The 143,070-nt window shown below is 42.1% G+C and overlaps 8 protein-coding genes and 1 long non-coding RNA gene across 18 annotated transcripts in view; 6 read left to right on the forward strand and 3 right to left on the reverse strand.

Annotated features, from left to right (window-relative positions):
* tril (TLR4 interactor with leucine-rich repeats) overlaps window positions 1-375 on the reverse strand; it is a 3,280-nt gene extending 2,905 nt beyond the window's left edge. The window contains exon 1 of the mRNA XM_034600470.1: window positions 1-375. This exon is cut by the window's left edge and continues 2,905 nt beyond it. Coding sequence (XP_034456361.1) covers window positions 1-153 — 153 coding nt within the window. The 5' untranslated portion in view covers window positions 154-375.
* A 9,279-nt stretch (window positions 376-9,654) lies between these two features.
* Window positions 9,655-31,224, forward strand: LOC117771090 (oxysterol-binding protein-related protein 3-like). Of its 2 annotated transcripts, XM_034601114.1 has the most exons (22): window positions 9,655-9,777; window positions 15,941-16,133; window positions 16,993-17,109; window positions 18,174-18,227; window positions 18,729-18,842; window positions 18,987-19,139; window positions 19,249-19,339; window positions 19,904-20,007; window positions 20,228-20,317; window positions 20,971-21,130; window positions 21,277-21,401; window positions 21,497-21,628; window positions 21,954-22,047; window positions 22,991-23,226; window positions 24,560-24,697; window positions 25,846-25,909; window positions 26,404-26,482; window positions 26,653-26,797; window positions 27,348-27,492; window positions 27,613-27,739; window positions 28,266-28,388; window positions 30,537-31,201. In XM_034601114.1, exons 2-22 carry the CDS (start codon window positions 16,071-16,073, stop codon window positions 30,631-30,633), a joined length of 2,451 nt encoding a protein of 816 aa, XP_034457005.1. In that variant the 5' UTR covers window positions 9,655-9,777; window positions 15,941-16,070; the 3' UTR covers window positions 30,634-31,201. The 2 variants fall into 2 exon arrangements, with proteins under 2 accessions (XP_034457005.1, XP_034457006.1); XM_034601115.1 differs by lacking the exon at window positions 9,655-9,777 and having other exon boundaries at window positions 16,065-16,133; window positions 30,537-31,224.
* LOC117771095 lies at window positions 24,097-42,038 on the reverse strand. Its single transcript, XR_004615509.1, has 2 exons — window positions 41,978-42,038; window positions 24,097-24,211 (listed from the first exon to the last, which is right to left on the reverse strand). It is a non-coding gene; the product is annotated as an uncharacterized LOC117771095 (long non-coding RNA).
* On the forward strand, window positions 34,110-40,313 carry LOC117771091 (gasdermin-E-like). Of its 2 annotated transcripts, none has more exons than XM_034601117.1 (10): window positions 34,110-34,268; window positions 35,652-35,891; window positions 36,014-36,206; window positions 36,431-36,608; window positions 37,093-37,210; window positions 37,299-37,436; window positions 38,079-38,200; window positions 38,366-38,549; window positions 38,670-38,740; window positions 39,946-40,313. In XM_034601117.1, exons 2-10 carry the CDS (start codon window positions 35,681-35,683, stop codon window positions 40,177-40,179), a joined length of 1,449 nt encoding a protein of 482 aa, XP_034457008.1. In that variant the 5' UTR covers window positions 34,110-34,268; window positions 35,652-35,680; the 3' UTR covers window positions 40,180-40,313. The 2 variants fall into 2 exon arrangements, with proteins under 2 accessions (XP_034457008.1, XP_034457007.1); XM_034601116.1 differs by lacking the exon at window positions 34,110-34,268 and adding an exon at window positions 35,395-35,576.
* Window positions 42,039-42,052: 14 nt separating the features above from the next.
* On the forward strand, window positions 42,053-43,309 carry LOC117770681 (rRNA 2'-O-methyltransferase fibrillarin-like). Its single transcript, XM_034600335.1, has 3 exons — window positions 42,053-42,364; window positions 42,837-43,035; window positions 43,240-43,309. The coding sequence occupies exons 1-3, from the start codon at window positions 42,166-42,168 to the stop codon at window positions 43,307-43,309; spliced, it is 468 nt and encodes a 155-aa protein (XP_034456226.1). The 5' UTR covers window positions 42,053-42,165.
* LOC117771094 (nucleoporin NUP42-like) lies at window positions 43,070-63,044 on the forward strand. Of its 3 annotated transcripts, none has more exons than XM_034601123.1 (7): window positions 43,070-43,305; window positions 43,387-43,475; window positions 43,597-43,673; window positions 44,058-44,144; window positions 44,297-44,399; window positions 44,588-45,124; window positions 63,004-63,044. In XM_034601123.1, exons 2-6 carry the CDS (start codon window positions 43,400-43,402, stop codon window positions 45,109-45,111), a joined length of 867 nt encoding a protein of 288 aa, XP_034457014.1. In that variant the 5' UTR covers window positions 43,070-43,305; window positions 43,387-43,399; the 3' UTR covers window positions 45,112-45,124; window positions 63,004-63,044. The 3 variants fall into 3 exon arrangements, with proteins under 3 accessions (XP_034457014.1, XP_034457015.1, XP_034457013.1); XM_034601124.1 differs by having other exon boundaries at window positions 44,588-45,111; window positions 63,004-63,021; XM_034601122.1 differs by lacking the exon at window positions 63,004-63,044 and adding an exon at window positions 45,972-46,344 and having other exon boundaries at window positions 44,588-45,123.
* Window positions 50,247-85,947, forward strand: rims3 (regulating synaptic membrane exocytosis 3). Of its 3 annotated transcripts, none has more exons than XM_034601118.1 (7): window positions 50,247-50,458; window positions 63,531-63,862; window positions 82,184-82,325; window positions 82,413-82,525; window positions 83,435-83,536; window positions 83,637-83,776; window positions 84,092-85,947. In XM_034601118.1, exons 2-7 carry the CDS (start codon window positions 63,598-63,600, stop codon window positions 84,302-84,304), a joined length of 975 nt encoding a protein of 324 aa, XP_034457009.1. In that variant the 5' UTR covers window positions 50,247-50,458; window positions 63,531-63,597; the 3' UTR covers window positions 84,305-85,947. The 3 variants fall into 3 exon arrangements, with proteins under 3 accessions (XP_034457009.1, XP_034457011.1, XP_034457010.1); XM_034601120.1 differs by having other exon boundaries at window positions 50,257-50,458; window positions 82,187-82,325; XM_034601119.1 differs by having other exon boundaries at window positions 50,257-50,458; window positions 63,566-63,862.
* A 4,792-nt stretch (window positions 85,948-90,739) lies between these two features.
* On the reverse strand, window positions 90,740-110,136 carry smap2 (small ArfGAP2). 4 transcript variants are annotated; one of them, XM_034601126.1, is made up of 9 exons: window positions 109,711-110,136; window positions 97,410-97,543; window positions 96,399-96,563; window positions 96,244-96,303; window positions 96,003-96,060; window positions 95,545-95,708; window positions 95,151-95,337; window positions 94,154-94,626; window positions 90,740-94,064 (listed from the first exon to the last, which is right to left on the reverse strand). In XM_034601126.1, the coding sequence occupies exons 1-9, from the start codon at window positions 109,814-109,816 to the stop codon at window positions 93,939-93,941; spliced, it is 1,473 nt and encodes a 490-aa protein (XP_034457017.1). In that variant the 5' UTR covers window positions 109,817-110,136; the 3' UTR covers window positions 90,740-93,938. The 4 variants fall into 4 exon arrangements, with proteins under 4 accessions (XP_034457017.1, XP_034457019.1, XP_034457016.1 ...); XM_034601128.1 differs by having other exon boundaries at window positions 95,151-95,331; window positions 109,711-110,135; XM_034601125.1 differs by having other exon boundaries at window positions 94,154-94,629; window positions 109,711-110,134.
* A 539-nt stretch (window positions 110,137-110,675) lies between these two features.
* On the forward strand, window positions 110,676-117,957 carry trappc3 (trafficking protein particle complex 3). The gene is made up of 5 exons (XM_034601129.1): window positions 110,676-110,854; window positions 111,877-111,974; window positions 114,943-115,042; window positions 116,682-116,864; window positions 117,163-117,957. Exons 1-5 carry the CDS (start codon window positions 110,813-110,815, stop codon window positions 117,280-117,282), a joined length of 543 nt encoding a protein of 180 aa, XP_034457020.1. The 5' UTR covers window positions 110,676-110,812; the 3' UTR covers window positions 117,283-117,957.
* Window positions 117,958-143,070: the final 25,113 nt, after the last annotated feature.

Here is a 143,070-nt window from a genome sequence, read left to right on the forward strand (position 1 = left end):
GTTGGTGCACATGAGGTGCTGCGGCTGCTGGCAGTCGCAGCGCTCCGGACAGAAGCTTGTCGCCGCCGAGGAAGATTTGAAGCCATGGAGCGACAGCAGGAAAAAACATATCCCTGCCAGTATGTGACCGGTATCCATTCCCGTTCTCTCCATGCTCTTCAGGTGCAGTCGCCCCTCTCCTCTCTCAAGCCGGAGACCATAATCCACTTGTTGATCGGAAAAGTGGAGAGACCGATGATGTATTGATCAAACGCGCGGCTCCATCACTGATCAGCATCATGTTATATAGAGCGAATTAATTTGCGCAGCGCTCTGATGTTGTCTGAAGAAACACTCAGCTCCCCAGTAAAGAGTCCGTCCCCCCAAGTGGTCATCTGCTGCGCATTACAGTGCAGAGCGTGCTCGCACGCACACACACACGCGCGCACACACAAAGTATAGTCCCTCCTCTGCAACTTTGCGACCCAGCCAAAAGCAGATGTGCACAAGCCTTAACGCACGAGATCCAGACTTTTGCGCGTGCACGCAGGTAATCAAACACACACACACGCACGCACGCACCACCACCACCCCCACCCTCCCGGCACACACACACACACATACACACGTTTGCGTATCTCTCGTTATTAGGACTTTGCATTGACTTCCATTCATTGTGGAGAGCCTAATCAAAACATTATCCCTTAACTTAACCATGCTACATCCTAACCTTAACATAACCACAATTTACATCTTACCCCTTAAACAGGACCAATTCGTGACCAATTCATGCCTAAACCTAAGGGTCCGGACAAGTTCAGTGTTTATGCAGGAAAAGTTTTTAAAGAGGTCACAAAAACAAGTTCACACATACACACTAGAGTCCACAGTGAGAGAGGGAGGGAGAGAAAGAGATTGAGAAACCCTCTGACCGAGTTTTGTGCGCGCCCCCGCAGTCGCCAGGGGTCTGAGATCTGGATCAGATCCCTGGTATGGACAAAGCAGACAGGAAGATTTTCCTTCCCACGGAATCCCAAGGGAACCCCAAAGTCTTGGATTCCCTCACAGGAGCGGGTGCGCACAGAGCAGAGCAGTCACTCATAAAATACTCAACAAAACGCTTCAGTTCATATCGTCATTGTTTTTTGATAATATATGAAAAATGATTCATAAAGGAGAACAGCTATATATATCCTGCAACCCAGAGGACATCCTGTCTGCCCGGTAGAGACACTGCACACACAGAGTAAAGTAAAGCAAATCCACACATCAACAGCCCAGCATGCACTGCACTCTGTACAGTAGGAACGTAACCATTACGCATGCTTAACTGTAATTAACCATTTCCCTCATTAAGGCGCCCTAGCTGTGTTGCAGGACTCCATAAGGAGCACAGATGGTTCACATTTGTGGATGAGGAATTCGGGTCGTCAAGTGTGAGTTGAGACTGACGAGGAGAGGTGCCAAATCTGAGTTAAAGATCTCCAACATGAAAGAGAGGGGGGGGGGGGTACAATGCAGGGTGAGACTGACGAATGGAGCTGGGCTATTGTACATGAATGTTCCTGTTACAGTCCAGTCTGAGAAGCATTTAGAGTTCCTGCCAAGACATCTGCACATTTAGAGCACATGAGGTATAGAGTCACCCTCTAAACACAGTGTGAATCAGTGGTTCCTAAACTGTCTGGTGTACCCCCACAGTCTACATCCACACCAGCCATCAGGTTTTCCATAATTTATATAAATGGATTATTTTTCTTCCATGCAATTGAATCGTCAGCGCAATTACTTTGGTTTACGTTTGCAAACTTGTGGCAGATGTATTTTTTCAACCATCTATTCACACTTTTAGCTAAATATTTCAACTCTTCATCCTTCATCTATCAATTTTAATTTTTTTATAGATTCATTTCTCAAGCTTCTCTGTTCACTTTCTGACTTGTCTCACACTCAACTGCATCATATTCATGTTTATAAATAGAGGTTTGGCAACCATGGGAGGAATATGCAGTCAGATAAGCATGTATCAACTCTGGGGCTGCATCCTTCAGAGGCTGCATTTTAATGTTTGAATGCTCCCTTCAAAGGCTCCCTTCAAATGCGTCCTTCCAATCCCGAGCAACGTGACGAACCGTTTTTCAAAGAGGTATTGGTGCCGGCAAGCTATGAGACATCCAACGTTTGAGTAGCACACACTCAATTCAACCGAACCGCTAATAGTAAACATGTAACCAAGGGGCATTAAAACTTTTTGAGCGTGTCTAACTTTCGCTTTGTTGCTCAGCAACAGCAATTAGAGCAGGAATGGCTGGTGACGCAGATCACGGAAAGCCTCTGTACACCAGACAGTCTCATTTCTGTTCGGCCTTCGTGGTCTACATGGCACATGAAGGAGAGGGTCTTCGTGGAGGTAAATGGGTCGACCGTGTCCCCTGAAGGATGCAGCCTTGAATGGAGACACAGATAAATTCTCCCACAAACACACACACACAAATGCTCAAAGACATTTCCAATCACCCTGGAGATTTTAAGTGATACAATGGTTACCAGAGTTGCTCTAATGCCCAACTGCTGTAGCTCAGTGCATTTCCTGCGCAGAGCACAAAAGAAAAAGAAAGGCGCTCCCCGATTGGCCTCATTCACATGCATATCTGCTGGTAGACATCATAGTCACTGCATTACAGCTCTGTATGAGTGAATCTCTGAGAAAAAAGAAGGGCAGACAGAAATACAACCCTTGGGGAAGCCCCCTCTCTCTCTCTCTCTCTCTCTCTCTCTCTCTCTCTCTCTCTCTCTCTCTCTCTCTCTCCCTCCCTCTGGGAGGTCATTTCCCGTCTGACTATGTCTCTATAGTATTTCTGAACACACACCCCCACACCCCCTACCCCCAATCTTTCTAGTCCCCCCCCCGCCCTCTCTCTCTATCTGCGGAACACACACATTGAGAAAACACTCAGAGATCTGGCCCCAGACACAGTGGGACCAGTCCAGTTGTTGTTATGGCAGTCGCCTGGTCTGTGTCAGAGTTGAGAAGGGATACACAAAAAGATTTCATCAGCGTAGATCGGCTTTCACTGCAGCATCACAAACGATCTGAAATGTAGTTTAATGTTTAAGGCGAAAGAGTCCAGTGTGACACGAACAGATATAGATGAAATATGGAGACATTGTGAGACAAAGTAAAACCATCTGAGGAGAGATCAGAGGAGCCGGGGAGGAGAGGAGTGCAGGGTTACACCGTTGTCGACGCTGTTGTGTGCAAGGGGAAAAGGCGTCCTGGACTTGACCCAGATTCACAAAGACTTTGGCACAAAAGGCAGCGACGAGGACCTCGCAAAGAGCAGTCTGCCACTGTGCCTGCTCACAATGAAGGCTGCAGTCTGGTTTCACAAGCCCATCTTTTCATCACCCCTCTCTGCTCTCAGTGCCTCTCAGGGCCTCTCACTGTCCAATCAACTGGCCATATGACATTTCAGTCACTCAGCAGAGTGAGAGCAGGCAAGTGTGTGAATGTGTGTGTTTGTGTGTGCATAGGAAACCCAACTCTATCAGGGGAAGGAGAGGGAGAGAGACAGAAAGGCTTGTATATCTGCCTGCACCTGAGTGTGCCTGTTTCCTGTGACTGACAAAAGTGTGTGTGTGTGTGTGTGTGTGTGTGTGTGTGTGTGTGTGTGTGTGTGTGTGTGTGTGTGTGTGTGTGTGTGTGTGTGTGTGTGTGTGTGTCTGTGTGTGTGTGTAAATGAGCTGATGCTGCAACATAAGAAGGTCCTCTTGGTGTGCCATATTCAAGTCTTTAGGTGTTTCTCTCTCACAAGGAATTTTATACACGGGTTGTATTCCATAAACTGTACACAGAAAGCAGCTGAATACATTTAGTATTCCCATTTTGTGACATATGCTTATATTTTTACTACACTACACAGTTCAAAAGGAGATATTGGGCTTTTGAGTTTTTCCACATGTATTAAATGTGGAAGACATTTTTGGGCACTATGGCCTTTACTGATAGCACATGTTTGAGTCCCATCTGGGGTGAATATTTTAAGGTGTGTCCCATAGATTTGAATCAATAATCTATGTCAGCTGTAGTTGGCTCCAGTCTCCATGTGACCTGCAAAGGATGAAAGGTAAGATTAGGGATAAGGATCCTGGTTTGGGTTGAAATAAACCCTTTCACAACATTAACCTGAAAGCCCCAAAGGCAAATTTCTCCCATTCACACACTCAATTAAAATGGCAGCGAGCAAATATAGTGCACTCATAAGGGAACACATTCAGCCGAACAAAAAGTAAAACTTCATTGGCTGATGATGATGACATGACGTGGTCAAAAGCTCCAGAACAAGTGAGTTAGTTGAATATAGCAATGCAGTACTGGCATTTTAGGATGTATAGGCCTACTTATTCAGGGTTTTCAGCCACTTTTGTTGATTAAGTGGCAACCTGGCCAACTGAGACAACAAATAAACTGGCACATATTCCCTCTATCTTGTTTTTTTTATACTTTTTGTACAGATTAAACAAACAAAACTTGTGAACTTGTGAAATTAAAATGTGCTGCAAAGAGTGAAGCTTTCTGTTTCCCTCTGTACCCAGGATTTAAGCACACTAAGCTAACTGACTGCCAGTGCTACCTTCATATTTATAGTACAGACGAAACAGTGGTATTCATCTTAGGCATTGATTTTCAAGTACTTCAATTAAATTAATATCTTTCATAGTAAAGAGCAAGGTTAAAATTCTCCAAGTTACCATGCCATGTCAGATAATGCCCCCAAATACAACTTTAGCATGTAACATACATGTACACAATTACACACAGGACTACAAAAGCACATACGACACAAGGGCTGACACCCTTTACGAGGTCATTAATCATGTTTACCACACATGCAGACATACAAAAAATGCAAACACAACAGGCCTCGCAGAGTATAGGGACTAATGAGCCTCACGCAGAGTCACAAACTTGCAGGAAGTTGTGCTTGTGGGAACATGTGCATCCCATTGTACCTCAGAGTGCAGGGATCGCTTCGGCTTCACAATTCCCTGCGGGCCCTGTAACGTGCTTCACATAGACGGTCCTTGTGCGACATATCCTGGTAATACAACACTGCAGGAAACTAGCATGTATCTGGGGCTTATCATAGTAATCGGTGTAAAAGGATGGGCTGTAATGAATAAAGATGTGCGGCAGATTTGCTCAGATTAGCCCCCCATCTGCAAGCGCTCTTATCAACAGGAAATGCATCAAACAAATAACAGATTGTCCCTGTGTGTGCGCGGCAGGGTTGGAAATTGTGCGTGGATACATTTGTTCATGCAGTACATGTACTTTAGCATGTTAATAATCATGTATGTGTCTATGTGGATGCTACTTGTATTCTGTATAAATAAATGTGCTGGGATGAAGGCATGGGGGCAAAGCAAAAGGAAGGAAAGACGGAATGAGGAGGTGGGATTGTGTGTGTGTGTGTGTGTGTGTGTGTGTGTGTGTGTGTGTGTGTGTGTGTGTGTGTGTGTGTGTGTGTGTTTTGGGGGGGTGGTAGTTTACATGAGCAACAGCTGCTGGGATCATTAAGTGCTTTAGCTAGAGCTGGGAATCATGGACCTAGCCCATGCTTGCAGACATTAGCTGTGTGTGTGTGTCTGTATGTTTGTGAGTGCATGAGTGAGTGTGTTTATACACTTAGAGCGAGATGAGGAAAGAGTCTCTGTCCCCTCTGTGCAACACATGTGTGCAGCTGCACTGACATGCCGCTGTGAGCAGAGCTAGAAGACGCTCTCTGTCACTGAATGTCATGCAGGAGACGCTGCCACAGTTTTGGTGCACCCAAATGAATAGAACTGAGTGAGAAAAAATAAGCGCAGGGAACACCTGGGCCCCATGCCTGCAACCCTCCACATTCCCAGTGCTCCCCTGCTCCACTCGCCCAGCTGGTTCCCATCTCAGGAGGGGGGGGGGGGAAGGAGGGCAAGATGGAGGAAAAAGTGTGGCGGCGACAGAGGCCATTTGCAGAAACTGAAAGACTGCTCTATGCCGAAAAAAGATTGCAACAATCACAGTGAAATCAGAGCTTAAGCGCACGCCGCAAACAGCTGGCACTCTGAAAAAGACCCATGGACCAAATGGCTAATTACCACAACACAAAACCATTGTGCAATGTGGGAAATGCATTTCCGAAACATTCCTTTCTGCTTTGGGAGCGCTGCAGCCTCTCTTGCCCCGACCTCCAGGGGTCACGTTTTGTCTCTGAGACCAATATGTCGAACAAGTCAGGAGGGTGGGAGTGGGGTGAGGGAGGAACGAAGAAGTTTGGGGGTTGCTGTGGACCCTGTGAGGGTCAAGACTGGAGGAAACAGAGCGAGGACAAAGTGGAGGGGAGGTACTTTACATCTGGAAAAAATTAGAGAGTATGCTGTTACCCTGTTGAAAGGGTAGAGAGCCGGGAGGGGGAGATAGACGAATAAGGACATTAGTGTAAAGGATAGCATGTGTGTGTACGTGTGTATGAGGGCAATGCTTTGATCTACTCTGTCTGATAGAAACTCCGCTTGCACATAATCAGCCTCAATCACATAATGACACTTAGAGAATGTAAGGCCTTAAGATCTGAAGATCCCTGGGCTTCACTGAAGATAGCGCTCATGCTCAGGAACACAAACTCCCTGTGATAGGCTGTGCAGGGCTGCACAAAAACATGAAAGTGAGCTCCAAAATGCACACATGCACATGATCTGTGGATTAGCATCGCTCACTCTAACACAATGCACACAGAGTCGCAAACAAGAGAACAGAAATGTGGGTCATTAGAAGAAAAAAGTCGTCAGTCAGTACAGAGAGAGCTGAGACATCTGATCTGCAGCTGTCAACTCAGTCCCCCACACTGCTTTGCTTCCGTGCAACGTCGCCCTCTGCAGACACACAGCTTTATAGCATATGGAGGCAGCAGTATAGTGTTATTGTAATTGAGTGCTGGTCCCTATCTGAGAAACTTTATTTTTTTGTTGCCTACTTTCACTATATTACCAAAGCAGGCAACTGCACCTCAGCCCCAGACCCCATAGGGACCCATATCACTCCATGTTGATTCTGTGCCATTAACTGTTGTAATTCAATGAATTGCAAATGGCTCTATGGGTGACAATACCAATAAGTCAGTCGGTCTATTTGGGTCCACATTGAAATATTTGAAGAACTACTGGATGGATTGCCAGGGACTGTGAATCATGATTCACAGAAATGAATCATGACCAGAGGATCTAACACTTAACTTTAGGAATCCCCCCTTTTGCTTTTAAGGCCTTTTTTATTCCAGCACATATTGTGCTCACAGGACGAATTTCTTAAAATCAAATTGTGTTTAGTCAGATTTACAAATGCAAATGACAAAACACGAACTAAAACGTAAATAATTCAGAGTGAAAGAGAAAAGAAGGGTGAGGATGGGCCTTGATAACTTTTGGAAACAGCGCCCCCTAGTGGGTCAATCCAGCCCAGGATCAGAGGTCAGGTTCAGTTACAGATCAAAGACTATCAAAGTCCTGCACTCTTAAGGGCACTTAAGACTAAAAGAGCTCCACTATTGGGTGTTGTAGTTGAACTTCCTTGCAGTAGAAGTCTGATTGTGCCATGCGCGTACGTAAGTAAATTACAGACTTTATGATGCAGCGCAAAATAATAATAAAAAAGCCTCTGTTAAACAAAGGTCCACATTATCTGGCTGACAGCAGCACTCTTTGAATTTGCAGCCAGCTGCTCAGTGTGCTGAAACCACTTCTAACCTATAGAGGACACTGCCACACACAATCTGCTCTCACTGTATGTAGAGCAGTCCACAGCAACTCCCAAACTTCTTCGTGTGTGCTGTGAGTGACAGAAAGATGACAAGGGATTTAAATAACTCGGCTGTCATACACAGACATAAAAGTGTATGGATCACCTTTAATGTCATTGTTTTGCTTGTGACTTTCTCAAAGTATCATTTAAAATCATCTAAAATAAGATTTAAGCTGTGCTATTAATACAAAATATTTGAATGTCAGCCTCAGTGTATAGTGAGTGTTGTGAGTGGTGTATTTTTAGTTTTTCCACCTCACTGTATCCATATACGTGTAGACAGGCGTGTTTCAGATTGTGCATCTCTGGTGTCGGGTATGCAAGGGTGTGTTCCCTTATGCATGCAATTAGGTAAGTACCGTAAGTCCAATGGTTTTGACAATGAACAGATCTGTTTTGTGAAATCAATAACAATCTGCTCTTCCTCTTTGTTCCACTTCCAACATCAGACGATCATACGACAGCAGTCAGCGTTCAGTTTGTTTTAGTCAGTCCTGACGCAGTGGACCAACATTCCTTCAAAACACTGCCATTAGTTTTCTTGGTTCTTGGTTTTTAGACACACCCCGGCTCTGACTCTTCCTTTCCAAAGACGTTTTTTCCCCTCTCATTCTTATGTTTTCCCTTCCCTCTGTTGCCATAGAAATAAGCCCAGACAGGAAGTGACAACCTCATGCCCATGCAAAGGAGGAAATTTGCTTTGTTGGGTAAACAAATCCGAAGCATGAAGGTGGATTGGAACGCTGCAAGGATAATAGAGGTGGACTGACCGAGCAGGGAAGAATACACAAGGAGAATGACTTTGTCAGGGAAAGACAGACATTGAGTGGAAACACACAAACACATGCTCATGGCTCACCCACACGCTTGTTCCGCCTTGGTGCAATCACACAACTTCTCGCACTTAGTCATCGTTTCAGACAACAATCAGCACTTGTGGATAAAGACATCTTTTGCAACCAGGGTTACTGAGAGAAGACACAAAACAATCTGTCATTGGACTTCGCCGCCATGTTGTGAAGCAACAAGACCAGACAGATTATTAAGACATACTTTTTCCCACTGGTTTATACACAGAGTGCTTCTTATAACACATCCCTGGTATTAACATAAAAATAATAAAATAGCAAAATAACAAAAGTGACAATTGCCGGATTGTGGGTCTTTATGCAAGAATAGCGACCAAACATTCCCTGGTTACAGCAACAAATTACCTGCTTTGTCTTTGCCCTTGGCACGGTGGCCCTGAAGTGCAAATCACAACAGCAGAAAGAAAAAAAAACAGGAAACAAGAAAACATAATGGCAAATTTGGTAAACGTCCGTCAAAAAAGGTTATGCCACGTGTTCTGTGATTTGTTGTGTTTTCTTATGTGTTGTAGGGTTTTGTGATTTGTAGATGTGTTTTGTGATTTGTTGATGTGTTTGGTGATTCCCACCTCAGGGCCACCGTACCTTCCAGGATAATACACTGCATATGTTTGAGTTTTGTTCAAACCAAAAACAGAAGCAATTTGATTTGAAACCATACATTTTCTGAAAGTTGATCCTTGGACTTTCTCTGACTTCTGAAGCTATCACGGGCTATACACATGTGAGCATAGGTACCACTGTAGTTCAGCTCACACAATAATACATGAAAACAATACCTCACTAAATCTGTATTCACGTAACTTTACGTCACTTAAACTCTCACCTTCATCTTTTTTTTTTCCTTGGCATTTATTCGCCTACGTCACATTTACGTAGGTCCGCCTCTACACGCTACCCCGCCTCTTTTGCTAAACCCTCGATCGCGATTGGCTGTGACGAGCGCCACTCACTTTCCGCCCACCGAGCAAACCCCTCCCCGTCCACAGCGCGTCGCTCGGTCAGTGGAGCGAGGATCCTGAAGTCCGTCAGCCGCCGTGTGTGTCTCCTCTGCCGGGGTGAAGATGCTGTAGCCGTCGCCGCGAAACCGTAAGCTTTTATCTTCTCTAATACCCGCGACTCGCGTGAGTTTGCACCCGTGTGCGCTTGGCTGTTGCCGCCTCACTTCCGGGTGGATTCGGCGGCGAGAGTTGACAGCGGCGCCGGCTCGTGTGGGTCCGTTGAAATGAGACACCGCTCTCGATAGAATAGTTAATGGACTTCCTCCTGACATGTAGTGGCTCGGTTAATGTGTGTGTGTGTCTGTCCGTGTAGCGTAGCGTGTTTAATGTGAGGTGTTCTGTCGAGGCTGTGTACGTGCACATGCTTTTTTTTACTGGACATGTTCAAGTTTGAATAACAGGGCTGCGCACACACACCTGTGTTTCTCTCTGCGTGGAGTTTGTCCCCATCAGACACTGTTTGATTCCTGGTTCCTGCGCTGACATGGCACACACGTATTCACCCCTTATTCAGCGGGTTCAAATTACACATGGCGATTAAGTTCAGGATGTGATCTTGCTCGTCCGGTTTGATTTAATTCACCCAAAGCTGAGTCTGTCTGCTGAGTGACTTATAGCAATGGCTGTGGTTTGCATTTTATTTAAACGCAGAACTGTGTCCTAGGAGGATAACATGAGCTGAGACGTAAATCCACACAAACGGGCAACAATTCAGATTTCAGTAGTTTTCTATAAATGTAAATAGAACCAGACCCAATGGATTCTTTTGGAGCCGATATCCATATTTCTGAAATTGATATAGGCAATTATTCCTAAGATGTTGTCATGAAACCCTTATGACAATTAAATGTCATTGAGGCTTTTATATTTGACAGTTTTACTACAAACTTTACATTTTTAATATATTTTGTATTATTATCAGTGATTATAAAACAGCTTTACGACAGAAAAACTCAATTTATCACCCAACCTTATAATAATAATGGGTGGACTATTGTAACTAAAAAAAAAAAAAAATACGTGTGTGTATTCTTTTTAAAATTGGCAATGATTCCTAATATGTCCTCATCAAACCATTGTGACAAAGAAATGTGATTGAGCATTTTATAATTTTACACACAAACACAAATAAGACAAATATAACCAAATATATAGAAAAATATATGTACATCTTTCTGCATTATTTATTCTGTAAAATAAAAGATTGCAGATTGGTACATATCAGCAAACACAAACGCCGATGGTGATTACGTCGGCTCAAATTGACTGATTTTACAGGCAGACTGATATATCAGTTGGGCCCTGGATGTAATTTAAATATCTTTGGGTATTGGTCTATAGGTTGAACAAAACAAGCCATTTGAAGGCGTAGCTTTGGGGGCCGGAAATACAATGAAGATTTTATGCAGCAAACAGTCTGTTGATTAATCATGCAGCTATTTGGAAGATTAATCAATTATGAAATTAATCAATGCTCTCATTCATCAATTCACGGAATATAAATGATTAGTTCAGTGCTTTCTTCCCCTTCACGTTTGTGAGGTGCTTGATTGACCGTTTTGTTGTGCTGTAAGTAGCACCTCTTAGACCAGACAGGATCAGAGTACGCATGAGTGGTGATTCAAACACTATCCCTGTGCCATTCACTGTCACATGATTGCCTGTGGGTCCACATTGTCATTCCTGTACCCAGCCTACTGTAAACAAAACTGTGACTCTGAAGGTTTTTTGTTTTTTTAGGGTGAGGCTATTGTCCATAAAGCTGTAATGAAGGTAAAGTATGCGTGTATAGTTTGAAACAAAAAGATTGATTATCTCATTCCAGCCTCTCTAATATGAGTATTTTCCTATTTATATAATTTTAAACAGAATATCTTTGGGGTTTGGACGTTTGTTAAGACCAAACATGACTTTTCAAGATGTTACCCTGGGCTCTGGGGATCTGGGACCTTTCTGACATTTCATTGCCCGAATGGTTAATCAAGTAGATAATTGACAATTGAAACTAATTGAGGATAAATGGAAGTTTAGTTGCAGAAGTAGGCCGAACAGTAGCAAGAGGAGACCGTCCAGCTATCCAGCCACCAATGTGTTGGTATTCATCTGCTCTGTTGAAGTGCCCTTTAACAAGATGTAGAGAAATCAATACAAGCTCCACAGGCCACTGTTCAAATCTGCCCACCACTTGCACTCTAGTGAGCTAAAGAGGATTGTGCCACAGGCATAAGTTTTAAGTCCCTGGACTGATCACTGTCCAGCCAAAATATCGCTCCCTGCTACAGCATTTCTGAGCATAAACATCCAGCGTGGCCAACGTGAGTCAGCGAGTTATCTCTATGTCACTCTACCCTTTTACACAACACCCACTTAAAAGCTGGTAAATACAGAGCACTCCTGCCTTGACTAATACTCCAAGTGGCCACTCCGAGAACAGCGCGCCTGTTATCTCTTATGGTTTCATAAGGTTATAAGATGCCTTACTTCCAGCCAAACTGGCTTGTCGATACAGAGACTCATGTGAAATCACCTTTCTGCTGGTAGTGGCACAGGTTCTATAAATAGTAGCATGTTTTATGCCCTCAGATTTTCCATAAAGAATAAACAATCTGAATATATTCTTGCCTTCGTTTTTTTTTGTATCCATAGCAACCCGTGATTGAGCAGTAACACAAAGTGTCCCTTGTCTCAGCAGGAAAGAGACAGAAATACATCTTTTGTGATGCAGCTTTTCAAAAAATGCCTGGGTCAGGAATCTATGGGCATGCTGGTTTTCAAGCCTCTTGTCTTATGGTTTCTCTTTGAGTGCACTTCAAAATAACTGACAGTTGAATGTCATATTGAGGCAGCTTTTTACCTCTTGTATCACTCCCGGATGCCCACATTAGTTTTTACTCTGCCTGCATACAGGAAATACAGGCACTGTGCAACTTTCAGATGAAATAGTATAAATATCTTCAAACAAGCCAGTGCTATTAACAGCTACACTCTGTCAGATAAGCTCCTGCCACCAACCAATCCAAATCCATATGATCCATCACACAATTTTGTTATAAAATTTGGGTTTAGTTGTATGAAATAATGTTGCCAGATGTGCTTCTATTTAATGCGGGCTCTCAGTCTGATAATCAGTGGATCATGCACAGCTTTAACTCCATAAATCTGTGAAGAAGCTTTACCAGAAGAGTCTGCTCCTTTATTGTTGGGAGAGTCACAGATGGTCCATCTGTGAGGACCTTTTCACCGTCCCAGTCTGCCAGTAATGGAGTAATGGGAACGATGTACAACTGTGTGGACAGTCAGGTTGACTGCAGTCCTGTGGCGGCAAGAATGTGTATAGTCAGAAAGCAGATGGACTGGCTGCTAAGTCAACACTTGTGTGTTTGTCATGCCAGGACTGCAGACTCCAGCTCGACAATGTTGCCATGTTGCCCTAAGAGACTGTCGCGGAAACGACGGACGAGGGTTCCCTTCGTGAAAGCCATGGGGGTTTCTGTAAATATGAACTAAATGTGTTGCCTGTAGCCATCCTCAACTCAAAGAGTAAACTGGATGTTGAATAAGTGTTGTTTGAATTTTATTTGAATGATCTATCTTCTAATTATTGAATCTAGAAATCTCTGTATGTGGTTTGCATGACTCGAGAACCGTTCATCTTCTGGCCTTCACACTTGTATATTTAATGGGCCACAGGAAGTGCAGTGTCGAATTGGTGTGGTTTGGACACAGGATACATTCAATGTTAATAAACTCTGAATCAACAGGCGATCAGAGCTCTGTAGCAGTATCGACTGGGACTCATCAATATAAATGACATTGTCAATCACGCCAACCGTGTGGTCACTACAATGGGCGCATTCACGACAACTGATTCTCCAGTTTGGGTTTCTGCATACTAAGTGGAGCTTCACTGAACTTTGAATAAACAAGTGAACAGCTGTTTGTACAGCAGCGGTGCCGCGACTTTAGGGTTCTGTGGACTGAGTCCTACAGACAGTTTTTACTTGCTGCCACTCAATTACTGCAGGTCACTTTTACAGTTTCAGAAAGAAAGGTGCAACCAGCATTGAACACAGCCAGGTAAACAGGCAAAACAGGCAGGTTTAGAACAAGCACTTGCTTGTGTGTCTGTTGCAGGAAAGCTTTATTTTGTAAGTTGTTTGAGTGGTGGGCCTTTCCAGAAGGCTTGGCACTTTGGTTGCTATGAATGAGACAAGTGGAAGAAAAACTCTCCCCTCAGTGTATTGAAAGAAAAGACACACTGGTGTTGTACTATTAATGATTGACTCTCATTACGTAAGACCCAAGGCAAAACCCCTGCCACTTCTAGTCTTACAGTGCAGGAGGCTCAGCGGTGTACGATATTACAGTAATCACTCAGTCGAGGTAAGTAGGGCACTCGGTGGGATGTTCGGCGACTCTTCTCTCCCAGTTTCATCTGCAGATTTCACAGCACATCCATGGCAGGATGTATTACAGATTAACACACAGCTTCCACACAAGCTTTTAAGCCAGTGAGACGCACAAAGTAGTGACCCTTGAAACAGAAATGTGTGCATCTGTGCTCAGAACATGTTTGAGGCTGTGCTCTGAGGAAGTGTTCTGTTGCAAAGTTTGCTGAACATGTTATGTAAAGCGGCGCATGGTGCTGCTGCCCTTACTCACCACTTATTGTGTGTATAATCATGGGTGTATTCTTGGAAGAATTGAGCCAAGGCTGGAAATTTTCCATTGAGCTCTTACAATGTGCCAATCCTGAATGTTTTATGGCTGGATGCCCCTTTTGTCATTTAAAGTCTACGTTACACACAGATGTGTTCACACAGACGTAACTATGCAGGAGTGATGCGTAATGAATTCCTGAACTCGATTTTTATCTATAAAGCTTTAGACAGCACAGCACTGCACTGCAGGCAGGTCACAGCTTGAACACTACAGCTTATGAGACAATTTAATCTCCCCAAGTTTATCATTTGAAACTTATTCAAGAAAACGTAGTCTGCCCTTTTAGTCTCTCCAGAGCTGCAAAGTAAGCAAGTATGTGAAATCATCCAACTGCTCCTGTCTGCTTTTAGCCGCGTGTTGCCCGGTAGCTAGCTGTGTGTGTTGTGGTGTGTCTGGGGTATCGAGGCACAGAGCACATTCTTTCCTGTTGATGACTCATATTCAGGGCTTGGTAATGACTGTAAGCGGAGCCCCTGGGAACACACCAACCTAAACTACCAGACTGTTTGCACCAGATGCACATATCGGCATGCTTAACAATCAACCGTTTACACACATTTGCATGCATGTGACCACAGACAAAGACCACAGGCGTTCCCTTACTGTGTTAGTCCACCTGACAGGGATGTGCCTGGCTCACATGACCAGTACACGTCCACACAGCCCCATTGACTTCAGTCTTAAAGTGTATCAGCGTACACAGGGCGTGGCTGTAAAAAAACATATAGGCGCAACATATCGTACAAATGCATACAGTACAAGTAGGGGTAGGTCATCAATGCTACATCACATGGAGAATGTAAAACTCCCTTCTCACTTCATATAATACTACAGCTCTGTGAATATGTAGAGGCATGTAACAAAGCTCTTAGACATCAGATTTAATGATCATGCACTCCAGCAGGGGCTTGGATTCACAACATTCAATCAACACATGAAAGAAATGTTTAAAATTGTAACCTCAAATGTTCGAAGAGGAGGAGGCTGGGGAGGAATTTGCTGGAAGTGAGGCAGCGGTTTAGGTTCGTTAAAGATCCAGTAGTCATATGCAAATGAGTTGAGTGTTGAACGTGATCTGCTTAAGGCAAATTCATTCAAGCAATGGACTGAAATTGTAACTTTTTTTAGTCTTAGATGTATTAATTTACTAGTTACACACAAACGGTGGTAGTTACATCTGGTACATGCATATGGAAGCAGCCACTGGAGTCATAACTTTATAATGATATTTCACTGATTGTCTTGTTTTGTATGATACTCTGTATGTTCCAGTGTGAACTGCAGCCTGAACCCTGAACTGTTCATGTGTTCATGACAAAGGCTTATTGGCCTATCATGTATTTTTCCTGCTTCCTTAAAACAAAGCTGCTTTGGACTTTGGGGGTTTTATATCCACAGTTAGGCTGTGGACAGACACAGTGAGTAAGTGATTCCTCACTGTTTTTATTTGTCAGTTCCTGTGTGCTGCTTCTGTTCTCTTTTTAAAATGTGCTCCCCTGACATCACTGTGTTTTAACCTTTCTCCACAGTGTCGACTGTTGTGGCGTGGCCTTCAAAGGTCAGAGTGATGCTCCTGGTGGCTCCGCTGTGATCTGCATTACTGCGGGTTTCCACAGAAACAGAACAACAGTGGATAGAAGGAGGTGAAGTCGCAAAAAGATGACGTCACCATCGCCCACTCACAGTGACAGCAGCAGCTCCTCCAAACAAGACAGCAACCAGGTGGGCTTGTGGTTCTACGTATGTCATTTGTGTGAATAAAGAAACTTGCAGCCTTTGTTAGCATTTCAGCTTTTGTTTTTCCTCTCCCTTCATATCAACTAACCTCAGAGTTGCTCATTTTAAATACACTGTACTGCAATTTCCCTTGGAATATGATGCAGGTTAGATATTATTAATTATTAAGGGTTTCTTTCTGTGACAGTTAAGCAAACCACACCCTTTATAAAGAGCTTCAAGCGAAATAAAACTGTTTTGACAACAGCTGATATTGCAGTAACCACAGTATTGCACCTAAAGGAGACATACTCACATTCAGGCTCATCATTTTAATTTGTGTTATTACCTGAAAAGGTTTACATGCTCTAATTTTCAGAAAATACATCCCTTTCCTCGTACTGTCCGTTGCTGTAGCCCCTATTTTCAGCCTATATCCGAAACACTTAGCTCTGCTCTGATAAAGCCCAGTCTGCTCTGATTGGTCAGCTGGTCTACTCTGTTGTGATTGGTCTATCACTTCCAGCACATGTAGGAAATGTGGGCCCCTGCTCTCTCTTTACCTGGCTTTGTTAGAGGGCATGCCAGACTAGCCGCTGGGCATGCATTATGCAAATGTGTGGCATTGTGATATCACGATGGTGAAGTGATATGACGATGGCTGTTTAACTCTGCAGACCTTTTGCATACACAAATAAAACTATAAAACATTAGAAGAAAGAAGCATCATATGTCTCCTCTAAGTGGTGCCTGTTATGATGACACTGTGTTTTATACTGATTACAGGTTTTAGGTTGTGATATAACCTTGTTATTTGGCTGTCTAACCCATGCAGTAATAAATACCCTTGTATGTCTCTCTCCAGGACAGCTGGGAGATTGTGGAGGGGCTCAGAGGGGTTCCTGCCAGCATGCAGGAGCCTGCCAGGCAGGAGGGTTTCGTGCTCAAGAGGAGGAAGTGGCCCATGAAGGGATGGCATAAGGTCGGTACCTGACCTGTCCACTTAAAACCCCAGACAGCAACATGTTACATAACAACACTTTCACCCTGGTGCCATCTCATAATGAACTTATTGTCACGCTCAGCTTTTTAACAGGCTGTGTCAGACAATGAGCTGGAGTTTGCTCACATTCTGAGGTTGTTTATATACTTTTTTAAATATCCTGCACTGTGTTCATCATGTGTAGTTTTGCTTCTTAACACTTGGGCCAAATTGCGCCTGTGTGTAGCCAAATGCGTTGCTTTTCATTTAGCCCACCCCCCCCAGCCATCAGGGTAGAGCAGCCACACTGCTTGCATGAGCCAAGCATACTGTTGAGTCCTGGCATTTAGTTATGTACATAGACTTTCTTTTATTCGAGGAAATACAGTAGTCATACCAGAAACAGACGTGTGTCCATTTTTGTTAAGAACTACTAATGCATTTTAAGAGTAATGCTGTTCATTAGTTAGATTTTACTTTCTTTCTCACTGGTCAAAATTATACAAACAATACTTTTACTTCACCCTAAATGTCCAACTAGAATTCTAACCTGCTGTCTCTTTATACCTCCAAGCTATTTCTGCATTTCCTCCCCTTCACCATTATAATCCTCTTTATTTCCTTCTTTTCATACTTTTATATTTCCTTCGATTATACTGTAACCCTCACTCATCTTCCTTTTGAGTGTGCTCATGCATACCTGGAAACTTCTGCCTCGCAACATGACAGAATTGCCACATTCATAGACAATTTTCTAACCCCCAAGGAGGCTTCAAGTAATGTCAAAATGTAGTCTTTTTCATTGTTAAACTAAAGTGAGCAAACTGCTTGTAAACTGTGGTTATTATATCACCTGCTTCATTGCTGCTGTTTTGAAATTTAAAAGGTAAGGTCAAGGGAATGTCGAGTTATTGGTGCAAAACTGCACAATGTCTGCATACCTTTTATTTTTACTGGTGTCTTATTGTGTAACCAAAGAGTGCAATAAATCCATTATTCCAGGAAGGCAACAACTGGACAGCTTGTGACTAAATGCTGACTGAGTTTGTTTTCTTCCCACCTAGAGATACTTTGTGTTGGAGAAAGGCATCTTGAAGTATGCAAAGCGTGGAACTGATGTAGGTATCACCTCAAGAGCATGATCTATTTGTCGATCCGCGTTTTTTTTTTTTCTTCCTATGTTTATTCAAGAATGCGGTCTCTCAGTTTGAGAGGACTTATTGATTTCACATTCAGATCTTGCGATTATGTCACTCAATACACTGCACTTGTACTCAAACTGTGTGCTTTCACTCAGTTATTTTGTTGCTTAGACAGAGTGCCTGCGCTCCAGCTTCAGCGCTTTTCGCGTTCGGATGTGTTGTTCGCTTTACTTCTTTGAGATTCCTGTAACCGCCCGTATGGGACAACGAGGCTGGGACAATTGCATTTGTCAACACCACACCTGGCATTCTATTGGTTGGAGAATTCTGACAGAAAAAAATCCAAGAGCATTACAAATTCTGAAATTGAAATCAATAAGTCCTGCTCTCTTATTGAAAGACCACGATCTTGAGTAACGATGGGGCGAAAAAATCATTCTTGCACAGACACATGCTAACAAAGTTGTTTTTGCACAGCTGAAGAAGGGAAAGCTTCATGGCTGCATAGACGTCGGCCTGTCTGTCATGTCAATAAAGAAAAAAGCCATGTGCATTGACCTGGACACAGAGGATAACATCTATCACCTAAAGGTATTGTACTGTATATGAGCCAAGTCTATTGGTCTCAACACCTACACGTGTTTTTCCTTCTATTTCCTGTGTCTGCTTCGTACAAAAACACTCACTGCACTTCTCTCCAAGTTGCCGCTCCTAATTTGACTTTATGGCACCCAGGTGAAGTCTCCGGAGCTGTTTGAGGAGTGGGTGTCAAAACTCCGGCATCACCGCGTGTATCGGCAGAACGAGATTGCCATGTATCCCCATGAGAGGCACCTCTTCCACCCCGGCGCCTCGTCCTCCCCCTCCCAAAGTGACTCTCTGAGAAAAGTAAGTTGTTGCAGTGCTTTTCTTGTAGGAAACACTTTTTTAGCTCTGAAATTTGATGCACTTGGTATGTGAAGTTATCGTCATCCATCTCTCTTTCTCACTCAAACAGAGAGCTACTCTTACCAAGCAGGCGTCAGTCCACCAGGCTAAGATCAGCTCTTGGCTCCATTCCTCAGAGGACATGAATAGGTGCTGCAAAGGTTGGTTGCTTTTGTTGTTTTGTCTTTTTTCTTTCTTGCCTTTCAACTGGTCAAAAACCCCCACTAACATCTGGGTTTTCACTCCAGGGTCAAAGGACATTAGACATGGGTCCAGCTCTGGTTTGCAGTGACATGATACCTTGGTTAACACGCTATTTTCTTCAGTTTTTATTTTTGCAATTTAGACGCTTATGCTGCTCTTTTTCCGGCGCAATCTTGACGCACATTGAACTTCTTGGTGTTGGCACGTTATTAGCGTTGAACATTTATGTACTAATTGTTTTTTTACATCTTGGCAACAACGTATTGTGCAAGATACAACACCGTTAAGTCTGCAAGGTTAGAGAGCTTCGTGACATCGAACAGGACTCATCAGGGGAAAACTAGAAATAGAAAAGGAGTTAATCGCCTTTTTCTGGCAGGTGTAAAAGAGGTATTATTGTCTCCTGAGTTTTTCTTGAAGTGTCTCGATCCAGCAAATGTTAAAATATTCTATTTTATTCTCCTATCACTGCCTGCATTCACCCCCAACTTTCATCTGATAATAATCCATTTCTCTCTCAGACTTGGAGGACTGTGAATCGTACCTGCTTGAACTCAACCTGCTGCTGAAGAGCATGGAGGTCATCCACCGCACATACTCAGCTCCAGCCATCAGTGCACTACAAGTAAACAAAGACACTCACATGAAGTTGACCATGATGTAAAATTTTGACACATTCTTTGTCTTAATTAAAGCTGATTCCCAATGAAAATGCATTGGCCAACTTTGTTGGTGTAACAGAACGGTCGAGTAATATGCAAAATGTTGATTTTACTTATGTAATTAATGTAATATTTTTGGGTGTTCGTGTCAGTTTTGGAATTCAATTTTTTTCCTACCCATAGGCATGTACGTATGACATCCCAAAAAAGGAGAAGAGGCCGAGGAGGTGGCGATCCAAAAACAGTGGCAAAGAAACCAAAGTCACACTTCAGGTACATGTCCATTTTCACTATTATTACCTCTGCCAAGGAGATTATGTTTTTTACTTTCTTTGTCTGTCTGTTAGTTAACAGGATTACACAAAAAACTAGTACTAAACTTAATGGAAGGATGCAGCATGGGTCATGAAAGATCCCGTAAAATGTTGGTGTTTCCAACAGAATTCACTAAATCTATGTCGGTAAAAGAGTGAAACACAAGTTGTCAGAGATAGAACTGCATTTCATGCCCCTTGTGGGTACGCACACAACTGCAGTTGAAACTGTGAGGCCTGACTGTCTGCGTGAATGGTAACAGCTTTATGGACACTAGCATAAACATGTGGCAAAGAATGCTGCACACAGCTAATCAGTTCAGCAACGGAGCAAAACCCCAAGTCAGAGATCTGTTATGTTATTATGAGAAACAACTAAAACTGCAAAAGAGCTCCTGCACACTGTCCAACTTGCAACATATTAGAACATATCTGACCGCCACAGTGTGGGCAGTTAACGGGAAACACTCATTTGAAATGGTGAGGGCATTAGCCTTGGCAGAGGTATGCACTGTGAGCACCCCTCTATTTGAAATCAACAAGCATTATAGTGTGAGAATGAAAGCAAAATAATGGTTTTCACTTCACCTTTTTTCTGTGTTTGTCCCCCAGGTCCCGAGCTGTATCTCCTCTAATTCCCCTCGTCTTCATGCCTCCAACCCCAACCTGTCCACCACTGAGTCAAATACCCAAGAGGCCTGTCCTGAATCTCCAGACTCTCCTACAGATGTGTCCCGTCTCCAAGTGGACTTCTGCAGGCTGGCAAACAACCGTGAGTGCTTGCCTAAGTCACCACAAGATTGCTCAGATTATCTATTTACGATCTATATGCTTTTTTTGCTTCTATATGGTGAGATAGTTTCCATGACAACTCTATATAAGTCTTTGTTTCTGTCCCTGGCATTTGCTTCACTCCAGTCCACACCACACTGAAATCGACCTTCAGTTCCTTGGTAGCAGAAAAAGACAGACTGAGGCACACCATCGACATGCAGCCCCCACAGCCAGTGCAGGTCATGGGCTTAAAGACTGCTTATACCTCAGTGAGTGACTCCGTGATTCAGAACTCTCAAATCTGCAAAATCCCACCACAATCATTTTTTTTACCACATAACTGGTTTTCTCATCATTTAAACAGGAATGTCCAGGCGGCTCCCACTCCTTGGTCCACCAGGCGTCCAATGATAGCAAAGCATCTATCCCTGAGTCGATATCAGAGTTCTATGATGCTCAGGAGTACCTTCTCTCCTCTTCCTCCTCCGAGAATGAGGTCAGATACTATTTTGTGCCTCCTCCCCCTCCTATACTTCATGTTAAAAGCTAAATGCAGGGATCTTTTTATTGAATGAGTCTATGAAATGTGAGAATTGTGGGAAAAAATGTAATGAGACAACGAGGTGACATATTTTTTAGTCCTACAACTGGGTCTTAACTAAACTCAAATACCTGCATCTACAAATGTACAGTAAACAGCCTTTATTTATTTTCTATTGACTGGAAAGTCAGGGGTTTATGTGTTGTTGATTTTTTTGTCTTTTGATCCTGCGCTTTGGACGCTTTCTGACCTTTCACCATTGATTTTCTTTTATCTCCAGGCGTCCGACGATGACTCGTACATCAGTGATGTCAGTGACAGTGTCTCCATGGATACCTACAGCAATGAGGGAGGCAGTGAGAGACACAATTCTGGTATATAATACAGTAGCAAGTTGTGTATGTGTGCTTGAGTACAACAGAGTGAAATACGGGGACCTCATTCTGTCATAGGGGGGCAGGACTTGCCCTCCCCTGTGCGCTTGAATGCGACTGCAACTGAGCCTCTGTGGGTCCTATTGTGTTTTCTCAGAGTTTAACACAGTAAATAAATTATGAATATCTGGAATCAGAGAAATTGCTCACTTGCTGAGGGAATGTGCTAAACACTACTACTGCCAACTTCCAGACATGTTTACAAACTCGGTGCAGTATGTGACGAAACATCTGCGGACATGCATCATTAATTCACTGCTGCAGATGTTGTTTCCTCTATATTTTCTCTGCATGAATCTTTACCTCCATGAGGAAACATTCATTCAACTAGAATATCACTCAGTAGAGTGCATACCTCTGTTCCCTTATGACACCAGATTTAAATTCACTAGATGAAAATTTGCATGAACACACTCATTGATACCAGCCCCACTAAATATGTAAATATGTCATGGTAGAGAAAAGTTATGTTAAAGAAAGGTCCTTGATCCGCCCTCTGATCCAGATCCACACAACATTTTTATGGATTCTTTTCTGACCCATACCACATCTCTCCTCAGAGTTTCGTGCCAATCCATCAACTAGTTTTTCTATAAACAATCTGACAAACAAAAGTTTTTAAATTTGAATGAATTTCTTAGACTTTCACATTAGCTTGATTTTTCAATGTCAGAGTAATGAGTAACTTACTGCTTCTCTCAATCCTCATCTTCTTCACATCAGTGTTGGACATCAGAGACTTTACGACATCAAATATTAGACATTGTGCACAAATAAGCACCACCTGTCTAACATGTCATCTCTCCCATTTTTCTGTCTCACTCATTGTTGTTAAAAAATGTCTTCCTTCTTCTTCTCGTCTCACCGTCTCTCCCTCCTGCAGTCAGCAGCGTGGTGAACCTGAATCGCCGGCGCGCCAGGTTGCCCTCCCCGTGTGCCGCCAGCAGCGTGAGCCTGTGGAACATCCTGAGGAACAACATCGGGAAGGACCTGTCCAAGGTGGCCATGCCAGTGCAGCTCAACGAGCCGCTCAACACCCTGCAGAGGCTGTGTGAGGAGCTGGAGTACAGCGAGCTGCTGGACACCGCCAACCAGACGCAGGACCCTTACCAACGGATGGTGAGAGGAAAAGAAAACACACATGATAAAGCTGCATGTATAAATCTGCAGAGGGAAGATGGAGCCTTGTAAACATGTACAAATTCTAGCTAAAAACTTGAGTTCTTTTGCACACATGTGATTATGCATGTACTATGCATAAACTAGTCTCACATGAGCAATAACTCTTATGATACCACAAAGAAAATTATAAGGTTGGAGCTCGCAGAAAGTAAAGATAATTATTCAGGCCTCTGATATTCACGTCAGCAAAAGCGCACAGGTAAAAAAAAACAATGACAGTGACTGCAGCAAACTATAGATAGGAAATGTTTATTGAGGTCAGTGCTCTTCCTCAGGCAGCTTTTTAAATGATACTCTGATGTTTGTCTTTTTGCCTCGTGCGCGCTTCTGTTAAAGGCTTCATTAAATCAAACAAAATACATTTTCACTCATCTTTTTTTGTTTCTGTGCCGTTTTGGTCGACCCAGAGTATTTACAGTTTATAGTAGTGATGGCGAGATGAAGCTTTCCATCCAATTGGTTCACTCATGTTCCGAAGCTTCATGGTGCTTCATTTGCTCTACTGTGCCATCAAGTGGACAATAAATGTAAAACAGGCAGAGTGATTATAATGACTATAATGCCTCAGCATAGATGAGGTGTTATTGTTGTATCCAAGTTCTTTTGAACACAACAGACACTTCACCTTTTAAAATACCAGAAATTAGAAGAAAGACATTTATTTACAGTATATTAAGCTAGTTATTGTTACTATGTGCATAGCTTAATAGAGATCAGCTCAAAATGTTCCCAGACAGGGGAAAATCTCCTCTTTCTTGCTGGTTCCATCGCCAAAAAAAGAAGCTTGACTAGATTGCAAACAAACGCGCAATAAAGTCCCAAGTCCACAACATGTGAGGGGGGATCCATTGCGTTTCGCTGCCCCTTATATTTCGAATCGCATGCCAAACCCGCGAACCATTTCCTGAATCAGTCACGTGTCCTGAATCAGTCACGTGGTACGGCTGGCTCGCAAGGCTTTGAACGTCACCACATACGTCATCAACACAAGCCTCGATACGCGCTTCAGAAAAACCTCCTGGATCACTCGACACACGCTTCGAAGCCTCGACACGGAAGGACACATCACTAGTTTATAGTCAAAAAGACAGACCGTCGGCTAAACACACAAAAATATCATATTCACAAGTCTCACGCTTCTACATACTGTATAAATACTGTACACACTACAGAGATGTAGTATTACTTATGCCTACTTGTTAGCAAACACATTTACGTGCTTCTAAATTGGTGTCAGACCCTCACCTCTCCTCTCCGATTTCCTATACAGGTGTATATTGCTACTTTTGCAATATCTGCTTATGCATCCAGCTTCCATCGAGCAGGAAGCAAACCCTTTAACCCTGTCCTGGGAGAGACGTACGAGTGTGACAGACCTGATAAGGGCTTCAGGTTCATAGCTGAACAGGTAGAGGTCACAGTTTGCAACACACTCACACACACACACACACACACACACACACACACACACACACACACACACACACACACACACACACACACACACACACACACACACACACACACACACACACACACACACACACACACACACACACACACACACACACACACACACACACACACACACACACACACACAACACCATTTACTGCATGGGCATACGAAGAAACACAAGCTTTCAATAAGAAATTGAGATCAGGTTGATTTTCCTGCTAATTAAAGGTATTATATTTGTTGAATTGTATGTATTTCAGGTAAAGTTGCCACATTTAAGCATTTTTCAGACATTAACTTAAAAAAAAGGGGCCAGACAATTTCCGGAGTTTGCCTTTCACACATGAAGAACACAGCAGGAGATTGTGCGGGTCAAACGCGTTCACAACAGGAACATTTTCCGTGACATTCAGGCAAGCATGCAGGAGGCAGGACATGACGTATATATACTGCACAGTGTTTTTGTTTACAGCACATCAACACTAATCGTCAAAATCTGAAGTTGACATCTTCATCTGTAGCTTCTTCGTGTATGGCACCTCTTTTTCATCCTGAGATATTTGTGTTCTCTTCCTGCTGTACTCTCACATGGGCTAATTTTCCGGACATTTCAATAGGGGGCTGGCAAGAAAAGTTACAGAAGATGTTCAGGGCAACTGACTTAGACATTTGCACATACCCTGGAAAATTTCAGGAAAATGTCTGGACTTCATTGCATGTCTGAAAGCAGCCTTAGTCATTTGAAACACTGGTCTGTTATTCTCAATTTAATTTTCAAATGTCTAGCCTATCAATGAAGACCTTGTCTGACCTATCAATGAAGAACAGCGCCCTGTTCCTGTGGTATGCTTTAAAGCAACTGACAAGAATTGAAACTAAATCCAATCCTACAAATCCTGCACTGACTTGCCAGTCGTCTCTGCGGTGGTCGTGTTTATTTACAGTAATTATACAGTAAATATATATCTCTTAAAATGTATGTATTAATGGTTTAAGGCTGTTCACTGATTGATGAATACAGCTTCATGAGCTACAGTGTGTATTGTTTTAGATGAGGTGCCTTTATCTCATCTTGTATCTCTTCTCTCTGTTTCCCAGGTGAGTCATCACCCGCCAGTGTCAGCATGTCACGGTGCTTCAAGGAACTTCACCTTTTGGCAAGGTGAGCATTTCTGGAATAAACATCCCATTTTCCCTCTGCTAGGCTTGGATTATATGGAAAATGCCTCAGTGGTCAGAAACCTTTTGTTTCTGAGTGTTGAAGTTAAAACCGATATTGTGCAAGATTTAAGGAACCTCATTTAACTGTGTGGCCTTGGTGTTCTCTGTAATTTTCCATTGTGTGATAATACTTCATATTTTTTATTTTATAACAAAATTGCTGTGCAGATTATATTCATGAGACCTCATTTGTTAAGTCAGACACTGTGTGTTCAGAAACAACTGAGTAACCAATGATTGTCAGAGAAACTACAGACTGTTGCCTTGTTTGCATTCCTGATTGTGCACATGAATAAAGACGCCGGTTTAAAAAAAGACACTGATGTTTGCTGAAGAGACCAAAGAAAAACCCATTGAAGATATAAATTAAGATAGTATTATGATTTCTATTGTTACAAGAGGCCACCTGCTAATTTGTCCTCCATTCTCATTCAGATGTCCGATGGAAAAATAAATTCTGGGGCAAATCCATGGAAATTGTTCCCATGGGAACCACACATGTCACACTACCTGCGTAAGTCATTTACTTCTTTACTTGCTGTGTGTGGGTGTGTTTGAATGTGCGTATATGTGTATACACTCATGTGTTTTCAACATAAAAGTCCACATCACCATACACAGTACTAGGAGCGAAACATAATTTTTTTTTAGCGGTTAAGTACAGTTTATGTGTGATTTCTGCAGCTTTGGGGACCACTATGAATGGAACAAAGTGACGTCCTGCATCCACAACATCCTGAGCGGCCAGCGCTGGATCGAACACTATGGAGAGATGGCCATCAAAAATATCAACAGTGACGCTTGCCAGTGTAAAGTCACATTTGTCAAGGTTAGGAAACACAAATATTTATATAACTGAGAATGTCTGGTGTTCTGTTGTGATTTTTACTCTGCATCTTGACAAGAAAGAAGCTATGGTGAACATGTCTTCCAATCTGAACTTGGTCCTTCAGTGAATTTCTACTGTTGTGCTATTGTAGAGACAAACTAAACCTAGTTTGTTTGTTTTGATCAGTCACAGTCACATGAGCCTCTGACACCCAGGGACTTAGCTGTCACTGCCTGGTATTAGACACTGGATTTTCAGCATCGTCATTCTCTGAGCACATACTTCATTCTTTTGTAAAAAATAAAAGTACTTCACTTTTTATGCAGTGCTGCCCACTCAAACAGACCGTACACTATCTAGGCACAAAGCACCCTCTGCTGGCCAAAAATAGAAAAACAAATAAACAAGAGAAATAAAAACTACTGCACATTACAACACTAATCCTCAGTGACAGTGACACACGCCGAAATCATTAAGCATTTTTTTACATTGTTGTTTTAAATGTTTCACTTTCAGTTTCATATTTCACATAGAATTTTTACTCTTTCAGGCAAAATCATGGAGCTCCACAGTGAACGAGATAGAGGCCGTGGTTACGGACTCGAATGGAAAAGTTGTACACTCCCTTTTTGGAAAATGGCACGAGTCTGTGTTTAAAGGAGACCCGCCTTCTGCCACATGCATCTGGAGAGCAAGTGAGTGATTGGTCCCTGGAAATGTCAGTCTAGCAGCTTTTACATGACAGCAGTTCAATCGGAAAAACACAACTACACTTGACATGACAGCTGCTAATTTGTATGTGTGTGTATGTGTAGACCCCATGCCGGTGGACCAGGAGCAGTACTATGGCTTCACCCAGTTTGCAGTGGAGCTGAATGAGTTGGGATCCACCGTGAGACCTCTGCTGCCCCCTACAGACACACGCCTCAGGCCGGACCAGAGGTTGGTACAATCTACAATGTTGATCTCTGTTTGTCCATCCACAAACATTATCCCTAACCTTTATTGAAACTTAATACTTAATTACTTTTGTTACTGTTATCGTATTACTCTAATGTCCTGTGCAGATGACCCTGTAGCGTAAATTGATTTAAAGCTACCAAAACTGTCCTTAGGCCCAAACAACTTACGTAACAATTTGAATTTCATTGCGGTTCATTTTATTTTTAATTGTGATGCATTTTATAATAGTTTAGGCACTTTATTTGCCACCACAGCAGACTGACAAAGTGACAAGGATGTGATGAATTCATGGGAATTGGATGAATGTGCTTTAAATATGAATTTCCTGACATGGTAAATATATTGTGACGGTAAGAGGAAGTTGCCACAGCTGCTACTATCAATAAGAAGGAGAGATTTTCTGTTTTGCATTTGGTGTAATGGTTTTTGTAAATGATGATGATGCTCTGATAAGACCAAATTTCTCCTGTTCTTCATCGTCACTCTCTCTGTCTCTTTCGTCCAGGCTGCTGGAGGAGGGGAACCCAGAAGCAGCTGAGGAGCAGAAACAGAGGATAGAGCAGCTCCAGAGGGAGAGGAGGAAAGTGCTGCAGGACAACAACATGACACACCAGCCGCGCTTTTTCAAGTATGCTGCTCTTTTCTTGTTTGTGCATTCTCTGTGCATGAGTCTCTGTGTGCAGTCAGACACAGTGTGTGCATGTGTGCACGTAACAGATGCTCTGCTCATCATCACATGTATGCTACACCAAGAAAACACTAAATACGATCCTCCCTTACTGTCCTAAATGTTTTTAAATGTCTGTTCTATGCAAGTGAAGTCGAAAAACAGAAATGGGTTAGCCAAGAGACTATTATCTACATTTAAAGACACAAACATTTTCACAAAATCATTTTTAGATGTGCAAGTTAATATCAATATTTATCTAAGTATTGTATTATACAATTTTTTATATATATATATATATATATATATATATATATATATATATAATAAAATTATTTGCAGTGGAGTGGCTGTTGCTCAGGAGGTAAAGTGGTTGTCTGCTACATTCTGAACCTAAAATTCCTCCCCGATGTAAAATTAGTATCAGCAGTGTGTGACTGTGCCTTTTTTAGAGAAGTCCTATGTGTAGAACAAGTGCTGTTTGAATGTGTGAGAGTGAATTTGTCGGTGTGACCTGTAGTGTAAAACACTGAGTGGTGGTTAATACAAGAAATGTGCTTCATAAATGCAAACATTTTACCATTTTATATTATTCTAGAATCTGATCAATTCTTTCAAAGCAATACTATGTACATTTTACTGAGCAACAGCGCCCCCTGCAGCCACATACAAGACATTGACCAAATAATACAAGGAGGAAGAACAGTGAAAAGTAAATATAATAAAAATACTAATATTCTTATAATAATAATAATACATTTTATTTGTTATAATAATATAGCCACTGTGATATTAATATTATTATTACAACAGAAATCTTTACAAAGTAATAATGAAAATCTTGAAAAATAAAAAATACAAACAGAAAAAAGAAAGGGAGTAAAAAGTGTATTAATAGCCACCAATATTTTTTTATTATTACTATTACTATTATCATTACCATGACCAATAATTATGAACATCAGTCAGTTCCACGCTTCTCACAGGAGATCGTACCCACTCACATTACATAGAGCAACAACAGTAGTTCAGGGGGAGGATGGGAATGAAAGTGATCTATCAAAACAAAATTTGAAGCTTCTGTTTTAAGATGAAACATAAGTTGCATAGTGTTGCTTTAATATTGTTATATAGTTATAAGTAGTGGTGCACCGATGTATCGGCCGTATATCGGTAGCGGCCGATATTCGCCTCGTTTACTGCCATCGGCGTATCGGTAATAAACTTGACTTTCACCGATAACATTGGCCGATGTTCATTGGTATGTTTTCTGCAGCCTGCCAATCTGGCATCCAGATTATGGTACACTGACGCCGGGTTTACACCGGGCGCTGAAGTGAAGCGCAGCGCAGCGCCAAGGAAAGCCAGGCGCCTCCCATCCACCCCCCTGTTAAACCTTTGTTCGGTTCACATGTGCTGCGATGCGCCGCGCCAGCGCCAACGCCCTTCACCGATGGTTTCGGCGTGCGAGCGAGCGTATTGCGCCAGGAAACAGACTGAAAAATGATTTTAAACGATATAAATGACATATTTTATATGATATAAATGATCAAATATGCATCCCATACTTTGTATTCCCCTTCTGTTGTCCTGGAGTTTAAATTTTCCCAATTTTCCCAATTACATAATTAAATGTCCCCCTCTGCCCATCCACTACAGCCACACAAGCAGTCATATAGATAAAAAGAGAGAGAGAGGGGGGGGCTAAAGTCTTGCTTGGAGAATACGTCATTTACCCCCGACACCCGACATTGAACGGGTTACATACAACAACAAGCGGAGAATCGCGGGCTGACCGGCGCGGAGAAATGCGGGTCCGGTGTGAACAGCCAGGCGGCTGCGCGCTTGAGAATGACGCTGCGCGGGGCGGCGCTTCAGCGCCCGGTGTAAACCCGGCGTTACACACCAAGAAGGCCACATGCAAGTAATAAACAAATATCAGTATCGGTATCGGCTATCGGCTATCGGCTAGATTGTTGTTTTAAATATCGGTATCGGTATCGGCCAAGAATTTCCATATTGGTGCATCCCTAGTTATAAGTTTAAAAATATCTGTGATTTTTCATTGAAAATGTGTTGATCAGGTTTATTTTCTTGTTGTGTCGACAGGAAGTCTAAGGACGACATGTGGGTGAGCAGCAACTCGTACTGGGAGCAGCGTAGAGACCCTGGCTTCAGCAAAATTGACTTCCCTGTGTTGTGGTGACCTCAGGATACAACCAAACGTCTCCACTACAACATCACAGAGAGGGAAGTGTAAAACTGAACTGATACCTGCCTCCAACTGTCCTGACTGGGTCAACATGAATCAATCCATGTCATAGTAACCCAAACTAAGAGGGACTTCCTGCTTCCAGGGAAGAGCAGAGCCTGTAGAACTTCTGTTATTGTTTCACATTTCACCTTCTCTTATTATCATGACTGTAATTTACACAGTGTCTGTTTAGACTAAATATTCATATCATTATCGTCTGTTGCATCTCAGCATTTACCAAAGTGCCTTTTATTGCAGGGCTGCACTCAAATCAGCTGCTTTAGCAGTTATGCAAAAATACTTTTATTTAGAGACTTTAGATGATGTCAGTGTACAGTTTGTGGACTTCAGAGGAAAGGAACAGGTTTGTATTTCAGCTTTGAATTCTAATAGAGGGACTTCAGCCTGATTTCAGAGTGCTGCCTTGTAGAAATCAGTCTTGACTGTCAGGACTGTGGATACAGTTTTTTACTGATGTGACAAAAGCAATAATACTTCATGTTAAAAGAGGAAATAAAACTGAACAATGGACAGCCAAGTTATGGTTATGTGATTACTTTTTACACTTCCTTCTTTTTTAACTATTTTGGGGTTTGGGGTCAGGATGAGCTTTAGCTTGTTGCTCATTCCTCACACAGTGTAATCATCTTTTTTGTGCGGTTCCTCTTTGAACTCGATTTTACGCATATAGGCAAATGTTTAAGTGGTGAACCTTCACTTCCAATCTGTGCGAGCAAGGAGGCAAATAAAACATTTGCTTCCTGTGGCGAGCCAAATTGCAGCTTGGCTTCGCATGGAGTATATGACCGTGCCGTTACAAATGAGAAGGGTCCCGTTCCAAAAAAGCTGCATGGTCACCATACTGGTTAATCAAGATGTTAAATTTCACAATTCCAGTGCTGAATTCTTTATTCAAGAGTTTTCTGTCAAAAAGCTGCAGCTACTAAACCATGTTTTAAAGTACTGTACCATGAGTGGGGGGGGGGGGGGTCCATTACTCTTCAACAGCAAACAAATGTGACATGTGTCCAGTTACTGTCTAGTTATTAAAAGTTGGGTCCGAATTGAAATGTATTTCACATCACTTTATAGTTTTTACTACACAGCTAATGTTACAAGGTAGTTTCCAAGTTCAAACATTGCAAGGATACAATTTGATGATACTGAAATGTTCGATTGAACCACAGAATTTGCAGCTGCTACAGTAAAATCCTACTTATACAATATGATTATATCAATTATAACTTCATGATAATATTTATGTAATGTTACTCACATGGGGGATATTCCGCGTAAAAAATTGACGCTTTAGATTTGGACTGAATCACAAAAAACTAAGTTCTTCCTCCTCTTTGGTGCACCTTGCAGCGGGGGAATCGACAGTAGGTGTCACATGGAACTACACTTTCTACATCACTGCAGCGAGGCAACGTTGTGTTTAACCTCAGTTCATGTTATAAAAATGGGGTTATGGCAATATGCATGTTATTGGACAGCGGTAGTAGGTAACCTAGTCAGGTTTACAGGGCAGATGTGGCTCAGTAGGTGGAACACCATGTCCTCTAACTGCAGGGTCAGCGGTTTCACACCTCGCTCTATGTGGTCGTATCTTTACGTGTCTTTAATTGACATACTGGCCACAGACTTGGTCCTGATGGTCACAACTATAGCTGCATTTCTGAGAAGTGAATGGTAACAGGTGCATGTGTGAACAATGTCCATTTCACATTCACATATTCCACATTTACTCAAATGTTTGTCAGGTCGGCTACTTGTACTTTACAAGGAGCGCTGGCCCCAGCTGAAATCGAATTGGCCCCTGAAGTGTCTGTCAGTAGTCTTAAAGAAACTAGTCACAATAGCAAATACTAACAAAAAATAATACAATGTATTTAGAATTTATATTATTATATTTTCTATTATTTAAGTTTTCTTGAAGAACACAATGTTCTTGAACAAGGAACCATTTCAAAAATATATATTCACTGATGTATGGCTTTGCTCAAAGCGATAGCGCTAACAACAAGGAATGACTTAAATATGCACCTTACTGAATCAGGAATTTTGCACGGATGTTGGTCATATAATTGGCCCCTCTGTGTAAATTGTGGCCCTTTTATGGCCCCTGATTTAGAAATATCCTAAATCTGCCACTGCTGCTACTTTATACTGCTTCACTATAATTCGTCAGGTATTGTTTTACTGTTTATTCCACTTCCTACTTACAGTGATCCTATACAGCTTATACAATAAAAATGTATTATTACATTTACTCAGTTTTTGTGTAATCTTGCTGCCAAACAAACAAATAAATAGACAGGGGCAAAAGCTCTCTGACTGGGGTCATTCTATGTAATGAAGGCTTTTATTTTGCACCGTTTTGCTCATGTATTGCGAAATCATTACTTCTGCTTAAGGAAAACTTGTGAATACCTCTTACCTGACGGCCAACAGAGGGACACTTATCCACATGGTAGACTCTCAGTCATCCAGGTCATGGTATCCTCAGGAGTTGGGTAATTGCACACAGTCAACTGGACTTGCTTGTGTTCTTCAGAGGTCTTCACTTCTAACTGGAAAACAGGAGGGTTAGATTAGACTTCATGGTGTTAGAGCATCGTGGTGCATCCATACCTCTGGGTAACAGAGGGTCGTCATCTACATATCTGAGTGACAACTCCCTGACAGCCCTTAAAATGTTACTTATCACCACTGATAAGCATAGGTCACAAATGTATACATTCTCCCAAACCTGTTCCTCAGTATTTTACTTCAAATCTGACCCCACATATATGAACTATAGGCACCAGCTACAGTCACAGAAAATTGTGTCATTACCTCCAATAAGGAGGTTATTTCGTCTCTATTCGGGTTTTTTAAGGTTAATGCAAAAATTACTCTTCTGACTTTCTTTAGCATTGTAAGATAATTCATGGTTCTTCATGGTGATATTTATAGAGTGTGTGCAATTTGGTGCAGATCCAAATAAAATCTGGATCTAGTGAATTTAAATGTGTCATGGGAGTTTTGGGCTTTGATATGTGTGATGCCCAGATATGTTTTTAAAATATCAGTTTTTGGTCAAAAGGGTGAAGTTACGTGATTTTTATGATGAAGGATTTCACACATCACTGAACTGCGACGGTGCTGCTCTACATTAGACAGGATGTGGTTTGTGGCAACATGTGTCATAAACCACCACTGTGACTCAACCAACAGGGAATCACCTGCAGATATTTCAAGTTTTAATTATTTGGGGGGAAAGATAATCAAAAAGACAAGTCAGCTCATGTCCTGAAACACGCGCGCACACGCACCAACATCAGTTTATAATTAAGATTCCAGTGAGAGTGGGAGGAGGAACACATGCATAAGAGCACAATCCCACCACTTTCCCCGAATCCTCCACAGACCTCATCGCTCTGAGACTGAGGTGGCACGATAAGACCCAGAGCTCGATTCCTGTCCGCGGTGGAACAACTTTTACGCATGGTAAGCCAAGGTGCCACTCCATCGCTGACAGCTGGACGGACGAAGTCCCTGAACGCATCACAGTCGTTGCAGAGCGGTCTCTCAGCTTAATTGAGGTAAGCGACACTTTTTTAAATAAGGCAGCAACTGAGCCATTTTATCTGCGTTTGTTGCGACAGAAAACTAGAGGAGAGGAAAAGAAATGTTTCCTAATCGAGTGTGGCCGAGTATAATAGATGGTATAATAGACCGTGGTGCGTTTGTTTTGAATTTGCGGTCAAAAATAAGTTGTCTCCTCTTTAGGTATTTAAATCAAAGGCATAATAACTCTCATACACCCTTAAGGCTCGCGCGCGGTTGATCTCACCGTGCAAGCACGCGCCGAGGGTGGCTCGCGCTCTGCAGTCCACGTTGGAAGCTTAGGCTGCCGGGAAGTGCGTGCTCTGGCACACGTGTTTTGTGTGCGTGTGTGTGTGTGTGTGTGTGTGTTGACATGAACTTAAACCAACTTTGGTATCCGTCATTGGAATACATAGCTAATACTATTACTATTACTATAGTATTTCCTATATGATGATAATGCATTGGAGGTATAGAAACCATTATTACATAAGCATAAACTATTATTACTCTACATTTGCTCTCACTTACCCCAGACTTAGTGAAATGCTTATGAATGCCACCCTTAATCACATGTATGTTGCTTTGTGTACTCACATGTTAAATACTAATTCCTATAATTTTGTATTTTTCTTCTTCCTTGGTCCGGATCACACTAAACAAAACCAACATGACGTATTTAGAAACAGTGTATTTGAGGTGAGAGAAAGGTTCCCGATGACATACGACAACCCATTCATCATTCAGACCAAATGACTCAATACAGTGAAACCGTGTCAAGTCAGGGCGAGTTGGCAGACGTTGATCAGAATGAAAAAGTGTTGGCGTTCTTGATCTCATTCGCCTGAATTCTCCCCTGTTTTGCATTTCCTCTGACTGGATTATTTCTCTGTCTCTCTGCCAATGTTGAATTCTTTCATGAACTCCAATGTTCCTCAAACCAATGGAGCTTTCTTCCCTTCATTGTCCCTCTCTTCCCTCACAGCACAAATCCTCTTTTACGCCAGAGTACTTTAAATATTTATGCTATGAAAGCTGAACCGTGGGAGTTAGAACGCTGAGGTGTGTGCGTGCGTGTGTGTGTGTCTATTTGAGGTCACTCTAATATGTTAACAACATGCAGGGGACTTCCTCAAGGCCTCGTGAGTCACTGCCTACTGTTGGTTGCAGCACACAGAGAGGTTTTGGGTTACATGGTGCTCACACACACACCCACACAGGGGTTTGGGACTTATCAAATTTCTCGAGAGGGGGAAACAGGGTGAATACTAACGGGAAACTGCCTCTAGTGGTTAAGTGCTTTGGAAAAACTCCATCAGAGCTCCTCTCTTTGCTCTTGGTGCCTTCCAGGGGATTAATTTGTGTCTCTTCCCTTCCAGCGGTCTGCGGTTTCACGTTTGCCTTAGCCATGTTTTCCAAGGCCACTGCCAACTTTGTCCGTCACATTGACCAAAACGGAAGCCTCATCCACGTGTCTCGAGTGAACAACTCATGCAAACTGGTTCCCATGGCGCTCGTTGTCAAGAGCAACCGCATCTGGTTCTGGCAAAGGCCCAAGTACCAGCCGACAAATTTCACCCTCAGCGACTTGCTGCTGGGCGACAGGGAGCTCAGTCCTGGTATGTAGGTGTGAGTGCGAGGCTGTTTGTGTTTTTAAAGAAATGTTCATTTGTATGGATACAATATATCGTTTTGTTGTCTTGAATTTTTCTTTAAGGGTGAATCATTTCTGTGTCATCAGAGGTGTTTGAGACAGAGTTGGTGACCTACGAGGGGACGGTTGGAGACAATATCTGTGGGAAGCTGGAAACCAAGGTGGGCTCTGTCTGTGGGACAGTAGAGGGGCGGGGCACCTGCAAGCTCCAATCATGTTTTGGCAAGCTGAAGAAACAGGAACTGGATGTGAAGAAACTGTTACATGACTCCAGCAACAGGTGCTTTCACGACTTTAATACTTTTAAGATAGACAGTGTGAAAATGTAGTGCGACATCAGACATTTGACTCCTCATACCTCAACTACAGACATTGTAGTTAGCGCTTTCATCTACTGCACCAATTCATAAGATTGAATATCTCTTTCAAATACGCCTTTTTCGTGTGAATCTTTCTACATGCACGTAGCTGTTGTAGATTAAGACGTGTTCCCCTTTCCTCCAGGCTGGTGGACATGCAGCACGTGCTGATGCAGCAGCTGAAGAAGCAGGCCGAGGTTCTCGCCATAGTGAAGGAGCGGATCCTCACCACCGAATCCTGCTCCATCACCCAGTCGAAAAACGAGAAGTACATCTTCCAGGCGGTGTTCGGTCTGGTGGGCATGTTGGGGAGCTTTGTTAAGGTGGGTGTGGATGGGGTTGACTTCATACCTCTGCCAAGGAGGTTATGTTTTCACCCCTGTTGGTTTGTTTGTGAGCAAGAATACACAAAAACAATTCAAGGGATTACCACGAAACATGTGGAAGGTATGGGTCAGGCAAGAACCCATTACATGTTGGTGGGGATGGATCAAGAGATGTTAGTCAGTCTCACTTCACCAAGTGCCATTCTAGTTACATAAGCAGCAAGAATGGCACTCAGTAGAGCTCATACTTCCGCTAAGTCCAAACAGTTCCCTTAAATCTCAAGATCCATGAATTACTACCTGGTAAAACTGTGAAAAAAATATAAAAGGACCCCCCCCCCCCCCCCCCCTATTTGTTTTGTAAAATTTGTACTAACAAGTCAATTTTAAGATGTGCAATTAGTAGAGCTTCAATCCATGAATATTGCAAACAGTATCCAAATCTATAAATCAAAGCTTTGTATGTGTTTTTGTGAATAAGTGTGTGCAGGACAGCAGCCACGTTGAGAAGAACAGCAATGTTCTTTTGAAGATCCCCTCTGACACAGTAATTGCGTACAGCATCCTGGAACTACAGATTAAGAAAAATGGACACTACGGTAAGTGTGTGTGTATGTGTGTGTGTCATTTACCACACCTAATGTTTCCTCCTCCCTGTGTTTATCTATGTCGTGTGTGTATTTTCAGATATATGCCTGCAACCTGGCACAATCGGAGGCTTTGAGGGAGACTCACCCGTTATGTCCTGCCCATCCTATGATCCCTTCACTGATAAGGTGGATGGCAGTGCCTGTCCTGTACCTGCCTCGTGTGCATGGAAAAACGGTTCGTGTCCATTCACTTCAAAATCTCCAGTCAGTATCCTGAAGTGACGGTTATTTCACTTATTTGGACTCTTTTTAATGACAACCTGGGAGATAAACATCACATTTTGTTTGAATGTAAGAATGTAGACATTATGAGTTAGAGAGAAAAGTATTTGCCAAAGTTTTATCGAATCAGCCCATCTATGTTTAAATTAATTATTTTACAACAAGCAGTCAAGCCTAAAGTTATTTGTACACTGGGTGCTTGTTTGCAGAATGTCCTTCCTTTGTCTAAGTAGCATTTGTTCAGCCATTTTGTGTGCCATTGTTTTGTTATTGTATGTCCTGTTTGTGCTCCATACCATGTGATCATGGTCTAAATGAAATAAGATGAAAGTAATAGACATGGTTTATAAGGATAGATATAGTATATGTTGGTGTTAAGTGTAAAAACCTAAAGTGCTCTATAATGTATAACAATTAGAGGATTGAAAAAAAGATAGAAGATTTCAAATGGTTGTCAGGGAGGTTGTCCTCTGAACCATCCAGTGTAGTGCCTCCATCATACCAAAGGAAGATGAATGAGGCTCGTAACCACTGAATATTGTGTCTGTGTAGCTTCAGCTAGTGATCTGATGAAGTGTTTCCTGGTGTCTTACAGGATCACAGGAGGTGGACCTGTCTCCACTGGCGGAGCTCCCCCAGTTAACTCGACATGCCTTGTGCAAGAAGCTCCAAGAGACAATGAAGGACAGAGCTGCTCTGTCATATCTGCAGTGTGTGGTGAGTGAGGCAGTGGCATTACCTAAAAGTGAATGTGAAATACTACTAAAACCACAGTTTATTACTTCCTAGACACTGAGGCTAGAGTACTTCCTCTTATATACTACAGTTCCTCTGTCTGAACATTATCTGTTTTCTCTATCGTCCTTCTCCTCTGTCTGTTAGCTGGAGGAGTTGTGCAGTGGTGAAACGCTCGATACGGCCGAGCAAGAGGAGCTGCTGGAGAGTCAGGGAAAATCATTGTCTGGCAAAATGGAGCAGCCCAACTCAGACAACCACTCAGAGTGCAGCCATCCTGCCGATGCTGCTCACCTGCATGCAGCTCACCTGTTGGTCAGTGCTATGGAAGGTGAGCGGTAACTCCCAACCTTGAGGGATGTAAAACAAATGTCGCCATTAAAGGAGCAACTAAAGGTAATAAAAAAACATTTTCCGCACTTTAATGTAATCGTGTGGATTGTTCTTGCAGAGTTGTCGGATGAAACGCTGAGACTCCTGAGTGAGAGTCGTGGAGATTTTCTCTGGGCCTTGGACAAACTGGTTCGTTAACTTGTTTTTTTTTTATTGCACATCTTTAAACATTTAAATAAGAACCTCCTGACCGATTCGTTTTTTACATTTATTTTTAAGGTTACATTTAGTATTTTGACAATTATGCTTTTTTACTTTTGGGAACATGGATATTTGTTTGGGGGGAAGGTTGATATCCCTCTTATGTCTGTGCAGTAAATATGCAGCCAGTTAGCTTAGCTTAGGATAAAAGAATAAACAGATAACCTGTCTCCATTTGAAAAAAGAAAATTCTTCCTACTGTAGCAGTACCTCAAAAGCTTATAAATCAACATACTGTATCTCATTTGTTTAATTTAAACAAAATAACCTTTCCTGGGATTTCTTGGAGACGAGCCGAGCGGCTTTCCAGTTTGCCAGCAGCTAACTAGCTGCTGGCTTTAGCTTCACTTTTTGCATTATTCTACCCTAAATAGTAAATGTAAAGCTACATTTACTATGATTCTACTCATAATAGCCACAGCTAGTTAGCATAGTTTAGCATAAAGACTGGAAACAGGTGAAAACAGCTAGCCTAGTCGGAAAATAATGAAATCCACCTGCAGTAGCACATCTAAAGCAGACAAACAAGCAAATCATCTTATTGTATCTCATTTCTTTACTTCAAACAAAAACAAAAAAAAATCCTGAGATTTCTTGGAGGCCGCAGCTCCAGCCAGACTAGCTGTTTTCACCTTTTTCCAGTCTTTATGCTAAGTTAAATAGCTGCTTGCTATAGCTTCAAATTTTCTACTGTTCCACCCATAATATTCAGTTTGTAGTGTAAGGTGTCTTTAATGTACACATCTCTACTTTTTTATATTTCAGTTTATTTAATGGCATATTGTATTCTATTTTGTACCTTCACTGTTAAAAATAATTATCAAAAAGTTAGCGAAAAACGTTGCTAACCTGCAGGCTCTGCTGACTGTAATGTCCAGCTTGCCCTGCAGTAATAGTAGTAGTGGTAGTAGTAGTAGTAGTAGTAGTGGTAGTAGTAGGCGGCTTCTTCTTCTTCTTTGTTTGGTTTATTGGCGGGTGGCAACCAACGTCAAGGTGCATTACCGCCATCTAGTGTGTCTTCTTCTTCTTCTTCTTCTTCTCTGCTCTGCCCAAAAACACCAGAGAAAACTTTTAACTAGCACTATTAAAATCGTGCCTTTGCATCAAAGAGCTGTTTATCTTTATTTCACCAGATGCGCAGTGTGAGGGAGAGCAGCGGGCCTCTCTCCATCCAGTGTCTTCCCGTCCCGCTGCAGGACAACCAAGCTTTCCACCTGGCCGAGCAGCTGCTCAGCTCCACCAACGTGACGCTGAAGAGAAACACTGACAGCCTGTGGACGGAGAGAGAAGACAAAGCGGGAGTCCTCCCTCTGCTCCTCTGCCTCAGCATACATGGATTGTCCCTGCTGTTCAATGGGCAGAAGTAGTGCCATGTTTTTCTTTTTCTTGGACTATATTCTGCCCATTTCTTTCTTTCTTTGTAAGTTTATTGACCCTAACCTCACTATAGTTTATTGCGTAACATCTTTATATCATTGCTGATGCTGTTTTTATTAATATTGCCGAATATTTGTTCGAGTAGCATACAGAAAATATATATTTGTATTACTTAAAGCAAGCGTTTACATTGTTTTATATACAGACATATAATATAAACATGTTTTCTACTTGATCAGGCTCTTGAGATAAATAAGACTTATTATTCTGTATGAATACAGTTTAATTGTTTTTATTTGTCAATCTTTTGTTCACAATGTAAATGTGTCTTATTCATCAATAGGTTGAGAAAACCCAGTGATCTTTGCAGCTATTGGATCAACTGAAAATGAAATTCTCAGTGATTAAGCTTAAAGCGGTTCTGATTTCTTTAGTCAAGCGTTACATGTCATAGATTTCAATATTTTTTTCTATTAACTACAAAGTCTGACATTTGATGCTTGCCAACGGTACACGAAATTGACGCCCGACATTTGGACGGTGTCATGAAAGGTTTTGGTTTTTTTGATGAGGCTGCATAATATCGCCACAACTGCTTATTGTCATCATCAATCATTGTTACTGAGCTAATTGCATTTAAAAGAAATTTTATATAATTAATATTCCTTTAAATATTGCCATTGAAGGTTAAGAAACTGTAAGCTATTATGCTTAAAGGAAGAACATGTCATGTATTTGCACAGAGACTTATTTTATGAATCTGCAGACCACTTTCTTTTGTCATTTGAAATTGTTATTTATTGTTGTTTGGGGAAAAAAGCTTTATTTTATCCCATATCAATACATTTTGATATTAGTATATTTTCTTGTATTCTTTGCACTCAAGCTTTTGTCTGTGGCATAACTATCAAAGTTTATCACTTTGTCGTATGTAAATGGCAAATAAAATATATAAAACATTGAAACAATTGAACGTTTTTTATCATCCTTTAACAAGTGTCAGTCTCTGGATTACCAGTTGACAAAGTTTTAGCAACATTTCCAACAAAAACTGAAATTCAACAAATCTTTCCAAACTCCAACTCACAGGAGATACATTTGTTAGAATTTTTCCTAACTGTGATCGCAAAATGAAGGTTAGATTAGGTTAGGTTAGTAAGATGTGGATTGTGGTTATGTTAATACTACAGGACTCACGCACCCTGCCAACCTCTTCTAAATAACTCTCCCCTCAGGGAAAAGACTCTGGGCCATTCAAACTAAGACTTCCAGTTTCCTCAACAGCACTTACTGCATCAGCACTTTACAAACGCAAAGCAATAACTACCACTGAATTTTGTTGTATTTTTTGTTTTAGTGTATTTACAAGCACGTGTGTGTGCGTGCGTGCGTGTGTGGATATTAATTCTAACTGCCGCGCGAGGTCGCTGTTGTTGCTGCCCAGCCGTGACGTGAATTTGCTGCGACCCTCGCGTGTGCCGAGTGATGGCGAGATGAAGCTTCATGAAGCATTGGAGCTTTCCATCCAATTGGTTCACTCATGGGCCGAAGCTTCATGGTGCTTCATTTGCTCTACTGTGCCATCGAGTGGACAATACATGTAAAACAGGCAGAGTGATTATAATGACACCATGGCTTTGGTGTGTGAAGCTTTGAATTGAATAAATGGATGAGTGATGTTTGTGATGCCAATACAATACGGGGGGGTCCATTGCGTTTCGCTGCCCCTTATATTTCGAATCGCACGCCAAACCCCCCGAACCATTTCCTGAATCAGTCACGTGGTACGGCCGGCTCGCGAGGCTTTGAACGTCACTACATACGTCATCAACACACGCCTCGATACGCGGTGTGCCTCCGCCTTCTGCTTCCCGTGCATCGAGTCGCACAATAACACTGTGGCGGAGCGGGAGATGCGCCTCCGGTCTCAGAGGGGAAGAATCCACCGAGTTTAACAGAATCAACACTTAGGGGAAATGACGATTTGCAACTTTTTCATCCAGGGTCGCTGTCGTTACGGCGATAACTGTTGGAATGAACACCCGAAGGGAGGAGGTAGAGGAGGAGGAGGAGGAGGTGGTGGTGGTGGTGGTGGTGGAGGAGGAGGAGGAGGAGGATACAACAACAACTACAGCCGCTCCTCTGGTCAGCAACAGCCCAGAGGAGGAGGTGGAGGTAAAACTAACGATAACATTAGTTTAAATGACGTGTTCTCCCAGTGAAGTGTTTCTATAGCAGATCTGCTGCGTGGAAACCCGTTCTGTTCCTCATCCATTCAACATGGCGCTGCTTTGTTTACTTTCGTTTGGAGCCACTCAACAAGACACAACGTAAAATACATGATAGGAGAGGTAGGCAAAGAATGTCACAGATTTGGGGGGCAAATCCTCGCTTGACCTTACAAGTGCCAATTCTAGTGACATTGACAAGTGACATTCTCTATCCTTAATCCTCAATTCTGATGAGAACACACCGATCACATACTCAAAAGCACTGTTGTGGCTGTTAAAACAGAGAAACAGAGGAGGACAGCCATGCTACCAGTGGGGAGATAGAAGTCGTGCAGTTACAATGTGGAGGAAAAGAATAACTGCAGTCGTTTACCACTTCATTAACATTGTTTCACTTTGGTATTCATGCGTTTCAGGGTTTGGGAACAGAGTTTGGGTGAATCCTGACCAGCAAAAAGGAAGCTACATCCAGCCTTCATCCTTCTCGTCTCAAGGAGGAGGCGACGACTGGGGCCGAGGAGGACGTGGAGGAGCGGACTGGGGCAAAGGAGGAGGAGGAGGAGGAAGAGGCGGGGGGAATGACTGGGGCAGAGGAGGAGGAGGAGGAGGAGGGGGGAATGACTGGGGCAGAGGAGGAGGAGGAGGAGGAGGGGGGAATGACTGGGGCAGAGGAGGAGGAGGAGGAAATGACTGGGGCAGAGACGGAGGAGGAGGAGGAGGAGGGGGGAATGACTGGGGCCAAGGAGGTGGAGGGAGAAGAGATAATGTGAAGAGCGCAGAATTCAGCTTCTCTCAAAACAGATTCTCTGCGCTTGATAGTCCTACCACCTTTAACAGGGGAGGAGGAGGAGGAAACGCTGGTGATGAAGATGATGACAAAAAACTGTAAGTCTACTTGTGTTTGACTGAATGTCCATCTGTCGTTAGAAGTTAATTTAATGTGATGCCTGTGTCATGATCACCCAGGGAGGTCATTCAGATGGACATGGAGATCTGGGAGAATTCGCATCAGTGGTGCCTCTCGTGTTATTCCAGCTCCAAGGCACCTTTATCTGGTCGGTACCGAATATAAGTTCATCACATGATTTCTGATGTCATTTGTTACCACAACTCCAGTTGTGCATGACGTGTTTATCATATCAATCAACGAGAGATTTGATTTTGTATTTTCTTCAGGTTTCACCGATCTCTCTCCAGAAGAGCTCAGGCTGGAGTATAACTCCACAAGAGCCTCGGGGGATCTGCAGAGCTACGTAAGTGAAGTGTCACTCATTAATGCCATTCCTGATATTTGTCCGCAGGCCACTAAGAAAGTCAAGACAGTGCTTCAATATCTAATGTGAATTTAAGGGGTGTAACAGTCCACAAAAATCACAGCTGACACAGCTGATATTCAGGATCAGGTCAGGTTCGGCTTTCTACTTTATTTAATACACTGTACGGGCCTGTAAAACAGTTAGTTTTCACACAGCTCGGTCATTTCTTCGGCCAGGTCTGTATTGATAGCAAGAGGCTTGTGTTTCATTGTTTTTGTCACACAACCTTTAATAATCTGGTGTTTGTACAAACGTTAGATAATAAATAGCAGATATTTCAAAATGTGTTAAGTCTAACAAACACACGTTTTATGTGTTTAGCTGAATGGTGTCAATCAGTTGCTCAACCAGTGGAGAAGCAGAGTCCAGGAACTGAAGGTTATGAATCCAGCCACCCGCACTGCTTTGGTGAGACACACACACACACACACACACACACACACACACACACACACACACACACACACACACACACACACACACACACACACACACACGTACGTACACTCACAGAACATTTGATAACGTTTTGATATGATGTATATTTACTTTCCCTGCAGCTTGCAGAGTTAAACAACCCAACAGCTCAGGCTCCTTCAAGTGGCTTTGGTTCATCGACAGCGACTGGATTTGGATCCTCAACATCTGACTTTGGAAGCAAAGGTGAAGATTAAGCATTGTTCAATTTTAATTATTTAAAAGTTGTTTAATGTTTAGGAAAATATTTTCATAATTGTATGAAGCCCAGTCCATAAATGCATTTATGATTTGTATTTATAGAATACAAGTCATAAAACTAGCTTATCATTGTCTTGTCTGAACTTTCCTTTTTGAAATCTCTGATGACGTAGGCTTTGGGGCTCCGGTGCAGGCCGCCAGTTTAAGCTTTGCTGCCGCAGGTGGTGGATTAGCTTCCTCGGCTGCACCATCATCCTCAGCGGGATTCGGTAGTGCCATAGCAGCTCCGACACAACCGACCTCAGGATTTGGCGCCACTTCTGCTCCGTCAGCTTCCACATTCTCTTTCGCGGCTCCGACCACCGACAAACCGGCAGCCGCTTCAGGATTTGGCTCCGCCTCTGGGTTCAGCTTCTCCTCCACAGCAAATACTGGAGGAGGATTGGGAAGCGGTTTTGGGACAGAATCGTCCGCTGCAGCAGGAAGCGGCAGCGCTTTTGGACAAATGAGTGGAGGGTTTGGGACAGCCGCTGCTCCACCTGCAGCAGGGGCCCGGCCTGCTGGCGCTGCGCCGGACAGTCTGTTTTCACCTGAGGGCAGTCTGACTCCAGAGGAACTGAATGAGTTCAAGGCTAAGAGGTTCACGCGCGGCCAGATTCCTTTGAAACCTCCTCCAGTTGACATGCTGGTTGTATGATACGTAGGGAAACTTCACAAAGAATATATACATTTATACGAACATTATCTCCACATAGAGCTTTTCTTAAATACAAATTCCTTAAATGGTTTCATTTAAGATTTTTGTATAAGTATAGAGCATGTGCAGCTTTATAGTCAACCATATATATATATTTTTCAAGTGGCTTTTGTCATAAAATACTATTTTAGGGGTAGCAGAATGTGAACTGTTGATGCTCTGAAGCAGTTTTAGCTTCTGCCAGATGTACAGTAGACGACAGCAGGATCAGAAATTCCCTAATGACATTACTATTATCTGTGTGTGTGCATAGTGTGGTTTGGTATCATGGAGGTGTAGTGCCCCACCCAGGTATTTTTCCCCCGAAGTCCCTTGAAATGCTGCTGCCTTTTACTTATGTACCAACCTGAGACCAAGGGAGTAGCTTTTGTAAATGTTGTAATTGCACCTCTCAACCAGGCGAGGGCGCCAAGAGTATTTAACGTAAGTCACGCACGAAGACAAATGAGGCGATTGTGAATTAACTGTACTTTTGGACTAATTTGTAAAGAAGGGGTCTCCTAAGGATGAATAAAATTACATGTGTGACACAACATTGAAACTGAAACGTTCCCTGAGTTCTCAACCATCCGTCCACACCAGCTTGTAGGTCTTCATCCAGTGAAAGAGAGGAGAGTGTGAGCTCAAACGATAATGAACGTATGAGTTATTCAATACGTATTCATTAGGTGTTCACTGGGAGAGGAATACAGCGACAAAGAGACACCAATAAGCTATTCTGCTGCTATAGGGGCTCTGCTGACGGGGGCATATTTTCAGCTGACAGTGAGTTTGTGAAATCAGCAAGAGGTGCAAGTGAGCTGTGTGTGTGTGTGTGTGTGTGTGTGTGTATTTGTGAGTCAGATCATCTCCAAGTCCATTTTTCATGTCCCGGTTAGAAGCGCAGTGCACATAGCTAATACAATTTCTACATTCACATAACTGAAATCCCAACATTTACTGCCAACAACAGTGTGCAACATCCTAATACCTCCTGCAGTAACATCCCACCCCCTTGTGAGCAGATAACACATAAATAATTGAATGTATTAATGAACGATTAAAATAGAGACTCATAAAAAGGCTCATTCCAGTAAAAACATATATAAATCTTGCATCCACCTACAGTGATTAACAGGGACGTTTGTGAATTTTAGTTTCCCCAACAGTAAATAAGCAGCAGATCGAATGACCGACTGCTGCAGCATCAAATCTGCCTGTGTTTATGTAATGTGTTCTCGAGCTGCACTGATCAGAGCACATATTAAAAGTGAGGGATGAGCCTTTAGACGCCTGCGTGCGCGCACACACACACACACACACACACACACACACACACACACACAGCTAAACAGAATGTTTTACTGGGAATCTTTTACTTGCTCTGGAGTGCATTAAGACAATTCAATCATATTAAAGAAATGATTATGTTTTTTCTCATCTGACCTGTTAAATAGTGAGAATTGTTTATTTGTGAATAATGTAATTTCCTCCTTCCTACCTCCTGGGGACTGCTGGGTACTCACAGGGGGGGAGCAATGACATTTGAGTTGAAACAGACACACAAACAAACACACACACACACACACACAAAGACAACTTGTACTTCTATCTTTGTGAGGACATTCATTGGCATATTGCATTCCCTAGCCCCTTATCCTAATGCCTAACTCTAACCTAGACCTAATTATAACCCTAAACCCAAGTCTTAACCCACAAACAGACATTTGGTCCCCATGAGGTCTAATGATCCTGACAAGGTCAGTGTTTATGCCAAAAAATATCTTAAAGAGGAAACAAGAATGAGTATACATACACACAGAGTGAGAGGTTTGTGCAGCTATGTTTCTTTTAATCATATTACTATATCATATAACTTTTAAAATATGTATCATTTGAATTTCAATATTCTATATAATGCTGTACTTAATTTAAAATTATGAAATCATTATTAATATCATCAATATGTTTGAGAAGCACTTAGAAACTTCTCTTTTAAAATGTGCTGTGTAAATATAGTTATTATTACTATTAATATTGGACAGCCTAATCAAAACCTTATCCTTAACCTCAACCATGACCAATTCTTGTCTAACCCTAAACGTAACCAGGACCTCACAACCGATGATTTGCCTCATTAAGACGAGGCTCTGGTCCTCGTGAGGTCCACTGGTCCTGACCATAGACTGTATATATAGAGGATGAAGACGTAAAGAGAGTTTGTTGTGAGGATAGCCGACACCGGTGTCGATGGGGTGTCAACAAAACCATGTGATCTCTGCAGCGGAGTTATTACGTGATGTACAGCCTCTGTATATTTTGATGCAGAATAATAAGCAGAAAAACTAAGTAAACATACCTTAGTTAAGTAGATACATAGTCTGTCAGTGTCTTTCAAAATAATATAATTAAATCTAATAAAAGGATAGTGCTGCGGAGAATGTGTGTTTTCCAGCTAAAATACAAAGGAATAAAATATAAATAGATATTTAGTTTTTTTTACATATGAATGTTTGGTTTTCATCATTTTGATTGTGGACCAAACATCAGCCACAGCGCTGGTTGTCTGTTTATTCAAAGTTTATTAAAAAATAAATCACAACAGTCACAAAAACTGCTCTTCAATCGGCCTTTGAACAAACATGTGTGTAGCTGATAAGAAGAACAGTTCTTGAGATATACAAGTCACATACTGACAGAGCTTTCTGGAATCACTAGACAGAGGAAAGGTCACTGTTATTGATAGATTGTTCTTTTTTATTTTCTAACACATACAGGTAGATGGAGGGTGAGGAGGGGAGGGGAGGGAAGAGGGTAAGGAGGGTAGGGGGTTAAGGTGTAAGGTAGTGGGGGGAGCTGGGATGAGGGGATGATTGACAGGGCAGAGGGAGAGAAAGGATGGGAGAGGAGATTAGGAGGGTTTGAAGTTGAAGAGAAAACAGGGGAACCTCCTCCTCGTCGTCCCCTCATTCTCCTCCTTCTCTCTCTTCTTCCTCCTCTTTCTCCTTCTTGACCCTCTCCTTGTAGCTGTCAGTCTTCAAGGCCTGTTCCTGATATATATATGATATATATATCATATATATATATAATATATTCATGGACAAGGCCAGTGCTGGAAAATGTCCTAAAGAGGTAACAAAAACGATCACACACACACACACACACACACACACACACACACACACACACACACACACACACACACACACACACACACACACCTTTCATGCACTGTACACACGTCTCCTTCCCGCCTCCTGCCTGCCCCACCTTCCTGTAAAATCACAAAATACACTGTAATTCAATAGACTCTGACCTGACCCCAGTCACATTCACCAGACACACGGCGTGTATTGTGCTTGTATACATTTAACACACATTTCCATAGGGGGAAACAGGGCCGTCTGTCTTGTTTATTCCCTATTTAGACCATGTACTGCCGCTGTGTATGTATGTCGAGCTGGGAGCAGATCAATCCTTTGAATTATAACTCCTGCCTGCAGCTATTGAAATTCCTCCTCCCTGATCAGCATTTTTTTTTTTTTTATGACACACACTGCTTCAATGCACATTGTGTTCATTGCTACAACACGGCCATTGTGGTCACTATATCAGCTGATGACAGCAACAGATGCTCCACTCAACGCTTCAACCCCCCCCCCTTCTCTCTCTCTGCAGAATGATAATGAGCTGATTCGGATTCAGTGCCGGGTATTAATGTTTGAGGTGGGGGGGGAGAGGCTGATTCCAGTCGACCCTCCTTACTGTTGCAACAGAGAAACCAGGCTTAGTAATTGGAACAATGACTCCCGGGGTTGAATTGATCGTGTTGGGCCACAGCGGCTCGCCTATGGGAAACAGGGCATTGATCCAAGGCTTCTGATTTATGCCTATTTGAGTGGCTTGCCGCATTGGGTGACCGAGTGGCACATATTTCACCTGGAAGGGTAAGGAGCTGGGTTTCTGTGCTGTGCGTTCATGGGTTCACATCAGGACCAGGGCACCGTGTTCCTCCTCTGACAGTAATAACACGCTGTGTTGAGTAAACATTGTCAGGGCAGAGAATGTATGCATTGTGTTTCAGAGCAGACCGGGGTGAGGCCTGGATCATTTGAACTTAAGTGGACCTAAGTGGCACTGAGAGGCTGGACAGAAAATCACGTTACATCACATCCATTACATTCATTTTATTTGTGCGTGCAGGACCTGCTGCATGAGCAGAGGAGAAGGAAAGCGATGAAGCAATGTCTGTGGAAATGCATCAACCTGCATGGGACCGGGTTTAAGTGTAGTTAATGGTTTTTATTTTTCAATTGCATTTTTGCATTGCCTTGCAGTGGTGACCAAGCAACGACAATGCAACTATGACTATGACATACAAATACAGATTTCAGAACATGGAACAAGATAGTGAATGTTCTTTCCATACGAGTGAAGTTGCCAACCACCAGTAGACTTAGCAATAACCAGCGGATGTTAGGGTCATAGCATCAGTTGAGCACTTTAGCATCATTGGGAGTTTCGGCCTTTTAATCACAAGACACCCTCTGCTAAGGCAGGCCCACCACAGGCTGCTCAGACCTGGGTGTGTGTCCCTAACATCTTGGGGCCCAGTTGGGGTCTGTCCTCCTGATCCAGAGCCAGTGGCTGCAGCATCACTGACGTTACTTTGCTCTTTATTGCTATGCAAATGTTGAAAAGACGTGCCAATGTGTCGTTTAAACAAATAAATACACACATTTTGGTTTACGGCCTCCATGTCTTTTTTCCCAACATTCTTAAAACACACGAGCGCACCAGAGTCGTAAACAGGACTTCACAACTTTAACTACAGCTGTTATATTTATCAGACGGTGAGAAACAGAGGGTTTCATGCATGAGCAGGTGGCCGACTCAGAGAAACTCATGCACCCTCATCCCTCCGTCTTTCCCAGACACAAAGAGGAGATGAGCTCTACAGGATTTACACACGCATTGTGTGCTTGCCTCACACGGCCACACGTGGTCGCTGTTTGCCACACCGACTGAAAACACCTAATACGCGCATCTCTCCTCTCCTCTCCTCTCCTCCCCCCTCCCTTCCTTCCTCTCTCCCTCTCTCCACAGCAGCGCGTGCAGTGTGAGAAGCAGCAGCACCGAGCCGAGGAGCAGTCGGACACCGCGCGCGCACACACACACACACAAACACACCAGCACCGCAACGATACAAGCCGAACGATGACATTCACACAGAGACGACACACACCAACAGTTATTTGACCACTTCCGACACCCCGCACCTTCACCTCGCCGGTCCTTGCTGCAAGAGGTGAGTGCAAAGATCCCTCTCTCTTTACTCCAGGGGCTCAAAATGCTTCCATTTCTGCACAGGGCGATGCAGGAATGATGTGGATTGATGCCCCCCCACCCCCCCTGTATCATGCAACCAGCAGCAGAGCAGGTGATCAGTGAAAACAGTGAGGTTGCGTGCATGGTTCAAACTGGGTGCAGTCGTGTGAACGTGTCTTTTATTGTGACAACGCACGGGGTCGAGCTCAGAGGTGCTGAGCACATGAAATCATTACGATCAGCTGGAAAGACTTGCTTCACTCTCATATACTCCAACATCCTGCAACTTGGCTTTGGCGAATAATAGCTGTCAGGTTCCAGGTTGATGTCTTCACCCTCTCGTGAACTGTTTCAAGGCACTGATGTGGTGGTTTGACATGATGGGCACCAGCTCATATGCATTAATGCTGTATGGATGGATTGTAATGTGACATAAATACTAATCCAAACCCATTCTTAAGGATTTTTTCTAACAATGTTGCTTTAGAAAACTAGTTGCCTCTATCAATTTGGCCATGTATGATGTCAAAACAAAAAACAAACTAACCAAAAAAACACTCCTCAATGCCTGATTAAATTAATTTATTGAATTATTCATTAAGTCCTTTTAGTATTTTGCACTTTTAGCTCAATGCAACCAAACCGAGTTGCAACTAAACAGAGTTGCATTGTGTTTTATTGTGTTACTGCGTTTGTTGTGCGGTAGTCAGCACTGTCCTCGAAGCAAGAAGGTCTCTGGTTCGAATCCCAGTTCAGCCGGGGTCTTTCTGTACGCACATCAGGGTGAGGTCATTTTGAGACTCTAAATTGTCCTTAGTTGTGAGTGTGAATGGTTATTTGTCTCTGATGTTTTTGTATTTTTTCTCAGCACATGTCTGTATCTTATTCTCTTCTTTTACTTGCACAAAACCAGATTGCAAGTTGTGCTGTATTGTAAGTGTGTTGGCACTGTTGGAGGCCTATTAGGGGCCAATGGTATAAAAAAAAAAAAAGGGCCCCAGGACAAGTCTGTGCTGAACTGCCACCCAGCTTCTGTTTGTTTGTGTGACAGCAGGGAGGGACTGTGGGGTACAGAGAACAAGCATATTTCGTAATGTTCTGTCTTCTGCCAGGGCTCAGGTCAGGCCAAGTGCACGCTGAGGTGTGAGATTCTATCACACGGCTGCACACGCATGTATGTATGCACACAGACACACAAACACAACGACGTACGGATCTGCGGCTCAAACTGTGCTCCCCACCTGTGCTGTGAGGGACACAAACCAGCCACACGGCTCCAGAGCTACTGTGTTAATGGGCTCGTGTGTTTTCTCTGAATCTCTCTAAGGAAATCTGACAATCTTAAAGCTCTGTTTAATTGTTAGTGCAGGGTGTGAAGTAAAATGAAGGAGTGGACCCTCTTTGGCCCTGTGTTAAAGAAGAAAGAGAATAATCATCCACGTGCTTAACTCTTGAAATCCTCGCCCGAGTCACACTTGATCCCCTGAATAATCCACTGAGACAGAATTGAGACGGTTAAAGCTGGAAATAGACTCCATGCTGTGGTTCGGAAAGCCGCGTTTCTGGGTCTCCATTTGCACTTATAAGTCCCGTATTTATATACAGAAACCATTTTCCACAGATTCTGCATTCTATACCAGCAGGGAAGATGGAGAAAAAATACTGTCATACAATTTTACATCCTCAAACAGCCGCAACACAGCTCACAAGTGTGTTTATGAAGTATTCATGTGCTTGTGTCACAGTTTAGCTCCACGTTTTGCAGGGTGTGGCCGACATACAGCTTTGAAGAGTGTGGCACTGAAGTTCAGAGGCCAGACAGAGTCCTGCTTTTCTGAAATATCCACCAGGTTGAAATATCTGTGTGTAAAATGGGTGTGCGTGGGTGCGTGTGTGTGTTTGAGTCTGAGTTGTAGAGAGAGATGCGTCAGATAGTATCAGATAAGCTGGATACTCAAAAGGCCAGCCGGGCCGTTATGCACTGTATCATCTTTCATCAAAGAGCATCTGCTCATGCACACACACACGTGCACACACTTACACACACGCTACGCAAAACTGGTAGCTGGAAAGGGCAAAGGCAAAGTATAGTGCACGGACACACGCACACGCACGCACAAGCACTGATACATCTGACCACACTTCACATCTGTAGCTGCTCCTGGTTCTTCTTTGAAATGAAAATGAAATGAAAACAACCAAGGGGCAGAGCAGTTATCACAGTAACGAGCAGGCTCGTGTGTGTGTGGCTGCATCTTTATATATGTTAGCACTTGTGGACAATATTTGGAACGCAAAATTCACTGGCTGTATCGGGGTTGCTCCTCACTTCCCGCTTCATGCTGGATTTGCTAATGAGACACAAAAGTTATTTACAAGATCATTTTGCACAATCGCATCCAGACACGTTCACATGCATGTGGACCGATATATATTTTTTGTATTTGTCAGTGTCAGGTGATCGTCTGGTTAAATGCCAGAGGTTGGCATTATCCAAGCAACACAACAGTCCTCAAACAAAAATCAATGCCACTCCACACCTGATATGTGTTTGAGGCTGCTGCAGCAGCAAAGGTGACCTCCATCATGTGCACGTTGGTTACTCGCATGCTAACTTAACACATTTCTGGGAGACAAAAGTCTGCAATGCTTTCTGACAAAAGAAGTTTGGAACACAATGCGTTTGTTGTTGTTCACATGACCTTGGACTCACTGAAAATCACCTGTTTATGGACTTGTGCGACATTTATGAAATGTAAAATCTCCCATTAAAGGTCCAGTGTGTAAGATTTAGGTGAAATTGGCAGAAATTGAATATAAAATAATCCTAGTGATTTTTTCACTAGTGTTTAATCATCGAAATTGTACAAATTGTGATTTTCTTTACCCTAGAATGGGCCCTTTTATATTTAAATACTTTATATTTATATCTGGAGCGGGGCCTCTCTTTACGGAGGCCACCATGTTTTTTACAGTAGCCCAGACTGGACAAACTAAACACCTTTTGTGTTTTTTTGACAACTGAAGGCTACCACAGGTTCTCTTTCATGTTTGGAAGGGGAGGGTGAGGTGAGGGGTATTCACCTGCAACATGCAACTTCACCACTAGATGTCACTAAATTCTTCACACTGAACCTTTAAACATGGACAATAATAATCCGACTATTGACCTTAATCTGAAAAGACATTATTTCAATAATGATGTTTACACAAAATGCTAATAGAGTATTCCGTTCAAATGTTACAGAGCATATAGTCTGATTATAACTCAAGTCAACATTTCATCCCACTACTTGTTTACATGTCCATGTAGCAAAACATTGCATTTACTTTGCAAGTTACAAAGTGCTTTACAAGAGAAAATAATCATTAATCAATAAAAGCAAAATAAAATAAATGCATAAAGAGAACAATATAAGATAATTGGAATCATCAAAAAAAAAAAATAGAGACATACAGTAAAAGCCTATATAATATGACTAAGGTCGGAATCCGCCACATCTTAATTTGATTAAATTCTCGCGTATGACCTTATTCAGGTGAAGGAAATCAGAAACTGCTGTTTACATGTCTAACTATCAAACATTAAAACTACAAACAGACCAAGAAGGTATCCATGTAGATCATCATAATAATAAGATAATATTAATAATAATCATAAACAGTGTAATGAAATTGCATCTATAGAGATTTATGTAAAGCAAAGAGATGTGACAACAATTAGGAGACACCATCTCTACATATCAAACTATCTGCAGCCACGTTGAGGTAAATGCATGACAGTCCTGGTCGGTTTCATGTTCCTCTCAATGGATTGCATGATAAGTCATTTCATAAGAAATATGACTCAGTAAGTTATTTGAATTTCTGAATTTAGACAACATAATTGCATATTAAGTCTCAAGATATAATAATATAATTTTACACATTCAGACTAGCTATAATTAAACACTATATGTATCAGTGTGTCAGATCAGCCAAACACGCAAGCATTCCAAAAATGAGGTCACGTATAAAAGCCTATGATAGACGTCCTAAAAACATAAGCTGGCAGAGAGATAAATTCTTATGTTGTCCTCCCAGAGGATCTGACTATGATCCAATGCACACATCCCTTCCAGAGGTTAAGGGGTAAATAAGAGAGGAAGGCGTGTGCTGGTTGACCCCGGCTGTGTCCCTACAGGCCTGTTCCAGCATCCCCCCTCTTAGCAGATCACTACCCGAGCTGGGACGTGGCGATGCGGGCATGGTAAGCGGGGTGAGCTCCTGTGTGGTTCTCTGCCCCAGGCCGGCCACCAGCATCACAGGTGGGATGGAGAAATGTGGGGGGGCGGTTGAGGGGTAGCGAGGGAGACGTCACTGTGACCACATTAGTCACCAGAGAAAGCGGGCCACGAGTCAGGAAAGCTTGCAGTCTCATCCATCACGCCCCTCTTAACCCACTTTCTTTCCAGCCCAGCCACTCTGGCTTTTTATTTTGCTATTTTCTGCTGGCGCTCTCCAATCCCCCTGCTGCTGACGGGGTAACTTCACCATCCACTCTTTTGATGGCGATGAAAAGTAGAAGAGGGCAGAACGAGAATGTGTTCAGTGGCCGGACAGACGTGGTGAGAGATGAGTCAGTCCCCCCCCCCCCCCCCCACAAACAATTTTTTACATTTGAAGAAAATAAATAAAGCAGTTAAACAGGAGTTTGTTTAGTCTGTGTGTGCCTGCGGGGAGAGAAAGAAGATAACACAGTGACATGATGTGTCTCATTTTCACAGCAGATTTCCCACGGTGTTGTGCAGCAAACCTCTGCGAGCTGCAGAGACTGCTGAGGGACGATAAGTGATATGAGAGAGGTCTCACTTCTCCAAAAGGCTCATGGCTTCAATCCTGGATATGGTATTTGATTCACTGCTGAGATGAAAACACTCTGTTGCGAGCTCAGCTGTGGATGGATTAGTGTTGAATACAGGGGGGAGCAGGGGGATGAGTGAATGAACATTTTAAATGATACTCCGGTGATTTGATGGTTATCGGTGTGTGTGTGTGTGTGTGGTTTCATGCCCGTATTTAGTAAGATATTTTCATGTAGTTGTTATTCCTGCAAATGCGTAACTGCCGACTTCCCAAAAGTCTTTGTGATTTCATGTCTGGTTCATGAACTAACATCCTATGAACACAAAGGAGTGCAGGGTAAAACTTGCTAAGCTCATATAGTACAATGTGAAGAGAGCCTGAATAATTCTAGTTTAGCACATCTCAGGTTTCATGTACATGATTGTACATTACAGGCTACTCACAGAGGTAATTACTGAGATCTAGAAATTGCAGATCCAATATAGGAAGAAACATGAGCAGTCAGAAAATTCAAGCCCTCATGGTAACCAAACTTATTTTCAAATTGTGAGTAGTAAACATCCATCATTTTACAGGCTAAGCTGTCAAGCTCAGTTTCCACGTAATATACTTGTTAAGTTTTCATAAGAAAGTAAGTAGGTCAATGCATTACCGGTGGACGCATTTTTGGTTTGACCTTCAAATGAGGTGGTTTAGATAAACCACCGGAAAAATGAAATTGGCCCATCTGAGGTTGTTCAAAATGTAGCCCAGTTTATCATGAGTTCCACACTTTTATAACTGCATAAAACAACCAGAAATAACTATGAAAATAAGATTCAAGTTTCAATGGAACATGATTTCATTTTATGTGCAAGTTTAACAAATGTTATCATGCGTACCTTAAAGGTCCTCATAGTATTTGCTACATTTTTTTACGTTATCAACAACAGTTGTTTACTCCCCAGTTTAGAAAACCTGTTGTACATCTAGCATTACATTTCTCTTACTTGTCAAGAGCTCCCTCCAGTGGTTAAAAGCAACACCCATATTAACCCGTGTTTTGCTTCTCTTACATAACACAATTTTTTCTTTGCCATCGGACGTTGTTTCTTGCCCCCTGGGCTACACTACTTCTCCATTCTCTCATGTAACACAGACTAGCCACTTTCATAGACTATGTATAAAAATGGATGACATGACAGCCCCCTAAAAACGAAACCAAAGTATCTTGATTGCCACCTGGTGGCTGGCTGCAGTGTAAGTCATAAATTCTGCCTGCTTTATGTTAGTGTCTAGGAAATAAATATCAAATTACATGATTGACAGCTGAGACTGACTTGCGATGGGTTGAGCATGTTTATCGGTGGTGCCTCGCTAACACGGCTCCATTGCCCAAATTGCTACTGTGCAGACTCTGGCTCCAAATGACATAAATGGAGCAAGATGGTAGCGTTGGTATCTGGGATATTTTGGGAGGAAGTGAAGACACTGATGTCTCTTAAGGTATAAGGTGGTTAATTGAGCAATTTGATACCATATTGCATCTTTAAACATCCTGAGACGGGCTAATTTGACCCGTATTTGTAGTTCTGATGGAGAAAGTGTAAACCTCTGCTTCCCTGCCAAGGCTCAATCAGCATGATTCAGCAGCAGTTTGTGTTAAAACACGGTGTAACGGATCGGATTTATGTCCGCTGTCACACGGTGATGTCGAAGGAGTGACTCAACGACTCACCTCATTAAAGATTTTATTTTATTTTAAAGATGATTGGGCCGATGGGAGAGGCAAAGCGAAGGCTCCTCGTCAACTCCGCTTTCTGTTCATTTCACAGCTATTAGCATATGATTCTGATTTGTGTGTGTGATCGCCGACCGTATTATTGCTCTCCAAAGAGTGAAATAGGAAATTTGTGAATATTTAATAGTGCTGTGAGTGTGTCTGGTCAGTTTGTGCCTGATCCACTGAACTCTCTCGTTCAACGTGGCGCTGAAATCGAAAATCTATGTCGGAGTGTTTTTACATAAGATTTGGATGTTGATTCAAGTCCATCAGCCAAGACGGTGTCAGCGCTCGCCGTCATTCAATATTATGTCTCTTTCTTCTGCCACACTCTGGCACGTACAGTCAGTGCGGCATATGTGTGTTTGCACTACGGTGGGTTTCGCTGTGTGGGATTTTGTGTGTGTGATCCATTTGGCTCTCAGTCATCCCACAGCCTGGCATTCTCACAGTCCTCTGTGTGTGCGGCGTAGTGGCAAAACCAACCGTCTGTTTTCTCGCCTTCAGAGCCCCCCTTATGATCAGAGAGATGCATCAGACACACACATGCACATACTCACAACAACACCAGGCCTAACACAATGGCAGCAGGCGCTGGGCAGACACACACACAATGTCGTAACATGCAAGTTTCCATGGTAGCCTCAGCAGGAAGTGCATTACAGCTCCTGTCTGTCCTTGCACACTGCCGGCCGTATTGTTTATCATGAATTTTTGCAATGTAAAAACAGAATCTGCTATTAGAATGTAAATATCCTAGATGTATGTAAATGTGTGTGATAATCTCATTAATTTGATCTTTTCAGACATCTCCCTTTGTCGTTTGTCGGACACCTTTTCTTCAGAGAGAGATTTATAATCGCGTTTGTCAGCTTTTTATTGATCATTAACATGTGGGTCAATGACGTCTAAGGATTTTCAACAGGCCAATTTTAAAATACAACTCACTTGACTTGGCATATGGAATCTCTCCCTGCTGTTTATTTCTCTCGTAGCTGAAAAAGATATGTAATGTCATGCCATAAATCAATAAGTTATTTTGGACTAATGATAGATGAACATTTTAATGCAAATATGCATTTCGTCCAGTAATGAAAAACACATAAGAGCAATATGTACTTCATGTTGCTTTATTTGTAGTTTTCATTTTTTAAATGTTTTAACATACCTTTCTCTTCTCTGAGCAAGGTTCTCCGCTCTTGCTACAGGGTCAGAATTAACACACTGCATACGGCGAACGGTTTTTATTTTGCTTGGAAGTGGCATCTGGTAAAATAAATTTAAACAGTTATGAATAAATAAACACATAAATAAATAATAAATTACTAATAAATTCATAATAACCGAGATAAAATTACATGTTACATTTTTGGGGTGGTATTTATTCATGATATTGTACAAAAATTAAACATAAACCGTTGTTTCTGAAATATTAGAAAAAAATACTCTAATTGCATAGAAATATTTTCCAAATAATACTAACATAAAGTACTTTATGTATATAAATCATTAATTGAATTTAAAAAAGCCCCAAAACTCCCAATCTAGGACATATATCTATCATGTAAAACACTCTGCAATGGTCGCACCACATGATATTTTTCTAGTTCAGTCAAAATTTACAGCCACAGAATTGGCCACCTAAAGAAAAAAAACTCGGTCAGCACAAAAGGTCACTATGACATTTATAATCGAAATATATATTTTTAGAAATAACTTAGAATTCAAAGATTTTTTGAGGTCATACCACATGATATCCAAATGTGGCAACTACATACCAGCTGTGAAAAAGGTTATCTTTTTCCAAATTTGAGAGAGAGTTACAAATCTGTTGCTGCTTCCATGGGTCCTTGGCAAAATGGTTTATGATGCAACTTCCTGTCTTTGAATGGATTTCAACATCAAAGTCCCAAATTGGTCCTTTCTTGATGGTCGCACCACATGATATTTCATAAAATCATCGGACAAAGTTTGTTTGTATACTATGATGGAAATATAAATGCAAATGCTTTGCAATTTTGTACAGGATTACAACAGACTTTGGAAATCATGCCAAATATGGCCGAAAATAAATTTGAATAGATTTTGAGTAATTTCAAAGAAGTTTTCACAACAGCAGTCATGGCCGGACGGTTGCTTGGGGTCCTTCAATCAAGTCAATAACAAAAGGCCAAGTTTGAAGATGAGTACCTGACACAACTCGGGCGTAAATCGGGTTCAAGGAGGAGGTGATGTATTAGCAGTGTGTTTTTCCTTCTTGAATAAAACTGGGGATTATTCTGGGTTTGAAAATTGTTGCAAACATTTTGGATTGTGTAATTCGACAAGTCAACATAATAACATGGGTCTAGTCGTTTTAGACAATTTAACGTAGAAATGTTACATAATATACAGTATCTTTAATTTATTAAAAAATATGTTGTAATGTGTCATGCCTAGAGATCTCGTTCAATAAGACCAAATGCTGATTCTTTTAAATAGCTGATGACATGTGACCGATGACAAATGGCAGACACAAAACTGCTGACAGATATTTTTATTTATTTGTTTATTTATGACTCAGCTCAGTTCCCTCTCTGCTGTCCCACATGGGAAATTTGGCACCAGTCAAAAGCTGTTGGCAAACACGCATCCAAATAGACTCATCCAACAACAAACGCTAAAAATAATAAATTAGAAAAAATGAGCGTAATCAATAAATAAAAACAGATTAGAAATGGGTAAACCGGATGAATAGGAAGATAAAACGAGAATAGGAGACGTCACTGTTTATGATCAGATTTATAAATTATGTATTATGGGTTTATGGTGTTCTGCCAACACCCACAGTGTTTCTTTCCTTCTTTACTTAACAGCTAAACTGTAGGTTAATTAACAGACCAGCAGTGGCGGTGTGGCCTGTCTGTAGAGAGCAGCTTTAAAGAGGGGGCTGTTAATGGATCGCTCAGCCATATCTTTATGGGAGAGACTGAAAGGGAAAGATAATGTTTTCTCTCCTGTGCAACTCTGCATCAGTTTACGAGTGTGTATGGTCGTACTTGGCTGAGGGGCCATCAGAGATATCATTCAGAAGGACCATTGCTCATACACATGCTATACAGAAAACCACACACTTGGAAAAACTCTGCGATCGGGAAGGAGGATTTCAAGAGACTGTAAACAAAGATGGATGACACCTCTTCACTTCCTCCCACTATCCAGAAATGAAGCCAAAATATCCTGGATACGACTGCCACCATCTCGCGCATTTGGAGCCAGAGTCTGCACAGAGGGTAGCGATTGCGGCACGGAGCCCCGGTAGCGTGGTCCCATCAATGCAAGTGCTCGACCAATCACGAGTCAATCTCAGCTGTCAATCATGTCGTTTCACCTTGTTTTTTTATAGCATTAAAAAACTAATTTACCTGAAATGAGCACTTGAACATCAGGGTGATCATAAAATCGACAGACACCATCTTTGAGATATTTGTGTTTGACGTGTATTTTGACTTCTTATGTTCGGGTCTATGCGCCTTCCGCTAACCTGAGGAGGCGGGAATTATGACCCATACTCCAGCCAGCCACCAGGGGACAATCAAGCCGCTTTGACTTCATTTTTGGATGCATGTCTCAGTCGTTATCACTGTCATGTTCTTCTCCTTCGTTCACTCCATTATTCCTCACAGATCAGGCCGCGGCTTCCTGCAGTGTTTTTCTGCGTCCGTTCACTATGAAGCATCCTCTCCTCCCACGTCTCTCCTTCTTCCCTCTGTCCTCACCGCTCCCTCGTTCTTCTCTGTCCTCGCGCCTCTCTGAAAGCAGACATTTTATTCTCAATGTCTCCCGTCTATTTGCCCCCCCTTCCTCCTTTTTTCTGCCGCTCTTCTCGCTGCCGCTGCCGCTGCCGCTCTTCTCGCTGTGTGTTCAAAGCACAGAGGCCCCCCTAGAGAGCTGGTGAGAGAGTGCACACGGGCTGGAAGAGAAAAGAGATGGAGGAGAAAGCAAGGAAGTGGAATAAGACAGAGGAAGGAAATAAGGACACATTGGTTCACCGGAATTTAGGTTTCAAGCCTGAATATCCCCCTTTTCTCCATCTGTCTTTCCCTTTACGCCTCTAAACAAATGTCACTGCAGCACCTCTGTACAAAGCATGACACCCCCCCCCCCCCTCCTCAGGTAATTATTACAACTTTCATTACAAAATGCCAAAATGCCCTTTGCTGCCTGACTTCATAATTCCTCAGTAGCACTTGGTGATTGTAGTAAGAGTGAATGCATTGCTTCACAAAGTGCTGGTGGGGAAAGGGTTTTTGTACAGTAAGCATAAACATGGCTGTGGTGGTGTGACAAAGCAGCGCAGTGATGGTGATTCACTGAGACGTCTGAAGCACAGCACACTTGCATTTGACTCTTCAAAGACGTATTAAGGGCAACTTCCCTGTACTTGTATTATTTATGATTTGCATCCTCGGCACAGAGTGTTTCAGCAGCGAAATGCATTTGTGCATCGTTCCATGGGATCTCTGGATGAAATGTAAAACTGGTGGTGTTCAAGCATCAGCATGTTAGAATTATCACCGGGAGCACGAGTAGCATTAGCATTTAGCTCAAAGCGTCGAACTCTCACAGAGTTTCTATGGTTTTAGTCTAGTTGATCGTGCACATGATGTCAGAGTGATAATGCATGTGAAGCACCTGAGCAGTACGTATTAGGACCTGAACCAAAAGCTATAGAGATGATCTCCTGACATTGTCCAGAGGAGCCGTACGTGAGAATGCAAACCCCCAAGTAAAAACTCTTTAAGAATATCAGAATGAGCACATGTGAGAATACAGCAGGATATTATCAGGAGAATTCACCGCAAGCAAGTGAGTGTGTTGAAGATGTTTCTAACATGCGACAGATGCAAAACTGTAGAAAAAAGAATACAAATATGAAAAAGAGGTGCCATACAGACGCAGAAAAAATATGGCAACTTGGAAGGACATTGAGATTCAGGAGCTTGTGGCGATGAGGGCAGACGCCGGTGTTGATGTGCCGTAAACAAAAACGTGATTCCGGCAGTGGAATTAGTACATTATGTCCTGCCTCCTACACGCTCTACCCAGAGGCCGCCCCTCGCCTGAGTGTTCCAGAGATTGTTCATATGTGAAAGACAAAATCCAGATAATGTCCAGACCCAACTAAGCTGTTTTCTGTGTTTGTAATCGTATGTGCAACAAATTAGTGCATTGACTATACTTTCTGTGAGATTGTGAAAATGATAACAGAAGGGGAGAAGAGGGTTAGGTGATGAAGAAAGAGACGATAATGATAATAATAATGGTGATGACTATCGTATTAATAATAAGCTTTATTTACAATGCACTTTTCTTAAAGATTCAGTGTGTAGTATTTAGTGACATCTAGTGGTGAAGTTGCATGTTGCAGCTGAATACCCCTCACCTCGCTCTGCCCTTCCAAACATGAAAGAGAACTCGTGGCAGCCTTCAGTTGTCATAAAAACTCGAAAGGTGTTTAGTTTATCCAGTTTGAACTACTGTAAAAAACTTGGCGGCCTCCATAGAGAGGCTTCGTCCCGATGTACATGTAAATATAAAGTATTAAAATATAAAGGCCCCATTCTAGGGTAAAGAAAAGAACAATTCGTGCTGCTGCTCGCTGGCTCATCATCACACTGTCATGTCGTCTATTGTGAGAGAGGCCATCTACTGTGTCTGTCCGTTACATATTACAAAGTTTATCAAAGTTTGCAGGATGCACACAAACACACACGCCTGTATTCTCCTAGGATTCAGCCATCCTAGTGATGATTAGAGCCGTAGAGTTTCTCATCTGTCAGTGTTAAGGTCAGACACAGCATAAGAATACAAAAAAACACACGAGACAAAGACCAGCTGACAGGGTCACCCCTCAACAGCAGGCCAGCGCTGACATTTGTGTGTGTGTGTGTGTGTGTGTGTGTGTGTGTGTGTGTGTGTGTGTGTGTGTGTGTGTGTGTGTGTGTGTGTGTGTGTGTGTGTGTGTGTGTGTGTGTGTGTGTGTGTGTGTGTGTGTGTGTGTGTGTGTGTGTGTGTGTGAGAGCTTGTGAGCTTTTTCTTAACTCACTTGAACACCCTGCTGCCATCTGCACTGTCCTCGCCTGCTGACCTTTATGTTCTTTGTTTACTCACTTTGCAAAACTATTGGGGATCACAAAGACTTGTCCGGGCTTTTCACTTGGTATTTGTCTTCTAATGGTGTAAGGAAGGCGTTTCTGCTGCCTCTGCAATAAGTGAGGGGATTTAATTGAAAACCAAACTGTGGTTGAAATTGATACTCATTGGCCTTCAGCCCTGGGAAGCTGTTGCTGCAGCTGTAAAATATTATACAGTGTTTCATCAAGACGTTTTTTATGTGAGTTGTCCAGTCTGTTCTCCCACCCTCACCTTTTAATGTCTTTTCTCTCTCGTCCTCTCTCCCCAGCCCCGGTCTAACTGTCTGTCCCGCCCTCCTCCCAGCCCATCAGGCCCTCCAGTCCTACAGCGGGACCATGATGCTCAGCAGCTCCGTGGAGGTGCCCAGCCCTGTCGGGATGAGCGGCCTCAGCGGGCTGAGCGCGGCGGCCCGGAATGTGGTGCGCTCCTCCAGCATCTCGGGGGCCATGTGCAACCTGGAGAAGAGTCCCAGCAGCGGAGGCCCTGACTCCACGTCTTTGGCCGGCAACAAGAAGCGGCGCTCCAGTCTGGGCGCCAAGATGGTGGCCATCGTGGGGTTGTCGCAGTGGAGCAAGAGCACGCAGCAGCTCAACCAGCAAGGTCAGCTTACAGTTTGAAAAGCTTTTGCTCGATGTTAACCCTGAAATATACTTTCCCTCAACTCTGAAATGTTCCCACTTTCATTTATTTCTTTTTCTTTTCTATACTTTTTTTTGTTGGATGTCAACTCTGAAATTGATCTTCTCTTCTCTCTTTATTACTTCTGTCTCACACTCTGTCTAGTCCATGATACCTGTTTTACTCACTTTGATTTTGTCTAATCTCATGGGTTTTAAGGGTTTTTAATGGTTTTAGATTTCAAGTTGCAAATCACATTTTAATCCAAATAAATGCTGGATTTTCAACGGGCGATGCATTTAATGATCTTTGCTTTGTTTTAACATTACAAAATAATCTGTGCACCTTTTAAAACTATTAAATACTTTCCTGCTGCTGTTATATTGTTGAATCCTGATACAGATACAACAGAGGAGTGATTATTTTAGTGTATGAATAATAACATGAGCATAATCCACTCCACCAAAGGTTTTTTTTGGTGGTGTGCTCTCACAGTTATAACACCTGTATTCAACAAGCTCTCTGTGGCTCTACCTCCTTTTTAAGAGGTTGCAACACTGCTGTATTCATCATTGTGTGTTGAACTCTGAAGTGGGATTGTTACAGTGGCAGCAGCAGCCAGTGTGCATTGGGGCTGTATGTCAATGATAGTGGCACTCAGTTCCAAGATGTCTCCTGTGGGGTATAATTACAGACGCTGCAGCTACAACAGAAAGTGCTTCTCGCTCTGCACCTCAGCGGCAAACCAAAAACACCTCAGTCCCACAGAGGGAGAAACAGGACACACACAGAGGCTTGGTTAAAGCTGAGGGGCAGGGGGTGCGACTTATTTCAATGCACTTAGATATCTTAACAAACTTGTCTCTCCAAATTCTCTCAGCCGCTCCGTCCGAGCACCGCAAACGTCTTCCCGCTGGCCTGCTCACTTTGTGGTCGTACTGTTACAGGTGTTTATTAATTCTGTGAAAACCTTTAACAAGATGCTTTGACTTTGCGTAGGGAGCGGGGTCCCGGTTTTTAATGTTTTTGAATTCAAGACTGCTGCCATTTGGGAACGGCTGACGGAGTTTTACGACGTTAAACCCAGGATTTTGAGCCCAGGGATTACGTTGACTTGTGGAACTGTAGAATGTGTATTTAAAGAAGTGTCGGCTAAAGAGCACTGAAATGAAAGATGGGTTTATTCGGTTTATTCTGATTCGTAGGATATATTTCAGTATTGAGCAGAATTGAACAGAATGCTACATTTTTCAAATACTTATTTTAATGTTTATAGTATGAATATAATAGAGCGTGGTACTCTTTTTTTTTTTCTTCCAAAAATCCTACAAAGTTTAAAATAACAATATTTACTTTTTGTTGATTTATATTATATTAAACAGAATTTCTTCAGCTTTTGGACTGTTAGCTGATATGAATCAATCAAGAAATGAATCTGAAATTATTTGAACCAAGTTGAATATTCCAAAAAAGGAAAATAAATACGCTCTCCTAAATGCTGAATAATTATCCTGTATCATTACCTGTTTTTGGCATCCACCAGTTTGAGATAGCTGTTGCTTCAGTATACACACACACATACACACACACACACACACACACACTCACACACACACAAAGCCTGGTGCACTCAGGCACAGCTGACACTTGTCTGACGCAGGCTGAGCTGAGCTGTCGATATTTTCACCACGGGGGCTTTCATGTCTCTGTGTTTGTGGTGATGAGGAGAGCACAATGGAGGGGAAAGGGTGGATGAGGAGGCTGGGAGGCACTGAGGAGGAGGAGAAGAAGAAGGGGAGACGAGGGGTGTGTCTAAATTTAGATGTTCTCAGCTGTCAGAGGAACACATCGCGCCTGGAACAAAATCGCAGAATCATGCACCACTCCTTGTTCCTCCATCCACACTGCATTTCTCCTCACTATAGAGCAGTTTCATCCTCTGCTCCTCCACCATGATAGTTTCCTATAGTTTTCATGATGCAAACCTCCTTCTGACAAACTGAGCTCGAGTATTAAACACAGCCGAACGTGCTTGGTACTGACCCTCTCATATTTATTAGTTCTGCTCCCTTCATTTAATACTTTGAGCTCATTTTGACGTGTTAAGCTACTGCTGCAAAGCACGAAGGCAGCAATGTTGCATTTTTACTTACATATATCACAAAGTTTAAAACGGAGTCTGAAGGACTGTGGACAGCTACTGCAGCATCAGCAAACATCTGACCAGCGAGGAAGATTTACACATATTAAATCTGCTCCAAGTCTCATTATTGGCAGATATCATGAGTATCTGAACAAGTTGGATCAGTGCCTCCCTAAACAAAATAGTGTGAGGTAGACCCAGACAGTCAGTATCTCAATTGATTTAAACTGCACACACTTCTTTTACCTACAATTTAGAGCCTGACCAATTTATCGGTTGGCCGCTGATAGTGATACGAGCCTTTCACACACACATCATATTGGAGAAGAAGTATAGTATAATTTTTCTTTATTTAGGTTCTATATATTTCTTATAGTTATTACCTCCGCCAAGGAGGTCATGTTTTCATCTGCGTTGATCTGCAGGATCACGCAAAAACTACTGGACAGATTACCATCTTGGTGGAAAGATGCAGTATGGCTCAGAAAATAAATTGTTGTGGATCTGATTCACTGCAGATCCAGGAATCTTTTTTCACTTTAATATTGTGAGAGTGTTTTTTTTAACATTTCTGTTGATTTATCAGAGAATAAATTATTGAGCTTGATGAAAATAATTGGACATGTTTAGGGGACTAATTTCATGATGGTGTGCAATTTTGTGCAGATCCAAATAAAAAACTGCATCTAGTGAATGCAGATGTGGTTTTATAAGGGAAGTGTTGGGCCCTACTGAGTGCCATACTATAGTTTAAAATAAAATGTATGGTTAAATATATATGTATGTATGTACTGTATATATGTATGTGTGTGTGTGTATATATATACACACATATATATATATATATATATTGGGTAGTAAAATAATTCCAATTAGAATATATTTTCCAATACAATATATCAGCTGATATATTGTTTTTGAAATATATTACCGCCCAATATTGGTATTGGTATCGGCCCTAAAATCCATATCGTTCGGGCCTAACAAAAATCCATCCAGCATCTACATTACTAGGAATTGGCCGTTATACAAGTAATGTTTGGTTCCTCGGTTCCTGGTGACAAACAAAAGACAAAACAAAACGAGGCCACCCTAATCTGTTGTTTTACTTACCTCATAATTCACACCAGCTAGAGGCAAACAAATGGGTGCACATAAGTACACAGGTGACCCACGCTTACAGACTGAGGGAGAGAAGGTCACACACACAAAGACGAGCAGAGTGATGGGAAAACATTCCTCCCCGCTCGGTCAGGTTCGATTAGGGTCCTCTCCATGTTCCTTCCTTAATGGCCCAATCTGGTCGGCCATCAGGCCTCCTTGTTCCGAGTGACACATGCATTGATTGGCTGATGGGGAGGGTCAGCTCAGGTGCCGGCTCCCGTGCTTCACTCGGCTGGTCACCTAATGACCAGCAAAGCACAGGTTGGATTGGTCCCCAGAGAGCAGGGAATGTGTGAGAGGGGGGGTAATTTGGATGCAACAGGAGGATAAAGGAATGGAAATAAAAAAAACACCACAAATTGATCATCAATGTATTGATTAACACTGATTGGATCTTTTTTACTACTTTTAAGATAAAAATCCCAATGGCAGCTTGGATTGACTCCGGCCCCCCCGCGACCCTTAAAGGATAATTGGAATAGATAAAGAATGGCTGGACGGACGGAAAAACTTAAAATAGTCTTTAGTTCTTAAATACAAGTCTTTTTCTACTCTTAATTATGACATTCAAGGGCAAGGACAAATATGAATGATTGGAGGGTAATAGAAAGTGAATGAGCACTAAGGTGACTGATGGAGACTGAAAGATGTAAAACAAAAAAAAGATAAAGCGAGCGGAGACGGTGGGAGGACATGTCTCCGTCTCTGCATTAAAGCGCCATTTGGAGGTAATGTGTTTATGGTGTTGTTATTGTGTCAAGAGTCTCTGCAGGGTATGTTCTAGCCATGCTCCCCTTTGTGAATTGGATCTTGTCAATTTACAACTATCAGCAGAATCTGTCCCGGTGAGCTCTTGTGCAAGCGAGGTCATGTTTTTGTTGACGTGTCCAAGCAAGAATAGTTTGTTGTGATCGAAATAACATCGTTTCCCAACTTAGAAATCTCTCCCCACCTGAAAACCTTTCTCATCTGAGGTTCCTCAGGGGGCTCATAACTCGGTTTCTGTCCAGTGCTCTTGCTTTTTACATGAATCATCATTAGGGTCAATTAGCTCACAGCTTGGTGCGATGAACACCACAGGATTCACCATATTTGTGACAAAGATGGAACGAAAACAAACTAGTGCTTACTCAATTATCTTTGTGTGTTGTTTCATAAAAGCTACAGTGAGCTTTACTTCACTTAAGCTGCTTTCAGACGTGCACTGAACTTCGGGACATTTTCCTGATATTTCCCAGAGGGGCTGTATGTGAATAGGTATATATGCAGGATGAAAAGAGGTACCATACGTATAGAAGACGCAGGTGAAGATGTCAGCGTGGAAAGACAATGAGATTTCATGGCTTATGGTGATAAACAAAGACGCCGGTGTCGATGTGCTGTAAACGGAAATGCTTGATTTCATGTCCTGTCTTTTGCATGCTCGTCCCACCTCTAACCTTAAGCTCAGGAGATTTTCTTGTGGTTCTGAACACGTCTGACCTGGACAATCTCCTGCTGCGTACTTCATATGTGAAAGGTAAACTCTGGACAATGTCTGGACGCTATTTGCCGGACATTTTAAATTTTAAGTAAATGTGAGTGACTGATTCTTGTGTCTAAAATAGGACGAGGACATTTAAAGACTTGTCAACATTTTCAGACAACAGCTGATACCTCGGAGAGTGTTAATGCCATTTAATTATGGCCGCTGGTCTTTCCCCAAAAAATTGTAAATTTAGGAACTCATAACTTTTGCGGATTTATTTAAGATGACCTATTTTGTATCACATATTGTGACATCTGTAGCTCTGATACTTTATATAATGACTACTACAATAAACAAACCCGAGAAAATAAGGTTTTATATAAGTTATTTCTCTCGGTGTCCATGTGCAGCACTTTAACAAAACAGGTTGTTATATAAGGTGTTCTTCCATTTTTAGACCCTTCTCTTTGATGGAGGCTATTTCCATTCATTCCTATAGACCCAATATATGATTTTCTTCCATAATTCATCTCACTTTTCCCTCATGCTGTTCCATTCATAGCCCTGACGCCCACTGCCATTGTCTCATTATTCTAGGTTTTGTAACAGGCGAGTGTTGGGGATGGCATTTTGGCTTTGTCTGTGTTCTATTTATTACCTGCTATTATTAGTATCGGTGAGGAGAAAGCACACACACACACACACACACACACACACACACACACACACACACACACACACACACACACACACACACATATACACACACGCAAGCGGTTTCCCAGAGGTTTAATGGGTGAGTCACTCCACGGCTGAACATGGTCTTATCTCCTGAGCAGGTTTATCCATGACAGTGAAGACAGAGCCATAGCAGAGCAGCTCCCGGTTACACTGTGTCAGTGCTGATGAAATGCAGTGCACCAGGAGAGTTGGATTAAAGGGGACCAGGCGTTGTCTGTTTTTTTATTTGTGTGATTTTCGTGAGCGTTCCAGTAAAAAGCCCCCCCCCCCCCCCATATATGTGTATAAAGGCTATATAAATATATACAATATACTCTTTGTGTTTTGTTTCGGCGGGTGCACATTCACACTCAATCACCTCACTCTGTTCTGCTCCATTTAGCTCCCTCAACCCACTCAACACCCGTCCTCTTCTTTTCTCCACCTCGTGCTTTCAATTCCTCGACACACTCTTTATTTAAATCTTCCTTCTGCCTGTTTATGTCTGTGGTGCTGCCGCGGTTCTGTGTAGATACCGCTGGAAGCACACCAGGGACGCGAGAGAGAAGAACCAGAGCCGGAGAGGGAAGAATGCCTGACACAAAGAAGACGGCTAGTTTGCTTATGAAATTGATTCCAGCTTTGTTCTGAGATCGATAGCAGCCACATCTTTCTGCTCTACTATTGTCAGACAAATTATTCTGAATTGGCCGACAGTAACTCGAGCTCCTGCCCCGGAGTGCAGATACGTGAAAGGGGGCTCTCAGTGTTGTGAGTAATGTTAGAGAAACCCATTTTCCATCCCTCTGACTCAGTTTTTCTTTCAATAAAAGCACCCAGGTGCAGATTCATTTGCTATAAAAAGCTATAACAACTCCAATACTGTGCTATGAATTTTGTTTTATTCTGTTGTTGAGCCAAAATGAGCAAATTCTGGAAATATTTGAGAGCTTTTTTTCTCTCTGTGTAGAGCAAATTTGCACCATCTTACAATAACTCTGTATATCTGTGCTTATAATTTATATTCTAGTCTTTACTTTGATTACATGATGTGTAATGTTAAACAGTTATGAACATGATGGCTGCAATATTAACTGCATTGGGTCACGTTGCTCTCGTAATCTGTTACATAAGTAGCTACTTGCAGGTCATGGGAGGGTTTTCATGGTTAACAGACCGTCTCATTCCAAATCATGTCTCTGAGATTGTGTCTCCTTTATTAAGTCAGACTGATAAACAGTCATAAACAGTGTAGATGAGTGAGTGAAAATGATTTTTCAGTTTCTGTCCTGTCTGTGATCAGACTAATAAATAAAGTGGATATATAGTTGAAGTCAACATGTATGGGGTAACATTTTTAATCTGCACCACAACGATGCCTTTATGAGTGCAATTATTTAGTGCAAATGTAGATTCAACAGGAAGTGATGTGTCATGTTTTTTTAGTCGTTTAGCAATTTCAAAAGAAAACACAGTTTTTATGTTTACAATTAGGCTGTAATGTGCAATTTACACAATTTCAGTTCAAGGATAAAACAGTGTCTTGTGTAGAAACGTAGAAAACATTCAAGTTTTCAGGTTTAAATTCTGAGAAACACTTTACACAACATTATTTATCTGATATTTATTGTAGATGAAGGACAGTAAACGTAGCCTAGTCACACAATGCAAGTATACAGCATGATGCTAGTTGGTTTTGTGCTACCGGGGTTAATTGGCTAATGTTGTTGAACTTTCATAGTAGTTTTTAATAAATAGAGTTGTTAACCAATTGCTCCTGTTACGTGAAGTGTTGTTAAAGTTTCCACTGTTGGCCCTAAGTGAACTTATACCTAGAAAATTTCATTCTAGAAACCGTTATCCTAAAGATATCGGGAGGTTGTGGCTCAGGACGTAGAGAGGGTCATCCACTTATCAGAAGTTCGATGCCCAGCACCTCCACTCTGCTTTTTGAGGCGTCTTTGGGCAAGATACTGAACCCAGAATGAGCTGTGGTGATGGGGAACAACGGGGTGTGATAGAGAAAGTTCTGAGAAAAGAAGCACTGTACGATTGTGTGAATGGGACTTTTGAGTTTACACTGGTAAAGCCCAGTGTAAATACATTCCATCACTTCCACATTCTGGTATTTATGTTCTTTTCTTCTTTAGTAGTGTCTATTTCAGTGAAGCTACTATCAGTATGACTACAGATACCAAAGAGCAGAGTTGATTCTGTGCATCTTTGGCTGCTGACAGGACCATTTTTAGCCTCTTAATCAGTTTGCCTGATAAACAGTGTACAGTACATAAAAAAAAAAGTCCTTTTAGTTTCCTGAATCCTCTGACATTGTCCTCCCCCGCATGGAGAGAGCTCTGCGGGACAGGCTGATGTGATGCAGAGGGCAGATACAGCTACAGATAACATTTTCTGAGTGTCTGTTTCTGTCTCACAATAAGTAAAAATTGCTGCCTTATCAGCTCCAGACACAGGCCACCGCACCAACCCAAACACAATTCTCCAGATATGCCTACGATTTCAAACTGTGTGTGCAGATGCCCCCCCTTATTTGTGTGAATTTGTTTGTATGCCGGAACGGACGACATTAAATTCAAGCCTCTTACTGGACGGCAGGTTCATAATTAAGGCCATTGTATATCATGCTTTATACTCGTAGTGAGAATCCCAACAACAATGTTCCCGTCCACTGCCTCTTCATGCTTTTTAGACTGCGTGAAAGTGGACCTCAGAGCAGACCTGGTATTTTAGTGCTCGGGGTGTTTTCGAGGTGACTCACTCGTGCCCTACTTCTTGCAGCGTTTCTGAGTCACAGCTAGGAAACACACTTTAGGAATTTTGGCAACGGTGTTTTGGAAAGCTTACGGCGATCGGATCCTTCGAGGGAAAACTCAACGTCCCGGAGAGAAAATCTTTCACATCGAAACAGCTCAGGGAAAAAAAGCTCGCGGACAAAATGAGCAGCAGTGGATAAAAAGCATCAGAAGTATGTTAACAGTTAAAGTGGCCTTTCATAATAATACCTACCTGGCAGGATGATTACACATGAAAGCTATATTCGCTATGACTACTCAGGAAATCCTCCTTGTGTCTTTTGCTATTATAGGTGAGACTGCTGCTCTGTTGTCTCCCCCGCCTCACCTCCTGCTCCACCGCCTCACTTTCTTCTTGAGTCACTGGCTCTCCTGACACATATAAACTGAAACCTTACTCATGGGTCGAAAAGCTTTCCCTCCTTGGTGCTTTTAGAGGCCACCAAACACCAGCTAAACCGATCTGCGATCACTTTCTCCTCCTCTGTCTTATCTCTCCCCTCGCCACACTCCCTCACCGGCCTCTTTGTGTGTGTCCCCAGCTCACTGACATCTTAATTTCCCCTCTGCATCTTCCCCTCCCTTCATCTCCATTTCTTTTACTCTCACTTTCACTCAGAGCGTCTATCATGTTTTCTCAATCTCGCCCACCGACTTCTCCATGCTCGCGGCTCTATTCTTAGCCAGACGGACTGGTGAACCATTCAACTGTGAATCAGTCTTTCTTTGTGCCTGTTTTGTGGAAAGTACGTATGTACATCATGTAGAACAAAGGCCTTATAACCAGATATGAACTTTTCTGAGTGTTAAAGCACTGCCCTAATCAATCGATCAATCAATCAATCAATCAATCAATCACATTTTATTTGTATAGCCAATATGAGCAAATCACAATTTGTCTCAGAGGGCTGAACAAGCTGTGACATCCTCTGTCCTTAACCCTCAACAAGAGTAAGGAAAAACTATATCTGAGCTTTTGTAGCATGCAGCACACCAGGGTTTTCACCAGCAGTGGTGTAATATATCTCATATGTTGTCGACCTGCTCTATTAAATTACGAGAATATGTGCTCATGCTTGAAAATGAGTGAGAGCACTTGTCGGCACCTCAGCACGAGTTAAACAGGCAGTAAATTGCAGCGTGTCATTGAGCTCAGAAGTGTGTGAGGTGAGTCACAGTGTTGTGTATGTGTATAAATGTCTGTGTAGACGACCTGTTATTAAGGTGTCATTACCACTACTCTCGACAAAGAGTGCTGTAAACACACACTTACACAGAATGTACACAAGCCTGCTGCTGCCTGGTACTGCAAAGGTAAAGGTGGACTCGAACCTTTGGTGCAAAGGAGCAACCCACAATCGATCATCGCTTGTAGAATCTTTTTAGCCAACGTGAACATACGGGCACGGTTAAGGTTATAGATCTGTTTGGGAAGCTGCTTTATTGATTCTTGCCTTTAAAACTAGATGGCAGAGCAGAGTCCAGACTTTCGGACAGCAGCAAACATCGTAACGGTGGTGGAGGTTGTAATAATGCCAAAAGGAACGAGCTCCTGGTTCATCTTGGTTTCGACCATATCCGTAAACTTTCAGAAGACATGCACAAATACGAAGGAAATAAATGCAGAGTACAGAAAGAGGGCTCCGTCCATTTTTCGTATACATATCTAACGTTGAGTGTAAATTAGCCTTTATTTTCCATTCAGTTCAGTGTTGATATTACCACTAACACTATTTCAAATCAGAGGGCACACATCTTGAGATCATTTCCTTTCTGCTCAGTGTAAGTCTACTTGTCCGGGGATTTTTCTTGACATGGGCGTAATTTCCTTATCACAAACTTGAATTGTTGAACTTATTATATTAGTAACTGTTAAATGAGATCAGGAGGAAATAGAAATATCTCGTCCCACTGGCAGTTTCGGTGTTGACACTTAATTCATGACAAGAGATCTTGTGAAGATAAACATTTAAAAAATGTACCAGATATTGTTCTGTTCTTTTCATCTCACTGGCTCTGTCAGTGGAAAATGATGTTCACCGCTTAATGCAGTTTACAGTTTAGTGAAATTATAAAGATTTGTTAGTTCCGAGCCATCTGATGTCCTCTGCTCCTCTCATCTGCCTGTTCCCTGTGAGTTGTTGGGCCATCTCGCATCATTTGGCCACCAGCCGCAGAGTTGAGCAATCCAGAGGAAATTACATCGTAATTAGATTACTCTTTTCCTCATTGTAATTAATTGTCATTAGACAGAACCCGTGTGGCATATTAACTCCCTGACAGACATCCTGCCATACCCGAAGCTTATGGAGGCAAAGAAATCATTTCCTATGCAGCATCATGCTGTGAAAGGCTAATCGCTTTAAACTGACCACTCCCTGCCTCATAACGGAGCTGTTCATGGGATCTTTGCACACACTGATAGTACATACATTTGTCATTCTATCTTTGTGAGGACACTCATTTACATGATGCATTATCTAGCCCCTGGCTCCAACTTTAAACCCTCATAGTTAAATGCATGTGGCTTCTTGTGTAAAGTGCTTTGACTGGTTGCTCACACTAGAGAACTGCTATATAAATAAAGTCCATATACCATCCTTCCATTTAGTTGTGTCTCATTGACTTCTGGATACTTACACTAACCTCAACCATAACTAATACTTGCCTTACCCTTACTCTAAACTTAACTTAACCTCACTCCAACCTTTTTGTCTTCACCTTAAAAGGTAATGATTTACGTTTTAGCTCCTTTTTTGTCCCTATAAGGAAGGTCCCCACAATATGAGTAATACCTGGACCCCACACACACACACACACACACACACACACACACACACACACACACACACACACACACACACACACACACACACACACACACACACACACACACAGATTAGTGTTGTTGTATTCCCATGCATTCTAATTAGAGACAGTAACATCCCCGGCTACATTTAACTTTCCACCAAATTTCTGTTTTTGCATGCTCTGTTAGAGTTAAGTAACTAGACAGTTACTTGAAAAGTGGACTGCTGACAGAGTCTCATAAATTGTTGAATTATGGTGAAGATTTTTATAGGAAGCAAACACACACACACACACACACACACACACACACACACACACACACACACAGAATGTTTGTTAACCAAACTGAAGGTTTTGTGCTCTACTCATAAAACACTAAATCTTTTTGTTTTATTATTAGAAATGGTTCTTCTCCTACTGTTGATATCAGACTGCTTGACATTTAGGAAACTATGCACTATGACCAGTATCAGAATAGCTTTGCCTGAAGTCTGGAGACAGCCTGTACAGCCAGTATTAAAATCTGCATACCAGCACCTCTCAGGCTTATTAACACTGTACAATTAGCAAAGAGTTCAAGCGAGATAACCAGAGGACTTGAATGAAGAAATTTCAACAATTGCAGAACTTTTTGAAAAAGAGACTTAGTGAGTTGGTAAGTTGGAACCACCGCCGTTTACAACGTGGCCGATATTGTATCTTTCTTAAGAGATACATTATCCCAACCTCCTCTATGTTTGTTTTTAGAAAGTCTCGTGTCTGCACCGCCCTCTAGAGGATGTAATGCTGAACAAGCATGACAACGTTAATGGAAGTATGTGGGCAGTGACTGTTGCATTGTTTGAAACGGACGAATCTCTTTTAATACGTAACGGCGGCATAAATGAACATTAAACATGTTACTATTATTTAAAAAAAGGCATCTAGCAAATATCGCAAGGTGAAAGAGAGTTTTAGCGTAATCCTGGTAACTAACAGACAAACCTGATAACCTGCCACCTCAGGCCAGTGTGGGTGAAGATTTGACTGACAGCAGCCATGCATCAAGCAACCAACTGTCATCACAGACTCTGATTCAAATGATGTGGAGAACGATAGCATGAGACACGAGACAGACTCTGAATTCAGCTCCATCCACTCCACATTTGTAAGAACTCACTCACACACACACAAAGAAGAAAACAGAATTGTCCCGGTATGAAATAACCAAACCTGCTCTAACCTCGGTCAAAGTAGTGTGTGAAAGTAGAATACCTTCACTCATAATAACAACTGAGAATTGTTCAGGGCCTTTTTATTCTTCTTGCTGAATTTGTATTACTTACTGTAATAAGTACTTTATGCATTGTACTTTATGCATTGAATTGAAAATCCTAGCAAGTCTTTTTAAGATTAGAGGCATGTCTATGGGTGTATTCATGTATATAGACTATTTTAACCACTGAATCACTTGCTGTAAATTACATAACTGTATGATCCACGGTTGTTGCTCCGAATCACAGATTCACGTACTTAATCCCTTGTCTCAGTTAAGCTTCTACCTTGATTCCTCCTTTTGTCCAAATTTAGCAGGGGTCCGGCTGTGAAGATACCACAACAGATCTTTCATCTCCAACACCCATGCTTGGTTACTGTTGCTATGCATGGCGGATCGTTTGCCGTCACCGGTGCATCCAATAGGCATGTCGGCGCAGCCAGGGAGTCTAAAAACAGCATTCTGTATAACCGCATATAATGAGAAAGGCTTCATCAGAGTTCTCTCCAAATGTCAGAGCGGCTTTAATGATCTACTGAGCACACACACATACACAGAAGCTATATTTCGTGTTTGTGTGTGCATGTAGTCACAGTGTGTGGCTCTTTTCTGCATTGTTGGCATTTTTTGGGTAATCCCACCTTTCTTTATTTCCCTCTCTGCTATTAATTCTCTCCGCTGAAGCTATTAATTCTTTCCATCCCCACCACTTCGCTCTCTGTCTCACATCCTAATCTTCCTCCGTGTGGCTGGGTCTTGCTCCATCATGATTATCAAACATGTGGCTTGCATAAGTATCTCCAATGAACATCTTGGTTATTTTTCTAAAGAAAGTTTCGAGTGTGCGGATTGCTCCCAGGGGCTGTACTGTTTTTTTTCAAGCGAGTTTCAGGAGTGTGTCTTCAGGGACAAAGTATTACTCATCACAGTGAAGCCAACAAGATATGCTATAAGAAGAACCCTTCTCCTGTAGCACAGTGAACAACAACAGCTTATGTAATGCTGCTATTTTAGCTGCTCAAACGGTTCATACAGTATGTCAGGCTACCTCTAATTACTTCTCCCAGTGTGTGTGTGTGTGTTTTAGGTTAACACTATATAACAAAGTTATTTCAGCAGAGGAGAAAATCCACTGAATAATTTAGATGTGATGGACCAGGAGAAGAGATAGATAGGAGGTGTGTGATAAAGATGGACAGAGGCCAACTATCAGTGGATGGAATGACAGTGAGGTGGATTTGTTGAGGCACAAGAAAAGAAATCAGTGCATTGGGAGTGTATGTATAGGAAGAAGAGGAGGAGGGAATCGAGGATGGAAAAAAAGATGACAAGCCAAGTGAAAGACCTGGAGATGGAGAGCGGCAATAAAGGAGAGGAGAGTTGGCTGATTAAGAAGTGAGACTCGTGGAGAGGACAATGAGAGCGAAGACAGACGCACACATGGAGAGAAAGAGAGAGGGGAAAAGGCTTATGAGCGGGGCTCTTGGTGCAATGCAGACGGCATTGCCATGGAAACGAGTGAGGGGAGGGGGCGCAGGCGAGGAGGAGGGGATTAAATAGGAAGGAAGAGATCGCTGCCACGCGCCGCGGGGAGGGGGGTGGGTGGGGACTGTTGTGATGAGAGGGGAGGGGCGGCAAATGAGCAACAAGTGAAATTAATAGCTGCTTGATGGCTGGAAGATTGGTTTATGGTGGAGGTGGGCCACTTGTTTGTGTGGAAACTCTGTGTTATAGCCTTATTATTTTGAAATAACTTTTTAAAACACTATATTCATCAATGGCAGGCTTGTATATGAGCTAGGACAAAGTTTGTGTTGTTGTTTTTGTGGTGTCGTTTGTCTTGATATTACTCTGAAGAGCATGAGTTTCTGCGAAATGCTGCCATGATAAATTAATAAAAAATAAATAAAAAAGTGATTCGGGGGGGGGGGGGGGATGAGCCTGTCGCCATGGCGCCAGTTGTCTCAGGTGGCATTGTCTGGGTCCATATCAGAGGGCGGGGGGTTGTCATGGCAGCAGGAGTGCTTCCTTGGAGTTTGTCTGGGTGTGATGCTGCAAAGACACACACACACACACACACACACACACTGTTGGAAATATACTTGACTGCAGGATTATAAATAGAAAGCAGCAGAAGGCAGCCCCCCGCTCCTCGAATCCAGCGCTCATGGGACCCCATCATTCTCATCCTCCTCTCCACTCGTCTCTCATCAACACTTACCCCTGCTTGTCATCTCTCTTTCAGAGGCCTCTGTCCCTCTTCATAAACCTCCTCTTCTCACCCCTGCTACCGAAAGTCTCATCAAGTGGCTTTGTTTGCTATCCCTTTATCTCCATAGAGATGGTGATGATGCGGGGTGTCTGCGGTTGTCATGGTGATGAGATGGGGAACAGTGAGGATGCTTAATGAGCTTGGAGTTGCTCGGGCTAATGAAGTGGGACGGCTGTACCTGCGTGTGTGCGTGTGTGTGCGTGTGTTTGTGCGCATGCTCAACTCGCAACATCGAGCAACTGCTTGTTAAAAGTCTCCTCCGGTGACTTGAATGCACCGTTCAACGATCTTGGCTCCCATCGAGGAGAGATATATACGAGTTTCTACAGCAACTGCAGCCGTAATGAGCTGCGCAGATGCAGCACTAAAACAGAGGTGTTGTTCCTCTTGTTATGGCTTTTTTAACCTGTGATTTACAAACATTAACAAGTTCAGCGAAGGGGAAAAGGTTTGAGAATTTGAATCCCTGCTGCAGGATTAAAAAATGAAACACTTGCCGGCCCAGAAAGCCCCTGTCAAAGGTAAGTCCCACAAATTAGTCTCGGACTTTGTAGCGTTTTTTTTAAAGCGAGCTTCACTGACACAACTGTGCACATGTTTGTCATCCTCCCATGTGACTGAAGTGTCACCCTGTGGCCCAGACTGGTTGTGTGCGGACACTGTGTGTAGAAAGTATAAATGTTGCATGGAGGTGTGAACGTCTAGTGTCAACGTGTGTGTGTGTGTGTGTGTGTGTGTGTGTGTGTGTGTGTGTGTGTGTGTGTGTGTGTGTGTGTGTGTGTGTGTGTGTGTGTGTGTGTGTGTGTGTGTGTGTGTGTGTGTGTGCCCACATGTGTCTCTACACATTAATGTGAACAATAGCTTTGGGAATTTGAAGTTTTATTGTTAAGAGAGAGAAATTGATTTATTTAACTGCCTATTTAAGGCTGAATCTCCTTCTCCCACTTGTTTCCAGCCTTTAAAGTTTTGATGTAAATTCAAATTAAGATCTAATTAGTATTTAAATGCTTTTTCCCTTTCCCCCCCCCTTTTTTCTTTCCTTAATCCTTTAGCTGTCCTTGGAAATTACAAAATATGTGCATTTAAATGAACATTTGACATAAAGTGTTTATTTTCTAAATTCAAGTGCTCCACATCTGGTCGATTTTGTTTATTTACATTTTTTAAATTATTTACAGTAAAGTTTATGGTTAAACTGTAAAATGTCAAGACTCAATTACATTTCTTCATCACAAGGGTTTGATAACGACATCTTCCGAATCATTGCCCAATTTTTTTTATATATAGCAGCCAATGTATGAGTATCAGAAATTGTTTACTCCCTAATATTGACATTGGCATCAGCCCTCAAAAATGTGTTTGTATTCCTGGCTTGTTTTCAGTAAAACATCTGCATCACTGCGTAACATGTAACACGCCAGCATGGCTCAAATCGGTTCAGCAGAATCAACGCCATTGTTACAGTTGTGTTTACAGTGAATCAGGACGTGACATTTCCCACACATGTGTGCGTATGTGTGTGCGTGTGTGTGTGTGTTTTAGTCCTCACGAATTCAACAGCTTTTTAAAGGGGGAGGTCTTGGTTTATCCATCAGTTTTGTTAAGTTGTAATATTTTGTTGTGTATTTAGTCTATGTCATTGTTGCATCTGTCAAGTCACTATTGTATTGTTTTGTTTTTTAGCAATAAAAAAAAAGAAGAAGAATGGAGTTGGGATAATTGTTTGTAATCTATAGAAAGCCAGTTGTGTGTGAAGTGCCCTGAAAAGCTATGATGAGACGTTGGCCCGCACTGACACGATTCCAATTTGCACCACGAGAACGCTGAGTAATGTTCACAAAACACTGAGAGCGAGGCAGAGATGTTGGTGATAGACGGGGTGATGGAAGGGGTGACTGCTAAAAAACTGTGTGAGTGCACGGCCTGACGTGTCACATCCTGAACCCAAATCACCCTCGACTCTGAACTCAGCACGCCGACATACAGCGACATACAGCGTGTCATTCACGGGGATGATGCCCTGAAAGCTGCTTCCGGGGTTAGCGGCTGTGCAGCTTGCACTGTTCTCCTGGTGTCAGCAGAGATGTAAAGCCTAAATACCTCCCCCGCCTCCCTCATCCGGGCTCAGCCTCCAGACTGCCTTTCTTCCCAGACGCTCGCAGAGATCCTCGAGCTGCCCACTTGTGTATGTTTCTGCTTCCCAAGTCAGACTCAAAGTTCTGCCCGATGGCATGTTGGCCCCTACTCACAGCATCCATCATTAAATGGGCTTTCTGTGTTTAAAATGTGATGCAGTAATACCTGCGAAGTGGAGAGACTTTGTAAAAGTGCAGGAACATCCCTGTGGATATTAGGTACGATGGTCTCCTCGCCTGAGTGAGCTTGCTTCAAAACAAACAAGGGAGAGACCGGTTCTCTAAAACTTCTATCCCCTGTCTACTTCAACTTTTATTTGTCTTGATTGTGTTGCCAACATCATTACCAGTAATGAAATTACCTGTCTCAGAGCCAAGTCAACTTAGACTATGAAGTGAATTAAGGTGTGAATAAGATTTAGAAAAGAAAAAAAAGAAAACATCCTTGATAGTTAATTCATCTATTAATTCTGTTTACTTCGGTACACATGAACAATTTCCTCTAGAATTGTAACTATAGAGCAATAAAGCAATAAGGTAACAAACAAATATAGCCTATATATATATATATATAACCCTTTATACACAGAATTCATTGGCAATCCTTTAAGTTCTGTAGCTTAGGTAACTCATTATAAACAACAACAAAAAAATCTCAATATCAAACATAAACATTTTTCACATGTTAGTTTGGTTTTTGTTTATTTCCATATTGTTTATAAAACTTTGAACTTTCACAGTGAGCTACATGTTAAAAAATCAATGTCTTTTATATTTGTTCTTATCCTTGATTTCTTCAACTTACCTATTCAACTGGGTCCATATCGGATCTCTCCTGAATCAAACTAACTTTAAATACTGTGTGGAAATAACTTTTGATATTCTTTATACTGTATTTGTGCAGTATTTAACTCAGCTACATAAAATGTTCGGGTATATAACTTGATAAAAAGTGTTGATTCACATTAGCAGATTGATTTGCATGTCTTATTGCCTCCGTCTGCAATGTGGAAATTCAATGTGTTATTTGTCTACATGTTCCCTATACCTCCACACAATAGGTCCTGTATTGAACAACGAGGGAACAATACAGTTTGTGTTACGCATTCAGATTGAAGATATCTTTGGTTCTGTGGTCTTGTATAGTCTCAAAGACATTAAAACATTTGGCCAAAACATTCCATCTACTGTTAATTTCAGACGTTACTTACAAACTTGAAAACTAAAGAAGCATTTTGGGAACTGACTGAGAACCTTAATACATTTTGACTAAGGAAATACTGTATGTACTAAAATATGAATATCTGCATAATGTGAGAATATCTGATGAGGTTGAGATCTTTTCACAACACAGCCGGTCTTTGTAAAAGCCTCATCATGCTGGCACAGGTCCTGTTTAATACCTGAGTTCCTTATCAGGCAGCTCCATGACTTCCTCTGATTATGATGCTTAGTGGATTATCCTTCTGAAATAAAGACACATAATGGAGCTGTGACCTCTTCATGTTTTTTTTGTTGCTTTCAGAAGGCGGGACGAAGAAGCTCCGCAGCACCATCCGACGAAGCACGGAGACCGGCATCGCCGTGGAGATGAGGAACCGAGTGACACGGCAGGGCAGCAAGGACTCAACCGACGGCAGCACCAACTCCAACAGCTCTGACGGAACGTGAGTATCTGACCGCAGTTCATCCATCCACCCATACACGGTATCCATCCATCTCACATTAACATCATTCTGCTCTGACCCCCCCAGGTTTGTCTTCCCTACTACGCGCCTGGGGCCCGAGAGTCAGTTCAGTGACTTCCTTGATGGACTCGGCCCCGCTCAGATCGTAGGCCGGCAAACACTAGCTACACCCCCCATGGGTAAGCCAAGAGCGATGGAGACCAACAGCACTTGAAAGGCTAATTTTGTCGGTTTTTCAAAACACAATAGTAATATTGATTGCTTTAAGATTGTGGGTTAAAGCACATTGTTTATGTTGGTATCAATATATCTATTGATACATACAACATTGAAATTCACAGTGGTGAACTAGCTGAACAAGTTTATTTTAAATTCTACAATTACACAGTTTGACCATCTACAACGTCAAACTACTGAAGTGAATGAAATAGCATCTTAGCAAGTTAGATTTTAAGCTAACATCATATGTGACATACCGTCTGTCTGGAATCCACAGCAAAATTGTTTTGTTTTTTGTTTTTTCAACGTACATGGAGGCTAATTCTGTTCCGAAAAAATACCGTAGGGGAGGAGTTTGGCAACAGTGTCATTTTGCTCTTGTAGTGTTTGTGTGATTCAAAACCGTGCGATTAATGTGATAGAAATTGTCTTTGTTCTCTTGCATTTAAATGCGTTTGTTTTGTTTACATTTATTAAAACACGGATTTAGCATCATATCAGTCCACAATAAATGATTAAATCTGTAATGCAAGAGCATGTGAATATTCTTAGATTGAAAGATGAGTTACATTTTTAATATGTAGATCTGCATACCAAAACACCAGTGTATTCACTCAGCGCGGATGAAGTTATTCTTGCTTGAGATATAAATCTGTAATGCAAAGGTCGTTGCTTGATAAGAAACGACAGAAGAGAGAGAAGTGTTGCTCCACCAATCTTACTCATAAAAGGCAGATTTACAGCTCTGTGGCGCCCTCTGCCGGAAGATGCACACAACTGCAACCAAGCTTGTTACAAACAAAGGTTTTCTTCTCTTATTACAAGCTTGTGATCTGTTTTTTTAGAGATGGTTTGTTTTCCCTCCACAGGGGATGTCCATGTAGGCATGGTGGACAGAGGAGGGCAGCTGGAGGTGGAGGTCAACCAGGCCAGAGGGTTGATCCCTAAACCCGGCTCCAAGAACATCCCAAGTACTCATTGTTCAGACATTATTCAGAAACTCCACTGACTCTGACGTCCATGCACAAGCTTCACTTTACTATTTTTTGTGTGTGTGTGTTGTTTCTGCAGCGACATATGTAAAGGTGTATGTCCTGCAGAATGGAGCGTGCTTGGCCAAGAAGAAAACCAAAGTAGTGAAGAAGAATCTGGACCCCACCTACCAGCAGGCTCTGTTGTTTGATGAGAGTCCTCAGGGCAAGGTCCTACAGGTAAGGGACATCCTGCCTTTCGTTATTGCCTAATTTCATTGTCTTCCTTGTACATATGCTAATGATTGTATATGGGTGTGACCTTATTGTTCGTTTATCTGCACTGTTGTTGCATCGAAGGAAGACGCACCTCACAACCAGAACCTTTTCTTCGAAGGCGACCTGTCTCTGTTTCCGTCTTTCGATTTCCTTGTTCAATTTGTCTTGTACAAGTTGAATAAAGAAACGAGTTGACCCTGAGTTGTGCTGAATTGCATTGTGCATCCTTATATTTGTGTGTGTACTGTATGTCCTCATGCTTCCTCTTCTCCGTAGGTAATAGTGTGGGGGGATTACGGGCGTATGGACCACAAGTGCTTCATGGGAATGGCCCAGATCCTCCTGGAGGACTTGGACCTGTCTGCCACAGTCAGTGGCTGGTACAAGCTCTTCCCTACCTCCTCCTTGGCAGACCCCTGCATCGGACCCCTCACCAGACGCCTCTCCCAGTCCTCCCTGGAGAGCACCACCAGCCCCTCATGCACCTAGACACCCCAGTATAACCCCTCCCCCACATGCACGGGCACAGGCAGAGTCATGCAGACACGGACACACGTACTGTATATACACAACTACTGTATTTGAAGTGCAAGACAGGTAGGCATACACATATATACCCATCTGCACATAATAACTGATCTCATCGACATGAACACACACACTGACACGCTGACATTCCACTTTTTTGCCATATTCTCCACATTATCAGTATTTTTAGATGATCTCAGTTGAACAAAACTAATTTACCAGAAACATGTAGCATTTTTTCACCCATGTCATTTCAACATTTCTCACCATGACACAACAAACCACCGGATGCCATGTTCTGCATTCCTACGTACCAGATCTCCGTGGCATGACTCATCCCAGGGCCACCCTGATGCCAGTTTCTAAACTCTCTATGCCAAACTTAAGAAAAAAAAACCTTTATTTTTTAAAACCAAAGCAATTGTTATTGTTGTTATTCCTATAAGTAGTAGGTGAAGTAGTATACAATATAAAGTATGGATATGTAGCAGAGTCTATGACTTAGATGTAATGCAAAAAAAAAGAAGATACATTCTACACACATGAGTTGAGAAGAGCAGGTCAAACACATAAGCATACCTGGGCAGCAGGCTTGGATGTTCACATAATGGCTATTATGTGAGGTAGCAACACTGCTATTCTATAATTTTCACAGGGCAGAGTTTATATATAGATATACATTATATATAAATAGATAGATAAATACTTATTTGTGTTTACGTATGTATCGGCTGCATTCTGCATGTTTGCTTGCAACCCTCGTAGAGACATTTTAAAAGTGCTTATCTCTTTTTATTTAGCTTGCCTTGACCAATGTAATGGGAGTATAGTGCTACTTTACTTTGCGATCCCTCCCGAAAAGGGTGTGCACCCGAGTTAGGGAGAAGGATGATGGGGCTTCGGTGACAGGGAGGGGCGCCATCATCGCCATCTCCAGCAGAGGAGAACAAATTAGTCGGCCGGCCCACACATTCGCAGAGGAACAAATTTCGGATCCTGCCTTCACCTGGAGAGGGAAGGGCTGTCGTACCTCGAGGCACCCGGGGGTTCTTGTGCTCCACATTCAGGGGGTGCCACAGTCTCTCTCTCTCTCTCTCTCTCTCCCTCCCTCCCTCCCTCTGTATACCAGCACCTAGACTTGAACTTTCCCGCTAATTTCCCCTGTTTTGACGTCATCTTTTTTGTTTTCTTCGCACTCTTCCTGATGGACGAAGGAGGCAGGCAAGCTGGCGAGCGTGCCTCATGCCTCTCTCCGCGTCTGGTCAGATCACAGCCAGACATCCAAGCGCAGGCAAAGACACGTACATGAATGGTACCACCTACGACCTTTACCTTCTCTTTGGTCACTCCTCTCTGTCACACTGACTGTAACTGAACCTTTTTTAAATGTATTTTAAATCCAGATGTTTTTTTTTTTTTTATATCTGACTATTCACCCCAGTATTACTTTGCTAGCAGGGTGATTGTTAACCTGCCATATACGGTAGTTTTACTTGTTTCAGGTACAATATGTCAAAACTAACCAGTGTTTAAACGTTCTTATTTTCTATTTCCAGTCAGGTAGCGTGTGTTTAAAATGGCACTTTAATGTAAATCTTTTTATTATGTTTTAATTATAAACCTGCAGTGGCTGACCACTTTTTAAATGATTTGTTTGAATTTTGTCACACTGCATTGATCATCTCTGTTTGAAACGAACGCCAGCACGAAAGTGTAACTTAAGTTTATAATGAGTCGCAGTATAAGGGCCAATTAAAACAGCTGAAACAGGTCAGTAAAGCCTGTTGCATTGGATTTTACTGTTGGTTAATGCTTCAATCTGAGCTGTCAAAGAGATTCATTGCAAAGGAAATACCTGCTTTGAGAAAAATCTACATTAATTCTTAAAGCAACACTGTGTAACTTTACTGAGCAACTGCAACCTCTGCAGCCACACGGGGGGGAATATTCTGTTGGGTTCCATGTCTGAGTGATTAAGTTGTTTTTATGTAAAGAAAAAAAAGTGGATCAATGTTTTGACTGCGTTGTCCCACTCACTGAACTGAAACACTGAGTGGTGGATATTACCCATGATCCACAGCTTCCTGAACCAGGAAGTATTCTTCATATTTTAACATTTTCCTTGCGGAATATTTCACATAAAAGCTGGTTCTTAATGACTTCTAATTCTCTTCTAACAGTTCGGTATTACTCTTGGACTTGCTAGGCCTGATTCTGGCAACTTAAGCTGCAACTAAAAGTCTCTTCCAAACTCACATAGAGCAAGAACAGACGTTAAGGGTGAGGAGTGGGAATTAAGGTGGCACTGTTCTTTCTAGTCCAAGTTAGTGAACCTTCAAACTAATTTCAAAGCTGCTGTTTTAAGGGGAAAAGTTGCATAGTGTTGATTTAAAATGTGAGTTTTCAAAGGAGAAATAAAATGACAGGTTTTGAAATAGTTCTAACCCACAAATGTCTTTCTCAACAAAGGTATCACTGACCTGTTGGCTGTTTTAGTTAAATGTGCAATGGTTGAGTCTTCACTGACGGACAAACTGAGCTGTTGCATTTACTGTTTTCTTTAAGAGTATTTATACCTGTCTGTGTTTTGAATCTGTCTCGAGACCAACACCAAACCTTGTACACGGATAGAGACAGGAAAGGCTGTCGTGTTTCAGCAATGTTATGAGAGCTGACAGTCTCAAGCTACACCCTATGAAAAGCTTTTGTGTGTGTGTGTGAGTTTTTTAAGAGCTCGCGTTTGGTTTTTATCGCAACCATATATTCTGTCGTCTGCTAACAACTGTCCTTCCTCTGTTCGTTGTTCGGCAAAAAAGGGAAAGTCCGAGGCATTTCGTCTTCTCGGCTCCTCAGACCAACAGAATTCACATTTCAGCGCTCTTTGAACATTGGAAAAAGGGGATCTCTGGTATTCTTGAATATTTTGGGGGTGAGCGTGATGGTCATTTTAGACCCCCCCCCATCACGTATATAACCTTTTATTTTTCTTAAAAGAACCAACAAAGTCTGGGTTCCAATTTCCTTGCTGGATCTGTACTTGTATGGTCATGTATATGAAGTAATTTCATGTACCTTATTGATTTGTATTGATCTATTTTTCTGTGGACAGCTGGCATGATGTAAAAATAAGGACTTATACTCTTGGTATTTGCCCACACTCTCTTCGGTGCGCAGATTTTGTGATCACAAAAAGAAGGGTTGGAAATGGAAAGAACATAACATTTAAAAATACCTAAAAGTAATTTTTAAACCTGTAGAACATCTCTGCTCAATGTTTAGTCCTTGGAAAGCTATGAAAAAACTGTCGATATTTTTTGCAATGTGATTTCTGAAGCTTGTACGAGACCGTCTGTGTCCCTTTGCTGTGTCGGGTAACCCCAAGAAACACTCTCAGATCTGGTTATAGGAGAAGGGACGATTCAAAGTGATGTATAATTATCCTATGAGAGGTGTATTTATAGACAGCGGATCTGCCAAATTTCGTCCAGATCCTTTTTTTATCCCTGCAACCAAAAGGACAAGTTGAAATATTGCCTTTTCTTCTAAGTGTAGTGTGGGTGTAGTGAAGTGTAGATCTTTTGCATATATGCATAATGAGCAGCGAGCCAGCAACATGTGAGCGAGAGATTTTAAAAGTGTAGATATTTATTTAGAAGAAGATATGAGCATTACATCATTATTATCTTTTTATGGCATTTAACATAGATTAGAAAATTGACTATAACATTTTATCACAACATGGTCATACACTTAAAATAAACTTACTACAATTGGTAACACATTTAAATTATTAATTTCAAATTAAAGTTATCAATTGTGTTTATATAACCTGTTAACCTTAATTTGAACAAACTTAATTAATTTCTGTAGCTGTGCCTCACTGAAGTTGGTGTCTTTTCAGTGTAACACTTGTGCTGCACATACTCTACTGTTTTGAGTGAGTTAAAGAACTGTAGGTGGTTGGAGAGTTTTCATTGTAGCTAAATGATGCTTAGGTATTTTTATTTTATTTCAAATGGGAAGGTAGATGCACGAAAGCAGGTTGGTTGATGGTCTGAAGCGTTCGGAGCAGTTTATTGGAGCACGTAGAGCTCGGCACAGTTGGATTCAGCTCGAGTTTAAACGTGGCTCAGCTGAGATTTGAATGTAAAAGTCTGGATGATGCTTGGAATGTAAAACCCACAACACTCGCTTGTTCCCCCGTAAAGACCCACATCGAACATTCCTTTCCGTCCCGAGTGCAAAACTTAACTAATGCATCTTCAATCAACCCCCGGGTCGTCTCTTGAGCGCTATGTCGAAGATGTATTTTATTTTTGTAAGAAGAGTGGTATTATTCGGAGAACGTAGGAAGAAGAGTCGGGAGAGGCGCTGCGGGCAAAACCTGCCTTTAGACTTTAGGGGAAAATGAGGGCTTGTCAGTTTACAATGGCCTTACTTTGTGTAGGAGACATTGCTTCACTATTGTAGCACACAACTGAAAGTTTTGACAAATGTATTTTGCTTGAACTATTGTACTGAAGTTATATATCTGTGTATATGTATAGTTTTACGAATGTATTTCTTAATCCTTACACCAGAGCTGAGTATAATTTTAATAGTTTTTTCGTCATCTTCCTTTGCTATACTGTCTCTTCGAAGTCTTTCCAGGGGACGTCACCTGCATCTGTTCAGGCAGCCCCCTCCCCTCTTACTTGTACTGCACTGTTTAAGTCTTATTCTCTGCGTGTTCATTTAAAGAGAGCAGCTCTGAGGTTGAAACGAGCATGACTTCTGTCTGGCGAAATGCATTTCCTTTATTTATTTAAATCGCCACAACGGGTTTCGAGTAAAAAAAAAAAAAAAAAGGGATTGCTGCCCCCCCCCCCCCCCCCCCGCACCGATAACTTATTGACTAATCTATCGATCAGATGGAGCTGGTCTGATTTTTGTACTTTGAACTAGAAAATGTTTGCCGCATGGTTCCTCCGATGATTTTCTTGTATTTAATCTTCCCGATGGTATGATAACGATGATTAATAATTGAGATAATAACATGTAACACGACAACAAGGATGATGATGATGTTAGTTTGACCCAGTATCACGTTATTAGAGAATCCAAATGTCATGCAAAACAAATATGCTGTATCTTTAAGTAGCATGGACTTTAGCCTAGTTCTTCTGGCAATAACCATCGGCTGTGGCCCCCTCACTGTTTGCTGGGGGCCCCTCACTCTTGTCTTCAGCCTCTTTCTGGTTCCCTATAGAGCTGGTGATGTGGTGCCACTGTCGGCTGAGGACAAAGAGGATATTCACTCAAATCACATTTGCAAGCACCACAAGCAATTCAGACTCAACAGAGCATGCAATGCATTATGAATAATAACTTGCTATTCCTATGATAGTCCCCATGAGCTTCAATTTATATATTTCTTTTAATTTTTCTAATGAAGCATGCATTCCAAATGTCTGTTTACCAATGTAGCAGGTGTCGCAGAGAACAAAAACAGACATCACTGCTGAGTTGTGGGACAAATTGGGAGTTTTTAGCCGCTGAATACGTCGGGTTTGTCTTCATCCGCGTCTCTACATGTCGGTGATCACAGCACAAGCTTCCTGAGTAGCCATTCTGTTCATTTAGATGTCTGTCAGACGACATGAAGGCCACTGTAGCTTCCCCCTCCCCACTGTCAAGACAACCTTTATCTTATCAAGCCCAGCAAAGCACAACATTGATATGGATCCCCCAACAAGTCAGTCTCCGAAGGGTTTTGATTATATTTAATGCACCGCCATTATATTTCCAAGCACACAAAAGGAGATTGATACCTTGGAATCCAATGTAAAGACAGAAGGAAGCGTCAAAACATTTGCTGGTGTTGGTAGATGAATGGTTGTCTTTTCTTAACTGGCCTTAACCTTTCCACTGCGGAGTGTTCAGAGTACGTTTCAAAGGGCAAAGTGTAGCAGACTGTCTGAGGAGAAGTTGTTGCTGTTTATGGCAAAGAAGAAAAAAAGGGAGCTGTAATTTTATACCTGTGCTTTGTAAATGTTTTCTATGTGCAGTATTTGATAATGTAAAACTGGTATTTTTGTGGTTTGTACGCTGCAGAATTGATTACTTAAGGTGCACGTAGTTTTGTAAGAAAATGGAACCAAACTGAGGAAAAAGGAAAACAAACAAAAAAAGAACAATTTTGGATTCAGAAGCCTGTATCTGCATGCCCTTTGACATCTGGACGCAAAGTCAATAAAGTTTATTTGAATCACAAAACATTCTCATGAGTTTATTATAACATCTTCATAGGTGAAACGTGTCATTGATCTTATTCAGCACTGATTTGCCAGGCTACCAGGCTAAGAGTTGACATTAGAGTAGGTGCAAAGGTCAAAAACTAGGTCGACACGACATTTAGAATATAATCAAAACATGATTTATTTTGTATGTTTTCACATGGACAAGTATCATGTTACATATTTTGTCTTTTGTGGGAACATGAAATCAAAAGGAGCAAAGTCTATGAAAAAAATGTAGACATACTATATACATGTTCATCAATCTTATTTAAGAACATAATAGAACATAATATACAGAGATAATCTCATAAGGAACAAAGTACAATATCTTGATTGACAAGTACATAAAAAGATACATTCCTTTATTTGCTTTTATTTGACAGAAAATATACCAAACCAAAAAAAAGGGAACTGATTTCAAGCAACCTAAAGTTAAACCGAATGAGACGGCTGCCGGTGAAGCCTTATCGCCCACAGGGATGGATTTTCACTCCCTTTTTCCACAATCAGTGTCATCGCTAACCCACAAATGGGCTGTTGCAGAGCAGAGCCAACACTTTTCTCTCCTGGTAATATCGGTCTCAGCAGAGAAGGTGACTGCTGCTGTCACACCGCTGCCTCTGCAGCCACCAAATGAGCAAAATGTAAAGAAAGAGTTTCCGGGTGGTGCAGGCTGGACTGCTATTGGCAGCAGTTATAAGAATCTTATTATGCCAGAGTACGTTCATTTGTTTGCCACCTTACAGTGGTGTCTTTTGCATATTTACCCCTCACTTAAAAAGTGGCAACTTAACACCAAAGTGCTTCAGAAAGACTGATAATATTTACAGTAATGGCTTCATGCAGATATAAGAATGAACGTATCTACAAATACTCAGATCTGAGAGATGCTTTGCGTGGAGTTGTGGGGAAAGAGGGTTAGTCAGTGTCTGTCACATCTCAGTGTTTCAGTTCACCTTTCTCGCACAATCTGTTTTTTGCCTCACAATGTGGTTTGGTCAAATTGTAAACGTCCTCAGAATGACCTGAAAACGGATTCGCCTTGGTCACAGTTTGCTCCTAATCCAATGATACGACATTTATAGAACAACTCTGACGAATTGAACGATTCGGCCAGAAAACCGACAGGACGCTGTTGACCACAGAACATTCAAAGGACACAAGTGTGTGTTGCCAGACAAGAGTCACAGAATAATAAAAAAATACCCCAACAATACGAGTATGTTTTCAAAATTAGTCAGGTACATTCAGGACACACGATCATCAAGATTTTCTTCGTCAAACACTGGTGGACATGTACAGTAGAGAGGACACATTCCAGAGACACATTCGGACATCATAGTAAACACACGGTACATACAGTACAATCAGAGCTAGATAAACATTCTCCTCATGCAATTCAGTGGAAGCATCTGAAACACGACTGATCTGTGCCTTTAAGTTTTTCTCGTCCCGGCCTCTCTCCTATTTACAGACATTCAACATTAATTGAGGCCTCTATTGTACAAGGTAGATTGTTAACTTGAGTTTCGTGAGCGCTTACATGATAAAATTGCATGCGAGTGACTGTTCTAAGTGTTTTTTTACCCCTTCCGAGGGAAAAAGCACAGTGAATTGCAGTTATAACCAAACATATTATGAAAGAACAGACGAATTGATTTGTCTAGTAATCACTAGTTGAGTGGCTGTACAGTAAAGCACATGAGAACACTGTACAACCGCAATAAAGCATTGATCTTTGGTCTACCAAAATCCCCTTTATTGATTCTAGAAGAAGCTTTCTGTAAATAGAGTAGCAGACATCATTACTTTGGGCTGTTTAGGTAGGTTTCTGCAGCTGAGACGGTGGAAATCAACGCATCTGGGGATATCTAAAATTCTATTATTGTTGGATGGGTAGGACAACTTGAGGAATACATTGTTTTTTCTGGGTTTTTATAAATGTTCTTACTAACACAGAGCCAGTCTCTTTTAATTGTGCAGTTTAATGGTATGATGACTGGGGTAATTAGCCTAGCCGATAATCTCCTAGCCGATCAGCTCCTAGCCGATTTTAATTCCTGGATTTTTATATTTCACTAAATAATAGCAGTTCTTCTCAGAAGCGGGGAAATATAACTTTAAAATTAATCTCCACTCATATCACTTTTTATAAAAGCCTATATGATTGAGCTAAATAAAAAAAAAATGTAAATACAAATATTGCTGCAGCTAAAAGGACTGTTAGCTTAACCTGAAGCTTTCACTTTAGCAACTCCAGCCAAGTGCATTATTCGAGATAGCGTGCATTGCTTAGCATAGCACATTGCGAAGTCATTCTTAAAACCTTTTCTCGAGTACTGTCAAAATCATCCTGTTTAAAAATATGAATAATGAAACATTATTTAACCTCTTAAAATCTTGCTTGTTAAAGTACTATGTATAAGGTAATCACGCAAATGGTTACGTTTGAATAAAAGTTCTAAAATCTCCTTAACCTACATAAAACTTCAGATTGCCTGGATGATACCGTTTGCAATGATATCACATATGTAGCCATCAAACGCATTTAAGATCCCTTGTGACGTTCTCATTTAAAATGGGTCAGCTGGAAATTAAAAAAAAAGCTGGACAAAGCTTTTGTCTACATCTGTGCAAAATCCGGGACCTAATAACAATCCCTTCTGGTAAAAATTACCCTGTTAATGCCTCAACCTTGCAACAAGAAATATTTCCCTCCTTTTAGAGAAAATACTACTAGTTCCAATAGATATCAGTATTTGAGCACATCAACCAGTGAAGCTAAGCTAGGCTAACCTCATTGTTTGATATACCCTCAAACTACACACACTAAGAGAGAGTAAATGCATCCATGTGTATTCTGGACCCTAGTCAATAAGGAAAAACAGTGACATCCTCCAAAAACCAAACTTTTCTTTAAAGTCAAGCAGTTTGTTGACACCCACATCCAGCAGATATGTATGTGCATGTGAACACGCTGACATCCAGGCTATAGTTACAAAAGAAGATGCATAGCCCTAACCACTGGCCTCTGAACCCTGTTGTCTTGGTCGTCATACCAAAATGTTCTGAAGGCAAGCATGGAAATCTGCAAAACATGGCCATTGATGAGACAAGAAGAGAGGAAGCATGGGCGGAGAGGAGAGAGAAAGAGAGGTAGTAGTGGTTTCCCCAACATCCTCCTTCACACGTGTCTCCTCCTCCTCTTCTTCCACCCTTGCATCAGAAAATGTCTTATGGAGAGTCTAATCCACATAGTCCCACTACTCATTTCCCCCTCTGTTTTGTTGGTCATTGGGACAAGTTCTTAGATGGGTTCATTTCCAGATGTGTGCGGTCATGTGCACTGAACTCTGAGTTGTTGAACCTCCCATGTGTTGACTGCTGTATCCCATCATGTCGTTGGTGTTGTAGACATTCATGCCGGCCATGTGCTGAGTCATCTGAAACCCAAAAAACCCACATTAAATCTGTTTTTGTTCTAGAAAAACTGTGTCCGGGGAACTTGCACAATGTTTCCATCGTGACTCACCTGGGCAATGTTCCACTGTAGCTGCTGGGTTTGCTGCACTCCATAAACCTGCTGGTGTGGTAATGTGGTTAAACCTCCAACCTGCTGCTGTCCCATCATCCCACTCTGCTGCTGTCCCATCTTCCCACCCTGCTGCTGTCCCATAATGCCATTCTGTTGCTGGACCATCATTCCACTTTGTTGCTGTCCCATCATACCCTGGGTCATCCCCGTCATGTAGGGTGATGTCATGATGCCGCTAGGCTGAGCCATGACCCGCTGGGCACCCATTATGCCATTCTGCTGCCCCATCATGCCATTCTGCTGTACTCCAATCATAGTATTTTGTTGAAGCCCCATCATGCTGCTCTGTTGCTGTCCCATCATCGACATTTGTGATGTCCCCATGGCACCTCCCATTCCAGCTGTCTGGGCTAAGGAATGGTAGGAACCGTACGGGTGTGTCGGATATCCCATTTGGTTCATGTACATGCCTGCTGAAAACAATCACAGACAGGGAGCAGTGTTATACTCTTTGATGAGACAAACCTAAACTGAATGGACTGTTTAGTATCACCACTTGGGAGCAGTGTCTGACACTATTTGCAGATCCAGGAGCGGAGTTAGCCTTCATTTGCAGTTAGAAGTGTAATATTTCTTCTTCTTTTAGCCCGGTTTAGATCTCCACCAACTCTTAAAGGATACATCTGGATCTATAGTTGCATAGATGCTTCACTGTGACCATAAGCTATAGTTGCTAACTTCATCAGACTTTTGGTTTGGTGGCATTTTCATGGAAAACAGAGAAACAAACATTTCATTTGTGGGCCAAAACCAAATCAACTAACTAAAAGGCTCAATGGAGTTCAGGGGAACTGCAGGGTCTGGTTGTAATTCGACTAATTCAAGCACACTGTCTCTATTCATAGTTAATAGGTCCATTATTACCACAAAAACATAAATTGATTCAGAAAAGATGGTGAAAATAACCCCTTGTAAAAATGAATGCAGTCCACACCGTGAGGAGTCATACTGCTGGCGTGCACTGAGGGGGTGGAAGCATACAGGGAGAGAATAGAGTCCTTGGACAGCTTCTTGACGGTGCCCTCCTCTGCTTTGGGCGCTGGATCCAGGAACAGACTGAGGTTTGCAGGCACAGAGGCAGTCACTCTGCTCTGAGGCATAGAACTGAAAACAGGCTGGGGGGGGGGGGGGGGGGGGGGGGGGGGGGGGTAGGTGGGTGGCAGGGAGCATTGATAGAAAGACAGAGAGAAAAAAGGTTATCAATGGTGACAGGATGCAGGCAAAGGTGACAAAAGAGGCAAATGAAAACACGTCTATAAGGGGCAGCTTTCCAAAACCCCAGGGGTCCTGTGGAGAGCGTACGGTGTGCACAGTGTTTTATCTCCTACCGTGGTTTTAGCGGAGGAAACACAGGAGGGCGTTGGCAGAGAGCTAAAGAGATCCAGGGCAGAGTGTGCCAGAGGTGGATTAGACACCGCTGGGCTCTGTGTTGTGTTACAGTCTGGAACACATCCTCCACCATTAGACACTGCAGGACTTGGTGCAGGGGCATCTGACAGAGGGGAGATGGAGGCATGGTTATGATAATAATGGTTTCAACTATGGTTGTAACTATAACTATTTTCACATCAATTTATCAAACCTGAAATTCATGAACTGTAACTAGATATTTGTTGGGTTTAGCTTTTCTGAAGAAGACAAGCTGGATTCAGGTGGAAATCTGTATATTTATACAATGCTGTGTGTGTGTGTGTATGTGTGTGAGTGTGTGTGTGTGTGTGTGTGTGTGTGTGTGTGTGTGTGTGTGTGTGTGTGTGTGTGTGTGTGTGTGTGTGAGGTAGAATACCTAGTCCAAGCAGGTCTGTAACAGACTGGGAAACTGTCTTCGGGCTGATGTCTTTTTTCTGTCATAACAGACTAAATGGTTATGATTCATGTAACACATCTCCAGCGACAAACAAGACAGAGTCTCTCCAGAAACTCTCCTGCACATCTGAGTCTCATCTATCTCTAAGGACACGATGAGGTCAGTTATGCCCTCTTAACGCTGTGATTCAAGCAGCGGGAACATACAAGGATGCACTCACCAATTTCATCTTCTCAAACACGACCGGTTCCTTGGGTATATTGTCGCAGCTTTTTTCTTTCTGCACAGAGAAATGTGAAGTCACTCTTGCAGTTCTTTTCTGTTCCATGGATTGAGACACAAGTACAAACCTTTTGAGAGTGTGTGCAGACTCACTCTGAGCATCTGGATGTCAATGACCTTATCCATGTACTTCTTCTTATCATACTTGTCCCTGATGAAGATCTCTGCAGACTGGTCTGTCTCAGGGCGCTGGAAGCACTCAGGTACGAAAGCCTCATAGAGACGTTTGGCCTTCGCATTTCCCATCTCCTGAACACACTGGGGTCACCAACACATAACAGGTAAGTAATAGGTAATAAAGGAAAAATACAATATCCAACATACTCATCCTATTGTGTTTCCAGTGATTAAAAAGAAGTGGACTTCTGCTATTAAAACGATGTAAATCCTTTTTGTGTATGTATGCGGAGAAGAGAAAAAGAAAGACGCTGACTGCAGGATATTATCACACAGGGAAGCATAATGCTGACTTTGCCGCCTATCAGACCCAGACAGGATGAGCAGCATACAAATGAGAAAGTGTCTACTTCCTCTACTGTATGTATGTGAATGTACAAGTATTAAAACTATCTCCCTTTCATGCTTAATCATGGCGAATCCTTGAAAGATACAGTTGCAGTAATCCAATTTTTTTTTACTGTTTCAAAGCATTGATCCAACAAATGCTCCTTTCTGATGCAAGGAAGGTCTCATGCTATGATAGTGTTCTTACAATATTAGAAAAGTCACAGTTTGCCAAAGGAAAGTCTAGTGTGCAGCCGTCAAAGCGAGTTTTTTTGTTTTGAAGTACATATATGCTTCAAAGTGGACACATGTCAGCAGGAATCCTTGAAACCCATCATCATGTACCTTATATCTGTTTTGATACTGTCTGGTCACACCGATCGTGACGTGAAGGCCCTAAATGCGCGATTCGCATTAATCACACTTTGTAGTTTGGCTTTTTTTGAAGCAATGTACTTACATGATTCTTGCTGTTTTGTGGCGTGATACTTGTGTCTTTGCATTGACTTTGTATGTAATCTAGACGCGCGAATAATAACACGCTAACATGTAATAAATGTTACCATCTCTGTTCATATCTGTATCTGCATGACCTCTGACCTGGACCTGCTCCTGCGTCCACTGATCCAGGTTGACGGACTTGACCTTGGAGATGTGAACGCCCAGGTTTCGATGGATACCAGCACAGCGGATGCAGATAAAAATACCCAAATTCCAGGACGCCCATCTTGGACCTGGTAAATGAAAGAAGGCCGATAATGTTAGAGAGTCTTTAGGGGAAGCTGATGAAATACATGGACAATGAAACAACTGAGAAAAACTAGCAATATATATGTTTGTCTTCGCCAAACAGTGCAGTTTCACTCCCTCCAGGTGTTACTGATATATTGCAGTCACAATAATATGAGGTAATCGTGACCACTGAAAACAAATCAGTTAATCTTTGAGTCCAAGTTACAACTGGTCAAAAGTAGATGAACGTCCCTAAAGGCTGAGTTGAGATGGACAGAAAACACAACACCTCCGGCCACTGGCTGTCACCCACGCAGGCCTTAAAAAGAAGAACATCTAGAGGTGTATAAGGGAGGTAGAGGTGATGCAAGAGAGGAAGTAGTACAGAGGCTGAAGAACGATGAGCAAAACTCTGATTAATTTCAGCCCAATTATCGAGGAGACGAGCCTGAAACCTCAATTATGAGTTTGAATTCAGCTGGGAACACGTCTAATCCCGAGTAAGTCATGCGCTGTCCTGACACATAATGGGATCCAATAGGAGAGTTAGCCTACTTAATCGAGACTGAGAGGAGAGAGGGGGAGTACACACACACACACACACACACACACACACACACACACACACACACACACACACACACACACACACACACACACACACACACACACACACACACACACACACACACACACAAATACACAAATACAGGGCCTGGATACCTGCAGGGATGATTACTCATTTGGTCATGAGCTCTGTGTGTGTGGGTGCAATGTTATCCAAGTAGCCTATTTTGTCCATCTTAATGCCATATGTATTTGTGTACTGTGTAGCCAACATTTAGCCCCTTGTATTATTATTACTTAGCTTTAAGTGTCATATATTGTTTGTGCTTGTGTGGATCTTCCTTCTATCTGCAGAGCTGTCAGGGTCCTTCGCCTAAACAGGCTCTGAGAGGGGGGGTAAATAAAAAACAACCCCATCAGTCTATTTTTCTGCTCAAATTATGCAACCGTCTTCTTCAAAGAGTACAGTCAGCTTCAAAGAGAGCGCTGGTGCTTCCCTCCCGACAACCCCCTCTTCTCTCACCCCTCCTCCTCTTCTTCTCTTCCCTCCATCTCTTCCTGCCACCCCCCTTCCTTTCCTCTCCTCATTCTAGCCAAGGTCCAACCACCCCTCTGCTTCTGTCTCCACCTTTCCGCTCATCTCCGCAATGAGTCCTTGCTTCCAACCTAGGTGCAAGCTGGTGTGCTGTGGTCTTTTCACCACCAGGTGGAAGAGCAGCTTTTAGTTAAGATTCTTTCTCCCCTGAAGTCACTGTGCCGTGTTTATTAAGAGAGGCCATTCTATGCAAATGTAAGAGGAAGCCGAGTTTGAGAGGAGAAAACATTCAAAACCTTCCTCTTTGTGCCAGCTGCGGAAACCCTGAGTCTAGGTGCTGAGTCAAATAATAGCCAATTGTCTAGGTTGCGTCCTGAGCTATGCACACTAAAAAATAAACCATTATTCTATTTGGATTATTAACAGGAAGCCACTGGACAGGGAGTGATTTTTCATGTGTTTCCCTTTTGCTCAATGTTATTCTGAAATTGATAAACAAAACAGACAAAAAGAGGCAAATAGAGCAAGCCAGTAAGCAACATAAACGGATGGTCAGTGGTCAGACAGATGTCCATCATCCTGACCGTCTGGCTGGAGCATTAGCTGTCATGCCGGCTAATAATAGTAGAATTACTCCTGCAAAGCCTGCTTAGCTGCTGTATACATTGGCACTGTCACAGGGAAAGCATAGATGGTCAATTGTGTTGAACTCCCCAAATGCAGGATTAGTTTGTCCTCCTCATCTTTATTCTAAGGCTCCTGCTGTGTCCTAGCCACCATTTATAATCTCTCTCATTCACCGACCCAGCCTCCCTATACTCTTCTCCCTTGTCCAACCATATCTCTCTCTTGCAGCTCTAATTCTCTTATTTCTGTACATTCTCTACCCTTCACCCTGGTTTTCCCCAATTGGTTGTATATATTTTACGAAATTATATCTCTTTTCGGCCATGCTGTGTGTCTCCAGAGAGGTCAGTGTTGGTCTGCTGGCCCATTGTCTGGTTGGTTGACCACTTTGGTGAAGTCTGAAGTTTCACTTATCCGGTGAAATAACACATGTAATTGATTGACTGTATTGCTGGTTTTCATGGTGCCCAGAGGATGAATTCTGCTCAGTACAGTGTCCCCTTGACTTCTCATCTGACTGAAACACGTCCAACATCTGAATGGATTGACTTTTTGTTTTATGATGAAATATATGTATATACTGTATATGTGTTTAGTAATGTACTTGTGGTGTCCAGCTAGGAGCCATTCTTGGACCCATTTTGTTCCCATTAAACAATAATGATTTGGTCACTACTTATAATACATGTTTGTTCATATAAAGTTCAGATTTGGATAAAATTTCTTAAATGTTAAAACTAAAATTACTTAAAATTGAAAACAAATAATTAAGTCTCTCAAGTCTCATCAGCTAAAGTTATTGGGGCTTTACGTGATTAAACTTGAGATACTGTCATTACAAAACAGATTTGTCCAACTTGATACACTATGCAGGCAGACTTAACATTTCTCCTCTCGTCCTACTCAAGTTTGTTATTTCAATCATTTCCTTTTTTAAATATTTCTTCAGGAAGGAACGTCATTTACGTCCTCCAAGATTATGAGCAATTGTCAACAGACATTTTCCAGGATGAACAGAGCTGAAGATGAAACATTCTAAGTGAATAACACCTGCTCCATGCACCACAGGAGCTTCTTTGGTTCCAATCAATGCTTGAGACGGGACCAATGTGCAGTATATCTATCCAGCAACAGTGCTCACCTCCAGGTACTTCGAACAGATTTAGAAGGAGGAGAGTAGGAGGAACAGACTGCTAAAAAAAGGAAACAAACAGGGTTTGCATTGCACATTTCTCCTCTGCCGAGTTCCCCTTTTTCTTTTTTTCTCTTTAATCAAAGACCAGCTGCCAACACCTTCTTTGAGCTATAATTAAATACGCAAGGTTTGACTAATAAATCAGTCCTCGGGTTTTATACTAAAGGGTTTGCATAAGCGATTGATGAATCACCCTGGCAAAAAAGAAAATGACTGTGGTTGTCAGACATGCCGCTTGAGGCACATCAGGGGAGGAAAAGGCAGCGACGGGATGAGAGCGGAAAACGGAGACAAACAAGAGTGGATTTTTATAGTCATCAAAAAGTGGACTTCAGCTGTTTGATGACCTGCTGGGAGGTGCAGGGGGTATGACGAGGAAGAGGCACAAACACAGCTCTATAATGAGCCTCTCTGTCAATCACCCACACACACACACACATCTATTTACGACACATTAGAGGACCTTCACTTACAAAATGTATCCTTTTTCCCTTTACCAGTATACTTAATATTAATTAAGACTTATATTTTAATCCATTCAATTTAAAGGGCAATTCCATTTGCAAATTTTATTAATTTATCTATTCATTTATAACCACTATTAAGTTTGTATAATCATGCTGACACATGTTGTTTTTGATTTTGTATGCATTTACCTGCTTCTATTGCAGTACATAATGGTATATATTAATATATAAGCAGTATATTGGGAATGGTTTAGCTGTTGAACCCTAAAGTTCTAAGACTAATTTGTGATTTATGGCTAAATGAATAAAATCGACTTGACTTAGAATATCAATTGTAATCAACGTGTATCAATGTTATAATTTTTACTGAAACTCTTGAGTATGACTCAAACAAGAGCCTGATAATCGATTTTGATATCACACAGAAATGGAATCTATAACCCTAATTCTTGGGATATTTCTAAGGATATTTACCCATCTTAAGTATGGAAATAGATCACTACACACATGTATGATGCATTAACAAACACACAGCAGTATTATCCAGACTTCTACCAAAACCTTTGGTCAGGACATTTGTAATGAAAACAACGTGGGTGAAGAGAGCTTAGCATTGAAATCTCCAGGGAACGTGAACAACAGATCCTGGTTCTTGGCTCATTCACAGCTAATTTGCTTAATAAAGGAAGTCAAAGACTGTTTCCCAGTTCTCCTGCTTTGAGTTGCATTAACTGTGCTCTGTTCAAGGTTTGAAGGTCTGCGACAAAAGTTATTCCAGCGCGTCTAAAAGCTCATCGCTCTGTGTGGTGCATCATGTTCATTACAAAAGTCCGGAGTATTTCAAAGACCACCTTTCAACTGGTGCCCAGCAGACAGCACTTCCAGATTCAGACTTGTGTTCGACACCAACATGGAAAACCTGTGTGTTTAGTGTCTGTGGCGACAGCAATTAGAGGCTAACTGACAGATTTTTCTTATTAAAATAATAAATAGCCATCAGGTGGCTTGTGGCTAATGGAAGACGTGGACTAGTTTACCTACAATGATAGTTGCCTCTGCCAAGAAGGTTGTGTTCTCACTGCTGTTGGTCTCACTGTTACGCAAAAACTACTGAACTGAATTTCTTAAGGGTGGGTTATGGGCCAAGGAAGATTAACTTTTACAGCTGATTCAATTAAGAGGGTGGATCCAGGAATTCTTTTTTTTTACTTTCTTTAACGTTGCATTACAGGGTGTTAGCCCTATCATTTGTTGAATTTTCAAAAAATAAAACAGAGGTATTGATGAAAAAATCTGCAGCTTGATTGAATTTAAGGGGAATATTGGGTACTGTGCTCCACTGAGTACCATTCTAGTAATAATTAGTATTTGTTTCTTGTATTTTATTGGATGTTTGACTTGTTATTAATATATATAGTGAAGAGGCCTGATGTGACATGATTGTAGTTGCATGTGATATTCCACTTCTCATTATGTCAAACAAGCTAAACTGAAAAATAGAATCAGACTTTAACATCTCTCTTCTTGATATGCACAAATGGAGACACACACAAGTCCACCATGTCATACAAACAGATTTGATCATGTACACACACAAAAACACACACACGCGAGCAGGTGCATATGGCTCATTAGCCCATATCCCACAAGGATGAACGGTGCTCCCTGCATGCACCCGGGTAATCCCACAGGGCCTCAGTCATCAGTGGATTCCTCGCCCTCCTACACCACCGCACAAACACTTGTGTATAGAGTCATCCTATTCTCAAGCCCCTCAGCAAGTGCACCCACCCAGAAACCCCGAGGCCACCCAGTGACCCAGTCACAGTCTGTGCTACACAGATGGACCCCTATTGATAATTTACCAATACGCACCCACCATCTGTGTCACAATGTGAGTGTCACGACTGTGAGGCTGCAGGTGAGTCACTGAGGTTGAATGGATGATACATCGAAACATGACTGAGACTCTCCATCCCTCTCATCACTTTTATGCTGCTACTTACACACTGTTGTTTGTACTCTCTGTGGGTCATATGGTTATTATCTCTATAATGTTAGACTGTGTTCTTCTATCGTATATTCATTTGTGTATTTGGACGGATGGATAGATGGATAGATGGATAGATAGAGTCTTGATTCCAAACTGGGATATTCTTTGCAGGATAACCTCTTTTCATACACACGTATAGCCCAAGGCTTATATGATTCCCTTTGCACTTCTACTAGCCCTGGGTTACATGGCTGTTGAAACATTTTAGTCCTGTGTTCAAGCAATTTTGAGGGCATGACCCAGCAATCCCAGTGCTAACCCTGCTCTGGAGGGCCATATAGGCTAAGGTTGGGGTAAGCCCACTTTGGACATGAGGCAGGATTGTGCCAGTGTGAAGCCTTTCTTACCCTGGGGCTTATGGCTCCCTCCGACCCAGGCTAAATGTAGTGTGAAAAGCCAACCTTCATCCACGGTAATCCAAAAAACATGACGAGAGCTAAAGCTACACCATCCCATGAGATATCTGCTTCCTTTGTGAATATGTGGTCAGTTGCATTTTCTTGTTACCACCTTCTATTCTACAAGGTGCTCCTGGTGTTTTGTCCACGATGACCCGCTGCTGTGATTAGGTTCCAGGTAAACTAGCTATAGCAGGTTGATGTTTGACATGATCTCACTGCACCTGATGCACCTCAAACGACATGTTAAGAACCTTAGTCTCATCTTGAGACCAAACCTCAAATAAATCAAGTTCAGCTGATTTATTATGTGTTGTACAACTGGGGATGTGCAATATTCCAGGAATAATGTACAAACTGCACACAGAGTGGGAGGACCTGGGTGGTTTAAAGGGGACCCAGTGGGTTAATTTGCCCAGGTGCCTGCAGCCATGCCAGTGTATTAATGTGAAGTGTACTCTGTCACTGTGGCTCCCAATCCATGGTACATGTGTGACTTTGAACTCTATGCCAGCCGTGTGGGGACACACACAGCCAATCACCTCCTTGTTTCAAAGGAAATCCCTGCTGGCCTCTGATTGGATGAGATTAAGTGGTGGGAGGGGAGGGGCGGCGGGTGGTGTCGGTGGAGGGATAAGGCATGACATCGCCAGGTGATGTCTCCACAGCAACCAAGGCCCGGTATGTACGTAAACACAAGCACAATAGGAGACAATAAAGAAGGCAGGCTTCTATTCTAGCGCAACGCACACACACACACACACACACACACACACACACACACACACAAAGCCCCTTGGGACCGAAGCCAGAGGGTAAAGTGTTGACCACATTATGCACCTGCCTCAACCTCTCGACACAATCTTATTATTATTTGCTGCTCATATTGAGGATTTACAGTAAAAGTGTTTCATTATGAGGAAATGATCGGCATACAAATACTAAAGAAAGCCATGTGGTACAGAGGAAAGAGAGAGAGGCTGATATACCATTGCACTGGTATTGGTACAGTAAGAAGAGCATGGTAGTGATCTACTGTGTTTTTGTGTGTTTTTTTTCACAGGCTGGTGTAAAACACACTCTTTGCTCCATACATCTCACCACTTCCACTTCACCCTGAGGGAGGGAGGTGATAAACGCACGGTAATCTGCGCCAGAGCAAACAAGATTACACCAAACCTCATCACGGGCCATATGGCCAAAAGCCTGACTCGAGATGAGGAAGTGGAGGGGACAAATGAGTTTAAGGTGCGCACACCCACGAGCAACATGTGGTTTTGCAGAAGTGTGCAACCACAGAAGAGTAACACTTAAACATGTGAGAAAATGTGCTAAACAGGTAGGAGGTGAAACATCTCTGTTCATGCATCAGCCTACATCACAGTGTCGGCACAGATCAGCTACATGGAAAAAGGTGGGAAATGAGAATGATGTACGATCTATCAATGAATATGGAGCCAGATGTTATTTTTTTACAGTACATGCAGAACAGAAAATGTGCTTTGGGTTGTGGCAAGAAATACACCTTGACATTTGACCCATGAATCTAAGGGAACCAAAATTGTCCAAAAGTTGAAAGGATCCCTTCAAGGCGTTTTTAAGATAAAACAATCTCAAGGTAAAAAAAAGAGTTTTGTGATGACCTAGTGACCTTGACCGTTGACCTCCAAATTCTAATTAGGTCAATCCTTGATTCCAAGTGATTGTTTGCGCCGGATGTAATGAAATTTCCGATGGATGTTCATGATATATCACAATCACAAGAACACAAGGTCACCATTGCCTTGATCTTTGACTTTCGACCACAAAAGTCTGATCATTTCATCCTTGAGTCAAACTGAATATCTGAACCAAATTTAAAGAGATTCCCTCAAGGCGTTCTTGACATATCGTGTTCACAGGACGGAGGGACGACCCCAAAACAAAATGCCTCCGGCCACTGGCTGTCATCGGAGTGGAGGCCCAATCAAATATGATTTAGGAGTGAGATGTGACGGGTATCAAATGAAAACAGGGCTCATTCTTCACAGCAATCAAACTTATGTCCTTTCCCTCCTCACATATCAACTGCAACACAAATGCACAACAGACACTGGGCTGTTTATTTCCTGGGCTTTTGTTGATTGTAGTCTAGACAACAGTCACTTCTCTATATAAGCTGCAAGAGCCTGATCACAACTGCTTTTTTAGAATCGGTCACGAGCGTGTTTGCCTGAAGCCAAACAACATCTACTGGTTCTATTTATATTTTATTCAAAGAGTATGCAAAGGGCATATTTGTAAAAGAGAAACACGTGCTCACAGTGTGCTTTACGAGTGCTTCACAAACCATGTCATTGTCTATATACTGTACAAGCAGCGTGTGTATGAGAGGTTTCATAAAACTTTGTTTCTTCTATTGAGGACATTGAGATTTTTCTGTATTTCAGAAGGAGAATTAAGCGAGAAAACAGGAAAAACAGTCTTAAGAGTAGAGATGTTCAGATACAGATACCAGCGTTGGAAATGCTGCGTAGTTTCACCCAGATAAAACTGCAATTTTCTTTCACTGATAATCACTTCTTCTTCTTCGCCGCCACAAAACTCTCGCAAGTACAGTTTTTAGTGCGGCGAGAAGAAGATTTCTGCTTGTGTAGCCTTTGCCACAGCTGTAGTTAAAATGTCAGCCATTTGGTCATATTTCACACTTAAGAGTCCCACAAGTAAAACAGCAACATGCACCTTATGTAAGTCTTCAGTTTCGAGCTATTTAAAGGGAAAAATTGTTGTATATTCTTCGATTTATCTATTTGTGTTCTTTTTCAGTTATGACTGTCAAACTGGAAAATGGAAGATTGGACTGTTGGATTAATTCTGTGGTTTCCAAAGGGTTCAACCTGAGCCAGTTCAACAATGATCAGTCATCACTTCCATACAGGGTAAGTGGCCTACACCAGTTATCAGTTATTTTTTTAAATGCACTGGTATTCAATCGGTATCGGACGATGCGCAAACGTCAGTCAGTATCGCGAAGGGAAAGATTGTATCGGGACATCTTCTAAAGAGCAAATGAAGAATATATCACAAAATAACAAGCAAGGTGTTGGATCAGCTTTTACAGCTTTTACTCATGTTCCTACGTTGACTTACACGTTTCCAACGGGGCTAGACGTGGGCTTCCTCACTTACGAGAGCAATCCTTTGAATTTGTATCGGCACAACGGTGTTATTCAACGTTACGTAAGTGGATCGCCAGAAAAAATAATTGCATCCGTATTTTTCTTTTCTCAACAGCCACTTGACCTGCTCACTGTCTCTGATGAAAGACTCTGCAATGCTTCATCAGCACAGCCGATCATTTGGCAGGAAAAGAAGCTGAAAGAGATACAGAAACACAGAGACAGGGATACACACACACACACACACACACACACACACACACACACACACACACACACACACACACACACACACACACACACACACACACACACACACACACACACACACACACACACACACACACACACACACACACACACACACACACACACACACACACACACACACACACACACAGAAATATAAAAAGAGACACAGAAAGGACACCCGAACAGTGACATTCATACAAAGGTTAACTCATTTTCCAGAGGTCAAAATACTGTCTGTCTGTCCATCTTAAACGTTCCCCCCCCCCCCCCGCCCTGACACAGCCTGCTCCATGAATCCAGAGAGGAACGACCACGACTTATTGATTTCACATGTTTCCTCCGCTGAGTCACGAATCCGAAGGCAGACACACTGTGGAGATTACAAGGAGGATTTTTTTTTAAAGCCGTGACACAACTGATACACGAGTGTGCACTTATAGCCCCCCCCCCCCCCCCCCCCCCCCCCCCCCCCCCCCCCCCCCCCCCCCCCCCCCCTCCACCGATGCTGTCTGTCCGCTCCTCCGTCTCTGCATCGAAAGACAAACACCGATCTGAACACACCTCACTTCCTGTTAAAGGCAGGGGAAGCTGCTCGGTGCTGTCATTCATAAAGTTTTCATGAGGAATCACAGAGGCCTGTTCCCCACATGACCGCGTGCTGTGATTTACGCTCATCCAGGGGCCGTCCACTGGAGAATTAATGACCGAGCTGGGAGCAGTGCCAGTGACGTGCAAGTGTACAGCGAGTGACGCGTGGAGTCATTCCTCGCACCTGGTGTGGCGTCACAAGGTCGATCTCATCGGCCTCAACAACACGTTACATCAGAACAAGCAGTGCAAGCAGCCTACGGGTAACATGTGGACGATAGGTGCAGCAAAATATACATAAGAACAAATAACAAAGATATGACAGCTCTGTAATAAAGACAGTTACTGAAAATACCTTTTATTATAATTCATTTATCATTTTGCCATTGATTCTTTTGTGTGAAGCACTTTGTAACCTTGTTTAGATCAGTGCTGTACAAATAAAGGTCTTATTATTATTATATTATTACTGTCAGTGACACAGGAGGAGATTTACTGACACCTGAGGTTTATCTCTGAGGACCAACACTGGTCGACTCCACCAAGGAGCTTGTGTTTTTGTCTGAATTGGTGTGTTTCTTTGTTTGTCTGTTAGTTGGCAAGGTTACACAACAAACCACAGGACTGAACGAAACTTGGTGGAAGGATGTGATACATATCAGGGAGGAACCCATTAAATCTTGGTGCGGTTCTGGCTCAGGGAGCGGATCCAGGAGTTTCTTTAAATTTTCTTTAATATTGCAAGATGTGATGTTTTTTTCCACATTTTCCTTGATTCCTCAGAGAAGAATTCATGGATGTTGAGGTGAAATAATCAGTTAAAGGGACGGATATTAATGAGTGTGAGTATTTTGGTGCAGATCAAAATAATGAATGAATTAAAACGTGGTTTCAGCAGGCGACTGTCCGGCCTTGACGGAGGTATAATCTACGTATATGTTAGGAATTGGTTTAGGTTTTAGTTTCCCATGTGTGCACCTGCTCTATAGTGGCACACACATATATTTTGAGCAGTGATATCATTAACTTTCACACAAAATGTTGGAGAACCAGTTCGTGGCTTCAGTCCCTAACAGCAATGTCTACCTCACCACCAGTACGGCAGAACAGGTTCAGCAAACAGCTGATGACATAGTCCAAGGCCTGCACTGACCGAGGCTACAGACAGAGCAGGGTCAGTGGGTAAAACTGACACAGTGGCTCTGGTGCTACCACGTGTGTAGAAATAATCCTTCAATATATATCAGAACTAATTCAGAAGTTTATGTTGATCTAAGTCAAGAGAAATATAAAAAACCATAGACCTGCATTATATATCACCATTATGAGATTAAAGTGTGTAGAGCTGATTTTGTTAAGTTGGGTTTCTCTGTGTCCCGGTGTGCGCTCAACCTGTGGGAACATACGGTGGCCCTGAAGGGCAAAAACAGAACGACATTATCTTCTCCTGGAAAAGGTCGGTACCGACTATCGGCGAGGCTCGGTGCTGATTGGATGGAAGCACTGTCCGTTTTAAAAAAAGGAAGGAAATGCTGACAAATGAGTTTTCTTATTCACTGTTGTGTTTTTGTGATTTGTTGTGTTTTCTCATTTGTCGGTGTGTTTTCTCTTTGCTGTTGTGTTTTCTCATTGTCTTTGTGTTTTTTCATTGTCTTTGTGTTTTCTCATTTGTCGTTGTGTTTTCTCGTTGCTGTTGTTATTTCTCATTGTCGTTGTTTTTTTTCATTGTCGTTGTGTTTCGTCATTGTCGTTGTGTTTCCACATTGTCGTTGTGTTTTCTCATTGTTGTTGTGTTTTCTCATTGCTTTTGTGTTTTCTCATTGTCGTTGTGTTTCCTCATTGTCGTTGTGTTTCCTCATTGTCGTTGTGTTTTCTCATTGTCATTGTGTTTTCTTATTTGCCTTTTGTATGTTTTATTTGCCATCGGGGTTTGTCACTTGCAAACTAAATAGTAATTTTCCCTGATCGCTCATTTCATCCTGTTTTAAACCTCTCCAGTTCTCATCATTAAGGAAATCCAGATTAATTGATACCTTTTCCTAGTGATTAGAGGTAGTGGGGGGGGGGGGGGGGGGGGGGGGAGCATTGGCATCATGGAGCTGCATGCCATGCTCCAGCCTTGTGAGGATGTGGTCCCGTGCCTTGCACCATAGTACAATTTAATTGGCCAAGAGGGCTGATGAATGCAACACCGCATTTCTGCAGTGTAGTAAATGTACACACACACACACACACACACACACACACACACACACACACACACACACACACACACACACACACACACACACCGACCATCCAGGACGCAATAAAAAAGAAACCCACCAACCTTTGGAGTCGCAGTCGGCGCAGAATTTATTCTCCTCCCGCGCCAGCAGCGAGGTGAGGACAGCCTGGTATCTGTCAACGTCTTTCACTGATCTCCCCGTCATCATCGCACCGGTCCGACCTCCTCCACAGCCCCTGCGCCGCTCGGTCTGGAAATCAGCCTCTTGTATATATATGGCCAGATAGAAAAGTGTGTGTGCAGGGGATTGATGCGCTCCGTCGCTCCTTCCTCCTCGATGTGGAGCTCGGATGGGATGACCGACTCTCAGCCAACCAGCATGCGGGTTACGGGAGGCGCAAATAGCCCTGATGGAGACGTGAGGTGGAGGAGCAGACCATGTGACTGAGCTGAGAGTCAAGATGTGATGTTAACTTTGAAGAGGAGTGAGTCCTCTTCCTCTTCTCTCTCTCTCTCTCTCTCTCTCTCTCTCTCTCTCTCTCTAAAACGCACACGAATGCAAACAGTTATTATACATAGCAGAGCTTCCAAAGTGTGAACAGCTTCTCGAGTTATAAAGAAAAAATATATTTTCAAGCTGCAATAAAGAAAATATGAGGTCGTTAGTTTTATTTAACTGTTAATATATGAGCTGTACTGCCACCCTGTGGTCACTCGTGAGACGTTCATGTGAAACACAGGTCTGCTGTTCTTCTCCAGGACGCTAGAGGGCGATGTCTGACCTGTCGAGAGTAAAACTGCAGAAGAAAAGTTGGTGAGACAGCTGACGTCAAGCTAGTAGTCAAAGTTAGCTAAAGCATTACCGGAAATCACCTTCAAAATAAATTAAGAAGAGTTTTTCACGTGTTGAAAATGAACGCTGTTCTGAAGAATAAGCTGTAACAGTAACTCAGTTTTAACTAGATCTGTTTTCTCATTTTCTCCTTTGCCGTCCTGCTTTGTTTTTCTCAATAACTTCCCTCGATTCTTATTTTAGCTCTGAGATAACACCGGAAGTCCACGCTGTCATCCTAGTTGTGCTTGACGTTGGGCGGAAGTGAGCCACTCCACCGGCCACTGCGGAAACAAACAGTTCAGCCAGAATCAAATAAATAAAGGATTAATCGCGAGTCGCCTCCTGGTTAATCCTGTAACTGTGTCCACAATGTCCCGGCAGTCCAACCGAACAACTGACAGCAAGAAGATGGTAGGCGACCAACGTCAAAGCCCAATCTAGCGTGGCTAGCTAGTTAAATGCTAACCGCAGCTAAATAGCGTTAGCTCTCTGGTTCACCTCGGATTAAAGTCCTCGTCAGCCACAAATCTTTGTTTGACCCAGCTAGGTTTGATTTGAGCAGCTTTTAAAACAACAGGATAAGTATTTAGATTATTGTTGAACATTGCATGTGTTGACGTGTGTCCCCCCCCCTCACTGCGTTCATATCAATATCAAAACAAAATGACTGAAACATCTTTGTCGCTGAGCTGAACTCAATTTCATGTGAATAATAAAGTTATTCACAAGGAAAGGAATCAACAACTCTCGTGTTATGACAGGATCAATATTTAGTTATTGATGTGGACCAGTGTTTTATTTAGTACTATAGAATAGGGAGGTGTGGCAGATTTACAGCTGCAGTGAAGAGTGAAATATTTAATCTGAAAATCTTATACATTATATTTATTAATAATAAGTGTTAATGAAATGTGTTTATCAATAGTTACAATCTTTATCTTATGGTTAATATTAGGTGTGATTTCAGCACCAGGAGCTGTCCATAGCCGACCTGGTTAACCCCCTGGAGCAGGAAGTGGCCCAGTGATGGTTTATATACAATCCTAGATGCCTGTTTTTTAATTTATTTTTGGTCTGTAGTATTTTAAAGACATTGCACTTTAAGTTCAACATAACTGAACTGAAGCTCTTTTATTGTGTTGTTGTCTTTGTGAATGAACAGAATCGCCTCTGTGATCAATAACGTATTGTATGTATTTTAACATGGCCACTGCCAAGAATCAGTTTGGGTCTTTAACAAACTTAAGGCAGATCATGTAAGTAGTACGTAATTTTAACTGGACGCTCTCTGATGTGTTTAGCATATCCTTGAGGTTAGCTTATTGATGTGCCATGACACAAGAAACCTAATGTATCTGTGTTCTTGGCTTTTTCCAGAGCCTTTAATTAGTTTATACTAAATAACATGAAATTTGTGTTGTTTATATTTTTAGAACTCTGAGCTGTTCACACTGACTTACGGGGCCCTGGTCACCCAGCTTTGTAAAGACTACGAGAATGACGAGGAAGTCAATAAACAACTGGACAAGATGTAAGTATGCACTTTTTATTGTGTCCTTGTCAAGGGGGGAAGGAGCACAGCATGAAAGTAGGAAGGATGCTCCCGCCTTGGTCCCTAGGCAAAGTTAGACTTATAGATAACATTATATAATTCATAACCACCACAGGAGAAAAAAGGGATGATAATCAGAGGCAGAATCACTTCAAACTGAGGCCAAACCAAATGAAACCAAAAAGTGCCAACATATACTGTCCATCCATCATCTACACCACCTATCCTTTGAGGGTTACAGGGGGAGCTGGAGCCAATCCCAGCTGACATTGGGTGAGAGGCGGGGTACACCCTGCGTTCAGCCAATTGACCAGGACCCTAATCTACTTGTGGCGAAGCCAGAGAAATCCCATGCGAAACAAAAAATACAGTAACTAATATTGTTTCTCTAAAGTAACTAAAACGGGGGGAAACTAAGCGGTGGAACTGATGTGAAATAATTGGCTTCCTGAGTTTTGAATAGTGCTACATGAACAATACATTAATTTAAATAGTGTTTGCCATTGAATGATGCACGCAAAGCTTTTTAAAAATCATATATAATTTCATTTGGTTTATTATGACATGAACCTTTTATTGGTAACATATATGTTTTCATTTAGGCTAAATTTCAAACAAAAAAATGTATATCATAGTATAAATATATATTTCACTAAGTTCATATTAAGAATGTAAATCAATGTTAAAGGTTTGCTTGTTTAACTTAGGTAGGAGAGGGGGAGTTTGATTTGTGTGTCTCCGTTTGGCTCCCAGCTTCCCACCACTCTGAAACATTCTACTGTTCTCTGATCATAATGTACTTTGGCACAAACTGGAACAGAGGGATGACGTAATGAGGTTTTATTTCTCACACTTATGTGTCGGAGGTTCCCCGAGAATCCTGTTATTTCTCAGAGTCTAAGAGCTTTGAGGTGAACACTGATTTGTGTTTTTAGTAGAGAAAAAACCTCAGGAATGTCTGACTAGACACTCATAAGATTTAGGTAAAGTGATTGGTTGATAACTCAAAAATTCTAAATATCCTGTCATGATGTCATGAGTACTTTGGACTGAATGAACTCTGCTTTCCTGGTTGTGCAGCAAGCTTAATCTCTGTGAGATGAGGTCTCTCTTACCTGGCCTTAGAAGGCAGCAAGTCTGCACTGCCCTCTCTGCCAACTGGTCAGAGACAGACCATGTTAGGAACAGGACTAGGGTTGCAAAATTCCGGGAATATTCAAAGTTGGAAACTTTCCATGGGAATAAACGGGAATAAACTGGAAATTTTGTGGGTAATTTATACTAACTGTATTTACCTTGTCATATACAGACATAAATATAAACATTTTGTTTTGTCATGAGCTGATTTGAGCCCTGAGGAAACTTTGGGCACTTGACTATATGCTTCTGCATCTTTGTGGCATTCTTAACATAGGTCTTTGCACAGTATTTGCAAATGTACACAGCCTTTCCTTCTACATTGGCTGGGGTGAAATGTCTCCACACATGAGATAGTGCACGTGGCATTGTTCTGTAGAATAAGATGAGAAAAAAGCTTGTAAAAAACACTAATGCAATGCCAGAGATATAAATAGTTAGCTAAACAATTGGAATCGTCTTTAAAAATATTTTACAATTGATGGATAAATGAATAGAAATAGGCTAGATGAACAGATGAACAATCCTCAATCAGCATGCTAATATATTTTCCCCAGTAATATCATCAAAACTTACCTGACTAGTCCTTGGGCTAATGCTGTAGTGTGCAGGATGCTGGGAATTATCTGTGCATGTGATGGAGAAATGCACAGTGCAGGGTTGAAATTCAAGGTGCAGCGTGTGCTGCATTCCATACATCTTTAAAATAGAGTTTTGAATGACGTTTTTATTGCTCAGCGTTTAATTTGCGGTACATTTTTTTTTTTCAAAATTCCCAAAATTCCCGAGCTTAACTTCCCATGGAAAGTTTCCGGAAATTTACCGGAAATTTTCCGCCCCTTTGCAACCCTAAACAGGACGCATCAGTTGTCTTCAGACTTCCAATCCTAATTGTCATCATTTTCCAAGTGTATGACCCACAAATGACTTGGAACATTAGTAACTGTCTTTTAACTCCTAACGGACCCCACCTGTTACCGGCAATTATTCCCATATGAACTCCAGACCTGCACATATGTCATTTGTCCGGCGACTCGACCTGTCACCCACGATTAAACACAGATGCTACATACACAGTCACATCTAATGGGTTGTGACCTCCTCATCCTCCACTTGTGGTGGTTGAGTCGTGTTCTTTGAAAAGTATCTGTGGATTGTTGCAGCACAAAGCAACTGAAAACGTGTCCACCACTGTCTAATTTAGTCTTTACTCTCAGTAGTGACAGTTATCTGAGCAGAAGTGAAGGGATCAAAGTTGGTGTCAAAAGCTTTAACGATAAAATAAATCCTTGTGGCGGACTAGGCGTCATATAAGCTGATTTAGATGTTACAAATTCTGCACATTCATTTAATTTCTGATTTCTCTTGAAAAATTTGGACTCATTTATGCTGCATATGTATGAGAAGAGATCCATCTGTCTCAAACTGTCACCGTCACTGCCCATGTACTTCCATGCCTCTTTTTTTCTTGCCATGGTTGTTGAGCAACAGTCCACTTGAGGGCGACAACAAACATGGCGATGTTGTTCTCGTCTCGCTTGAACTAGATGCTACACTGCCCCCTCATGATTTCCAGTGGTACTGCTGTTTTGTCTGTATCTGCAAGTTTTCAGAAGATGTGCACAAATACGAACAAAAATAACACACAGACAGAAGGCATATATGTGTATACAAATGTAACGTTGAGCATAAATGAGCCTCTACCCGACCATTTGCAGGTCTGTGCTTTAGCCTATTAAGACTAAGAGGACGCAGAATAACTTCATCTCTCCTTCTCTTGCTTCTCTCTCTGTCTTTCTCTCTTCCATAGGGGCTATAACATCGGAGTGCGTCTCATCGAGGACTTCCTGGCACGCTCCAGCATCGGCAGGTGTCAGGATTTCCGAGAAACGGCAGATGTCATTGCGAAGGTAATTGCGAAGGTTCCAGGCCAATCAGAGCGTGACCGTGGATCTCTCCCAAGATTGAAGGGAGGAGGGAGAAGGAGCAGGAGGGAGGACAGGAAGGACAGATTAGAGAGAGGGGAACTTGATGACACACCCTAAAGTGACCAGAGACAGAAGAGAAGGATGGTGGAGTAGGAGGAGGAGGAGGAGGAGGAGGAGGAGGAGGAGGAGGAGGGAAAAGTGATGATTGTGGCCAAGCAGATGACAAAGCTCCTAGAAAGTATTACTCTGCCTTTTCCTAAATTTGAGGCCAAGATCACATTCCTCTTTGCTTTGTGTGATAGTTACCTTGATACTCAGAAGGTGAGGATTCTCTTACATGTGGAATCAAAGTCGCTCTGTATTCAGTGATACCTCCTTTCTGCTTTATCGTCACTGGCTACAGCACTGAAACAACTACAGCATGTTATATTGCGTCTCTACTAAAAGGAGTCAGTCGTCTTGTCATTTACCGAATTACCCGGCTGATTACATTACAGTTGTACTTCCAGTCCGTCCTCTCTGTATTTTCTCTCTGTGGAGAGGCAGTAGGACGCAGGGAGACAGTGAACATTGTGTGTTCAGCGCTCCAGCTGTTTTCAAGGTGTTGCTGCAGCTCGCAGCTCGGGGAGTCATACCACAGCTGTAACTCTACACGAGCTCAGGGAGCTGGCTCATGGTCATGAAGTGAAGGGTGATGTCTGTAAACGGAGGAGCACTATGGGACAGCGGTTTGGAAGGCACGGTGACAGCTTTGCCTCAGGATATCACATGACCTGTTGCCAAAATCACCTCAGTCATTCTTCAGTTTAATATACGAGGCCTGTGATTTGATCAGAAACAGATTTTCCTGAATTATTTCATTATTTTTTATATTTTCAGTGTTTGTTTTTTCCCCAAAGATAATTGTGTTGATTTAAGGCAGGAATACTGGGCGTGCAACTGTTTTACATTTATGAGTCAAAATCTTCCTACTGCCACTCCATGTTGTAATTGATTGGAGGGGCAGAGCTGGCATTTTGTTAGCTTCATCGCATTTTTAATTGAATGAGCCAGTTTGTCGTCCGTCCTGCAGAAGAACAGGAGCAACAGACGACAGTGACCAGAATGGTGTGTACAGGTAACACTGTCAGTATTCCTGTCAGTATTCCACTAATACAAACACAAGGTTTCCTGCAGCTGCTTCACAAGTAAAAGCTTCCTTCAAAGATGATGACTTTTACTGTGAAGAAAGTGAAAATCAGTGAAGGTGGTTAGTCCATCAGTCAAACTGGTTTAGCAATGATCTACAGGCTCAGTTGATGTCAGGAGTAAGTCCCATAATAGCAAAACCTTAGTGGACAAGACATATCAGAGCGTTGGGCCATTGTAACCTGTAATAATAATACTTCAGTTCGTTTTAGCATGTGTTCTGGATAATAGAAGAAATGTGTCATTAACTTTGGCTTTGCAGCTTGTTTCTTTTTGTAGCTGTCCCAATCTAAAATCAAAAAATGTGTTTTTCTTATCTTCAAGGGACGTGGCACAAACTAATTCACCACGAGACATTACTTTTCAAGTGAGTAATCCTGCTGTGTTTTATCTTTCACCAACTCCTCACCCTGTTGTGTTTTCTTTTGATTAGGTTGCATTTAAGATGTACCTGGGAACCACCCCCAGTGTGACCAACTGGAGCCCGGCAGGAGATGAATTCTCCCTCATCTTAGAGACCAACCCGTTGGTCGACTTTGTGGAGCTACCGGACAACCACAACACGCTGATCTACTCCAACCTGCTGTGTGGGGCCCTCAGAGGGTCACTGGAGATGGTAAGGTCAACACTTATACATCCGTAGTCTGAATCCTTTGCACATTTATTTTATGGAGGAGGAAAAAAAAGAGGTAAATACTGTCACAGCTACTGTCACAACTACTAATAACTAGTAAAACTAACAAAGAGTGCAGTACAAGTTCTTCCTTGGGTCAATAAAGATAAACAGACCCTCCTTGGTGGAGTTAATAAGACAACACAACAGAAACCAATTAGGATAAAGGTCTTTAATGGGCAAGTGTGTGTGTTGTTGTTTTTGTGCACGACATCGTAACGGATCATGAATCGTGTTTTAGGTCCAGATGGCGGTGGACGTGAAGTTTGTCCAGGACACTCTGAGGGGGGACAACGTTACAGAAATCCGCATGAAGTTCATCAAGAGGATTGAAGAAAATCTCCCAGCAGGGGATGAGTAATGGAACCGGAGGAGAAGCAAATTCAAAACATCTCAATAGGACGTTTCCCTGCAATCTTGAATATTATATTAGAGTTGAAAGACTCTGTATAAACACCACAGCCTGGATCTTTCACATTCAAGTTTTGAAAGGAACAATGGCTTATGTTATAAAGAGACTCCCTAACTTCTAGCATCTTTGTCCTCCTGTTTTTTTCTTTTCTATCTGCGTTAGGAGAAGAATGCTATGAGTTAGAGGAGACAATTTACATTCATCCCAGAGGAATGAAAAACTGTACACTATGTAAACAGAGCATCATAACACAGCTCTGCTACCTTGATTATTTTATGGGTGACAAAAAATGTATTGAGTGACCTGTGGTTCAATTTGGCAGTGCAGAGTGAGAGAACACTTCGGACCATTAATCTGTCACCTTTTCTTCATTTGACATTTCAATTTACTTCCTTTTTCTAAAAAGAATGATGTGACTTCGTGTGACCATGTGTAGGCTGTTATATATTTTTTTCCGGTGCGATGCTGGAAAGCCCTACATTGTGATGTTTTCATGTTTTTGTCTTGTTTTGCTTCATTTTCTTAATTCTTAATAAGATCACATTCTATATTGCTGCCAATTGTCTGGCATGATAATTTATGTAGATGCATAATGTCAAATAAATGCAACATATTTGAAAGGAGGCTTTTCTCGCATGTCTGTGGAAGTTTAGAGGAGTGAGGCTCAATAACAAACCTAATTCTAACCCTAACCCTAAAACCAAGTCCAAACCCTCAAAAAGCCAATTTCATTTGTGAGGACCGGCCAAAATGTCCTCACGACGTCAAAATGTCCTCACAATGATGATATAGAACCAAAATTGGCCCCCATAACTATAGATAGACATGCACACACACACAGTGTCCTCTGTACCACCTTGTCAGTTCTGCTTCAGGGTGCTGTCAGAGTGTACTGCAGCCACTCTGCAAAGGCAAACAATAACAGACATAATGTCTCTCTTGTGTTTGTTCAGGGTACATGGAAGTAATCTGCTGTGGTTGTGGTTGTGGTAGTGTGTGTGTGTGTGTGTGTGTGTATATATATGTGTGTGTGTGCAGAAAAGCAAAGGCTGCAGTGCTTGGTTCTGGTCGTCACACCTGTGAATGTCTTTACATCACCCAGAAGTAATGAACACAACTTCTCATTTAGGTTCCACTGCACACCTCGTCAATAACTTAAAACACAGACGTCCATTCACACACACTCACACATTCACACACACTCACACACACAGCTGCTGCTTTAGAAGGACAAATCTGTTCTGGATATACAGGAACCATGTTTTTAGTTTTTTACCGTGTGACAGAACAATAACATTTGTACCAAACTCTTGAGTCTGCTTGAAGCACTTAGAGGATGAGATGGTCAGATAGGGATTTCCTGTTGGGGAAATCTGTCAGCTATTAGCTGCTGGAAGCCCTCAGTCTCTTAACATCCTATTTTATAGCTGCTATTGCATCAAACACTTATCTGCTTTTACAGTTTTAGTATTATAGTATATTCTCCTATCGGCCACCAGAGGTTGCTGTGTGCTTTATGTTCCTTCGCTGTTGGCTGCATTGTACCCGAGTATGAGGTTATGTACATTTAGCATTTTTTGGCCAAAGATGGATATTGTGGGGGAAATGGATTCCTTTATTTGCTGGAGGTGAGGTCAGAGCTGCCAGAAAACATAGATAAAAAGTTTATTTTCAGATTATGAATTAGGAAGAAGGAAGAAGACGATTAACAGTGGTTGGGCAGAGTGGCCGAAGCCAATTTCTGGACTTTGGCTTTGATTTGGCTCAAGATTAGACAAACGATGGCAACATGCAGTCTTTGTACTTTGTAATCCTGAGGAAGATGTAATAGGATGGGATTACTTAGTGTCATTTACTGCCTTGAGCCTCTGCCCACGCCTGTCTGAGGGTATGTGCTCATTTAAAAGGTTAAAAAGTGGAAGTATTGCGAGGGCTGTGGGTATATGCAATAAGCCCAGGAGGCCATTAGGTGATCTTTCAATACATTACGTGCACATATCTACGCACCCTGAAGACCCGCGATGTGGATGTTGGATGGGAAGAAGGGGCAGGATCTAGTTTTCGAGCAGAAGCTCAATGTAAATGACTTGGCAGGGGGGGGGGGGGGGGGGGGAGTGAATGGACAGCTGGGTTTGTGTATTTGTGAAAACCTTTATCACTTTGCCATATGTTCACAAGAATTTAACTTGACAGACACACACAGGGGTATGTGCAAATACTGCGCAAGGAAGCCAAAGAGAGGATGAAATTTATTACCACCAGTGTGCTCAAAAATAGGTGTTAATACACGCTTGAAGGACCTTGTTCAAACACACAAATAGGCCGTTTTTCTGTTTCCTAGCCCTTAAAGTTCTACCTCTTAAGTCTAGTGAGAGTTGTGTGTTGATTGTTTCCACAGTTTAATCCATTAAACAAGAAAGTATTGAGACTCCAAACTAACTTAACGCTCCGTTATGACTTCACTCCTCATAACCTGTGCATCTGTGATTTCTATTCCCTTCGCAAAGACTGCAGATGTTGTCGCAGAATGAAAACACAAGGAGACATAAAAAAGAAGAAGAAGCGGAGTTGTTGCTGAGGCACTTAAGACTCTCCCTGAGCCACGAGGAATTGCTTTGAAGATGCTATTTTTATCTATTGTTTTTTCCCCCCTCTCCTGTCTCTTCTCCATAGTTTTTTTAAAAACCCCACATGTGCATATGCAGTCTGGGTGATGAGTATTTTCCATCACTCATATCTCATACCAGTGGCGGATTTAGGATATTTCTACATCGGGGGCCATAAAGGGGCCACAATATGCACAGAGGGGCCATTTTTATGTCAACATCCACAAAATTCCTGATTCAGTAAAGTGCATATTTAAGTCACTCCTTGTTGACTGTTGACTCTGTAGCTTTGCACATTGTGTACTTCAAAAAGATTAGAAAATACAATCTTCTATTGACTACTGGCTGAATAGGGGCACCCCTGGCCCCACTAGATCCGCCCCTGTCTCATCCCCAGTTTGTTCTCCCATTGGCAAACACGCTGCTTCAATTTCATATTTCATTTTATGTTATTATTAAGATTATTTATTGCAGCTGACTTTATATTTTCGAAAACTTTATTAAGACAGAGCTGGAAAACAAGTAGCAACTGTTACAGGCCTGAGACAACGCACGCCGATCTGCTTTAAGCCAGCTAAATGTTACCATGTGGCCCTTTATGGGAAACAAATGGGGAAAGGCACGCTGTGACAGTAAAGCCCAAGCACACAGCCTGGTATTGACGTGCGCTTATTGAATACCGCATCCCTTTCTTCCACCTCCACTTCATTCAATTCCTCCAACTGTTTTCTTAGTTTTCCCACTTTATTTTCTCTTTTTTCTCTGCTACTCTCATTCCATCGGATAGCTGATCTCAGTCAAAGAGAGGAATCGTGATAGTCAACCTTTTAGGGAACGTCCTCTGAGGGGAATTGTGTTGTCTCTCAGGTGAAAGTGCAGTCATCCAGGATTTCCTGAGGTTTTCTGGATTGCGTGTTTTGTGTCTGGTCAGTGGAAAGAGCGGAGATGACAGTAAGATGGACAGCACTCTGTAAGCAGAGAATGCAGTGAGTCAGCAGTAAGTCAGTGTTCATGGTTGGAAAAAAAATACCTAAACTCCAGACAGTCTGAATTATTTTCTCAGGCACTGTGGGAAGAGATACTTGATTTAATGAGCACGTTGCTGATGCGCACCTGAAAAATGCTCCCATGAACCGGAGACGTGTTGCATAATTGATGGGCTCCACACTTGTCTACTAAAACCCCGGTGAAAGTGTGACATTTGTGGTCCGTGCGGATGTTTCTCCGGGATTTATGTGAAGAGACACCTCAGTAAATCGATGTGAAAGTAAGAGTTGATGTGGTGTTCGGTCACAGCGTGTACCCGCGGAAATCTGCTCCAGCATCTGCAAGCCATTTGGAATATGAATCATCACCCACTTCCAGACAAACTGTTGAGCACTTCCTATAAATATAATAACTCATGCTTTGCTCAGCCATTTAGCAAGGACCGGCGCATCCAATAGGAAGCGAGGAGTCTTTAGGCCTCGTGAAGTTATGTTTGGGTCATCAGGAGCGTTGGCAGGAAGTGTGAGACGAGGAGCAGAACTGATAAAACACACCTCACCGAGCTTGAAAATAAAAGCACAGATCCGATCCAGCTAACTCGTACAATCAAATCCTGGATCACCAGAGTCACAAGGGATTGGCGTTAACAAAGAAAACATCTTTTCAGCAGGAAGACATGTCAGGCTGAAATCGGTTCAAAGCTGGGTCTCTTTTCTGTATTAGCAGTGACCTGGCTGGTTCCAGGAGGGTTTCAGTCGGAGCCCAGGAGGACGCCGAGCCATTTAATGCCTTGTTTTGAGTTTTTCCTCTTTCCCTTTCTTCCAGGCTTTTTGGATGGGAGCTGCTAAGCTGCCTTCACTCTGCTTCCAATTTCCTCCTGCTCTTTCGTTCTTCCTCTTTTCTTCAGGATCTGACGAAGAGGAGTTTGTAGACGTTCCCGATGATACAGGTTTTACCCGTTCCAGATCCTCTTTATCTTTGTGCCTCATTTTCCCACAATACGCTCAACTTTTGTCTTGTTTTTCTCCCTCCTTTCCTTTTTTCTGACCCCGCAGCCGCTCGAGTTTATGTAACAGCAGCCGAACTCTCCAGCTTGGAACGGCCTCTCTTGAAGATGGAGCGAGGAGAATGAGTGGGAGAGAACCAAAAAAAAGGTGTCATGTATAATTTTACACAGGCTCACCCTGAGGGCAAACGGCACCTAACCTTAGACTTCATTATTCCTGGGCCTTTTCCTCCAAATGCACATATGTAAGAATATATTTATATCAGTCTCTCAGGCAGTAACAAATATGTTAATTCCAATTGAAACGCAGGAATGTGAAAGTCCTGGTTTGCCCTGGACTAAAATCAAACCAGGCTTCCCTCCCAGAGCACAGGGCTGCCTAGAGGCTGCACACCAGCTGCACTGGACGGGATATCTCCGCTCAACACTGCCAAGCATGAACCGACCGTCTGTGTGTTTGTATGTGTGTGTGTGTGTGTGTCACATTAAGCTCAAAACAGAAACGCACCATACCCTGATTAGATAGAAGTACTTCTGATGATGCATGACTCCCAAACTGGCCATATATCTAACATTTAAAGCACGAAATCTGAGATAATATCGCAGCATAAATCTAAACACCAGCTCCGAGGCTTTACGTCTTCAGCAAGTCATTTATTATCCTCCCACTGCAAGAACCCCTCACACAGGTCTGTGTGATTGTGAAGGGTCTGGATGTCGTATTAAGGAGGGTAGACATTTCAGGCCAGAGTTGGCTTTCCATTGAAAACACCTCAAGGCTGTCAGGCTGGAAAATGAGACTGAATATGAAGATTGGACTGGGATTTATGGCAAATCCCCATCTTGAGAGATGCGTGATGGGGCAATTATTCGCTACATTTCCATCCAACTGCTGAATAAATTATGTGAAATCCTCACATTAATATGAATATCATACATCCATCAAGGCTAACACATACCTGCTAAAAAAAAAAGATTAATTCGATTCACTTGGATATATTTCTGTGTACTAAAAATGGACCTTCAGTTAAATGGATGGCTACATGAGCTTTGGGGAGGACACTTTAAAAAAGACCTTGAGAAAATGCCAGCTAATGTGTCATATGTGTGAATGAAGTCAATGTCAGAATAGGTTCCTTAATGCGGTTCATTCCTGTATACAAAGATGGACGATGCATCTCCACTTCCTCCCACTGTCCTGAAATGAAAACATCCCAGATACAAACTCTGCCGTCTTAGTCTGCAAGCAGTAGCGAATCGAGGATGGAGGATTGAGGTCCCATCATCGGGATGCATCCTCTTTGCTCCATTACTAAAATGATTGACAAGCTAAGTCCCAAAAATGTCCCCTGCTGGTGTTGCTAAACAAAGACTCAGGGACAATTCATCCTCTGGGGACCAGGAATGTTAAAACCTAAACCATCCAGTAGTGGTTGCTGTTGAGATATTTTAGTCTGGACTAAATGAGGGTTTGACAATAACACTGCCATCTTGAGAGCCACAGCACAAGAGCAGGTAATAAAAAAATCTAAATTTGCCAAACTCATAATTGCACAATTTGTAAAATGTCTACATACGACACACTCATTCTTTTTAAGCAGGGGTTAGTGTTTCTCCATCTCAGCATATTCTGAAGTCTGTAGGGATGTGTTTGCCCAACTGTTCTTCAAAGTCTTTTTTTTTTTTATTGTTGCCAGGTTCAGGACCTCTTGTTACATGCTGGGCACAGACACAAAGGCCTCGTGGTGATGAGAGATGTATGCAATGGCCCTCTTATCAGATGAGCTAATATGCACAGAGCGTGCCTCTTCTCTGATGCATGATGGAAATCAAAGGTCAGATGAGATTACAGACGCAGTAGATTTAAAATTTGCTCGTGAAAGGTGTAGTTCTCACACTTCAGTAACAGCAGGAGGGATTTTCTCTGCCCCTTTTTCTCGCCTGAAGGGGATAAAAAGGGCAATGAAGATCCTGTGCTTATGATGTTTGTATGATTTTGGAAAACAACAGCATGATTTATGCTAACCTTGTGGGTTTTTGAGCATCTTATCAGGACAAGGTGAGGATGTTTGAATACAGAAAAGGCCCTGCGTTTCACCTTGCGTGTGCCTGAGAGAGAACAAGAGGTGAGGTGTACCTGCATATATTTATGTCCTTGAAGTACAACACATGCTGTAAATATATTTGAGATGCCTAATGTGAGCGTATTCTCAAAAGGGAAGATGTTCATTCCAACCATGTGTAGCTGGATGTTGAACTTTTTTCTATTCCCTGCTCGTGTCATTCAGATAATGCAGAGCACCGTGCCAAACTTTTACTTAACTTTTTAGGGCCTCTGAAATTACGATGTTTTGTGTGCGCGTGCATACATACCGTGCTGCAGAGAATTTATCCATGCGTACACATGTGCATCTGCTTCACCTCTTTGCCTCCCTATGAGGTTTTGTTTCTCATTCAAGGCAGAGGTGCTGAAAGCGCTCCTCCACGGGCCTCATATCGTACAAGCCTTTTTTCTAATTAGCCGCCAGGTTGTTTTCAGTGGTGCTTAAAATCTACTGTAAATCTGGCCCAGACCAAACACCCACTGGGTCCTGGCCCAAAGGGACAGATCGAGAGAGGAAGAGGGAGGAAGCTGTCAAAAGTGGTGTAGCATTTTGTGGGATGGTTTTCCGGGCCTCTCATGGTGCAGGTCAGTGGTCTGGTCGTGTGTCTGTCAGCATTGCCATCAGTAAGCCAGGGTAAAGGACTGTCCATATGGGGTTCTGGTTTCGTGCAGGGAAAAAGTCAAAAGCTGCACAGATTTCGATCTCAACTTACAACCAAACACTCGTGCAAATATCAGATCTGTCGACTGACTGTACAAGAGACAAGAGACAAGAGTTTATTGTTTTCAGTAAACAGTGAGTAGCTGATTGTCTCCATGTAAGATTCTCAGTGTTTGTTCATCTATCCAGCCTATGTCATCCGACCCCGCTGCGGTTTATGTTTCACGGTAACCATGAACCAATTTATTGCTAATATGTTGCGATAACATGTCATTATTTCCTATTTCCCCTCCTTTATTTCTATGAAAAGTGTTTCTTTGATTCAGAAATGTAACCATAATCAGTCAAACCCAAATTGTGTTTCGAAGAAACAAAGGAAACTGAAACATAATCTCAGAAGACAATCTGTTTTCAGAAAAACCACATTTGGTTTCTTTTGCACTCGCATGCAGCACGCACCATGGAGACATTTTAGTGGACATAAAAGCCAGTGGGGTTGAGTGAATGAAACCTGGATGTCCTCGGAGATGTGCTTGGAAGACAAGAGCATGATTTGAAAAATGTGGAGAATTCACATTCACATTTTTCTCTCCACTTTTATCTCAGCTTTGTCCTTCTCTGTTTTATCTGCCTTCTTGGCAGTGTGAACAAGAGCAAATATGATGATGTTGTGAGAAAGACGAGGACAGACATTTGCCAAGATGGAAGTGCTGACCCTGTCTTTTAAGAAGTATGTTTATCTGGCACGAGTAACCTGTGCATGACTTAGTCCACATTAGTGTATCCAATCTTTTCCTTCAATACCTGATATAATTATTAGAAATCAAAGGTTTGCCAAGGTTTTTTTATTCATGTAGTCCTCTTAAAGTTTGAGTATCAATCAATATTTATGTACACGTAAGAAACAGCTGTTCAAAACGGAAATACCATTAGCACCCCAGTCTTTTCTAATTATGTTGTTTTTAGAGGGATGCAATGTTAGCCATTAAGTCTGGCCACTTCTTTAATCCACACTAAAATGTCTGGAAATCTATGGGGATGGACTGCAGTGAAGTTTTTTACAGATGTTTATGGTCCCCAGAGGATGAATCCTACTGACTTTTCTACCACCACAAAGTTGACATTTGTGTTTTTGTTGACACGTCTACATCCATTTGATGGATTTCCATAACAAATGTGATGTACTGTGTGTTGCTAAAAACCTGAACATTGGTGGTGAACAACGGGAATATTTTACCAGTTACACATCTGAATTTTAGAATTGTCACTTTAAGCATGGTAACATGCTGATGTTGACTTTTCGACAAAAATACCACTGTTCTCAATTACGACCTCACAGAGCTACTAGCCTTACTGATATATTACTTTTGGGTGGAAAGTAAAAGAGTTTTCTCTTGCAGCACTAAACCGAACTGATTTGTGTTTGTACTGATCCACAGGTTTTACAACACTTTCTCAGTAGAAATTGTAAAAACTTCTGTCACAATCATATTATAATAATTCTGTCTCTTATATATCACAAGAAAAGTTCCCGACAGCAGCTACAAAACATGAACTCATAAACCATCTCGCTGCATGGCGTTGCTGTATTTCATAATATGTGCTGCAATAAGAATTTGAATCAAACATTAAATCTACTTTTAACACGTGAGGCCAGAGGCGCAACCGTCTGATGGCGACACCTCCGCCATGAATGCTGGATCTACGAGGGTGGACTCTGCTTATAGAAACTCAAAGACTGGACTGTTCACAGACAAAACCTCCCATTCAAACCCAGCTCCGGTGCTACATGGTCTGGTTCAACTTTACAACATTAGGGAGGGCGGGGGAGGGGGGGGTCTTAAAACATGCCCTGTCACTACTTCACCTCCAAAAAATGTCATTGATTTGCACACAAACACACACACACCTGCACATGGCTCACCGATCTTTTGACACATGCCGGGAGGTAGGTGGGGACCGCAGTGTTACCAGGACATTTATGATATCATGACATCATCAGGGCAGGTGATGGAGTGCTGTGTCATGCTTTGTTTGGTTTTCCAGCTCTAACCGTATAGCAATAACACCAGCTCTGGGAAAACGTGTCAGGGGAGGATACAACTGCGATTGGCCCACAACTGTCCTGGGGAGGAAAAAACATAAAATAATAACCAGGGGGTGAATGTTGTTCTGAAGAAATCTGGCATTGAACATAAGTGTGTAATTAGAAGAAGGTGATGTCAATCACAGTCTCAGCTCCTGCGACCAGTGCCCCCACTGTTCCTTCACACCTCGGGACCCCCTGACCCCCTAAACACACCCCACAACTCTAAACACTGTGTCTCTGTGGCACACGAGTCACCTCTCAACACCTTCCTACTCAACTTATTGCATGATGCTCACATATCATGTAGAGCCAAATACATACGTATGGGACTGTACCAGTGGTTTGGATGTTGTTGCCCAACTACAGTGTATTACATGAATAAAACATGAATACTCAGCATTTCACGTGTTTTTCAATTAATTGAATTGAAAATTTAATTGAATTCAACAATGCCTGCTAATTTAGGTTTCATGATTGTACTGTAGATGCTAATGAAGCATTTTCATGGAAATTTATAATAATCCCAACACTTTTTGTACAAAAACAATCAAACACATTTAATAATTGCCATGTGTAATCGCTTCCATATGTATCTTCTCTGTAACGTAACTCATTCATGTGATGCATTTTTGCAAATGTATGCAGTTATTTCGAATAGACTAAGACATCCCAAACCACCAGTATGTTTTCTTCTGTGAGCAGAATGACACCAACAATTATTATGATGGATTATATCAAGCATGTTTAGTCTTTTTATAGCTAATAGCAATGAATGGGAAACTAAAGACTGCTACATCATTAATGTAATTTGTAGCTAACAGGCTATATACACACTAAGGCCCTGGTGTGGTCCTCAAAGTCCATGAACAGACTAATTTAAAGAACTGAACTCTGACTGTTAGATAAATGAATGGAGTGATGGTGAAATGTAACCTTTTCATCAAGAATATCATCCTGTCATTGCACTATAAAACTAAATAGAACTCAGACTGTGAGTCTAAAAAACAATATTTATGTCTACAATTAAAGCAATAGAAGTGGCCAGCGGGTGCAAGGTGTGGCCACTTCCATCAGCAAGGAAAGACTAACAGGCGAAGTGGATGGTTCCATGAAGTGTGAGTCATTAATTATCACCTATTTTTAGAGCCTAACCACATTATTTTAAAAAAGCTTACCCTGTGCCTAAAAATAGTAACATGCTCGGAAAACCGCTGACGATATTTCCATTTTCACTTTTTGTGTACTTGCGTAAGCCGTGTGACGTGGTTCACACTAAAGTGATGGTGTAATGTGTAGACTCGCCCTTGCTAAGTGGGCCTGAAGCACCAACCAGCAAGCTCCAAGAAAATGCACAATTATTTCCATCTCTCTGAAAGGGCTCAAATCCATGTATTTTGTGTTTATATCGGAGTGTGCACAGTGGACTACAAATATTCTACATCTGCATCATTTAATGCATCTGATCAGTGAACTCTGTACACATTATAGACTGTATACAAGATGGACGACATGTCTCCACTTCCTCCCACTATACAGAAATGAAAGGCCAAAATATTCCGGACACAACGCTTGCCATGCGTTGCACCACAGACGTAATCTGGGAGTCTGAAAATGTTGATATCAAACAACTATTTAAAAGCAAACATACCAGAAAATATAGCCCTTGAACATACATGATTTTTTTCATAGAAGCTGCCTAAAACATAAAATGTTGGCCATGTCCCACCTGCTAACATGGAGGAAGCAGACTGTATGACCTATACTGCAGCCAGCCACCAGGGGCAATCAAGATGCTTTAGCTTCACTTTTAGGGAGCTGTCATGTTGTCTATCTTCATATACAGTCTATGGTGCACACCTATGACACATGTTTAAAGGACAGCGGGATGGTAACAATGTTTCCTGTCTGGTGTTTCCGTTTCAGGACACCCAGAGACTGAGGTGGGAGGAGTGTTGGTGCTGGCCACAGCTGACAGATGACAGGAAGAAGGATGCCTTCTGTGACCTGTGAGTTGGGCGTAAGAAATGTGAATCGTCATCTGGGGCCAAGTGAGGCCAGGTCAGTCTGTCTACGTCTGTCGTTCCGTAGAGTAGGCCCTTGGTAAGTATAGAAGCATTTCGAGAAAGTGCACAGGTACAAGATGTTATCTGAGAAAAAGAAATAATGAGAAATAAAGGTGTGACAAAGCTAAAATGAAGACGAGACAAGAAGAGAGCTTGAGAAGTTCGTTCAAACGTTCTCATCTCTGATCTCCTGGCCAGTCACCGTGCAATGTAAGCATGGAAGTCCGGTGGTCAGTTTTGGAACATGACACAGAATGTTGTGACTTATCACAAGGTTTAGCAACAGAAGGTTTCATCTGACAAACATGGGTGTTTGTGTGTTGTAGACCTCATCGAATCAAAAAACGGTAATGGAGGACCCAACTGCATTATCCTAGTAACAAATGGGGCTCCTGGTTGGTTTCTCTTGACAGGCTTTGTTGGTCGACCCCTTAAAAGTAATTATATGGTCAGTGGTGCAAGATAATTGACTTCCATTATCCTAGTCTGGTGAGAGAGGGCAAACAAAGCTGTCCTGCCGAAGAGGGATACAATAGTCACCCCTCTGCCCACTTAATTTAAGCCAGTAATTTGAGGTTAAACTGGAGAGGTCATCCCACATTTTGGAGGAACATGAGATAGCTGGGATTTAGGGGATAAGGTATGAAAGAAGACATGACAAGATATATAGTTGGGCATGATTATTTAAGAGGGGTGCTACACACATCGATATGGATGGAGGATTCAAGACGTAGACAGACAGATTATAGAGTTGGCTTTAACCTGTGTGTTTTGCAAGTTTCATTTCTAAGCATACAGATTTTTCTCTTTTTGTTGTTTTACTCCATCATCATCTCCTACTTCATGGTCTTGTGGTTTCCAAACTGATTATTCCAATTTAACTGTAAATCTCTTTCCTTGGTCTTAACATGGACTCACCACTGCATAGCAGGCCCGGACAAATGCACATTTCTTCATAAACCCCTCTATCCTATATATAAGACTATTATGCTTGCATATTTCAATCGGCATGGAGCGCGAGTGAGGGGCGGAGGAGGAAGGGGTGAGAAGGAGGTGAGAGAGGGTAGGAATGAAAAACACAAGGAGGTCAGCGAGAGAGACATTTCTTTCTTTCACACCATGTGTTACTGTAAGATATTCATTTCCTCTGCGATTCCTCTCCCTCCCTACAGCCTTTTGTTTTTCTTCTCCATCACTGTCAGTGTACACTGGCTGAGGTAGTCCAGGTCGCATCAAGTCCACTGGATCCCGTCTCTATCTTGAAACTGTTCAGAGCGCAGCTGTGGCGGTAACCCGAGAGTTTTCTGCTGTAGCTCTGAGCCGCCAAAGCCCATTAAAAATGAACATGTTTGACTTCTGAGCCTGATTTTGTGATTGAACTAAATGGACAATCTTATTTATCAAATCAAATCTAGATAGAGATCTGTTGACTTCATGTGAGATTTCGAGTCAAGCTCGAGAGTCGGCGGCAACAAGACCTGGTCACAGGGTTTTGATTTGTAAGCCAGGGAAATGTTATAAATTAATGTCATCCAGTAATTAATAGATCATTTTGCAATCAAGGCAAGTGGAAAAGGGGATTTCCCTCCATTATTTCTAGCTAATTGTTCGTCTTTTTGCCTTTATCCATTTTAACCACAGGCCAGAAGTGTCTCCACTAGTATGAAGTTATTATTTAAGAGTGCAGTATGGCTCTGAGTTCAGACGTTCTTCTAATAAAATCATAAAAAACGACTGTGGTTGGACGTCGATATGCAAAGCATTCTGGCACTTAGAGAGCTAATATACAGTAAGTCATTCCATGTGGAAAGGGAGGGTCGATGAGTCTGACAGTGTCACACGCTTCTGTTGCAGTTCCCATGCACAGTAGCCAAGGATCCTCGTTAAATCGTGCGGTTAAGGTGGTGTTCAAGTCTCGGAATGCTGCCGCTAACATCATCGAAACCCATCAAAATATGGAACAGGATGTTTTTGACATCCAGCCTGATCCAAATGTGATCCTTTTTTTTTTTTTTAGCAGATGTACTGTGATAAATCTCGGCAAATCAGAGGTCGTATAGACATTTGTTCACAAACATATGCTCAGTAGTTTGGTATGCTGACAGGAAGCTGAACTGTCACTCAGGGATACCAGAGGATACCATACATCTCTGTCCTGCCTGTGGATTTTCTTTGTTCGTGGGCTTTTTGTGTGGTTGATGTGTTCATGTCAGCAACAAATAAAACGGCCAGAGTTCTTGGAGTTGTCCAAAAAAATCTCCATTGTTCAGGCTCCATCAGTTGAACTCCTAATTTTCTCGGTCCCATTTTAGAAACATTCAAAAAATGTAGTTTTGAGGCTCAGTTTTCAGGCCTTGATGTGTTGTTTTTTCACGGTCAGTCCAAATTGGGCAAATTTTTCCCAATCCCACAACTGACCATTTACTAAACCCCTCCTCATAAACAGTGATTGTACGATCTTAACTTTCTTGTTTTTCTTGGTTTGACATTCGTTCTTTCCTTCCTTTGTGAAATGTGCTAACACGTCAGTAGTTATTCATCCTGATAGCTGGCTTTTGTCCAAACATTTCAACTGTAATTTCATACTAAGTCAATGGTAAATCGTTGTAGCGCGCCAAACACCTCTCCTAAAAGGTATTTCAGTATCAATCTGAGCTCCCAACCATAAAGATACATCAAACCTATGAAGCCTTGGATGTCTAAACCAAGGCTTACATGTCGGTTGATCACGATATCCAGTTTCCACTGTATAATGTGAAATGTAATTCTGTGTCCAAAATACGTCTTGTGTTACAAAATGAATTTGTTTTCATCCATCTTATTGAATGAATTTTTTGATTTATTAGCTAGTGGGCGGCAGCTGAAAAAATTGGAAGTCGTCTTTTCAGCTGGCCAAAATGAGAGTCACTGGCCAGAATATTTTCAAGTGGTAAATCTACTACCCTCATCATTGTAAACATCATATGATGCCTTTCCAGAAAGCACAGAAAAGAGCCACACGCCATTTATCACAACAGAGAATTTGTCTTCAGACACAGTGAATGCAGTCATGTTTTCTGAGGACGTCAACAAAGCTTTGCTGGGATAATATTTAGCGTGGTGTTGAAGGTGGATGGGGAGACGTTTATTAAACTGAGTTCTTTATGGAATCCATATCCCTCTTCAGCGGGCCCTCTTTGGAATCAGAGCAGTTGTACAGAGGCCTATCTCGCACAGTGTCCCCCAGAGAGAGTCGAAGAGGAAAGAGCCTGACACAATGAGTGGAAGAGAGCGGAAAAGGAGGATACCAGATATAGACAGAGACCAAACCCTGTGTCTGACAGTGACAGTTAAATTCAATCCATTACAATGCTGCATTTCAAGCCCTGTGCTCTTGCTTTTGTCAATTGTTTGTGAGAGAGATAATCACATTTTGGATCAAAAGAGCTCCAAGTAGAACTAGAGAGCTCTGCTAAATTCTTGCCTTTGGAATTTGGATTCCCGCAGATCGAGACATATGCTTTATACACGAGCCTGGACGGGGCCCATCCAGTGTTTTACTTTCTTAACCAGACACCCACTGGCATGTAATGTAACTGGTCAAAAACAGGGAAAGGCTTTCCAGACCCCACCCCACTAACCAACGTCCACGGAGGGCGTCTCACCCCACATGTTCAGCCTGCTCGTTTGCATCCCTGAAAGTGCAAGAGGCAGAGAAATTCAGGAAGGAGAGGAGTGAGATTTGGACCTTACCAGAAGGGCCACCTCGACGGCTAGGGTTACCTCTGCTCATTCTTCTCTCCTCTCTTCCCTCCTTTTTTCCACATGGACAGGAAAACCCTGGCTCTCCCTCCTCTCTGGTGTGTCTATGAGAGAGAGAGGTGGGCCAGGCTGGATCTGCTCGGCCTTGGGAAAACCACATAGAGTGTACCCGGCCTCCGACAAGCTCCCCACTGAGAAAGGCACATCAGGGACGTCTGTAGCCCCCTCATAAATTCTACACCCCTCTTTCATCCCTACTATGTCTTTCTTTGTTTCTTTGTGTCTCGCCTTTATTGTTTTTCTTAAGTTTCACCATGTTAAGCATTCTTTCTTTCCTTCCTCCTTTTTCAAACGTGCAAACATGTCAGTGGTAATTCATGTTTGATAGCAGCCTTTTGGTCCAAATATTTCCACTGTAACTTAACCAAGAAATCAATGGTAAATCCTTTTAATCGAGCTGTTTGCTGAGGTGGCCACAAAGTCCTGCTTTCCTTGGCTAGTTGGCAGCACCTGTTTAAACATACGCCGCTCCTCTGTTGGAGTGAAGTTTTGGATTTAACCCCTCAGCCAGTCATCACACCTGATGGGAACAGATAGGCTGAATCTGCTTAAGCTGTCAGTCAGAGTTGGTCTTGGCCTGCGAGTGCAGCATGTGTGGGTGGTGTGTGTATATGCAATGGATCTCCAGTGTGTCTGTGTGTTTGCATTGTGCGTACAGATTTGTGGGGATAGTATGTATGTCATCTGGATGTGCGGTGCCCAGAGTGTAAAGTATGTACAGTGTGTGTGAATTGAGTGAGCAGATTGCATATTCAGGGTGTACATAGGAGTGTAGGCTTCTTGAGAAGTCTATGTAATATCCTCTGCGTGTATATGCTTTCACTGTGTGCGGATTGTGTTCATAGTTAGAATTTAGGATCTTTGTCTGAAGTGTGTTTACCGACAAGACCAATTCAACAGTTTTAGTTTGTCAGAAGGTTGTATATCATTTTTTTTAAAACTCACATGATTTGTCTGTCACCTGTTTGGAAATATTATCTTCGCATTTAAAAGAAACTTTTGGACACCATAGTTTGCAAACCAAATCCCAAATCATCTTCCTCCCTCTGAGGTTCCCGGCACTGTAGCAACCGTCATTAGTCACGTGACCTCAAGAGGTCGCTCGTCAAGAAAAATGTAAATGTAGATAGTTTTAGGCATTTGAACACGCCAACATGAGCGGCACTTTTTTCTAAACGGAACTGCCTGTGTTTTCACCATTTTTCACAATGTTGTTCAGAGCTATCAGTGATTTAAAGTAAATTTTGAGTTTGAACCTACTATCCAGCTGTCGGGGCCTTTCTGTGGGAAGGTTGCCATGCTCTACCTGCAAAGATTTTCTCCTACGGTTCAAAGTTACATAAGTTTAGTAAATTGGCAGCTCTAAATTTCTCGTAGCTGTGAAGGTGAGCATTAATGGTGTCTGTCTTTGTGTGTCAGCTCTGTAACTTTAGACCTTGTAGCTACTGGATGGATGGATGCGGCAAATGCTACCTTAACCTGTAAACTAGGTTATCGTTGTTCACAAGCTTTACTGAAGGCACAATCATGACTTTACATTTTGTGAGTGAGGAAGCTTTTAATTTTCACGCCATAGACAGAAAAACATTGAGGATAAAGGTGTCACTTTGTTTGCTGACTGTGTAAAATGCAGCACACAATATCATTAGCTTTTCACTCGTGATTCATTGGAACAATTCACACACATATCACAAACTGTGATAGCAATTTATTAAAACTTGAAAAAGTGACAGCCTTAGTGTGCAGTGTTCAATGAATGAGTCTGTGTTTTATGATATTTATTGCTGGTACTATAACTGGATGTGGTATGCAGTAGAACGTACACACAGACTCTTAAAACTCTTAAAATCAACAGGATGATAATGTTTTCTTACGGATATAAAGCATTACGCTGCCAGAAGTGAGCAGAATGAATCTATTAGCTGTGTCAACTCATCGGTTGCTTTGACAGTACTGCTGATGCTCTGAACATGTGAATAAAAAGTAATCATGGCATCACAGGGACACGAACACACACCCTCTCCCTCCCTTCACACATATGATTGCAATTATACAATCATATATCCTGAACAGGCTTACTTTCCACAGTGACTGATGACTGTGGGATTTCAGGGAGTCAAAACTGTACCACTTAAAAGCACACACACGTACGTTGATACAGCGACACACGCTAATATGGTAACACTGGTAATTAGGTCTCCACAGAAGGATTTATACATGTTACACAAACATAAACTATACTATTTTAAATAAATCATAACTTACCCATCTATTCACACAGCCACAAGCTCTCTTTCTACACAACCACACACACACACACACACACACACACACACACACACACACACACACACACACACACACACACACACACACACACACACACACACACACACACACACACACACACACACACACACACACACACACACACGCACAGAGCGCAGTCTGTTCTCATCTGCAGTCCGCCCTGGCCCACAGATGTTCCCTCTCAGGGTGATCTCCAGGATTTGGGGAGTGTTTTGAAGCGTCGGGCCAATGACGCGCTGCAAAGCCCCAGAGATTTCGGTGGCGGGTTCCTAAAAGAGTATTTGCCCCACCTACTGAACTCTGCGGGCGATGCTGAGCTGGTGCTGACCGTGGTGTCTGAAGCAGCAAAAAAAAGGTGTATTCGTGAGTATGAGTGCAGAGACAGGAATTTTCGGCTTGAAGTCATCGGGAATACGAGTAACACAGCAGTCTCGTGAGCCTTCATTCTTGAAGTCTGTCGACTGTGTACAGATTGCATGTTGGCAACTTACCTCTCGTACACATGCTTTCCATTCCCTAATTTGAGAGACTTTACATTGACCCTATTTACATCTTTTCCCCCAATAACCAATATCTTTTGTAGATTCGGGCTCTCATATTTAAGGGGAATGTTCCCAATAAAAACCTGAAAAAAAACATCTGTATACAAATCTGTGTCTCAAACATTGTTTTGGTCTGCTTCATGTTTTTTTCCCTCTTCATATTCAAATTACTTTTTGATTGTTTGCTGACCAGTGAGCTTGACAAAGACCAGGCTTGTTCCTAATTATGCACTAGAACAACAACAGGCAGATTCAGTTTTATTTGTCAATCTTGCCCTGAGGGTGGTCAATGAAAAGATTTAACCAAGCAAAATTTGCAACATATTACCATTTAATTTTGTTCTGACATCATGTCTACACAGACAAATGGTTTCGCTTTGATAAATACCACACATAAGAACAATGAAAAAACAAAAAAAAACGAGCCCAGACTCAGCACGCTCTCATAAACATTTCACCGAATTGAATTCTGAAGGGAAATCTGGGAACGATTTTTCAATTTAATGGAGCATCGATTTTTATAAATTTTTGGTCACTATAAAGGATTTCATCGTCATTGCACAACAGGCAGTGTGTCACAATCCCAGTTTGTCGACAGGACACGCAAGCGGCTGTGTGATGCAGCTGAGGCACAGTTAATGTCATAATGCTAATATGGTGCCACTGAAAATGTTATCATATTCAGGTATTGAGCAGGTATACGTGTTAGCGTCCAGCATGCTAACATTAGCTAATTAGCCACAAACACTCGGTTTTGCAGATATTTCATAATAAACCACCGTATTGGAAAGAATTTAAGTTTGATATGAATTGAAGAAAACCTCAGACATGTTTGGGGATAAGCAGATCAAGAATTTCGAATTTCATGACAGTCAATCCAATATTATTAAAGCTAAAGGATTTCAAAAGTCATTCGTCTTGGGAATCGTAAATATCGGTAAAAAAAAAAAAAAGTTGTAAAGGTTGAGATGTTTCACTATATAAGTGAAAGCTTTGACCTGTTGATGGAGCTAAATGAAAAGTCAGAGGCCTTTACTTTGTTAGTTTGGTCTAAATCCACAGAACTACATAACAAGAGTGGTTACAAGAAGTTCCCTGGCCTTTAGTCGTATTAAATGTGTTTCAGTTATATACAGAGGTAAAGGTTCTTGCCAGTACTACGCCTAACCTATGTTGCTTCATACCCCCCCCCCCCCTGCACCCAGCTTCACGCACGACATCATTCAAAGCAAACGATTTATTTTAAATGTTGATAAAAATATGTATGCTTTCTTGTTGGAAATGAAATTATAAGGGGGTTTTTGTATGTGGATTTTGGCAACTTGCTGCTGTCCCCTCCTCCCTGCACTGAATGCTGGCACTGTATCTTTTAGTAGTACAGAGAATCAAACCATGCTTTCATATATATTTTATATCCGTCCACTCATCTTCCATTGATCCCCTGCTGAATGCAGCGTAGACTCCCATGATGGATGGTGATATAAAAATGAGACATGTTCTGTGTCACAGTGCTTCTGCTGTATGGAAAAATAATTTCTTCTCTGACTGTATGCATTTATATCATTCAGAGGCAAGAACAAGCTTATATGCAGTCAAAGTACCTGAGTCTGTGATCAGGTTGGCCTCCTTTCCTTTTGAATTGAATGGTGACTACAGAGGACATTCATAATTTAATTATTTTCCCACCATTACCATGGGAAGTCAACAAGAAGTATGGGTCACAGAGCCAAACTGGCAGTGCGGGGCTTATTCCAGACCTCGATTATACACTGCAAGCGCCCTAGGATGAGCAAAATATTACCCCCAGATAATAATACTTACACACCAGGAATATGTAAAGGTTTCCTCACAGCCAAAATGCATCATAAAAAAATCATTTTCATGTGGATTCAAAGCGAGGCCATCTCCAAACTTGGACGTCCAGGGGCATTTTGTTGCCCCGAGTCTTGAGGTTTCTCAACTTTTTTTATGTAACTCTCTCTGATTCAGCAGTGCGCGCTGCCGATGAAGAATGTACACAACTAAAAGAGAGCTGGATCCGCACCGAGGTTTCAATATGTTTCCATTTTCATCCTCAGAACCCACACTGGAAACACGCGGCCCCAGCCAAGACCCTTTTTGAAACAAGCGCATATGAGCGAATGTTACAACTTACAAACACGTTTTCCTTTTTCGTAACATACAGGATGGAAAAGCAGAGAGTGGAGCACTGTAGGGCTTGGTAGTAAATGACTGCCTTTAAATAGATCAACTCATAGCAGGGTCAGGCTTTGCTGACATGAAAACAACACTCCTGACTTTCAAACTATTGGACCGTTTTCACCATCATTTTAAGTGTGCTTTTTTGGGAGGGGGGGGGGGGGGCTATGATGTGCACAAGAATCCCATTCTGGGGTTTGTCAATGTTGACATCACGTGAATTGAGGACATTTTGTTTCGCACTTATGAAATGAAAGTTTAGTGGAGGATTTTCTAACACCTCATATTGAAACTTGAGTTGTCTAGATTTATACAGGACTTGTGCAATTCATTTCCCATTCATTCCCTGTTTGGAATGGGCTGTTTGCTTGGCCTTTGTTGATGCTGATTACAGCCGTCTTTCTGAAACTGTATAAGTGACGACAGTAATTGAGCAAGTAAAGCAAGCACAGCAAGTAAAAACTGAATGTGGGACTTGGTCCACAGAGCCCTGAACCACCACTGCTGCACAAAGAGCTGTTCACCTGTTTATTCAAAGTTGTGTGAAGCTTAACTCAGTAAACATTGTTCGTCTTAAATGCTCTGTTGTTGTGATCGTCAACTTCACTTGCGTTTGACGAGTCCCAGCCCCTGCTGCTGCTGCAGAGCACTGGTAGCGTGTTTATCAAACCGCAAAAGATGTATGTTTTTTTAAAGATTTTTAAAAAAAGAACTGGTCAAAATGTGAGGCTGATTGATCTGATTGCTATGTTCCACTTCATCGTATTAGGACTGTGACACTTTGGTCTATGATTTAGTCAACAACTCAGAGTGCTTAACTCAGCGACAATTATGACCGTACAAGGGCTAATACCTTGATATGTATGAGTTGTATTCTCCCATTCTACCAAACGCCCTTTGTTTCTGTGGTTCTGAAATTTTTCCACTGAGTCAACATAGAGTGTAACCATCTCTCCAGGCCATGGTGAGTGTGTGCCTGTGCACTTTTTATAGGATGAGGATGGGATTCATTGAGGTTTGAAATGGGAAACAGACTAGCAGAGGCTCTTCCAGGGGTGATTATATCTGTGGGATAGTGGGGTCCATCCAAATGTGTGTGGCGTCTTTGTCTCTGCCTGACTTCCTAATGTCCCTCTGGGATGCAGACCAGCTCTGGGCTGAACGGTCCTGCTTTATACCTGTGTCTCTTAATACTCAGCTTTCAGCATCCTCCATGAAACTGACCTTTTTCCTGTGGAAGCACTGGTATTCTGGCCTTTCCATTCTCATGAACCCATATTTACAAGGACAGATTAATTATATTTTACTCTGCCTGGGAAAACAGATAAAATACCCAGAAGCACTCCAACAGAAATCATGAAATCGTGACCTCAGAATAGAGGTTATCTTTTCAAAATATGGCAAAAGAGATGATAAGCATGGGATATTCAACAATGTGAACATCGTGTTTGTCCACATGATACCCGTGGTCCTTTTATGGATGCCGGTTCCTCCTCTTTGCTTTGAGTTTTGTGGAATTTTTTGTTTTGTTTTCTTGCAGATCAGAAACAGGCCCCGTAATAGTCCGCATACACTCTGGCCTCTATTAGGAACAAATTCAGAGACTACTCTGCTTTGATTGCTTCAAGATGAGAAATGTGTGCCTAGTCTCTGTTACCTGTTTATCGGCGGTGCCTTAAGACCGCAGAAACAAAAACATGGAGGGTTTGTGCAGGAAGAGCTGCTCCGAAGCTGTTGCTCCTTTTGAAATCATAAAAACCATGAAAGTGGAATCTTTCCGTTGCCTAATTGACGTGACTTGATTACACGTGATTAGATGTTGAAACTATGAATAATTCCATGTTGTTTTCTGTGTACAGTTTGTAAATTTGTTAGATTTTCCAAACAGTTTATGTAAAGTCAGATGCATGCTAAACGTGTGCACTATGGTGGGGGCATGATTGGCCTATGGAGGAGTAAACAGGCTTTACTTGGTTTGTTTAAATGTTATTGGTAAGAGATGCTTCCCCACAGGAAACAAACATCCCCTCTCCCTGGATTGAGACAGTGTGATGATGTTGTGTTTAATAAATGGACCTGTGCGCTGTTTGTGCGCTGTTGTACCGCGCCGCCAGCGGTGCAGAGCGCTCATGCCCCCTCAAATACCTCCAGCCACACATTGCCAATTTTCTTGGAACAGCACACAAGCTTCTCCTTTTAGGATGTTCATGGATTGGAGTCATAATCTGAACTGCATGTCGGAGTCTTGGTTCCATTCTCTACCAACCTCATTCCTTTTTCTCTTTCATTCCAACTTCCTCTCACTCTCTCTTCCTGCCCCTGCAGCTGTTTGAGGGAATATTTGTTTTGTTTCTTTCATTCCCTGTTTGGTCAGAGCATCTCAATATATTACCTGGTAGTAGAGGTTATGCGACGCTTATCCCTAACTCTCTGAACCTTTACCTTGTCTAAAACCTCCCTCTTCATCTCCACCGGCAAGCAAAGGTGTGTATGTGACTACGTGCATGTGTGTATATTGTGTACTCCATCCGTCCACTCTACTCAGCACATCTGCGCGGCAGCTGAACGCTCCTTCGGGCAATGTTTGCACTGTTTGGTTTTCAACATCTTGTACGTGTGTGTGTGTGTGTGTGTGTGTGTGTATGTGTGTAAGGATGTGTGTGTTTATGTATGCTCTCCTCTATAAGATAAGACGACCCTACACAGGATAAGTAATTTAAAAAAAAGATGGATGGATGTCTTTTATGTTTCAGTACGTCCTCTTGTGCTTTAATCTTTATGAAACGGTTTGAATGTACATATTGCGTGCATAGAGAATAAAGGTGGGTGTAATGAACCCAGTCACCCCTACTTCTATACAGCTTCCACACCGTTTCCAGGTCCTGCAGAGCTAATATTGATTAGAAAACCAAACACAGCCAATATAGAGGAACTGCCCCATTGCAGACATTGCAGTCTCTTTTTTTTATTTAAAGCCTGAGAACCAGACCAAAGTCCACAGACAGCGGTGATGTCTTCTAGAGAACAAGTCATAGGCCGACACGCCGTAGCCTGAAGACTCTCATGCAAGCTTTGAGTCTTTGGCAGGCATCAGGGCCTGCTTGAGCAGCGCCAGGTGACTGTCTTTTCGCCTGTGTATTTTCTCAGTACTCAGGTATAAATATTTATTAGATCGGAGAAACAGAACAGAAGAGGTTGTTTGTGTTCAGTACCTCAGGCCCCAGATGATTTTGTCTTTTCTTTTTTTTCTACTTGTTATGGATTTTGCTCGATAATTCCGATTTGTTGACATGATTTAAAAACCATAGTAGCAGTACTGGACACGGGGGCTTTTATTTGTGCTTGTTCCATGTGAAATTGTAAAAAATGTGGTAACTATTGATGATTGATTTGGGACATCTTTTAAAAAAAATTGGCAGGCTCACACAGTTTCCTGCCGTCATTTCACTGCAAGTACAAATTGGGCAATAGCTACCTGGACCACTTCCTTTGTATAACACAGCGCTGAGTGTGTAGGGGCTGCCAATGACTCAGCAGGTGAGTAAGAAGGGATGGGGAAACTTTTTCCTATCAAGGGGCATTTCGGTTTTTCTAAAATCCTATGAGGGCCATTCCAAATGACGAAATAAATATATCACACTAACCTTTCTAATGCGATGACGGGAAATGCTTCTCTGATGATCGTGATGATGATGATGCAGCTCACAGCTGCTTTTCCATGTTCAGAGTCAGTTTTTGGTTGTCCCAAGACAGAGAAGTAAACGTCAGTGCTTGTCTCTATATATAGTTTATAGAGCTTAAGCAGAGGGGTATGTTGTAGCTTTGAGTTGGCCATTGCTTTACAGCTCAGGGATTTTCTTTTGTAGGATGTCAGGCACATCAGCTGGTTCCAACAGAAATGCTCAGCTCCTTTTGTTTAATTTTCATGTCCTGGAACATCTCACCCAATGCCTGAAGGATTTTTACAAACTCACCAGCATATTCAGATGTCATAGCAAGCTTTTGTTCTTGCAGAGTAGGAAAATACTTAGTGTTACCCCTTTCTAGTTGCACTTGTCACAGCAGGCATGGCTTGTTAAGACAGTAATTCCTCCCTCCCACCAAAATTGGCAGTGATCCCACGCACAGAAATGGCTACTTGGTCAGTATTTGTTATGTCTGACAAGAGCAACTGACACTTGAGAACAACTTTACTCTGTCTCAGGCAAGCAGCTCTGCTGCGGCAACAAGGCACCTCTTCACAAGTTCTCTTTCAGCTTCTTAGCTGTAAGCTCGCTCACCGCAAATCTTGCCTTCGTATCATTGTGTCTGTCAGAATGTGGTCGGGTGCTAGCTGCTTGTCGCGGCACCCAAACTATACTGAAGAGCGTTAACTTCATCCATACACATTTGTCCTTGGAACTCCTCCAGTTGAGCTGCCTGTTTCCAGCTGCATTGAAAATCAAGATTTGTCTTTTTCATCACTGCGAACGTGTCCCCACAAACTACGGACACACCTGTCTTTCTTCAACAAACTAAAAAGGTCGTCCATTTCTCTTGGAAAGTGCAACATTCTGCATCTACTTTTCTATTTGGCACGGAGGTGTCCATCCAAATGTTAAAGAGATTTGAAATCGCAAACAGTACATAACCAACACTATGTCTGCTTGTTGAAGAGGTCAAGATAACATCTTGTATCAATATTTAGAATCTCTACAAAATGACATGCTCTTGTCAGTTGCACACCACAGAAGTTAACGCCAGCTCTCAAATGTCTGTCAACCCAAGCTGTTTCCACAAATATGTCCAAAAATCATTTAATCCTCTTTTGAACAATTTAAAAATAAGCACAACAACTGCGCCATCATTATAGTCCTTTATGAAAAAGTTCGAGAAATCACATTTCACAAATCAGTAGAGTTCCTCAAATGATCCTTTACACTTTCTGCACATGATTCCAGTGATTAATGGGCAGGGAGCACAGTGAACTGGTGTAACTGTGGTGGCAGGGATCGGCGTATACATCCAAATTGAGATTAATGGAGAGGACATTATGTATTCCACTGAAAAGGTGCCCTGCACTACATCATAGGATGCATGAGCTGCTTGCCAAGACTATGCACGGAATTAAGTCACGTGCATAAAAGCTGCATTTCAAGATATATCGTGAGCCCATTAACAAAATTCATCACTGGATGTCTCTGAGTTATTTCCACTGTAGGATCTTATATTCACATTCCTCAAAATAGATTTTGTTTTAACAATATGGAATATTTCCGAATGGCCACTTTTACTTCAGTGATTTTAATGACTTTGGCTCTCACTTTGGTTCCTTTTTGTTATTTAACCTCAGCTGTAACCTTAACCTGTGCATAATTTCTGAATGGTAC

This window comes from Hippoglossus hippoglossus, chromosome 11 (assembly GCF_009819705.1).
Source record: "Hippoglossus hippoglossus isolate fHipHip1 chromosome 11, fHipHip1.pri, whole genome shotgun sequence".
NCBI classification, from domain to species: Eukaryota; Metazoa; Chordata; class Actinopteri; order Pleuronectiformes; family Pleuronectidae; genus Hippoglossus; species Hippoglossus hippoglossus.

What these genes read in the sequence shown, in the direction of transcription:
- trappc3 (XM_034601129.1), top strand. Translation starts at nt 110,813, where the DNA reads ATGTCCCGGCAGTCCAACCGAACAACTGACAGCAAGAAGATG. An exon ending in CAACTGACAGCAAGAAGATG is followed by an intron (nt 110,855 to 111,876) that starts GTAGGCGACCAA and finishes TTATATTTTTAG; the next exon opens with AACTCTGAGCTGTTCACACT. An exon ending in CGGCAGATGTCATTGCGAAG is followed by an intron (nt 115,043 to 116,681) that starts GTAATTGCGAAG and finishes TCTTTTGATTAG; the next exon opens with GTTGCATTTAAGATGTACCT.
- LOC117771094 (XM_034601123.1), top strand. Translation starts at nt 43,400, where the DNA reads ATGGACATGGAGATCTGGGAGAATTCGCATCAGTGGTGCCTCTCGTGT. An exon ending in CAGCCACCCGCACTGCTTTG is followed by an intron (nt 44,145 to 44,296) that starts GTGAGACACACA and finishes CTTTCCCTGCAG; the next exon opens with CTTGCAGAGTTAAACAACCC. An exon ending in ATCTGACTTTGGAAGCAAAG is followed by an intron (nt 44,400 to 44,587) that starts GTGAAGATTAAG and finishes CTGATGACGTAG; the next exon opens with GCTTTGGGGCTCCGGTGCAG.
- rims3 (XM_034601118.1), top strand. Translation starts at nt 63,598, where the DNA reads ATGATGCTCAGCAGCTCCGTGGAGGTGCCCAGCCCTGTCGGGATGAGC. An exon ending in GCAGCAGCTCAACCAGCAAG is followed by an intron (nt 63,863 to 82,183) that starts GTCAGCTTACAG and finishes TGTTGCTTTCAG; the next exon opens with AAGGCGGGACGAAGAAGCTC. An exon ending in CGGCTCCAAGAACATCCCAA is followed by an intron (nt 83,537 to 83,636) that starts GTACTCATTGTT and finishes TTGTTTCTGCAG; the next exon opens with CGACATATGTAAAGGTGTAT.
- LOC117771091 (XM_034601117.1), top strand. Translation starts at nt 35,681, where the DNA reads ATGTTTTCCAAGGCCACTGCCAACTTTGTCCGTCACATTGACCAAAAC. An exon ending in TGTCATATCTGCAGTGTGTG is followed by an intron (nt 38,201 to 38,365) that starts GTGAGTGAGGCA and finishes TCTGTCTGTTAG; the next exon opens with CTGGAGGAGTTGTGCAGTGG. An exon ending in GTTGGTCAGTGCTATGGAAG is followed by an intron (nt 38,550 to 38,669) that starts GTGAGCGGTAAC and finishes TTGTTCTTGCAG; the next exon opens with AGTTGTCGGATGAAACGCTG.
- LOC117770681 (XM_034600335.1), top strand. Translation starts at nt 42,166, where the DNA reads ATGACGATTTGCAACTTTTTCATCCAGGGTCGCTGTCGTTACGGCGAT. An exon ending in GCCCAGAGGAGGAGGTGGAG is followed by an intron (nt 42,365 to 42,836) that starts GTAAAACTAACG and finishes CATGCGTTTCAG; the next exon opens with GGTTTGGGAACAGAGTTTGG. An exon ending in GGAGGAGGAGGAGGAGGGGG is followed by an intron (nt 43,036 to 43,239) that starts GAATGACTGGGG and finishes TGCGCTTGATAG; the next exon opens with TCCTACCACCTTTAACAGGG.
- smap2 (XM_034601125.1), bottom strand. Translation starts at nt 109,816, where the DNA reads ATGATGACGGGGAGATCAGTGAAAGACGTTGACAGATACCAGGCTGTC. An exon ending in TTGACATCCAGATGCTCAGA is followed by an intron (nt 96,304 to 96,398) that starts GTGAGTCTGCAC and finishes TTCTCTGTGCAG; the next exon opens with AAAGAAAAAAGCTGCGACAA. An exon ending in TTTCCTCCGCTAAAACCACG is followed by an intron (nt 95,338 to 95,544) that starts GTAGGAGATAAA and finishes CCCCCCCCCCCC; the next exon opens with CCCCAGCCTGTTTTCAGTTC.
- LOC117771090 (XM_034601114.1), top strand. Translation starts at nt 16,071, where the DNA reads ATGACGTCACCATCGCCCACTCACAGTGACAGCAGCAGCTCCTCCAAA. An exon ending in CTTCCTCCTCCGAGAATGAG is followed by an intron (nt 21,629 to 21,953) that starts GTCAGATACTAT and finishes TTTTATCTCCAG; the next exon opens with GCGTCCGACGATGACTCGTA. An exon ending in CGCCTCAGGCCGGACCAGAG is followed by an intron (nt 27,740 to 28,265) that starts GTTGGTACAATC and finishes TCTTTCGTCCAG; the next exon opens with GCTGCTGGAGGAGGGGAACC.